Here is a 123205-nt window from a genome sequence, read left to right on the forward strand (position 1 = left end):
AGTTAAGATAGAAACTGAAACTAGAAACTAGAACAGGCAGAACAGTAACCAAGGCAGTTAGGATGTAAGTTGAAGAAATGAATATCTGTGTTGATGTGTGTCATCCACCAGAAGAATGGGCTGGCTACAAACTGAAGCATGAAGAGCTGTATGTGAAATGGGAATAACAACACTTATTTTCTCATTATTAAGGAAAATGCAAGAAAAAATCATTGGGACTGCAGTACTTGGGTTTTATATTCATAGTGACCAACACAGAACAGACCAATTTTAAGATATCTCTCAGGTGGAGCTGTTCAGGAAGCCTCCCAATGGCTTGGGAATGAAAATTTAAGCAGAATGACTGAGCTCAAGGTTGTCATGGCACAGAAGCATAGCCAAGTATGCTGAGTTAGTACATCCTCTTCAGGTAGAGATTGCAAGTGTGGAAGAGTGCTAAACCTCTCAAGAGCATATAAAAATATTTAACTTTAGACATTAAAAAAAAAAAAATCATTCAAGCCCTGGAAAACTGCCATCCTTTGCCCCCAAATGATTTGAATAAAAGAGTTAACAGAATCATTTAACTCTGAGTAAAATGTTTTAAAGAGTAAGGAATAACTCCAGATGACAAATATAGGAAAATGTGGCACCAGTTCTTTAATGTTTTTAAATAAAAGTTAAAGATTCAAGGAAGAAGGAAAATGAAATACCACTCAGAAATTTACCCTAGGGACCTCATAGGATATATGGTAGAAATAAGCAGTCATCAAAGTTAATGAAGAGTAGAAGAAAAGATCTATGTGAGACACATAATTTGTCATGTATTTGAAAACACAAAGCAGAAGAGCAGAAGAGCATACCATCTAACTGATAATACTCTACACTCTGCTCATACTCTACATTATTTAAGAAAAAATTGAAGGTATCCTTTACCCAAAAGTAGGGGAAAAAAAGAAAAGGTAGAATTGACAGAAAGAAAAAAAAGTCTAAGCAACACAAGCATTGACTGACTGTCATTTATAAACATTAACATTTGTGAAAAAAGCCAAAGTAGAATTGCAAATAAGAAATATTTTTCTTTCTCTCTTTCATTTCCTCAGTAAAGCCAAAAGAAGACAGAGAGAACGGAGATTTCTGTAAGGAAATGGAGACAAGAAACACCTTCCTAGGGCAGGAGAAGTACAGGGAGAAGCAATGTAACCAATCCTGATGGCTACGGAGCGCTTGGATATATGTGCCTTGAGGAAAGTTTACTACAGATCACTGTTCATGCCTTAATGTAATTTGACTGTTGAATAGCATCTGCTGAGTGCATAAACTCAGAGCTTCAGAGGCAACTACTACTAAACACTGAGAAATTCCAGATATGGTGTTGATTTCCTCCTCCAGTACACCTAGATTTACCTGAATGTACTGTTAACAGAACTTTAGGCTCAAATGGGATAATAAATCTATAGATACTAAGCTGGCCAGTTCAAACAATTCTGTGGGGGAGTATAAGTTGTTTCCTCTGCTTTTTTTTCTTTCTTCTCCTTTTCTATAATTTTATTGGATTTTACTACAAATTGGGCATCATGGCTTTCAACAGTCCTTTTACATTTCACTTGTGAACACCATATTTGTTATTGGAAATGGATGAGAAACAGGAAATTTTTCTGCTATGCTGCTCAGACATTCAATACATCACTGACCACTGTAGTCATTAATAAGCATTGTATCATCAACATGGCTAAGATGAACAACAAAAAAGAACAATTAAAACTGAACGTTGATCTGTTTAGATTTGGCTGGCTTCAAGGTAGATAACATATCTTTTTTATTTTTAAGTTATTATGTCCTCCCAAAGGCACATACTGGAACGTGCAAAAAATAATTAGTAGAAGTTCTGATAGTGGGCAGATGCTATATTCAGTTTTTAAGCCATTGGATCTGTGAACTTGGCACAGTGTCTCTATTTTAAGAAGATAGTATCTCCTCGCCTGTGCACTTGGTCTGCAGTTCAGACTTTCATAAACTTTCTAATATGATATTATAGCTGATGAAGACTACTCTCTTTTTTTTTTATTCCCACCATTTAGAGATGTACAGTAGTGAAGAAATCTATTTCAGATAAAGAATCTTGTCTTAGCACTGTTTCAAAGCATCAGTCCTTAAAATATAGCTGGAATATAATTATTTACAGCATTTGCTCCTTACTACAGGTTTCATTGTAACTTATAGATCACTGTGTGATACAAAGAATATTTCTTCTAAGCATAATATATCCTTACACCTTTTTATTTTAAATAAATACATTTTAATATTTCAGATTTATTCTACCTAAATAGCACTTTTTTACCAGAAACAAACATTTTGCTCATGTAATCACAATATTTATCTAGTTAATGTCACTGGCATTTTACTGCTGAACAAAGCAGAAAATATAAAAGGGGAAAGATTTTTCACTTAAATGCAAAACTCCAGGTGGAAATATACTTTCTGTTGTTTAAAGAAGGACTGCAGCATTACAAAAGCAACACAAATGTGTGAACCTTTTTCTCTCCTTGTCTTGCAGCTGATCTATTTAGACGGGTCACTTTGGCATCCCTATGAAAGGTATGAAACTCCTGCATCAAGGAAATTGCCTATGATTAAGGGATAATACGAAAGGATGTTTAATCTTTTTTTTCTAGTCCACCTAACACATGTTAATGACCATCAAGAGTTTTACCCTTTCTTGCTAATGAAAGGCCAGACTTGTTACTTTTTTTCTTCTGAAAAATAAATGACCTCATCCATTGTTTCTTGTACGTTTGTCTTGAAACACAATATGCAAACACTGAAACAAAATATGAAGTCTGTCTGTTCATGCTATGTGACCTTCCTAACTATCCAGAATTTATTCATTTATCAACAATTTGTATTTTACTGAAATAACAACATTTGTGCAAAATAAAAGAAATTATTTTGCATTTAACTATTTTTTAATTTCTGATTTGGACTGAAAAATGTTTATATAAAATGAATGGAATCTGCTGATTTACTAAGGGAGCTACAAAACAAGATCTGCCCTTTTTAAAAAAAATGTTTTGCACAGATCCTCTCTTTTTCTCATAATTTTACTAATTTTCAATTCATCCCATTATAGAGCAAGTATATATAAGCTTACTTATTATTTTCTTACGACATAATACGTATACACAGGAGTTTAAATAATCTAAGGTTGTCTATGATTTAGTTTTATATAGTTGTCAAATCTGATCACTTTGCATTTTTAAATGACGTACAGGAAAACGTGAGATTTCAAGAGGTGAGAAGACAGTAGCTCAGACTGAAGTTGTAGGAATCACTTAACATCTATTTCCTTAACAAATTCTGATTGAAAGTGCTTGCATTCTAAATGACAAGACACATACAGCAATAAACAAGAAAAGATCATTTTTTGCTTTAACAAATGCCGAAGAAGAAAGCTGACTGCTTGGATGCCCTGGAAATGGATTAAGTAGTTAATCCTTCAAAGATCACGGAAAAGGAGAGACATACATGCATCAGAGGAATACAGATATTAAAGATAAATGACAAAAAATAATACAATGTTACAGAGATTTTATCAAGTCAAATATTTAGCAGTTCTATTACAGCACTGACTTTATGATTTCTTCTCCTTTTCTTTTTTAGAGTCACTCAAAAGTATTTTAAAACATGTCCCAAACCCCTCTGTTGTGTTTTTTAATTATTTACGTTCAGGCTATTAATTGTACTGCCTTCTGAAATAAGTGTGGCTGGCTAAGGCGAGTATAAAATATAAAGATTGCTATTTCATGCCCTTGGTCTCAAATATCTCTGAGTTCTAGAAGCAGACCATTTTAAAGAGAGCCACTCGTTCAACTCCATACTGAAGGCATAAGACTAATATTTTGAAAACCTCTAATTCAAAGACCTGTTATCTTTACTTGACCTTATTTCCTGTCATTGGCAAGAAGTGAGTTGCTTCTATTCACTCTAATAGCCATATAGTATAACCCTTGCTGTGAACAACTGCTATTTATGCATCCCTTTGTAGAAAGCTCCAATCTTGGGAAGTCATATGTCTGCCTCAGAAGGGTCATTTACAAACAGCCTCTTGTTTGACCTAAGGGATACATCACATCACCTCACTCTGTACTTTTTACCTTGTATACTGTACTTCCTTCCTCTCTTGTTTAACACTGCACAGGTGGTTTTATGTTTCAAAACCAGGTGTCTAAGTCTGAAGTCTGAATGTTTACCTTCCTATTATTTTTCGCTGGATTTCAGAACTTACAAAAATACAGATTATTTTCTTCGAGAAAAAAAAAAAAATCGTTCATGGCTTCTTTCCATTTTGTAGAGAAAAGATTTTGTTGACTTATCACATATAAATTGTCTGACCAAATATGAGCCCAAACTGCATAGTTACTCCCTTTTTCAAATCACTATTAATGACAAAACTAAAAAATATATATAAGAAAGCACTACAAGGTTACATATAAATAATTAAAAGCATTTTCCACCATTAAGAAATGGCTAGTATATAAATTATAGAAGATATTTTACAAGAGAGCCCAAGAAAGAAACTTTTTGAGGTCTCTCTAATTTTTAATAGTATACAGATAGCTTTGTATAGATAATTACACTTGCTTGAAGTCGGCCAAAGCAGAAAAGTAGGAAATTCCCTTTCACTTTTCTCAATTCAGTTGTATGTCATGATGATCTATATTCAGATGAATACAATATCATAAACAATACAGAAATGAAGGCATTATTTTATATCAATTCCATGTAATTTGGGGAACATTAATTTTTCTTGAAGCAGATCAGCAGTGCCAAGTTGTTATTACCAAGACTTAAGTAAAAAAATAAAGATATTTTGCACAACCGAAGTTATAGAATACTCTGAGTTGGAAGGGACCTGTAAGGATCATTGAGTCCAACTCCTGACTCCACACAGAACCACTCAAAATCATGAGAATTTTTTCATCAGCTTTGAAAGAATTTCATCACACTGAATCTGGGTGAATAAATCAACAAATAAACATGAAAATCACATGAACATTTCAAAACAAATTATCCTGCTATTGCATATTATCCCCTCTGCAAAGGGAGAAATTGGCTGTTCAGTGTTTCCCAGCAAATCACAAAGCTGCAACTGTTAACAATACTATCACCAATATTCAAAATGCACACAATTGCAGATCGCAAATAACATTCCCTTGAACAACCTTTCAGTGATGTCTTTGCCTTAGCAGGAGCCATGATAAGGTTCCAAACTTAAAAACATTGATAAAGTTGAATACAATAACTTGCTTTGTCAGAACAATCTTTTCTTCCTGCTTACTCTGTGATAATGTTGGATCAATTCTTGCATGATTTTCATAGGACTGTTTTATAGAAGACTCTACAGAACTAATGTGAAGCTCAGCTTTACTTTGAGAATTGATCATAAATATGACAGAGTGGATGATAACATTTTATTATGGCTTGTTTTGAGAAAATAACAGAATTTCTGACACAGGCAAAGCCTGTGGTGGAGCATTTCATGCTGTCTTCGTAAGTAGTTGTTAGCTAAGGTAGAGAAAGCAGGAGCTGAGAGAGTTGTGAGGTGGATGAAAAGTTTGCTAGGGGCAAAGTGCTGAAAGGAGGAGTATTTGTTGGAGGTGGTTTACTACTTAAGTTTGCAATGATCAGTTTTGTGACTAACCTTGTTTCATAAAATGACAAAAAGCTTGTGGAGGAGACGGTGCAAAAAAATGACTAGAACTGCACATGAGAGAAACAGATGCTCTTGAAAGTTAGAATAGTTAGAATAGAAACTGGAAGAAAAGTACTACTTCAAGTAGAAGTATATATTTAACAATTTAATAACGACAATTTAAATCAAGCTAAGTGGCTCATCCACTGGAAATATCAAAGGAGAAAAAGAGATCAGGAGGTATTACCTGTTTTTGGAAAGACTGTAATGCCAACATGATATGACCATGAAAAGCCAGAAATGATCCTGGAATATATGAAGCAAGGCATTTCCAGTGGAAATAGTCAAATACTCGTAACACTGGAGAAGGTGTTTTCAAGCCTCATCTGGATTACTGTTCACATTTTCCCATATTATAAACTATTTTTTCTTTCAAAATTGAATGACTGGAGAGATTTTTTTCACCAACAGCATCACAGAGATGAGAATGAAAAGGTTCAAGTGGTGCAAGAGAGAGAAGACTGCTAAGATGGTTCCCTATAAGTACATGAAAAAAAAAGATTACTCAAGATGGAAAAAAACCATAATGAATTTTAAACCAAATTAGTGCAAGAGGAAGTAGATATTATCTAGCTTAGCATTTTTTTTCTGGATTTCAAAGATTTGAACTATTATAAAAGTGACAGTCAAGAAGAGCTTTCCATTAAATGTAGTAGCACCAAAAATCTTTACTGATGTTAAGACTGAGTCTGATACATTTTGAGAATGGATTTTGTGACCAGATAGTAGTTACCTGCAATGGCAGTATCAAAGCAGATTTCTTCTAGTCTAATATATTGCTTGTGATAAAAGACGCTAGCTCATACAAAAATTACCACACTGTTGCCAAGATAAAGTTATCTGTAAAATAACACCTGCAAGGTATTGACATATTAATATGGTGTCCCACAAAATTGAATTCTAGAAACAACAGTTCTTTCTCTCCTCACTTCCTTCCACCACTTGCTCCATCAGATACTAAACTTGACAGGAACCATTTCAGAAAGCAACAGCAACGATAGGAATATATTATGCAAAATGTTGACCTGGTTATATTGAAAGTTCAGTATATCATTACTTCCAAAAGAAAACATACCTTAGGATGTGGTGAAGTGTAGAAAGATACTTTTACAGTCAGTGTGAATATTTTAGTTTTTACTTTTTTGTGGCACATAATATTATTATTCTAGGGAGTTATTCATCTATAGTGTGTGACTTACTGCTCAGTCCTGTCCTATTTAACTCAGACCTATAACAACTACTTTTCAGGTAATACGATTCTTTTACATTAATTATGCTTTTGAGTAAGGAATGCAAAACTGAATCTCCATTTACTACATTGAAATAAAATAAACAAACCAAATAGGATATAAGAGAACAAGGAATTTATATTTTGCATTGATTCTGTCCACAACACGTCTGTCTTGCAGATTTAACCCTCATATCCCAAATTCTCCTACTATTTGATAAATCACTCTTAAAAGTTTAGGTCTATCTTGTACCCAATTCCTCTTTCCAGAAAGAGATAATAAAGTGGACAATATTCATATTCAAGCACTGAAACACTGATAGACCATTAGGAAATCTGAGGAGGATGTCTACAGTCAGCTAGTTTTGCGGCTTTTTGCCTCAGTTGTCAGTTTTAACTACTATTCTCATGACCACAATGTGCAATTATGCTACCCAGTGCAATGGTCTGTACTGCCATTATAGGAAACAATTGAACTAAGTCATTGAAGGGTTAGGCTTGAATCCTTGGAGGCAGAGTCTCCTGGAAGCCTAACTTTCATTCTTAAAAAAAATATTCTGCTCTCAAAAATTAAAATCACTCATCATAGGAAATTTTGGTTGTTTATTTTCCAACACTGAGGTATTAGATGGCAGCATAAAAAACAGACAGGTTAACACATCAGCTCCACACTCATCTATCCCTCTCACCACCATAGTAGTCAGAAGGACAACACAAAACTCATCTTTAAACTAACGATGCATTCTTCAAAAGACACAAAAGATATCCTACTTTACAAAAGGTGGAGCGAAGCCCCCTTACTTTCAGATGAGCACCCCAACTCCTATGTTGGAATCCTGCCTCCTGGTCACATCAGTATATCCTTATGATTTTGTTCTGGAATTAACGGATCAAGTAAAATAAGTTTTCTCCCCTGGAATTGAGCACTCTACCACTCTTCCATAGTCCACTGTATACTATGTATATCATACACGACAGTTATCTGTTCATCTTTTTGCTAATTCAGCTAGTATCTGAATAAACCAGAAACTAGTGTTCTTTCCATTTGTTTTGCCAACATTTCTATATGGGTACTTTGGGTAAAGTACTGTGATTTTAAGGTGTTGCATATTAGATGATACAAAAACAGTATTTGTCATTGCCTTCACCTGAATGCTACTTTTGAAGTGATGTAGTTACCTCCTCTACTTCAACTTATTCTGACAAGGTCTTCAGCATGGTGGAGACATTGTTCAACACGCCATTGACTCAATTTCTGTGCCTGATGGAATGAAAAAAATGCATGAATCCAAGACAGGTGCTAGTGACATTATTCAGTACACTTCTGGAAGATGCTGAAAGTGATTTAAAAAAAAAAAAAAAAAGGCAAGAGAACCCACCTAGACTATATTAGATGAAAATCTAGGACAGAACACAAATGGACCTCTGGACTAAGGCAGCCACCATGAAAGAGCTGTTGGTAAAGGCTTGTTCTCAACAGCATTTTGGGAAGTGGCTTGGCCTTTATCACCAGTGCAACAAGCAAATTCTTCTTCCTAAGGCCACAACATTCTAACAACAACCAAGAGCAGAGAAGGCTTGACAGTAAGGGGAATCTGAACAATAATATTTAAGACTTTGTTTTAGTTCCATTACTGTGCTGTACACCAATTACAATAATGCCCACCATCCAGTTACATGTTTCCACAGCTGTCACACTTTTAAAGGAGATAAAGGCTTTCTGAACAGGGAGAGAGATGAAGAGACGTCCTGAAAGGGACAAGTAAGGAATCAGCAATCCCAGGAAGGGAACTCAAACCCCAGCTGAGTAGTCTGAGATCTACTCAAAATATGTGGAAAACGCTTTCCCTGTGGCAAAGAATGGTGAAAAGGGCACACATAATTGTCAATAGCTACTGCTGCACTCCATGTCAAAGTGGTGCTATAATTGGCATCCAGCAGCCTCTGCATAAGGCCACATGGTTGGGAGAAATTGCTAAATTATTTGACTTGTAAACCCAGTTTGAAATGCTAACTGCAGAATATTTGTCTGAGTGATAAACTCTTTAAGGAGAAACCTTTGATCTCCAGTCAAGTAAAGACCCTTAAAAGTCCTGAAGTCTGGGATAGCCAGCCCTAAAGACCTTTGTTTGCAGCCATCGCTGAAAGGGGGGGAGGGAGAAAGCATTTTGCACAGTGATTGCCCAGAAGTTTGGCTTTGCTTGTAAAGCTGGAGGGTGAAAGGCTGTGTAGCTCCCTTCCCCCAGCAAAATAGGGTTATCCAGCTTTATGGTACAAGACAATTCCTAACTAATGGTTTGGGCTTACCAAAGAAGATTTCAATCTGTAAAAAAAAAATAAAATAAATAAAATATTTATAGACAGTGAATTTTCTTGTTCAAGAAAAAACACTTTTTATATAAAATTAGAAGTGGGTTGTCATATCCCTTACGTGCAGCACAGTGTGTTACCTTTTCAATTCCTTGCAGTGAAATGGAAAATAGTTCAATCTGCATGCCAGTTCCAGTAAAAGCATTTACTTACTTTATCACTGAGTTTGGATCAGCAAGGCCAAAGCCTGCACATATGCTGTCATTTTTCACCATCACTTGAACTAAAAGCAGCAATGCTGTGCTGCCAGTAGAGTCCTCTGGGCAGAGGACAGTTGAACCACAGGTGACCTCTCGCCTGCCACCACACAAGCAGCTTCCAGAGAGACAGCAGGGTTAGTAACATTTTCTGCCTCCTGAGATTATCCATGAATAATATTATTAATTTCCAAAATATCCTGCGACAGAAAGAAGTTGAGTTTTAAAAAAAAATCTACCAGAAATTGGGCAGATACAAATTTCACTCCTTCTTCCTTCTTCCTTCTGTGTCCTTTCACCACTATCACCCCGGACAAAAGTTCACAGCTGACTAGCAATGTCTGTAAATTGCAGATCTTTAACTGCTAGTTTTAGCCTCTGTTGAGCTCCCAAATGGGATGGTGTTGCTTGATGGGGTCATCTATTTACTTAAAACAGGACTGGGATCAAAAGTTCATTTTCATTGACCATTAAAGGGCAATGATATATTAACAACTTCAGCCACTGCTGGGCTGGATGTGACTCGTAGGTGACTGACACCATATGCCAGCCACCCTATTTCTTACAAGATTTATTTCAAGCCCCTTTCCTACACTTCTCAGGGAATATGGAAACAGCCATCTTCCGTATCAATCTAGAAGGTGTACCTGTAGGCAATCTTAGACACATTATCTTCCCCTTAGAGGTCACTGGTGATTTATTACAGCATATTTACTTCCCACCAGCCACTTGGATTTGCTTCAATGAATCAGTGACACTCAATTTCTGACTAACAAAGTCTTACTCATATTCCAAATTGCTGGCCACAAGAAAAACAGTTAGCCTCTCAGGTAGGCTCACTGCTTATGAAGAATTAAATACTGAAGCCAGCATTGTGAGATAGACAGAGAAGGAATGAGAGAAAAAAAATGCAAAAGGATGAAAATGTAAGCTATTTCCAAGTCTTCAGACAGCAGAACTGAAAATGTGAGCTGGAGCAATTCAGATTGCTACCAAAAGATAGCCCCCTGGGAAGTGGAAAAAATGCAACAGTGAATGATCTTTGGTGTAGAATCCTGAGTTAAGTTATAATTTAGTCTTTCAAATTATTTGATTGTGTTCAATAGAGAATTAAAGCAAATTTGTACAGAAGCACAGACTGAATCAAATAAGCACACTTGGAGTACACAGCTGACACACACCTGCTGAAAGCTCAGTGTCTTTTTAAGAAAAATGCAACATGGTATTTTTTTTCATGGCATATTTAAACACTCACGAAAGTGAGGGCCCAAGCCCTCTCTCCACACAGCCAAGAAGTGCCCAGCTTGTTCCAAGAAGACATGCTTGAGCCCTGTCTGTTCTGTCCTTCCCAAGCAGAGTAGCTCCTGCCCTCTTCAAAGCCAGGCCCTTTGGTCACTGATGGCATGCTGTAAGGCTTTTTCTCAAGGTGTGGTGTGTTGTGATTACCCCATCCAATCCATTAAGAAATGCCAAGGACTTGTGTAGACTGGTACCAGATCCCTTCTCAGCTGGGAAAAACAAAACAAAACAAACAAACAAACAAACAAAAAACCTATCAGAAATCTGGGAGGGAAGAAGTGCCCTGGGCAGCACCAGCACGGCTTAAGGGCTTCTGCCACGGACTGTAGATCACACAAGTGTATGGTGGCACCCATTAACTGCTTTCAGCCTAACAATGGCTCTTTCTCATCTCTGCCCATCCTCCCTGTCCCAGTTAAATGAGCTGTTTCCCAGACAAATAAAGGCTGGAGAGACTGCCTTCTGCAGGGGTAGAAGGCTGGGGATTCGGATGGGAGCCTCGGGGCACTGCTGGGCCACCCATGGGCAACCAGGGGAGAGGAAAGCCTGCTACAGGAAATGGAGAAGCAGGGAGCAGGAGACAGTGTGAAACCACATTCGCCCTCTGTCCAGGGGTCTGTGGGAGCAGGGAGAAACCATTGGCAGCACAGTGCGGAGCCAGCCTTGGGAACAAGAGGACAGCAAAAGAGGCCCGGAAGCCAACACGAGGTGGGCCTTCACACCATCCCAGATCTGCTTCAGGAGCCACAAAGTCTGCAAGTGCCAGGTTTCTGCTGTCTTCACTTCCTATTTCCTCAGTTTACCTGTCGAAAAGCACTGAGCAGGCAAGAGGGCAGCCACAATGCCCATGCTGGCAGCCTGACCCCACTCCTGCACCTTCCTTGCTCTGACTGCAAGGGCAGCACATCTGAGCAGGAAGCTTCTCCTGAAATCTCGGTGTCTTCTCCAGCCTTTGGGGAAAACAAGTCTCCCTCTCAGCCAAAGGGGTCGCTGGGGTCATAGCATGAACCCTGCAACAATGGCACTATTCCCTCACCTCAGGGTAGAGCTGTAGGACGCATGCTGGCAGTCTGACTTGTTGAGGATAGTGAGGCAAACTGCCCAGCTCTGTGGAAATGAGACGCAATTATACATCCTGCCCAGAACCATGGTACCAATCCTTTCCTTCCTTTCCTAAGCTCACTACTGCCCCAGTGCAGTGCCCAGCTACACAGTGGGATCTTTTGGAGTGACAGATAGCATCACACTAACAGTGCAATGAAAATTCTGTTTTAACAGGAATAGCTCATATACTGGAACTAGAAAACAGATGTACTGATGTATTGTTGCAACCTACAGAGGGCAGAGAGCCTCAAGAAAATATGTTTTGAAACATCTCAAGTGTAGACTTCTTCAGATGTAATTCTCTGCTGAAAGGATGAAGCTGAGAATATTACTGGCAGGCACTGAATCAGCCTTGCTCAGTTATCTCGTCTCCTGGTGCAGCTGCCAGTTACCTCACCGCTACATATACACTGATGCTGCTGTGCATTGAGATGAGATCAGCTTGCTCATAGACTCAGCTGCTGGCAGGCTGTGGTAACACAGAAGCCAGCTGGAACAGGGCATGCTCAAGATAACCCTTGTAGGAGAGTTTGCAGCATGGTTTCGCCATTTCTCTTCAAAGTGCACTCTCTTCTATATGTCCCTTCCCTATGACTTTTGCCTTCATAATGAATTTTGATGAGAGAAAAACAGGTGCAGCCCATGGCATTTATTTGTTTAGAAGCAAATGCAACTTTTTAGGGGAACCAGGTAGATGCTTTAGAGTTGTTGTAGGTCAGCTGTTTCCAGAATGAGTACATATACATTTATATGCAGTCAGTTAAAGGAAGGACTTGGCTTGAATGCACAACTGCATTTTCTCTTTTAGATATTCTAGACTTATTCAGTCTTATGCTGAAGTTAACATTACTTCCTTATATAATTCATACAGCAGACACAGGCAGAGAAAAAAAAGGTTAATTTCTTAACTGTAGCTTTCCTCTTTTTATGTTTGCAATTTCAATTAACTGTTCTAAATAACTGACAACATGGAATATAAAACATTCCTGCAACAATGTAGGTCTAACAGCAATTACGTTGATTTACTCTAGACCATGTTAAGTTCAGGGAGTAAGATAAAGAGACAAGAGTTTAAAACTTCTTTCACACTGATGTAATAAATTCAGTACATTGCTTTAAAGTTAGGGCAAAATAGCTGGTAACTGAGAGTCAAAAAAACCCTTGTTTTGTTTTCCACTGTGATGGAAAACAATAGATTATGGGAAAGTTCTTCAGAAGGTGATCAGAGGAAAAGTTCACCAGCATCTATCATGGGCTGTGTCTCTGTGGCCTGCTGGGATAGGAGGGAGGGACATAAAGGTGTCAGCAGTTGAGCTGATACGGTAAATCACACTAGTGCTAGTAAAGTGCAATGGCAGTCTAGTGTAAATGCCTTTAGACTTCTATTTCTTTTTCCGAGGTTGTGCCCAGGACACGTCCCCGCTTTGTGACCTTATCTGTGGGGCAGCGGGTTGTGCAGTAGTTTCTCCTCTTTAGTTTACAAGGACTAATCCATTTGCAGGTTAATAAAAGGTGAAAAGAACAATCACCATGGAGCCACCAAAATAAACACACAGTACCTCTGACTGAGTAAGGATTCTCATTTTTCCTCACCCAGCACGCTCTGTCCATGTTCTCTCTTCCCTTCTGAATGCTCTGATAGTAAGTGCATACAAAAACTATTAAAAAAAAAAAAATGGCACTATGAAAAACAGGAGAACGATCATTCTATAAAATGTGGATAGTTCCACTCTGTGGGCAGTAACTTGCCTCTGTGAAACGTACTTATTTCTGTCCAGTCCTGTGGTTGGAATTTCTAATTATTTCTTGAGATGCTGACTAATAATTAGTGTCCTTAAGTGATCAGCACTCTCCCAGTCCCAGCTACAGGAAAGATTCCCTCAGAAATGACACAAACCTGAGCTGTTCCATTTCATAAATGAGCAAAAAGGTCACAACTCGATGTTACAATCTGTTCATAAGACTAATGAACTTTTTAACTGTGAGATTTATAATGCATGCAGCAGCTTGCTACAGCGCTGTACACGGCATCAGTACCATCAATAATGTATATTTACTGAAACAACAACCAAGAATGCAAGAAGTCAGGACAAGAAGGATGATACCAGAGTAGATATCACCTGTGCACTTGCAGCCAGGGTGATGGAGCAGGGCTGCACACTGGGGCCACTTGTATCCCTGTGTGAAGGGTGCCTTTCCCTTTGTTCCCATCCTGTCTCCTTCCATTCCTCTGGAAGTTCAGACCAATTCACAAAGAGGAGGCTATTGCCATGGTCTGAGACTGGTTTCCAATTACTCTGCAGTCCCCAGGCTTCCAAGGGAAGCATATGAGAGAAGCGTGGTAGTTTACAAATAGGTGGACGAAGCAGACTTGTAAGCAATAGGAAACAAAATAATTCCATTCAGTAGGCTGGCTCTGATATTGTGGCAGGGCATGCTCATCCCCTCCTTCCTCTCTCCTGGGATACAGACAGGTTAATACAGGGAGGCCTTGGTACGAGATAAAGGCTATTAGAGCAAAGCATGCCACAGCCCTTTGCTTCTTTCAGTCAATTAAGTCAGTCAGCCAAGATCTACCATCATCTCCCTGCAAATTCAAATCTGATCCTGAAAAGATGCTTTTTCTGCTGACATTTTACTGTAAAAGCAGCATATTTCTGAGATCCAGACACATTAACCTAATGTTGACCTTATACATCAAATTAAAAAGCAGAAAATAAAGCCACGTTTGTGCTTTTCCCTCAAAATAATGTTTCCTGGAGAAAGCTATTTTATTTAAAGCAGCATTAACAAAGAGCACAACCTTGGTACAAGTGTCACATCTCTGCATGTCTTCCTGAACTGTCTCAGCTCTAGACTGTGGGCAGAACCCAACCATTGCAAACAGGGCCTGCCCTGCCTCCCGCCCCAATGTGTGCAGTGTGACTGCCTTTTGGTTACTTTTATCTCTTCAGAGATCCTGTGAGGGGCCCTCAGCTCTGGAATTTATTCCCCACTTTGCTCAAAAACAACCTCTCATAATCTTTGACCTTCTGCATAAGCTGTGAGGCCCAAATCCAAGGACTTGTTTTGGGAAAGGCATACGAAAGGTTGGCATTTGTGGGTGTGGTAGGAAAGCATGTTGTCAACAGCTGATTTAGCCCTTGGTTTATAATTTCCTCACATTGTGGCAGTTCTCAGTATGGCAGTGTAAACTTAACCTGTAGAGACTTGAGCTTTCTTAAATGGTCATAAATTGAAAAACAAAAATGCATTGAAACCAACCCGTGTGCGAATGATTGTGCGTTTGTGAACAAAGTGACCTTGCAAACAAGTACATCATAAGTCACTTTTGCTAAATGGATCCTTCTAGCCTTGCAAATCATGCAAGTTGTGCATGTATTCTTGGGGTACCGTCAACATACACAAGCTAAACGGAGTCATTGGGACTGCTGATAAAGGAGTGAATAGCACTCTAATTAGCTGAAAATACTTAAAATACAGCCTTAGCTATGATGCAACTGAAAGGCTGGCAGCAAAAATCTATTAAAACAGCACTACTATGCCATACTACTAAAGTTCTCGTCTATCACCTTTAAATATTTTAATCTGAGATTCATTAAAAGCTGTCTCTGCTGCTCTAACTCTTTGGATATAAACAGATTTGTTAATATTTTATTTCAAACCCACCCACGAAGTTACATTCATTTACATAACTTAATGAAAGCTGCATTATTCATTGAACTTCTCATATAACATTTTTCATAAGACATTATTAAACAAGCGAAGCAAGCTGGTCTAGTAATGAGCCTTCTCTAAACTTGCTGCCAGTTATGTTTCCTTTCTCCTAATCTATCACTCTAATGGTTGCAACTAATAAACTTTTCGAATCTTTGCTGCTAATCTGTATATGTTTTGCATTGCATGCTGGATGTATAACTTGACAGAGAATTTACAATACAAACCACCTGGCAAACAAAACTATCTGCATTAACAATGGCTATCCAAACCTAGCCACTCTTTTTTGTTATAATAGAGAAGACAACTACATGTGACTTAGTACATTTAAGCCATAAATAACATAACCCATTTGGGGCTGGAGCGTATCCTACAGAGTAGTATGTCCCAAACACAGGATTTGTGACTACCTTTTATATTGCAGAAGCGTTACCAAAAATCAATAGAAGCATTACCAAGAATCAATAGATTGAACTTTAACTTATGCGAATGTACAGCAGAGACGTAGTATTGCATAGAAGAGACTGTTCCAACAAAGGCCTATGTAACAATTACAAGCTAAAAAACTCTAGGAATGGGTGGCTTGCTTAATTTGGGACCAATCCAAAAGTAGTTGTATTTTCAAGAATCCTCAGCAGTGCAGCTCTTTAAGATACACAGCATTATTTGAGTATTTGTAATTCATGAAATCAACTCTAATTAAAAAAAAACAACAACAACAAGAAACACTGAAGTGTGAACTTAAGGGTCTATTTTCATGCACATTAATTTTTAACCATACTCTTTCATCAGCACCCACATTGAAAAACTAATGCCAACGTGCAGAATTAGCACAGCACAGCACAGCAGCATTCTATTTTCTAAGCTAACTAGATACAGATCTATGAAATCAGTTTAATAAACTTCCTGTGTTCCTTAGGTAGGCAAGTGCTTCTTGAAAGCCAAGGTTGGAATATTTTACATATTATGAAGCATTTTTCTTGGTACCCTTCCAAAGATCATTCTAAATCACTGACCAGATGAAAACAAGAAAACACACAAACAATTAAATGGGGTAGAAAGAAAGGCAACATTTCTGTCAGTCTCATTTTGCAAGATCCAGGAAAAGACTCCCGTAGAAAAGACAAAACAAACAAAAAATAAAAAACATTAGAAAAGTGCAAAACCTTAAAACTCGTACTGTCCCTTCAATGGGTGTTTTAATGAACCAGAACAGAAAGAAATCCTTTCTTGTCTTGTCTGCTGAAAGTAACTTGACTGTTTTTAAATTCCACTAGGACAAAATGAAATAAATCTGATCAAACAATTAAAAATCAAGCAATACTATTTTATTTCCACTGAAACTACAGTGTTTGTTTGCAATTTTTTCCCTTGCTCATATAACCATTTTCAAGTCAGCATTACCTGTCCTAACCTGATCTGGAAATACTAGTGCCTTTCAACCAGGAACCGATTTACGCAGTAGCATTCCTCAATGTCAGTTCACACCAAAGTCATTCTTTGATGTCATTTTATCCAAGGATGGCTATAACTGCATGCTGTTAACAAGAACCACGCATCAAGCACTGTGTGGAGGCTTCAGAAACTCTTGAGCGCTTGGCTGCTGCAGCCTTAGCCCATAGCTGCCCAGCACTGCTGGGTGAGTAGAGCCATGTAACCATGGCAGAGCTCACCTGGGGCTGGGCTACACACCCACCCTGCCACATACAGCTGCTTGGGGAGATTAGCAGGGCTGTAAAACCTGCTCAAGAAGTAGGGCAAATATTTTAGCAATTAGCCCACACCGAGCTCTGTATTACTGCAGCTACACTGCTACCAGTTTTGGGAGTTGCTTGTTGAAAACTAGCTCCTGGATGCCTAAATTACACAGCAGTGACAGACCATTGAACTCCAAGGATGAATTATACGGGGGCAGTGCCTAACATGGGTTATGCTGTCATGATTTACAACAGCTGAGGATGTGCCCCCAGATGTTCAGACAAAATCAAATTAAGTGTATGATCCTTTTTTTCTCCAAACATAAAATCCTTGTGACTCTGAATGAAAAATATAAAAGGAAACAGAGAAGTGTATGGAAGATCATAGGCTTACACCATTAAATAGGTATGTATTCTCCAGACACCACTAGATTCTCATTCTTTATAAAAATAAAGTGTAAACTAAAATAATGAAAAACCATTCAAGGCATTCCCACATATGAAGAACTTTAGTTAAGAATAATAAAGCATTTCTAGGATATTAGCTCCTATCAGGATCTGCAGGATGTTGTCATGTTAACAAGGACAACATTAAAGAATACCAAAGTGAGAGATTTGCTGTTCTCTAGACTTTTGGATCATCTCCAAACTGGGATCAGGGATTGCAATTTTCTACCACTACATTGGTGACAAATGGGTCTTAAACTGAGATCACTGATCAAATGCCAGAAGAGCACAATTGTACAGGACACTGGCACAGTGAAAATTATTTAAGATTCTGAATACTGACAAGAAGACCTAGGCTCAATCTAAAATGAATATCTCTTTCATTTTAAGACTACAGCAGCTATGCTCATCTTTAAATGGAAGTCATAAATAAGGTCTTGTATGAGAAGTTTGTGTATGAAGCTAGCATTTTAAAAACATATCAAATGTATCATAGAAACATCTCCTAAAATAAACCCAAACCTCATAGGTGCTATCAAACAGCTGCAGTGATTTTGATCAGCTTAACACCATCCGTAATTTTGACCTTGGGAGACCATAATGAAAAAGTGAGCTCAAGAAAAAAAAAAAAATCATATGTTTCTAGAAGTGGTCACGACACCAAATTACATGAGTTTACTTTGTAGATGTTTATAGAGCTACCCGATGTTGTTTGACTTTTGAAGGAAGACTAATCGATGTAGTAATGGGGCAGTGGGGGGGGAGGCAGAAAAAACCTTATGGTTAAGGCAAAACAGGGGTCATGCCCAGGGCATTTTATCTGCCCTGCTTACATAGCCCTGGGGAATTGCATCTCAGCAGTTGATTCCCTGTTAATCAATTCACATTAGTGCCTGCCTTTTAGTTTTCACTTTGCTGAATTCCAGGAAAGTTCTTAAACCAAATGCACACTCTATCTCTGACCTACGCAGAACTGTTGCATTTCAACAAGAAATCACAGTGGATTTTATTTGCTCTAACAGCTGATAAGAGACACCTTTGTAAGTAAAGGCTCATGGACTGCAGACTCAACACAGAACAAGAGCCAGTGCTCTTTTTATACAGGTCAGCAGTAACACAGGAGAAGAGAACCTTCATGGAGTTTTTTTCTCCCTACCTGTTTTCTCCAGTTCCAGATAAACACTTGTGTTATGTGCCATTCTTCTGCTTTCCTTTACTTCCTTATTTACTATGTATCAACACTACGATAAAGAGACCCATAGCACTCACTGTCATACCACAGTGCTGAAACAATTTACTGTGCACAGGTGAGAAGCACGTGGAGTGCAGGAGGATAGGGGAGAGGTGTGAGCATAAAAACAGCAAACGGCATATCCACAAAAGCAAGTCTGATTGATATTCGAGCCCTTTAGACCTATTTTATCTGTCTAAGCTACCCTCTAGTATGCAGGTAGATCTTCATAGAGAGGATCTTCAAAAATAAACTTTATTATCAAACTTAAAATTCATACATTAAACATGAGGTCTAGACACAAATAATACTGAAAACCTCAAACCATAATGATTTAGATAATTTGGATGATAGCTAGTTGCCGTTGTTTCAAACGCCTTTGAGAATATTTCTGAATGCATACACCACAGTGAAACGTCTCGTCAAACATGTATCTGGCCAGCTCGCAGTAAGATTTTTAAATAGGGGAAAACTTATTTCTATAGAAATAAAATTATCTAATTATGAATCAGCGACCCATAATTGTAGTGCTTGGGAAAAATGTCACAGCCTTTTGAAATACTTAGACATAAATAACTACTGTACATTTACAAGTTTAAATATTTAAAGGCCTTCGTTACAATAAAAAGTTACTATGTACATATGAGATGTTATACAGAAATCCAGACGGAGGGAAGCGTTGAGCACTCAGATTTGGCCGCTGAAACCTATGAATTTGGCAGGCAGATTGTCCACAGGGTACACTATGGGGCCCGTTTTCATTGTAGGAGGTCCATTTAGCAGCTGCCAGTCACAGCTCCGCGCCAGCTCCACCGTAAATATTTTTAGAAGGACTTTTGCAAACTCTTTGCCTACACAGCTCCTCAAGCCCCCACCAAAAGGAATGAAACTGAACCTAGAGGAGTCCTCCGGAGATGGAGACATGAAGCGGTCCGGGTTGAACTCGTCCTTGTCAGTAAAGAGATCAGCCACATCGTGGGTATCACAGATACTGTAAATAACGTTCCAGCCTTTGGGGATCTGGTATCCCTACCAAAAGAAGACAGAGGAGACATGAAGCATGTTGCTTTGTTAAGGAAGATGAAGTGTCAGCATGTGACATGCAGGTGTACCCTCTGGTTCCCCCCGCTCACTAAGGCAGGTACCTACAGAACCACATTCACACTTGGCAGTGCTATGAGGAGCTGAGCCCCAGCCCTACTTACATTCAGCTCAAGGGTCTTGAGTGCTATTCGGAATCCTCCAGGAACAGGAGGGCTCAGCCTGAGGGTCTCCTTGATAACACAGCCTGTGTACTTCAGCTGCTCCAAGACCTCCATGTCCAATTGCTTCTCTTGGTTGGGACCAGACAGTAACCCCTAGGTAGGAAGATGCTGCCATGACATTTATAGAACAGGCTCCAGGCACCGCAAGACAGCTGTCCCTCAGCTAATGGTGTTTCCCTGCCACCCTATAAGTAGGGAACCTCCTGTGTCAAGGGGAACCCATCCTGGGACACCTCTCTGAGGGACTTTCCTACTGTCTGCTTGTGGGAAGTGGCTGTGGAAAAGACACACACCTTTACTTGCAGCTCCTTCCTCACTTTCTGCAGAACATCGTGGTGGAGCCCCAGGAAGGCGATCAGCGATGTGGCGGCACTGGCAGTGGTTTCATGGCCCCCAAACAGCAGTTCTGTGGCAGACTCCTTCAGCTCCTTACACACAGGACAGGAGAGAGAAAATATGCCTTGAGTGTGGTATCCCCACTGGGCTCACTCCACCACCAGTGCTGCATGGTAATCTCTGGCTGGAGCGGGCACCCGGGAGCCAGGGTGGGCGGTAGTCCCCACAGGCACAACCCTACACCTCTCATCCAGCAGCCTGGCTGCATCATCTGTCCCCAGGACTCTTGTGCACTACACAGGCTGCTTTATGACCTGGCAAAGGGACAGCAACTCCTGCTCTCCATTTTTAGTCCCAAAGATAAACATGGTGCTGACTGAGGGAGAAAAGCAGGGTGGGAAGAAATGGATCTGGATGGGGGGGAACCTCACCTGCATATTGAGCTGCTCTCCATTACCCTGTGTGTGCTCCATCAGCAGCTGCAGTGCATCCTTGTAGCCACTCTCGGGCTCCTTGCGGGCCATCTTGGCACGGATGTTCTCCTCAATCTTGGCATGGATGATGTTGCGTGCCCTCAAGCCCTGTGCAAGCAGGGGGAGAGTGAGCTGGGACTTGTGCCACACCAACAACTTACGCCACGCTGCCGACTTATACCACACCGCCATCCCTCCCTGCTGCCCTGGGAGCATCCCTAGCTGGCCTGGAGCCTCACCCGGTAGAGCCCACTGAAAGGCACATCGATGGGGAGGGAGAAGAGGTTGCGGATCATCTCCTCGAAGGCTTCCACCAGCTGCTGCTCACTGTCATGGCCGGCTTGGCGGGGCTGGAAGCCCAGCAGGATGCGCATAGCGATGCGGAACATGAGGCGCTTCACCTCAGGGTACACCAGCAGGCAGGGCCCGGCGCCCAGCCACTGTGCCAGGCAGGCACTCACCTCCTCTTGGATGACGGGCACGTAGTGCTGCAGGGCGTCCCGGGAGAAGGCCTGCATGATCACCTGCCCGGGGGACAAGAGGAAGGGGATACGGGCTCAGCTGCCACATGCGGAACAGCTGCCCCGCTCCCAGCCCACCGTCTGGGCGGTACCTTTTTGCGGTGTTTGTGCTGCCCATTGTGGAGGTTGGAGAGGCAGCCCGAGCCCAGGATGGTGCGCACCGAGGCGGGCCACTGCACGGAGACCAGGCGGTGCTCGCCCAGCAGGATGTGCCGCACGTTCTCGGCGCCCATCACCCGCACCGTGGGCCGCCCGAAGAGATGAGTCTTGTAGATGAAGCCGTATTTCCTGCGCTTCATCTGCAAGAATTTCCGCCGCTGGACAGGGAAGGGAAGTAAGTAAATTTAAAATAAATAGATAAATTTAAAATAACTAAAAGGGGAGGGGGGAAAGAAAAAAAAAAAAAAGAAGAAGAAGAAGAAAGAGCTCATCCACACCTGGGCTCAGAAGCCTGGCACAGCCCTGCTCAACCTCATCCCTTGTGGGGAGAGGGGGAGCTGCCCGCCTTACCTGCAGCACCATTTGCAGCGTCTCCCCGAAGAAGGGGAGCCCCATGGTACCCGGGGGCAACGGCAGCGGGCAGCTGGGGTCGCGGCCGCTGGCGCAGTACAGGTCCCAGAGCCGGACGGCGGCCAGGAAGAGCAGCAGGGGCAGCAGGAAGGTGCACAGGGCGCTGGCGACCAGGGCGGAGAAGCCCATGGCGGGGCAGCAAGTCCGGTCCGACCCGGCCCCCCGGGAGCTCCGAGTGCGCGGGCCAGGCTCTCCGCGGGCCGCCTTTTATACCCTTCCCAGGTTGCTGCCCACCCTACCTTACCATCCGATAAATTAGTTCACCCAAAGTTCATCTTTAATTGCGGATTGCGGCCTGGCTCCTCCCCCCGAAATCTTTAACCGTTTGCTTTGCGCGGCGCATCCCGCCCGCTGCAGACGGCCGCCGGGCAGACGGACGGGGTGCTGCGGGACCCACCGCCCCCTCGGATTTACCGCCGCGCTCCTCAGGGACCGGCAGCACCGAGGCAGAGACGTGCCCCGTCGCGGCGACACGGAGCCGACCGCCGGGAGGCATCCACCCGCGGGGCGCTCCAAGCCCCCGTGGGGCTCCGTCGCCGGCCCTCTCGCCGCCGATCGGAACCCCTTGGTAGCCGGGCTGAGGGCGCTGCCGCTCACCGGGGACATTCTGTGGCTCCCCGGGCAGAGCCGCGTCGGCGGAGGTGGCTCCGCCGTCCCCTGGCTCACCTCGGAAGGCCCAGCTCGTGTTTCTGCCCGGCCGCGGAAGAAGGAGCGGCGGGCAGCGCTCCGTCTCGGCCTCCCGATGCAGGTTCAACCGCGGGTCACCGACGGAAAGGGAGGTGAGCGCGGAAAGGGAACACCCTGTCCGCTGCGCTCGGCTCCGATCTCCACTGCCCGCCCTCGCCCCGGGCTCGCCGGGGCTGCCGCGGCCGTGGAGAGGCGCTCGGCACGGCCGTACCCGCCGGGTGGGCTGCGCTCCCCTCCGGGGTAGCCCCGGGGTTCGACGTGCGGGAGGAGTGCGGCCCCGGGGCTGCGAGAGCTGCGCCCGATGGGCTCCGCTGGGGCCCGCGCAGAATAACCTCCGAGGGACGCGGCCGCCGGGCACTGCGGGGATGCGGAGGGAAGGATGGGGCCGCGGACCTCTCCGCTACTACCAATAAACTATCGTGATCTCTTCCCCTCCCTTTTATCCCTCCATTTTCCTATCCTTTTTACTTTTGCTTTCTTACTCCTACCACGACCTCAATAAACGCTGGAAGTTGCATGTGTGCGTGTTTGTGTCTACAGGGGTGGTGGCGCTGGCGAGGCGTCATTTTAAATTAGTACTTTTCTGACGCTCGGCGCGCTGATGGGGACCTTCCCTCCCTCCCCATGTGGCCGCCCGCAGCCCCTGCCCGGGCGGACCCTCGGGGCAGCCCTGCGGCGCTCGGCCCGGAGCGGCGGCCGCGCCCTGACCCGGCGCTCTCCCCTCGCCGGGCGCTGACCCGCTCGTGACCTACAACACGGACCGTGACATCTGCGTGAACCCGGCCGGCAACCGCGCCAAGTTCACTGTCTGTCAAAATAACGAGATACGGTGGCCTGAGCACCGATAATTGCCGCAGGAAGGCTTTATTATCTCCCCAGCTGTGTATTCCGCAGCCATCGGCTCGAAAAGAATCAAATGCTAAAGAGTGAAAGGGATAATTAAAAACATCTTGGAAGGAGGTCAAGAAATTAACAGCCTGATATGAACAAACTTTGATTACAAGTAACAATTATTACACTTCATTTGTAAATGCTCATGTTTATCTGAAAACAAAATCAGTTTCGAGTCTTTTTTTTTTTACTAGATCTACGTTACACGTTTCAGTGGGCGGCTGTGGGGCTCGTTAGCGCTCGGGGTAATTTTTAAATGTGCTGCTGGAGGAGCCCCGGTGCTCCCGTGGCTGAAGCCCACACGTCCCTCATGTTCCTCATGTCCCCCAGGTCACTGCCACACCGGCGGCCCCCGCAGCGGTCACCCAGTGCCACCTGCAGCCACCGCTTTCCTTCCGATAGCTGGGGAGACGCACTTCTCAGGACAAGGTCAGGAGGGGCAGAGGCTCTGGTTCACAATGGGGTCGAGCTGCCAACAGCACTTAACTCAGTCCCGCGGTTCAACCTCTTCCAGATATGACTCGCCACATTTGGGAGCCACATTTTTGCCGCAGGCAGCACTGCACCCCGCTGCGTGCCCCAGCATAGATGTGTGATGGGGACCAGCCCAGGCAGGGTGGCTTTCAGCCTGACACTGACACCAGGCATTCTGAGCACAAGCAGCAGGACTCACATCACTGTATGCAGGAGAGACTCATACCTCAGTGAGGCACTCAAAAGCCACCTGAAAATGTGTCCCCAGCTCCTGGGCTCGGCCCCAGGCACCACTGCAGTGCCCCAGAGCCACCAGTCAGTGCTTACACATAGGGCAGGGCTGGGGCAGGGTCACGGCTGCCCTGTGACAGCTACCATAGCCCCATACAGATGTCCTTCCATCATGTTCCAGCACCAGCAGGAGCACGGGATGTGCCCTCACAAAGCAGGCCTGTTCAGAAATTTCCCCAAACATTTCCCAAACGTTTCCCAAACATTTATTCACCACAGGTCTGTGCCCCATGTCAGGTTGCTCTCTGCATCCTGCAGAGACTCAGGATGAGGCTGCATGTCAGGCCCCAAGCAGCAGTTTGGCACTCAGGCACTGCACGCACAGCCACTGGGTCAACAAATGTCTCATTTGCGCTGGCTCTAATAGGAAGTGCAGGAAAGAGATGAAATATTTACAATAGAAACCTCTTGACACAAGTTATCCTACCTACAGCTGATACTGTGAATTGGGCAGATGTAGTGTGTGTTTTCCTGCAGAGCCCTCATCTTCCCTCTTTTCCACCTCTAGAAAGCTGTGGTGTGCAGGACAGGGTGTGCAGGATGGGGTGTGCAGGATGCTCTTGCCTTTCCTTCACACACCCACTGGAGAAAGCCCTGGGGCAGGAATGGGGCTTTGCTCCTCAGAATGTGTGTGGGGCTGGGCTGGTGGGCCCCCCCAGGGGGGTGAGGCTCCCCTTGGTGCTCAGGGCTCTGTGGGACTATTCCTAATGCACTGAGCATCAGAAAGGGGAAAAACAACGAGGCCTTCGGGGCTTTGCTCTGTAGTGGCCCAGCCATGAGCACCGCCACCGGGCTGAGCTCAGCGGTCTGGCTCAGGCCTCACCGCCACGACTGGGCCGCAGGGGGTGGAAGTAGAGCTGCAGCCCGTCGACGGGGTGCACGATGGGCACGGTCTGCATGGCGGGAAAGGTGGGGGTGGCCAGTTCCCAGCGGGCTGTGGTGACCAGCTCGATGGCCAGCAGCTTCAGGATGGCCTGCGCCAGCTCCTTGCCAATGCAGCTCCGCGCCCCGCCGCCAAAAGGGATGTAATGGAAGCGGCCGGCAGCCTCTGGTTGGGTGACATTGAAGCGGTCAGGATGAAAGCCACCTGAGGGGCTCTGGTAGATAGCAGCCGTCTCATGCGTGTCACGGATGCTGTACATCACGCTCCAGCCCTTGGGGATCTGGTAACCCTGTGAGAGGAATAGAGGGGAGAGTTAGGGCCCAGTGGAAGGCATCGGGGCCAGCCCCCCTTCTCCCTTTTCTGCAGGCACTTACATCCAGCTCGAAGGTCTGCAGTGCAGTCCTGTACCCCCCAGAGACTGGCGGCAGTACCCGCAGCACCTCCTTGACCACACAGTCCAGGTAGCGCAAGCGGCTCAGCTGCTCCAGGCTGATGTCCGGGGGGCAGTGGCAGCCCTGGGGCTGGGGGCTGCTCAGGGGGTGTGTGGGCTCCAGTGGGGCTGGGAGATGGAGAGAGCAGCCACCCCTCAGCTCTGTCTCCTCTACGGGGTCAGGGGGCTGGTTCTGGTCCTCATGAGCATTGCTGGCTGTGCTAAGGAGTTGCTGCTCACTGTCCCTGTCTGCTGCTGGGCAGAGTGCCATGGGGCAGCTCTGGTGCTGTGGGTACAGCTCATGGGTTGCCAGCTCCTGACGGATTTTTTCAATTGCTGAGGGGTGTTTTAGCAGCAGAAGGATGAGGGAGGTGCTGGCGCTGGCCGTGGTGAAAAAAGCAGCAAATATGAGCTCGATGGCTGACTCCTGGCAGGGAAGAAAAGTGACAGGTTTGAATGCTACTTTGAGCTTGTTGTGATAGGATTTTCAGACTGTTCTCAGCTTTCACAGATTTTGTTCCTGTGCAGAGGACCCCACCTCTGCCTCCACTCTCTACTGCCTGCACCCCCCAGGGCTGACAGGGATCTGCATGTAACATATCCATGCTCATCCAACCTCCACACAGAGCAGACATCCACCTGCCTAGGAACTGATGCCAAAACAACTAAGCACACATCTCTTCCATTCTGGATCTTCTCAGTTTGCTGCCCCAAATTTACAAACCTTAACAAGAATTTCAGCATGCATTTTATCATGAAGAGTGATGTTCATTTTAAGCATTATGTTTTTTACCTTCATCAGCACTTTTCTCTGCCTCCCCTGCAGCTTCTGCCTCCCTGGACAGCCAGGAGCAACGAGGTTGCATGTTCACGTACAGATCAAGATGCACTGGCAGCTAAAATGGGCTCCATTCAATCCATCTTATTGTAATTAACCATTTGCTTGTGTGAGAGGGGACTCAGACCAATGCTCAGAAGCAGAAAGTTAAGAGTTTCTGGAGCTAGGTCTGGAGGGTAAAGCCAGAAGCACAGGGAAGGACACCTGATGTCTTAAGGCTCCTGGATCCAAGTCTGGAAAGGTCAAAAGTAATGCAGCAAAGATTTGCAACCATCATCAGCAACATACATTGTCTGGACTGCAGGCTTTTGCCAAGATGTAGCTCTCAAGAGCATCTTTCTGCTGAAATAAAACCTCTGAAATAACAGGTCCCTGCTGACCCCTGCACACCTCCTGCAGGCAGCAGCAGGAATTTTTACACCCACAAGACAGCAGACACAGATGAAAATAAATCTGTGAGTTCCACAGCTTGCAATTAAAAGCCAGGACATTACAATACAGCACAAGAAAATTAGAGCAGGCTCTGTATTTTGAAATAATAGCCCTTATGACTGCCTGCATCAGCCTCTGACAGTGCTGCCATGTAAGGGGTGACACCGAGAAGCTTACTTTCTCTCCCTGCTTTTACAGTGCCAACACAACTGGTGATAGTGAGGCTGCATCTTCCCACAGCTGCCTCAGTGTGTCCCAGTGCTGCAGCTCAGCTAGGAGCAGTACCACTGAGCCAGGGACAGCCACCCCAAGGTCACTGCCATGTCACCCCACACTGTGTTCAATATCTGTGTATTCCTGCTGTTATCATCTCACCTGTGGTCAGAGCCAGGGACACAATGAGAGATCATGTAGTTATTCTTATGCAATACACACATGAATACTCACAAAGTTCAACCCAGACTAGCTGATCACATTTTGTGTCTGGGAATTAGTTTTAGTTATCTTGAAATATACCAGTTCTAATTGCATCTAAGAACCTCTGTAATGTCTTCCAAACACTTCAGAATTTAGAGATTACACTTCTACAAAATATGTACAAAACATTTAGCATTGGATCACTATACTTAAATATCTAAATAAACAGTAAAGCCATGTGTCCTCTGTGTTTAAACTGTACCCATGCAAAACTACTTCAAAACTTGCCACATAGATGCAATGTCATGTCCCTGCCTCACCCGGAATGACCTGGAGGTATGAATGATGCAGCACTAATGACAATTTTTTTCCCAAGACCTTTGGCAAAGTGTTCTTCACCACATTTTGTCCCAGCGAGGACTGCTGGGTTCATCCCTAAGTCACAGCGATGAATCATATTGCATCACACAGTCCTCAAGCTCCCCAGTGTAATTAATAAGGAGGTGATAGGGAATGTCCCAGAACCCATCATTCCAGCCCAGGGCCCGTTTTGATGAGTTCTCTGGGCTCCCAGCCCTGAGGAATGGAGTGACATGATCTACAAGCACACTGCCCTGGGCGCAGCTCTATGTATTTCCAGGACAGCATCCTGGAGGTTATCAAGTGCACACTGATGTACAGAGTCTGAGCACCGCCATGTAAGTCTAAAATGCATCCTAAGCCAGGTTGAGGCCAGATGCCTGTGAAGAGGACAGGCAGAGAGGCATTTGTTTCCATTTTAGGCTCCAGCTCTATTGTAAGGCAGAGCCCCACCAGCAGTCCCACACAGCCCTCTCCTGCCACCCCTCTGCCCCACACTCACAGCCACCGGCTCAGGAGGGAACTGCGCGGGGCTGCGGTTACCTTCAGCTCCTGCATAGTGAACTCTTTGCCGTGCTCCTTGGCACTGTTTATTATGAAATCCAGAGCATCGCTGTGTTCTTCTGACATGGCTCGCTGCAGTTTCTCCTGTATGGCCCTCTCCATGAACTCATGCAGCATGTCTCGTGCTTTGATGCCCTGTGGGAGGCAGACACGGGTCAGGGGAGCCTTGGGCACCGTCCCCCTCTCTGGAGAGGCTGGGGGACTCCCAGTGTGGTCAGCTTTAATTCCAGGATCTGCAAAGCAGAGTTAGCCCGCTGCCCGGCCCCAGGGCCTTGCAGTAGGCAGCAGGTGGTGAGAACTGCTGAGGATTCACTGGCTTCCTGCCGTGAGTCAGTACAAGCCCTAGGAAAGGCTTTTGGAGGAGTTGACAGCAGCAAATTCGTGGTACTGAATCCAGAGAGGTCTGCACCAGACAACTCCTGGCCTGGCCAGGTCCCAGGGAGAGGGTGAGGTCACTTAATAAAGACGAGCCCTGGAAGCAGGGCACTGACAGTGACAAATGAGGGGCTTTTCCAGAATGGGAACATGTTAATCACACCCGGCTAATCTTTGGCTGTGCAGCAAAACCAACTGAGGAGCAATGTCCTCACAGAGCAGGAATGGATGGAGGCAGGAGGCCTCCAGCAAGGCTAGAAGGACCGAGTGGTTAGGGGCAGAAATGGCCACAGCCAGCAGCTGGGAAGTAGTTACAAAGGAGAACCCAGGCAGGAAGGACTTGAGTAAAGGAAAAGGGGCAGTGAGCAAGAGGAGGTGAAGAGATTGGTCTGGGGTCAGCTGAGCTGAGGAGGCAGGAAGGGACAGGTGGGTGGTAGAAGCTCACGCTGGTGACAGCTGAGGGTGGTGGGGAAGGTGACGGCAAGCAGAGTTTGCAGTGGAAACGAGGTTGAGCAAGGCCTTGATGGAAAAGGCAAGCAGTTTGGGCTGTGGGCCCAAAGGGGAAGAGAACCCAAAGCCAGATGAGGAAGAGCAGATTGAAATGGGACAGGTGGCAAGAATGGGCAGGGCAGCAGAGAATGAACAGGGGCTGTGAGAGGCTGTCCCACTGCTGTGTTCCCCTCCAGCACTGCACCAAGCACCAGAAAGGGGTCTGCAACACCCAGCCTGCCCAAGGAGCACCGGGAGGTCCCTCTGTGCATCCTGCTCTCTTCTCACACACAGACCTCTGCCACAAGTGGGCTTGAACCCAGGGGGAATGCAATGGCATAGCAGCAGGTATTGGGTAAGCATAGCTGAGGAAAAGGCTCCAGCAACGCATGTGGCGGCTCCATGCTGTACCAGGGTCTATGCAGACAGGTGCTGGAGGCACCCAGCAGCAGGGTGGGCAGTGCCCTGGGCTCATTGGGGTGCCCCTTGTCGGGCCTGAAGATGGGGTCTGTGCAGCCACAGCCTGGCCCAGCCGCGGGCAGGAGCGGGGCAGGCAGCAGTACCTTGCGCAGCCCGCTGAAGGGCACATTGAGGGGCAGGGAGAAGAGGTTCTCCACCAGCTGTTCAAAGGTTTTGGCCAGGTCCTTGAACTGCTTTTCCTCCAGACGGAGTCCCAGCAGAATCTGAGCTGCAATGCGGAAAGTTAAGGTTTTAGCAGAGGAATAGACGGCGATGGAGCCCGGCTGCATGCACCAGCCCCGCAGTTCCCAGCTCACAACCTTCTGGATCCGTGGCAGGTAGCTTTCCAGGGCAGCGCGGCAGAACGCTCTGGCCAGGATCTAGAAGCAGAAGGGGGGAAACAGAGGCAGGCAGTTAAAGCACGGGTCCTCGGCATGGTGCTGAGAGCCGAGCATGGGCAGGAGTTGCCCGGCCACACACCTATGGGGCTCACCTTGCGGCGCTGGCGGTGCTGGTCGCCCGTAGAGCCGAGCAGGGTGTGGGAGCCCAGGAGGATCTGGGTGCTCTGGGGCCACTGTGCGCTGACCAGTGTGTGCTCGCCCAGCAGGATCTTGCGGACGTTCTCGGCACCCGTCACCCGCACCACCGGGCGGCCCAGCAGGTGGGTCTTGAACACGTTGCCGTAGCGCTCCCGCCGGGAGCTGTGGAAGCGGGAGCCCTGGGGACGCGCCGCGGGTCAGCTCGGGGCTCCCGCCGGCCCCCGTCCCGTCCCGTCCCCGTCCCCCCGCGCCTCACCTGCAGCAGCCAATGCAGGGTCTCCCCGAAGAAGGGCCAGCCCATGGAGCCCTTGGGCAGCGACAGGGCGTTTGTACGGTCTCGGCTGAGGCTCCAGCGCAGCGCCCACAGGTGCCGACACAAGGCGAGCAGTAGCGCCAGGAACAGCAGCGCAAGAGCAGCCGCCGCGGGCCAGCAGAGCCCGGCCGGCATCCTCCCTCCTGCGGCGCACCGCGGGTCCCGCTCCCTGCCCCGCGCCGGGAGGGCGGGGAGCGGCGGCGGTGCCCGCCCCGGCGGCTGCCACGCGCGGGGCCGGGAAGGAGACGGCGAGCAGAAAGGCCCTCCCGGCTGCGGCCCGCCCGGCCCCGCTCGCCTCCTGCACCCGCTTCTCCCTTCGGCCACATTTATATAGATATTGGCCACTTAACGCCCGATCCACCTTCGCAGATGACGTCTGCCCTGCATATTTAAGCAGCGCAGCTAAGTGCGGTGATTGGAGCCGGAGAGCCGGGATTGATGGAAGGGGCGCGGGGCGATCGGGGGCGGCAGCGGCTGCTCCCTGCGGGCTGGTCCTCGGGGCTCTCCCCCCACAGCCCGACCCGGCCCAGCTTTCCCGTCCCAACCAGAACCGGGTCGGTTCCCCGCTGCGCCCCGCCGCCGCACGGCATCGCGGCCCGACCCCATAACGCCCCGGTCCCACTCCGCAGGCGCGCCCCGAGGTAAATCACCGGGAGCCGCGCGGCTCCCAGCGAAGTGCAGGGCCGAGCGCGTGTTAATACACGAAATCAAAGGCAAACACGGGTAAGGTTTATATTACTGTATTTAGACGGTCAATAACTTAAAAATACAGCGAAATGTACATTATTTTTACATTTGGTTTGTATCTGTTAGACATTCTCCCCATGTCTAAAATTGCCAGGAGGTGACAGTGCACAGCGCCTGGCCTGGGGCACTCCTTGCTGGGATGGGGCGTTCGGACCAACACAGGCAGCACAGAACCAACAGCGGCAAATCTATTCCTTACCGCGCCCTGGGGAGAGCCCAGGATCTTAAAAAGTACGGTTAGAAATGGTCACCCTGAGGAACAGAACCCAGAAAGTCACATTATAAAGAACTCAGATGGTTATTTACAATCAGAAACTCAAGATTAAACTCTTTCAGAGAACAGAGCCTAAAAGTCCTAACACTAAATAAAACCAAGCCTAGTGCTTGGGGAGTTCTCAAAGGTACCAAAAATCGGAAGATTTTCTCATACCTCCAGACTACAAAATTCAGTATACAAAATGATGTCCGATCACCTTAAGGCTACCATACATTTAATGCAGGAAATTGACAGGCAGTATCTGAATGCGGGGATCTCAGCACTTAAAAAAGAAAAAGAAAAAAGAAAAAAGAAAGCAGAACAAAAAAACCAACACATTAAATTAGGATTCATCCTGGAACCAGCAATAAAGGGATCATTACTCAGATAATTCCTGCCCAGAGCAACACTGCAAACATCTTGTCTGCAGACACTTAAATAATGTATTTACAGTTCAGCTGCCCCACGTTCAATGTGATAGAGCTGGTTTTATTGTACAGTCTCATTTTTCACCATTTGTTTACAATATACAAAATAGTTTTCGATCTGTTAAAAATTCATACGAAGAACATTTGCTGAGGGCCCCATGTCTCTGCCATGGGCTGCGCTTTTCCTTTACCCAGTCAAACAAATGTCCCAACTGAGAGCACTGCTGGGCAGAATGAGTGGCTCTGAAATACCTCTTGGCATGGTAAGGATCAGTTCTGTAGCAGCAGGCCTATGTGTGCTGGGACATGCCATTCACCAGGCTCCTGAGCTGCTTCACCACAGTCTCAATCAGCTTCTGCTTGTCGCGATCGTTCTTCCTGAACTGAGCAAAAATGTTGTTCTTTTTGCTAGAGTCTCTCATTCTGGAGGAAAAAAAAGGGGGGGGAGGGGGAGAGAGAGGGGGGGAATGGTACTGACATGTTAGAAACACCATTTGAAAAGGGAAAACCTGACTACTTCAGTAGGTTTCCTTTCATTCCTCTTCTGATCTCTGTACTGTAATGAACTGAAAGGTTACAAACCCATTATCTGTATGTTCTTAAATTAAACCTCTAGCACTCAGAGCTCGCAGTAACAAATATTACTTCCCAAATCACATCAGGCAAATCCCACTTCAGCGGGCGCTGCCCCTACAGCTGCGTAAAGAGGGAGGAAAACAAAGATCCGAGTGGAACGGCGGCTCTGGGCCGAGCTCAGGCTGCACCAACTGCCCCACGGCTCTACTACTGAGCTTCGCTTTCGAAGGATTTTAAAACGAAATTCGGAAAACGTAATAAACTGAAGAAAAAACATTCGGTAAGAGATAAGCGCTACGTACCCTCTGTGCACTCTGCAAAGCGCGGATCGTCGCAGGGAGGAGAGAAAAGAGAACACCGTTAGAAAAGCCCTTCAAGTCCGCGCACACCCCGCTTCAGCGGCACCGCCACGCGCCCGTCCCACCGCCTCTTCCCCGCGTGTCTCCCGGCGCGGCGGCAGCTCCGGCTCCGCAGCGGCTCCCGGCCCCGGGCAGCGCCGCAGCCGCCGGGAGGTCGGCCCCGTTCCCGGCCCCGCAGCCACCCCGTCGGGGCCGGGCTCAGCCCCGCGGCCGGCACAGCGCCCGCACTTACTTCTCCAAGAGCGTAAGGGCCGTGCTGGGGTTGACCCGCAGGTACTTGGAGGTGGCCTGCCCGTAGTCGGCCAAGTAGGTGGACCAGTCCCACACCATGAAGAGGTCCAGGAGCTGCGGGAGAAGAAGCGGTGAGCGGGCGGCAGCCTCCGGCCGCTCTCTCCCCGGGGCCCCCTCCTCGCCCTCCGCACGGCGGGAGGCGGCGGCTCGGGGCCGGGCCCAGCGGGGGATGCCGGCGGCCCCCGCCCGGGTGCTTCACCGCGGGGAGGGAGAAGGGGATTGCGGCCCCCGGTGCTGCTCCCGGCCACCTGAAGGAGAGGCTCAGGTAGTCTTAGTTAAGTGAATTAAAGAACTCCCGCGGGGCTCTACGGTGACCGATCCCTACGCCTCTGTCCCGAGCGCACTTCTGGATCGAAAAACTCTCAACTGCTTCGACGGTGAAAGAAGAAAAACCCTGCAAGCAGAGATACGCACCCAGGCCGGGCCTTTCGCTCTCAGCCCCGGAGCTGCCGCTCGCCACCGCCGCCCGATGCCGGCCCTCAGCAGCCGCCGATGCCAACGGGGCACCTCCGCGTTCCCCCGCAGCCGGCGCCCGGCCTCCTCGTCCCGCGGCTGGAGGCTGCTCCGGGCCGCCCTGCGCCACAGCAGCGCCGTTTTACTGTTGGAACGAACCTCCCTTCCCGTTCAGCATTTGCTTCTGCTGCCTGTAAGCTAGAGCGGGGCCGCTGCAGTAAGGACCCAACAGCACCAGCCACTGCACCTTCAACTCACGTGTTTCTTTTCTCCTCTCCTTTCTGAACCCTTAAGTTATTTTCAAATAAAGTGTCTAATTTAATTATTTTCTAATTAATATATGCAATAAAATGTTTTCTGAACACAGAGTAACACTTCCTATGGCACAGGTACTGCTAAGTCCTTTCAAAGTCCTGCAAAGACATTACAGACCTCAGTGACGTCCAGATTTTACATCTGAACACCTCTCTTGGGTGAAAGGCATATAAAAAGCAAGGAGGCTGTTCCATTCTCTGCTGACTACACATCCACCATAGCTGTCAAGGTCGAATACAAGCAGTTCTTTCTCATAACGTGCTTTCTTAGTATGGTCACCATCAATTTTCCTATTGATCTGTGGAGAATATGCTGTCAGTCACTAAGCAAACAGAGCTGGTCTGAGCTATCAGGCTCTGATAACCCAGGAATTAGCGGTATTTGTGAAGCCCCTGCCCTCACTGCTGTGTGTTACCTTACTACCTGTGCTGAGACAGCCAGCAGTGCCCAGTCCTCACAGAGGCTGTGCAGTGAACTCCAAACCATGATCAAAAGAGCAGAAAGTGGGACAGTCGGACAGACAACATGAGGGGGAAGATAAAGCTGACAGCCACAGGCACACAGGCTACATAAACTGGAGACTTCATGTTTCCTCTTTCTCATGAAGAAGCAAACAGAATGCATGAATCAATTACCACCAACTACAGAGCCACTTGTCATGGGATCCGCATGGAGAAGGTCCTTATAAAAGGACCAACGTTCTTGCAGCAGCTATGTTCAGCAAACCAAATTTGTAGGGGTAGGAAATATCCCCACAGCACTGACACTGTGGTCTTCTTACCACCAGTGTTCGAGTCACTCAGTGACAGTGGGGGTGGAAGGTCAGACCTACCAACCAAACACAGTCTGGCACGTAGGGCTCCAAAGGGGCTGCAGACACCGCAGCAGGTCGCAGACTGCTGCTGTGCACAATTAGGTACGGTGGTTCGGTCCCCCCGACAGCCGCAGTGCCGCACTGTGGCACACTGCTGCACTCACGGGCTCTGACAGCGGGTACCGTACTGCAGGTGGACAGGAACTGCTAGGTTCTCTCAGATCTGTGTTCCCCTGCATCTGATGTGGTGCTCGGGCAGCATACAGCCCATGTGAGCAGAAAGGCCTCTCTTAAGGTGGGACCGTCCTGAGCACACACACGTGAGCTGGAAGACAGCCCATCCATACAAAGATGCTGACAGGTGTTTGGACTACTTCACGTAATTCCAGCTGGCCTACCTAATCCTGTGGTAGATGAATACGATGTTAGTAGAGCATAAAGATGTCTCGATCTTTATGTACAAGACCCTTGAAAGATAACAGGAGAGCATGAAGATGCAAAAAATCCATTTCTTTACCTCATGCAAACTGAAAGCTACGTGGAATTTATCATGAAAATTAACACCTGGCCATCTTCCTCAACAGAAGGAAAAAAACACCAAATTCTTCCCTGTATTTATGCTATAATTTCATTTACAATAGACTTACATTGAAATGATCTTACGATGTGACAGGGACTGGGCGTGGGCAAAACCACAGGGAGAGGGAACTGCCTTTGGTGGTATTACAGCGTTCAAGGTGAAGATATAATAGAAAGACTTTGTGGATTTGGCTCGAAGTGCTGACAACATACTCTTACTGCAGAGATGTAACATAGGGCAGACGTTAAATTCCACTGAAATAAAGAAGGCTGTAAATCTCCGATGTTTTAAAAACTGTGATCATTACTAGTGTGAAAAAAAAAAAAAGTATTGAGGGTAAGTCTAACTGTAAAGGTATTAATTTTGCCAACATGTATCAGCTACAATAACACAAAACATTTTGGGGATAAAAGGTGAGGTGAGCTTGTCACAAGGGCCTCTCCATTGGTCCTGTGATAGTTCTTATTGTGGCAACCAAAATCAAGCTGTTAGAGGCCAAATCAAAGCAATAATTCCCTATTGCTATTTTATCCACTAAATCTGCTATTACTGCAACAATAACTGAAAACAGGATGTGCTGTCCAGCAAGCAATATCCCACAATGGCTTGCACTGTAGTAAGAGCATCAGCAATAAATACATTTCTGCCTTAAAATAAATCAAAATCCATGCTGTAGCACAGCACACTCGCACTGCTGGCTGCTACTTCCTTGAGGTTAGAATGTGCACTGTTTGCACTTAAATTACAGTCAGAAAACCATTTTATTTTGTACATGCATCTCTTCATACTTAACGTGTACAGGAAATCCTTCAAACAGGACAGAACCAAACCTTTCCCTCTGCTCAAAGAGGCAGGGCAGACCATGGGATGTTAGCCAACCACCTGCTCACACCCAAGGTTCCACCCATGTCAGAACCAACTTACACAGCTAAGACACGGTGAAGCACCTATTAAGGCTGATATAGGTGCTCTGCTACACAAAAACAATGGTGCTCTTGTACTCTCTTTATCCCATAACAACCATGGAAAATAAGAATAAGCTAAGACAGGCAATGCTATATCTGAGAATTTTATAATGAAGCAGAATATGTTTCCCTAGGAGCATTGGAACAGTTCTTAAAGCCTTTCTGACTGCGAACAACTAACTAGAATTTGCAGATAAGTGTGTGCATTTGTGAATCATTACCAAGAAGGAAACACAGGAAAAGCTCTACCCACACTCAAATGCAGTGTCAATAGACTGTCCACTGGCTAACATTTACAAGTAGACAGGCGTACGCCTATTCTAAAAGCGAGACAGAAGGGGAACTTTCACCCAGCATCTTGGGACATCAGAGCTGATGATCCCAAGGACAACATGTTCTTTTCACTGCATATTAAAGTGCTGCCCTCTCCACCACATTATTAGCCATGTATATACAGATCAATACACCTCAACTTGAGGCATCTCGTTGCCATGCTACACTTGAGTGATGCCCTACAAGCTTTGGATTTTCTAACTTTCTGTACTTACCTAAGTATTTCCTAAATATCTTTTTACAAGTCTAACATAAGCTTTTTCTATTCACCTTGAAAAAAAAGGTGCTTATTCATACTTCTGCTTACATAAAAGTATTATTACATAATTTCTTATAATTCTATATAATTACATAATTTGTTTTACAATAGACAATATTGCTTTTTTCTATAAAAATTTTGTTTTAAACACAATGATATTGTTGTAAAGGACACTAAACTACTTCTCAATCAAAAGAGGTCTTACTTCAAGACCTTGATAGCTACTGGCATTGGTTAACACAACACAACATTGATGCCACGTGAGAAAAAATGTCTTAAGATTTAAGGGGCAGAATTCAGGTTTCAAATGGGTTGCATCTATAATTCAAGTTCAGAACTCTTCCTTCCCCCAAAGTTTCCCCAAGGTGATATGGCCATGTTAGGGTAGAAATTAATGATAATCATTAGTCAGTAAAGTTTTGTTCTGTATTACCCGTACCCAAAGCCCTCAGTAGCTCACCCTTATTCCTGTATTTAGGCCATCTTGTAATTAAATGAGAATTTTAGGCACTTGGTAACGGCCAGACTCACCCATCCGGCCCTTTCAGTCCTGTCTGAGCCTCTGTCACATCCTCAGATATCATACAGATGCCCTTTCCTTTTTACTTTGGGGCAACTGTCAGGAATAATCTTGGGAGATAATGCGACTTTGGGAACCAGCTGTCCACAGAGCCAACACTGCGGCGGAGATGGGAGATGACGACGAGGGCTTTTCAGGAGGAAATGGGGTCAGTGTCCATTCAAATTTTTCTAGACAACACTGTTGGTGTTGTCTAATTTAAAATTCTCAAGATAGCTTAGTATGAGGTGGTGCCACTACCTCTTCTGAAGTATCACAAGTGTCAGCACATAGCTCTGGCTGGGCAGCAAAGCACCCACGGATCAGGAGGGGGAGATAAAAAAGAGAAGTTGTGCATCTAACATCCAGCTCACCTTCCTGTAAATCCCAATATTCCACCAAAAGAAAAGTAATTCTGAATTCAAAAAAATAATTCTGAAACACGTCACTGTTGGTTATGTCCTTCAGGCCTCCTTTCCACTCTCACAAGTGGAATGTTTTGCATGCTGAAGAGCTTATTAACCCCTAATCACCCAGTTACTTCTGGACTCCACTGCATGTGTAATTAACTTTTCTCAGGTACAATTTGCCTGACAAACATGTCAGAACACTTGCAGCTTAGTTTGTTGAAACTGATAAATGCTGTCTTTCCACAGCCCAGGGGCATAATGAACAGGAAAAAAAGGCAGTTATGGAAACACACAGAAGTGGATTCATGCCAGCGGAGCTCCCAGCCTGGGCCACATCGCGGCCCTGTGTGAGAGTGTGCACTCGGCCTGCTGGGATGGGGCAGCCACAAACCTGCCACCCACAGCAGGATAGCATATGAATTTCTAATTAAGAGTGGGATTAGATCGGTCTGGGAAAAAAGTATCCCCCCAAAACGACCGACAAATGAAAAAAGCAAGGGTGAAGCAACGCAGTGGAGGCTGATATTGTCAAAGGCCATCATATGTGCTCAAGTAGAAGCAATACTACTGAGACTCTCCGGGGAAGGGGGGAAAAATCAAAAGCAGATCCGGACAAAATTCAGGAAAAGCAAAAAGGGCAGGACTGTTTTTTTTAACAGCTTTGCGGTACCCGTGGGCTCAGTTGCTCCTGATTTCTGCCCTATGGTGTTTTCAGGTTATGCACCCGCACACTATGGGGAGTGCAAAAAAAGAAATCCTTACCTGACCTCTGGATAACCCAAACAGGAGATTAGCCCATTTCCAAGCAAAGCAGGTTGTCACACTGTTAGGCCAATTGCTTCTATTGACACTTTGCATAAACATCTTACACAGGGTGATCAGAAAGGACTGTTATGCCATTAACGCTCTTTTTATTTTTTTATACCTAAGCCTTACAGAATAAAGGCCTTTCTGAGTAAGGGATAACAAAAGGGTCAAAAGGTCACAAACATTCTTTTAAGTAGGTAAAAATCTGGGAAGTTTGGATTCGCTGAAAAGTGCAAATTAGAACTTTTCTGCATCCTGCGGCATTCCAGCGCCGTCAGCTTTTTCTGATTTTACTTCTATCAAATTCATTAATCTTCTTAATTGCACATTTCTACTTTTACTTTTAAATAAGCAAATGCTAAAAACTTAACTTCAGGAAATAGCAAGCTGTCTAATCTTCTCAGCTAATCGGTGATCTGAACAGATTTAGACAGTGCTGTTAAAATCCACACTGGGATCAGTGTGAAAATACAGAGTTTTTGCTGAAGTGGTACAACTGAGCAGTCTCCTATGTATAGTTTGCACCTATAATTTACACCGCGTGTGGTTTGCACTGTGTACAGCAAAATATTCTATATTTTCCTTTGTTTTGTTTTCGCTTTGATCAGAGATGGAAACAATCTCCCTTTAATAGTATAAAAGCCACCTGCTGGGTATTGCAGACTACAACTAATTGGTAAATTCTTTGAAATTTAGATATAATGGATTTTGACCTCTTTAATTAAAAAAATCCCAAAGGCTCAAACACTGGTGAGCTCCGCTGGGAAAGCAGTGGTGCCAAGCATATGCAGCTGCAGGCTATGGCAAACCTTTTTAAGAGAGAATACTGAAATAACATCACACCTTTTTCCTAGAGCATGCACAGCTTTTGACCTAGAAAAAAAAAAGCGTAGTGACCGTTGGCTACGTAAGTCACTGAGATGAAATAATAGCAAGTATATTAATAATACTGTTAGTAGTGCTGGAATTGGGAGACGAAGGGGACTTTTTCATTTTAAAGACAGTAAACTTGCAGAAGCCATTCACAACCATCCCACTCCTCAAAATCCCTCCCCAGAAGCTCACGATGTACCTACAGACACCTTCTATTCAGAAGAGCAAATGAGCAAAAGAGCTGACCGAAGAGAAAGCATGTCAATCAGAGTCCTTGTTTCATAATTTCTGACATAATGCTAACCTTTCAGTGGAGCTATAATCTCATCAGCTCGTGAACTCTGAGGCAACACTGTCTTCCTTTTGTTAAAACCCTTATTTATACTCTGCCCAGCAGAACGGGGCCATGGGCTACGGCTCGGACTCACTGCAGTAAAATCGCTGTGAAACAAAGTCGCTTTCTTTTTAGAAAGACAAGCCACGTGAACATGCATTCCACAGGTATACACTTATTTCCAACGAATTAACAAAACCCCTGCAGGAACAGTAAGATAACATGCCCACTAGATCACAACACGCCATCTCCATTTACTAAAGCACGCGGCCCATGAAAACACTAGATTGGAACTAAAACGCAAAGGACCAAATTCAGAACGGCACAAAGACAAGCCTTGTTTGTGCTAAACATTCCCCGTTTGCAAAGGAACGACGGAAGTACTTAAGATACAGGTATCTAAGTCTGGCTAACAAGGAGAAAAGGCAGCGCCTGCGAACTGTGGGCTAACAGCGCACCAACCGAACGCAATTAGCACTCCATCAGTCGGTGCTCCTCACTGCTGACAAATACCTTGTTAGTCTGGTTAGCAAGTCTGCCTGCCACTTGCCAAAATATTTGGTTTTATTTACTCCTGGTGACTTATTTTGTGAACGTGGTGAATTTTAAAATCCCCCCTACCGATCACATAACTGGAATAACACACTCCGGTCTTGTATTTCAAAGTGTAAATTGATCTCTTGATCTGCGAATGTCTCCCTATAGTTCATGCTGCCCTTTTTCTGGATTGGTAGAACAAATGCATTTTCAAAGCGATGGTATGGGGACTTAACTATGCAATTCCCATTAGTGTCAATGGGGGTCGCAGGCTAAATTCCTACGCGATGCTTTGAAAACTGAGCCCTGGATTTTCAAAGGAAGGATAGTTTGTGTAAGAAAGGCGGTGTCTTTCAGTTTTTAAGCCCACCGCGTTTAAACGTGCTTTCTCTCTTTCTTTTTCTGAGCACTAAGCACTCGGAAATTGTGCCTAAACTGGGTACACTTAAACATTCACAAGAATGAAGCGGTTTTATATCTAAACACTTACATCTGTTTCAAATTTATAAGTGAAAATTGTATCTGTTGGAGTACAATCTTTGACACATTTGTAAGTGTGTAACAAGTAAACGCCGGGGCTATGACAGCTGGACCTCTGGGAATTGTTGTTATGCTAAGAAAAAAGAGAAGTTTCCTGTTTTTGAATATATCCTTTATAGCCTAAATTTTCCCCAAGGGCAGAATGCTTTCCTAAAACCTGGACCTTCAGGCACACTCTGAGATGCCTGGTCTTGTCATATATGTAAGCCAAATGCATTTTGGATTTTTTGGCACTGAAATGAATATAGGCCTGCCTGCATATACTGCTGAAGCCACGTAAGCAAGCTTGTTGCTGTTATAACAAAACAAAAAAACAAAAACAAACAAACAAAAAAAAACCCACTCCTGTCGTATACCTTTAACAAATCTCATTAAGACATCAAGGAGCCAAAGATGTAACTTACAAAGAAAGTCACTAAAGTAGTCACTCAGGCAAATAGCCAAGCCCTATGCAACATACAATATCACAAAAAGTAAAAGATACTCGAAGAACATTTGCTTGATTACAGTGCAAATGTTTATTGTAAAGCATGTTCCTTCTCATCATTAATGAGTAAGCTGGCCAGTAGCAAAAGAGCAAAACAGGCCAGAGTTTGAAAAGCAGAAGCCTGGCAGGCAGTCAGGCTCCAGAGGGCACAGCTCTGGCCAAATTGCTCCTGTCCGTCCCATCAGCCTGTACACACAGTCCCTTCAGACAAAGCATAAACTATGTCAGTGGCAGAATGTGCGTGGATTAAACACTGTGCATTATGCAATGTTTGGGTTGGTCAACAATTTTTTATTTTTGAGCTCCTGCCACAGAGGCACACTCTGGCAAACAGCATGCAGGGAGTCACAAATGCAGCCCCAAAAACAGCTTCTGCCTCTGATCTGAACAGGTATTGAAAATATCGTTTTAGTTGTAAGAATAAAGAAGTCTTTAATATATCATAGTTACTTTTACAGCTGTCATTTTCATTTTGCTTCTGTTTTTTCTTCCTTTTTTAAAACATAGGTGTGTAAGTAACACTTAAACACTGAAACTTACCAAGAATGCAAATAACTTGAGGTAATTTTTACAGTGCAGTTTAAAAAACAAATCCTTTATAAGTAGTTTTTTCCCAATAGCATGAGAGTTATAAGTCTTGTTTTCAACCGTGTGCTTGTCTAGAATCAGAAAACTTCATGTAACTGCAATAAAATTTAAATAGAGAACACCTTCCATGGTGCGTTCTGGAATTGAACTGTTTTGTCCCATCTGCCATATTTCCAATACAAGCAGTATCCACATGAGTAACTCTTCACCAAAGCTCAGTACATATACTGTGCTATGAAAAGTCATTACTTGACAAAAGCTGTTTAGAACTATTCTAAACTGTCCTTGTGTACATGCACATTTAATCTACACCATCAAGCTGCTGTTCTCTGGGACTAAACATCTGCAGCGGTCTGTTCAAGCATAATTGCAGCTCCAAGTTTAAATGTCAATCTGATTACTTTTAGGTTTGAAGGAAGGAGTTTCTACAGTCTGTGAATGAAAATGGATATCTACAGGAAGACAAGTAAGCATGGCACAGCTCCATGGCATCCGACCTGCAAAGATGAGCAACTTCAGCTCTTTGTATGAAACTACAGTTCACAAAACAGATCCAGGAAGCAGCCAGTCTAGCTCCTCAGAGCTAGCTATTGACTGAATGTTTCCTTTTCCCAGCTTTCAAGTCATTCCTTGTCATGGACTAAATCACCAGATTAAATAGCATCTCAGGAAAATACTGAAATTACACTGTTGAAAATATTGAGGCTTTCAACCTAACAGAAGGCTGTACATCAGGTTATATAGTTTATGAGTATCTCTTGACTGCACAGCTCTTAATTTCCAGAGTCTAGTCATCTCTTGTGGGCACTGACAGAGGACACCTCTGCCATCCTCTCTTAGGCAGCCATCAAAGACTCCAGTATTTTACATCAGAGTTGATGTAATGTTCCAGAGTGGCTGTATTTGCTCTACCTTTGGTCCCCCTTCAAAGGCTTGTGCCTCAGAATGTGATCACAACATCCATGTTACATAGGGTCTACGTCTCAATATTAAAGAACATCTATCACACCAATGGTAGTTGCAATTGTAAAAACATGTACCAGCAGTAACACAAGTAGAAGTTTTAACCACAACAGAAATCTAAGACACCAGAGGCCAGAAAACAGCAACTTTTTTTCTTTGTTTGCATCAAAAAGAAAAAAAAATCCAATGCAATCTGTAAGGCACAGACACTTACAGATGTGCTCATCATGAGTTTGCTGTGAACAGATAATTATTTCTTCCAAAGTAGTGCATTCAGGGTACTCCTGCACACCCACCCTTCATAGCAGATGAAGTTACATCCCTGAGGGAAAGCTACACTAGACCTGGGAACCACTGGACAAGGAATTTCACAATCAGTAGCTCAGGAATGTAAATATAGACAAGTTAAGAGCAAAGCCCAAACCACTGAAGTTTCCTATTCTTTCATGGACAACCTTCACTTTCTTTTTCAGCTACTACAAGTTTACCTCTACATTTATATCTGTCAAATGGCTCTAAAAGCATTTTAGCAAACACTGCAGTCCATATAAAATCACAGTATTTGTTGAGTTTTTTGTTTGTTTTGTTTTGCTTTTCTTGCCTAGATAATTTGGTTTAGCAAAGGTCTCTAAGCCTGGTAAGCTGCAGTAACAAGAAACCCGGATAACGCAGACTTTGTTTTTGCAGGCTATTTGTGAAAGATCTTGCTTTTCCCAATGTTATGTTTGCAAATGTTTTAGGAAAAACCCTTCCTGCTCAATGTCAATATTCCAGTACTACTACTTTTCTAAGAAACATGCCTTCAATTATTATTCCTAGAAGTCGATCTTTTTCCTTAGAATAAGTTATTTGCCATCACTTTTCAGGTGACAATATTTCCTTAAAATGTATCATCTGAAAAATTATTTTTACAATTGCTCTGGAAGAGAGAAAAAAAAAATCCAAGCTGTAATACATAATTCTTAGCAATTACTCTTCATACCTTAGCTCCAATAGATCTTAATATACACAGAACCTTGTTGGGTAGGCATGATTCAGCCTCAAATGTCTCCTGCAATTTGAAAAGCTCTTCCCCTGATTTTATTTGCCACTTTGAAATGTTATCCCTTTCTGGCAAGTAATCCTGTGCTAGATTCTTTTCCTTCTTAAATGAACATTATTCTCACCCTTTATTGACTGACCACATCTATTATCACATGTAAGCAGTGTTAATCCTCCAGTAATTAACACCCTTATTAAAGTAATTTTAACTCAAAGAAGTTTAAATCACATTATTGGTTTTATTTAATTAAGCTACAGAGACTGTTTCACATTGTTATTTGAGGTTTCAACCTGTGTCTTTTCAATCTACCAGATAGGCAGCTTTCCACCATTACCTACATATTTCCATCTAGGAACTAGTCAAGGTTACTCTTCTCACAATTCACTTTTTAAGCCATACTCTGTGTCAAAGATGCAAGACTTAGGCACTACACTCAACTCATGACCATTCTCTAAACTACCATTTGGATATGTATTTCAATGACATTATCAAATTGAGGATGAAATCTATACTTCCACAGGACTCAATATCCTGTTAGTGCTTAAAATGAATGAGCAGCTTTTACTATCATCACAGACACTAAACAAGAGCAAAGCTTTTTCATTTAAAATTTAGGCTGGCAAAAAGAAAGGAGAAACTGAATGCACTGAGCACATATGCTACTTGCAAAGGTTTGGCACTTTTCCTGTTGCTTAGAAAATAAGTCAGTTTTTAAACCAGCATTTTTTGGTGTGTCTACTGTGTGTTCATCTCTATGGGAAAGTATCTGGTAGCCTATGTGCTCTTACAGAGCTCAGGTAAGCTGCTCAATTGACGTGTTTGACACAAGGTCAAAAGATGAAAACTGTCTTCTGGTTTAACTGCATCATGTTACACTGTGCCCTCTGGAGGAGTGTGGGCTAATTGTGTGCACTCCTCGGACAATTCCTGGAGGCACGCTGTTGAAACCAGGAAAGCTTGCATTCTCCAGGTAATAAGACAACCTCATGGCTATGTGGACCCTATACATCATTAACTGTGCACTGAAAGTCCTTTCTTTCCTCGAGTAAAAACACCTCTTCAAACTTCTGCTGTTTAAAAAAAAAAGTCTGTTCTTAATGGGTCTCAGCATAAAGCATAGAAAATGATAAATGCAGAAAGAAAAAAGGATAAGAATAATAAATTGCCTTTATAGAGGCACAGCATTTTTTCTCTCTTTTTTATGTCCTTCATGCCATATCTTCATTTTTTTCATCTCTTCATCTTCTGAAATCCATTCCTTCCTTTTTCCCATTTCTTTGCATTTCTGTTCTTATTCATTCTTTTTATTTTTTTTTCCCTCTCCTATTTTCACTCTATTATTGTGGAGTTCTCTAAGTTGTGCTGCTCTTTCACCAATAATACGTGGGGGGAAAATCCTCTCCAAGAGTTTTTATATTTATTATTGAGGTGAAATTTATATTATATTGCTTGGTGTATTATATTGTCTGGTATATTATATTGTACAAGTACTTTTGAAGATACAGTTATTTGTTCTAAGACTATGGTCCAAATGAATATACAGTCATTTCTGAATGTATGGAAATGTATACTCCAAATGAACACTCTCATCTACGTAAAGGTTTGTAAGCCTTGAATTGTGAAGGCATATAAAACAAAGAAACAGAAAAAAACCCTCCCTGCTTCCTTTCATTCATTGCTATTGTTCTGAAGCAGAGAATTCCTTGACTTCCTGGATTCCTTGTTGTATAAATTCTTGATTTTATAGAATTTTCAGTTGTCCTCACAGTGACTCTCAAAGAATAGACGGATTATCTTTCTCATTTTACAGAAGAATCTGTTGCAAAATGAGAAACAAAAAAAGACAGGGGGAAGGGCGGGATACTCTGTCTGTTGCCTGTGCTGACAGGGAATTTACAGAAGGGTTGGAATCTAAACATATTGATTGAAGCAACTGAAAACTGAGGGTAAACCTGTAGGGTTAAGCGGCTATTAGTGTAGCCCAGTATATACTACTTATAATGAGGGATATTACCTGCTTAGCTAAGGCTGGAGTATGTAAGCAATTTTGAGGCAGAAGTTACTGACTACACTGAAGCAGCTAGCAGCCCCATGGCTCCTTGATGGGTGACTAGGGCTCATAGATGCTAAGAACACAAATAACAAGTAACCGGAAAAGCAACAATTTTCTCTTCTTTGTTCATTTAACAATGCTCATTCATTAGTCATAAGAACCACATACCACCCACAGGATTCAGAGGAAGTCCTGTGGAGCTGGGGGCTCCCACACTGAACTCCATCCATCAGTTCAGAGCCACAGAAGGGCCCAGTCACAATGGCAGAGATCCTGCAGCAACAGGCTGTCAGCAGAAAGACAACAGCTTGATATAATGTATTCCCAAACTCTAGGAAAGTCAGGCATTCAAATTTTGCTACAAGTAAAGCCTCCAGTTTGCATTTATGTCATTTCTGGTGGGACAAAGATAAAGGCAAGCATCAGCTGGTGAGCAAAGCTGCCAGGAAAAACCTGTCAGAGAAATGCTTCATTCCACTAAATTGCTTCCACTCCATGGAATCTACATCAGTGACTCAAATAAAGGGTAAGCAGGAGTTAATAAATTTAATAGACAAATGGATCATTGTTTTACACTTCAAGTAAAAGATTGAGAAATTATCTGAAAGTGAGCCCAGTGGCAACTTTCTACTAATACGTACTTCTGCAAAAGAACGGAAAGGACTTCTAATGGAAATCTTTTTTTTACCTTTTTTCCAGTGGAAAACCTTTTCCGTGTAAGGCTCATTTTTTTGCTTTCTCTCATAACATCCTTGGAGATGCTGCAGATTAAAACTTGACTGCTTCATAAGTAGTTTCCCGGAGACATAACATGAAAATTATTGAAGAAATCTAATGTTTCATTTGAGAAAACTGAGACTTTTTGGTTCTGGTATTACAGACAAGGCATAACTGGTATACGTATACGTACTTCAACTTTCGAGGGTACAGCTAGAGTGCCATTTATATCATAATCTTGCAAAGAATTCATCTAGAACAAAGGGATGAACTTTCTTGAACCAAAAGCTCTCCAGAGATATGGAGTATCATCATAATAACAGCTCTGTAGGTTTTGAATGAATTGATTCCTTCTAAACATTGTCTTGTGAAAGTACTATTGATTCTGAAAGATGATTAATTCAGACAGCTGGTACTTATCAGACAGGGACTCAGATATATCCATCTAAAGAGTCTTGACAGGAACTTTTGATATCTGCCTTGATTAACTTCTCCAGTGAAGTTTTTATTAATTTATGTGATGGCAGTATTTAGAAGCTGGAACTCTGTTGCACTGCTTATGAAAAATCAAGCATTCCACCTCCACGTGGCAAAGAGATCAACAAAAGCTTTTGCTTTCTCAGCTCTAAAAACTGTAAGTTCATCTAACAACAGCAATCTTAAGCCTTGCTTAAGAAGGCTTGTGCTCCTATGCAAACATACTATCTGCTGGTATCAACATCAAGCTTCATGAATTCTAACATTTTCTAAATGATTTCTTGGCAGCTCATCTAACTTGTGTGTATATTTGGTTTTGTAAGAGGACAGCTTAGAGAACTGTGTCCCTTAAATGAACTAGCCCAAAGGAACAAGAAGGAACACTTTTTATTTTTGATAACTTACACAGTTACAGGTACCTAGAGCATTCTTTTTTGTCAGTTAAGAGATGCCATTTATTTTAAGCATTGCAGACTTCAGTACACAGTCTTTTGTGCGTATTCTTCTGCACTTTTTTTTCTGGAGAAATTCTCTGCTTTTTGCCAGAGATGGAGTAGTGTATCTTGTAGCTAAACAGCCACTTGTACATTGTTTTAGTTAGGTAAGCTATTGATAGGGCTCTACAAGGGAAGTAGTAGAATTCGTACATTGAGATTTTAAAATCTATTTTTCAGGTATGCCCCTCTTGCCAGTAAGCCAGGATCTAGCACGAAAACCTGGTGCAGTATCAGTGCGTTATTTGCAGTCCTCTGATGAAAAAGAGGCATTCAGAAGCTGACCTGGATACAGACCATTTTGCAATGGATTTGATGAATGATTTAATGTCCCAAAGAACACAGATCTAATAACTGGCACGTGTACCTTTAGCTCCTGACAGCAATGGGGCAGGAATACCTATTGCCAGGAAATGACTGACTTGCCATCCTGCTTTGATTATCCAAATCCTTATCAAGATAGTGTATCTAAAGCTGTGCTTGGTGTTGACCCTCCCCACTGCTAATTTCTGTGCATTTGTTTCCAAAGCTTCCTAATTCTTACCAGCTGGCAAGTATAAATCCCATCCCAGTAATGAGCTGCCTTTTGTGTACAGAGCACTGATTGAGATCTTCCTCAAAGATATCTACACACACAGTTTGCCCTACTGTGATTACCTACAGGCTTTGCAGAGCCTAGGCAAAAAGTCAAAAGCAGGAGTTTCCTTTGGGAAATATATGCGCATACAAATTCTTATGTTTGTCAGAAGAATTCTCATTTATTTGTAAGACTACAGTACTCAGAAAATGCACTGTGTATTCTCTCACAAGCTGGATAACATATTTATCACACAGTCATACTCATCACTGTGTTATTTGGAATACAAGTATTTATATGCATGTTACCCAAGTATGACACAAACAGATGAGAAATTGAGCCTTGCAGTGTCTCTGCACTGTTCAGTGTGTGGACTAAAGTCCCCTCTTTCTTGCTTTAGTAGGGATCCAATTTATAGAGAAGAAAGCCAAGAAGAGTTGCTTCCTTCTCCAGCAAAGTGAGGGTCTGTGACCTGAAATCCAGAGAGGGGCAGCTCCTGTTTTGTTGCTGTCTGAAACTAGAGCTCCTTTCTTTAGCTGAATAAGCAGCATTGCACTGAAAACTAGAGAAGTGCAAATCCCATTACATAGCACCCTGAGGCTGGGCTTCATGTTACAGATGTAACATGCTCCTCTGCTTGTTCAGAGAAGCTGGGGAGTGAAGGTGGGGGGAGAAAGGGATCAGTACGCATTGTGAAAGAGCCTCTGTGAAGATGAAAGTCTCAACAACAATTTCCCTCAGGAAGGGGAAGATGAAATATTCAATACTACCTGATAATTAAAAATTCAAACCACTGTCTTATGAAAGAGAGGCTTACTTTTATCTTTAAACCATGAGGATTTTAAAGTCTTATTCCTGAACATACAGTTGGTGACTTCTCCCTCCTGGAAAAACCTAATGGTTTCTCTGGTTAAGACTTGTGGAGCAGGGCCCAGGGCTAGCTAACTCATTTCAAAGCCAAGGCAATCTGCAGGCACAGGATGCCTGTCAAACCCATGCCCTACAAGAATAATGGTAGACTGTTCTAGCAACAGCCTGCAACTTTTCTCTGACATCTACTGAAGGGCAGACAACCCAGTGGCTGAGACTGAAGTCCAGCAATCTGTTCCACATTTTCTACTCATCAGTCACTACTGAGTTTATCAGGACAGTAACAGCTCTCACTGATGAATGAGAAGCAAATTTGGGTAACAGAAGAAAAGAAAGGTTATTACTAAGAATTTTCAGTTTGAAATAAACTTACATCTGTTGCATGCAGCTCGACTGTTCAGAAGTTTAGCAGTATTTCTCCCACACCAGAAAATGCATTACAAAGTAAGTGAACAAGTAGCCCAGAAAATTATTAATCCAGTTTCCATTATGCTTTGCAAACAGAAGAAAATGCAGTATGCTGTTAAACATAGGATATAAATTTTTAGAAGAAAAATGTATTGTGCATTGAAAATTACTTATGCTTATGGAAACACATGCTTATTCACACACATATATAGAAGCGTGAGAAAAATGTATCTGCTAATGTTTCCATGGTACATTATTCTGTATATTAACTGCATTGATCACATTACAATTTTACATCTAATGTGTGTCTAATGTTATCAGAATGTTAATATATATAGCTGAAAAATACTTCCCTCATCACCTCTGAGGAATTAATGGACCCTGTCGTTCACAGCCATTGGTCTCACAGACTGTAAACTACATTACCGCATGGGTGGAGACTCCTGTGGTGGTTCCTTAACTTGAAACTTGCTAACCTGGTGGTTACCTACAACACCTGATTCTGCTTCACCTCAGATGGCTATTCCTGTTGCAGGAACAGCTCTGAGAGCAGCTGGAGAATATTAATGTCACCTCCTCAATTGCCAAGAGAAAACATAGTTATCTTCACACCGCTGCTGAAACAAGAAAATTCCACAGTCATCATACTAGCCTAGTACTTGTCTGACATGGGTCAGTAGAGGAAGACCCTCTGAAACTGAAGTAATGGTTGTGTTGGAGAGAAGCACGAGAAATCACTTGTGAAGTCTAAGGTGAAAAAAAATAAAATCAAATCAGCAGCTTAGGCTGTAACTCTGCAGGCAATGATTTTATTTCAGGAATAAGCATTTATTTCCTCTCAGTTAGTTAAGAAGTATGAAATTTGCCCTGGGAAATTACAGCTACTGATACAACATACAACCGGATCTCTAAGGTTACTACTAGGTTATCATTATTGTCCACTACACACTGCATGGGCTCTCCAAAGAAGAGCACACACATTCTAATATTCAGGCCTTCTCCCTATAGTGTTTAAAAGTGCAGGACAGCTAAGAAGCAGCTGCCTCACATTCCAGAACAGTAACACTAATTTTTGGACACTAAAGAACAGATCATAACCAGTACAAAACTAATTCATGGAGAAGGCATAGCTTTCTCAGAGACTAATTCAGGTAGGATGAACTAAGACTTGTTTACTTTCAAAGGTTAATTCCAATTGACCTAGGATCTGAAATGGTAGTAAAATCCCCAAAGTTCATTCCACCTCATTTTGGGCCAGTGCACTATTTACCCAGGCTCTCTATATAGTCAGTAGCAAGAGATTATCTTCAGAGAGCAATGCAGGTCACAGGTGAGCTGGGTCATCTTCATGAGATGCCAAAGACCATTCTCTTTAAAGAGTCACATGCCACTTTGATAATCGCCTTGCTCCTCAGTGCTTTAAGTAAGAGAGGTGAAATGGTGCATCCAGGTATGACCTCAAGTCAAACCTCGAAGCAAACAGCATATAACACAATTACAGCAGCTGTACAGAGATGTGTAAATGTGTACAGAAATGTTTGTGTATATAAATTTTCTTAACAGCTGCTTGCTGCTTTAGTAGCTGCTAAACTAGCTGGAGCTTCAAGTTTTCAGAAGATCATGGTCATCAGATTCTTAATTAGTAGAGGGGATTGTATATTAGTATTCTCTCTGCAGTAAACTTCAGGCAGCTCTCTAACAAGTTTACATATGTTATTCTGTGGGTCTATAGCCACTTCCCGTGTTAACAGGTCTGAAGTACAATACCTTCTTATCAGCGCAGGGATGACACTACGTAGTTACATATATCCTTTGGAGGATAGTTCATAAGCTGTCATGCAATGACTTACAGTAATGCAAAAGCCAAGCATGTTTTTGGCTACACTTGTGACATAACCATCCATGCAAAGCAAATATAAAACTCTTCCATTTTAAGTCAATCACTTGCACAAAGCAGATTGCCTGAACGTGAAACTATCCTGGATTAATTTTTCTAGATTACATCATGTGACATATAAATTCTTAAGTTCTTCAGAAATTGTGCCCTGCCCCAAAAGGTTTCAGTTTTGTCTGCCAAAAACAAATAGCAGAATACAACCAAAACATTTAAATTAGAAAGAAGTCTATGCACGCAAAAGTCTTCCTCCAGGCAGAAGAAAACAGAATGGCGAACAAATACACCTTGTGTGATTAGCCAACTACATGGGATAAGTCATCTCTGAAAGATGCTGAGATACCAAAGTTACAGGAACAGAACAAAATTCCTTACTGACCAGGGTTTCTCCAGATTACTGAGCTTCTTTAAGGAATACATTAGGTATTTACAAAAGTGTAAGAGGAGACAATATAAGAAGAAATAGCTGCTCAAAGAGGACAAGGGGAAGTGCCTGCCCCATTGCCATTCTCAACTTCTTGCAGCTTTCTGCAAATACAGTGTTTTTTGTTTTTTTGTTTTTTTCAGAAGCAACTCTCTCATGTCAACGTTCTGTTTGCTCTTTTGCATTTGTGGGAAGAAGGAAGGAAGCCTTGCAGGGAACAACGTACTGTTCATACATTGCCTTCAGGAACTATTAGGATGAAAATTCTAATGGCAATTCTTCTCAAATCTGCTTCTCTCCCTACGGTAACCATCCAAGTGCAGCTCTTCCCTCTCTTTCTTCCAAGCTTGTTCCTCGTAAGTCGCTTTACCTCTTTAGGAAAATGTGCTACAATATCCTACTGCCCAATCCTCATTAATCTTACACATTGTCCTAGTACAACACAGAGAGAGTAAGCTGTTGTTGAGATAACTGGCTTCCATTAGCAAGCATGTGATTGGCAGGACGATAAAGTCTTTTCCCTTGCAGGTCAGCTGCTTTTTAAGAAGAGGGCAATCCTGCTGATCCATCTTTTAGTTACAGTCTCTCACTGAGTCCCAAATCTCTTGCCTTTTAGCTTTGATACGGTTCAAGCTTTCCCCCTTGTATCAGCCCCTACCTGTCATCAGCTCCTCTGTACCAAACAGCCAATATCAGGAGTTTGACCTCAGGGCACAGTCCGGGTGGGCAGGTAAAACCTGACCACTGGACCTACTTCCTTATCTTTCATATCCTGCAATTCATGAAGAAGTATCAAATTCAAACTAAAAAACAGAAGCATGACCTTTTATAAGAACTTTCTGAAAAAGGCTCTGTTGCTTTTCTAAGTATTCTTGAAAAGAACTGTCATCCATCCTATTAAGATAGAAATGGATCACAAATAAGGAAGAGATGGAAAACACTGCAAATGCTTATGAAATGCTAAGTGTTATTTTTAATGTGCTCTTGCAGTACCTAACCACTTTTGGCAAAACATGCAATGATATGGTAAAAACAAAACAAAACAAAACAAATATACCAGACCTGTTTATACATACATGCTTAGATTGCAACCTACACTTTTGCTGTTTATAAAGCTTTCAAAATCAATTAGGTTTCCATGGGATACAGAGTGTTCTCTACAAAATGTTATTTGCACTAAGAGAATTCTAAATGTAAATTGCTAACATAAACTGACTGCTATCACAGGCAACATAATCCTTATTCACATGATATGCTCAACAGCTGGTACTTAATACATACAAAATATTATTTATTTCCCATAGCAAGCATGTGCATGCCCTGCATAGCTGCATATGCTTCTGCATAGCTGAAAATCACGTTTTCCCTTGAAACAAACATAGGCTCCACAAAGATTTATAATGCTCAGGCAGATGAAAGAAATGATGCCAAAAATCTCTCAACATCCTCTCCCTTTAAGTAAATTGTCTTTGTACAAATTGGAAGATGTTTTGTCAGTTCTAACACTGATAATAAAAGGAGAATAAAAGAGAAACCAAAAGAGGAAGGCTGTTAGTCAAGGCAAGACTTGTACTTTGCCAGACTTAAACTATCAAATATGTTGAAGTCTGGTGCTCCTAATGTTTAGGTATCTCATTAATGAATCTTATGGCCATGATCCTACATTCTTCTCAGACAGGCCAGGCTTATCCCATTGTAGATATTGTTCATTATGTTATGTTCTGCTAAGAATATAATGGGCAAATCTAGCTTTAAACTTTCTCATTTAAAAATACACTTAGTCCTTTCTAATTATCAGGAGAAACCGGAACACTGCTGCCAAGGGAATTTTCCCTTCTGATATGCCTTTCTATTATTTTAATGTGAAAAAAAACCCTACCAAACTATTAAAAGCAAACATGTTCTTATTACATAGATAATTTTGCATTTCTACTCTTTTCTGATGACTTTGATAGGCACATAATGGTGCTGAAAAATCTTATCAGCATCTGCAGAAAGCTAAAGAGCCTCCTTGCACAGCTAATGTTCCATTTCACTATTTAAATGACACTTTGTACTTGAAATTTTGTGAAACAAATTCTTTCTTAAAATTTACTTCAAGTATGAAAGGTTTATGAAAATGAATTGCCATGGTGGGATATATTATCAGAATTTAGAGAGCAGGGAATAGAAATGACTACATGAAATTAAGATAAGTTAACTTTAGTCTGGAAAACAGCCTTCCTTTTGACAAGAACTGAGAAAAAGTGTTTTCAATAGTAAGGCACTTTAACTTAATTTTGGTATAGAATAAAGGATCAGTTGGCTGGAATAAAGTGACTTTCTAACTGTTTAAAAGAATATGTACTAAGTTAAGTAAAGGAAACATTAAATAATACTATGCTTGATTCTACTCTCCAGGGAGTCATTCCCTAGAAAGGAACAATTGCTCAGAATGAAACAACAGTAACAGCACACCAGAGTAACATGTGTACTCTTTCAAAAATAAAAGCATTGCAGGATCTTTACAAAACAGTCAGGACCAAAATTCAATGTTATATCCATGTAATAATACCACCAGTAGCACAGTGCCCCCTAACACCACCTTGAAAAAATAGTTTTATACTAAATAACAGGGAGTAGTGCCACTAGTAACACTTCAAGTATCTGATTTTCAAAACCAATTACATAGGAATGCCAAAACATGAAAGGTTCTCGAATTTAATAACTCCAGCATTGGTCAAAAGGGGAAATTAGTAGGATAAAAAACAACAACTAGTGTCTTACTTGTCTGAGGTCGATGAAAGCTAACTGCAGGGTGTCTCCCTGGAATCCTGGCACAGGCTCAGAACTAGCAAACACTGCAAGAAAAAGATTAAAATTATGGATGTACATTTTTTATAATCTAACATAAAAATTAGCTGTATGCATTATAAATGACAACTAGCATTAAAATGAAATCAGTTTGATGCAAACACATTACAACTATTTAACCCACCCTAATTAAAAACAAAACAACCAACAAACAAAACTTTCCAAGAACAATACCTTTTAGGAGGACATTTAGCTTACAATTCTAAACCAGCAATAATCTTACAAACATTAAAGCCAACAACTTTACATTTTCAGCCTGAGGTAAGTGATTACTGAGGTATTTTGAAATAACACCAATTCCATGGCTGTCAACATATTTTCAAACATCTGCTTTTGTTACAGCACCTGCTCTATAAAACCCCACCTCTATCCAAACAGCAATAAAAGACAGTAAGGTGGGAGCTTGTTTAATGTGTGGACGACAGGTGGAAAACTCTAAGTGCCACAGTCAGAACAGAACTGAAATGTCTGTTCATGATAATGAACTTCTGCTCTTCTTGAACTCAAAAACAGACTGACAAATTGGAAGGTGAAGTTATCTCTTAAGTACAGAAAATGGTAACACATATGAATGAAACAAACTAGCTATATTTTTAAGTTAGGAAATCTCAAAGATTTTCAAACCTAAAAATTAACAAATGTGTTATTTATTTTAATTTCATATGCAACTTGAAGGCAACTAAAGAAAAGACAATAATCTATAAAAAAGGGGTAACGTCACAGATTTCTGTTATTATTAAGTAAAAATAGTAAAATTAGAAATTCATTACAACTACAAATCCCCAAAATAGTACATCATAGTTAAAGTAATAATCAAGAAATATCAGAAAGCATTGATGTAGTATAAAGATGGTCAATGCTTTCAGGAAAGAGAAAACAACAAAACTTTCCATCAGCCCCCTCCTTTGTTTATGTCACAGAGAGCTATCAAATTAAGACTTCAGCAGTTTCCCACTTCCTTCTACGAAAATCATATGAACAGAAACTCAGCAAAATGTCCTGACATTTCAGATGGCTTCAGGATGTACTCAAAAGAAGCACTGACGGGATGGAATTTTACAGCCCACATGTTGAAAAGTATCCACGTCCAGGCACTGCCTTTTCTTAAATATAAAGAAGTAAGTCAAAAGCTGTATGATGATAACATTTAAAAGTTGGAGATCAGACACAACGAGGCACATGCTATGTAATCAGTAGTCTTATATATGATCAGAAGGCCTGCTCATGAACTCAATCCAGCCCTTCAGACAGCAGTACTTCAGTAGCCTAATAACCAAAGTCAAGGAAGTCATTAACTGTGCAAAAAGATGAAAAGGAAACAATCACCAATTTACTGCTTCTCTTAACACAAGAAATAATAGACAATGAAATAAATGGAGAGAATTTTACAAATCAAAATACTTTTTGATAGAACACAGTACAATTATTCTTGTACTCATTCTTACAATAGGTTGTGCATAACAGAAATACAAATAAGGAACAAGTATAAATGTAAAAGATCTATGTTTGTAATACAGGCCCTTCAACAACAATTAAACAGAATAGTCTGAATACACTGTTCATTATATCCTTATGTACTTCTGGAAGATGGATCTGCAACGGGAAGGGCCACACAATAAACAGCTGCTGTTTTATGATCTTCTCTAAATACTGTCTCTGATCACTGATCACACTGAGGATGCTTGGTTAAAGGGAGCCTTAGCCTCGCTCAGTTGGTAGGTCTCATGTTCTTATCCCAGTCACACATTCATAAGGGACATTTACAGAAACCCACTGCCTCATACATCCACTCAGGTAAGACATTCTACTTCAAAAGAGTTGAAGAGAATTTTTCTTATGCTTGTTGTCTTGAGCAGTCAACAAAGTAGATATTGCTGATGCAGCGAATATAGTTGGGAATTTACCCCAACATATTAATAATGCAATAGTTGTTTCACTAAAAAGCACCTACTACTCAGGTAGCTACAGAGCAAACATGCAAGGCCTCAAACTAAATTATGGTATATGCTCCATTCTCTTTAATTACAATTTTCTGTTATAAACTTATTTATGACAGTGGGGGCATTCATGATAACAAAAATATTTGTCCTTATATTTGGGTCATTTTTGACAGGTGACTACAGCAGAATTTTCTTCGTTATTAAAATTTCATGAGTTCAAAGGGCAAAAAGATAATCTACTTATGGTAACAGTCAGACAGTCCCACTCCCTCAGCTCAGGGCTTTTAAGTTTTGCTAACAATTTTACAAAGCTAATTAAATATTTTCTACTGCACAGCATTTTAGGAAGATATTATAAGAACCAGATTAACATTCTTAATGTCTTTGTCCTAAGGGTCCTTTTCCAGATAGTAATGAAACATTGTCATATACAGATCTTAAAAAATACTTACCCCCTACATTCATGTTAATCTTAAAGAGGATTTGGAGGGGTAGGGGGCTACTGGTTTGGTTGCTTTAGTGTGCATAAGGACATTCAGGAATTTTACAATATCTGAGAGTAAAAATACAAAGATCACCATCAAGACTATTGAATATGAAGGCAAACAACTAACTGCTTGGCAGTTTGAATTAGAAACTTCAATGCTTTCAGAAAAATAAGTTGAATATATGCATTAGATGAATCTACTCTTCACAAAGATATTGTTAACAACTTTCCCTGCACTTTGTTAACACCATGTTGTTCTTTTCTGAGTATATAAGGCTGGATCTTTGGTAGACTGTGTGGTCACAGCACACCCAAGCTCCTCACTGTTAAGCACAGAAATACAGTTCATGTAACAGCCAGATTGGGAATTTATAGGAGGCAGAATCCAATGAAAAAAAAAAAATGATTTAACAATACAGAATGGGCTATGAGTTAACAGGTACACAAGAATGGTAAATTTAAATGTTGCAAAGATGGCTTTACTCTATTTTAAGCATTTCATTTGCTCTTCTCATTACATTTTGTATACAGGATATATGTGAACTGATATATACAAATATCTGATGGATATCTTACAAGAAAGCTTGTGTCTGCTAAAATGGAATTGAAGACGCCTGTGAATAGTAGTGAATTTCTGTGCACTTCTGGATTTATTAACAGGACCCTTCATTGTATTCTCTCAAAACACAGTCCTTTGGCTATCATTCATGTATGCTTTGCTGGTCTGGGAATTCAGTACTTATTTTCTGACAGTTTGCAGCTCAATTACAAAAATTAAAATCAGGGCCAGACTTTGGATCAAAAGCTGAATTAGGGCAGCTTTCCTCAGCATCTCCACACAAATAGTTTTCAATTTTCAAGTCAAAGGCAGAGCTGCAACTGTATTTTTAAATGAAGAGCAGAGAATGCGCGAATTTTGGAGCAGCCTTTGGCCACTTTGCAGCCCTGCTGGATGCTCCAGCTGTTCAAACAGGCTGGAGGGAGCCACACTGAGAGGGCCACCAGCTGCCAGGTCCCAGCCCTCCCCCAGCACTGCCAGGCAACACTGCTTCTCCTGCTCCTCTGCTGCCATATGTGGCCAGCAGATGAAGGATGGTCTCAAGTAAGCCCAGTTGACCTAGCCTTGTAGATGGAAGACAGGCAGGTAATGTGAGGGGCCTCTAGAGGAGAGAACTATGTTTTTTCAAGAGAAAACAGGATTTGAGTTCCTCAGCTTCTGGCATACTCACCTGGAGATCACCTCTGCGTATGCTCAACAGAGAGCACATGGGTCAAGAATACCACTTGCTCTTGGACACTGCAGCTCTCAATACAGTGCACTGGTTGGAAGGTATATAGCAACCTGCCTTGCACTAATTGTCTGCTAATTGATGCTGTCCCAGAATTTCTTTCACCCTCACTGACAGTCAGAGTTAAAAACCTTCCCATCCTTGCACAGACTCATGGCTGGATGAAAAAGGAAGCCTACTCAATTGTCCCTCCTGCTAATTGATCCTTTCTCACACTTCAACTATATTAAAACACACACAAGTATTACAAAAGCTACTGATAAATTTTCCAACAATTAGAATTTCTGAACAGTCCTACTTAATAAAATGCTGATGCAAGGTATCTAGATCTGGATTGTTTTGTAAATTAAAGCATTATGTTCACTTAAATTGCAGTGTGAACTTTAAAGCAAAAGGAAGTTATCTACACTTGCATTTATAGAATCATAGAATCAGAATTGCTCAGGTTGGAAAAGACCTTAAAGATCATCAAGTCCAACCCCAACCTAACCATACTACCCTGATAACCCCCTGCTAAATCATGTCCCTGAGCATGTACCAACTGGATCAAAAAATATACAGTGTAAAAACTATTTGTGTGGAGAAGAAGTCAACATATTTTTGTATGTTTGGATCTCTTCAGCAAAATGACTGGGTAATAATGCAGCTGTCCGAGTCAGAGAAATATATACAATCACTATGTAATACAACATTCTACATAAAATTTTCATATTTTAAAATCTATATTAAATTGCATACAATATTTTACCAACATATTTCTTTGACAATCAGAAAGATACTTCTCTATCTCCACATTTCACAAATATCACTGTTAAAAGGCTTGTTGGATTGTGGTAGATTTTTGATTCCTTAACACAAACAGCACACATTCCCAAAGTCATTTCCGTGTCTAGAAAGCTCTTGTGCTATTATTTACACCTTGCTTCTCATAATGTGAGATACACCAACACATGTCTGAATTCCAAAGAAATGGCAAATGCTTCTCCTTCCCAACACATTTTTTCCTTTGCACACTGAAACGCAATGTACAGGCAAAGGCCATTCACTAGGTTATCTTCAATGGAAACAAGTACATACACATTTTTCTGAACACTGCTGTAAGAAATCAATTATCCTAATGGGAGATCATCATTAAGAAAGAATGACATGAAAAACAAAAGTAAAACACTGTTCTAGTTCATAAATATGCACAGAGCGTGGAAAATACTTCAGTTAGAATAAGACATTCTGAAATCAAACTTACAGCTTTTATAATGTTTGAAAGGAATACGCAAAACTGAAGAACAGAGCAAGACGACCAAGAAAACCATTTGATACTATTGTTAAGCAAAAGCATCATGAAGATACTTTCGGATTTTCTGCTCTGCCGCTTAAATTCAGGTACTTTTCATAGAAATTAAGTGCAAAATAATGAAATCCCAGTGATCACCACAAGATAACCTCCTTCCCTTCCACCTTAATTTCCTGGAAGTCCAATTATCATTTTACCTGGTTTTTACAATTCTTATGAATTTTAACATTTACTGACTTAACAGCTTATTAACAGACTGTTGGGTTGGTTATCAGACTGCTGATTGCCTTTTCTGACTAGTAATCACATTTTCCTGCATTTATCTAGATCTCCCCCATTTCATACTAGAAATAATAAAAATGCAATGTTAAAAATCAAAACAAGTATCTAGAACATTGCCAAGAATATATTAAAAATGCATCTTCAAATATTTAGAACTTTCTATATTTCACATGCATTTTTAGTTCAGAATGGATCTCAGTTTACTCTGCCTTACCTATAAGTAAAATGTCAAATCAATGTATACAATTCAGTAGAAAACTACCAGATATTTGTGAATTATTTGCACACACTATGCACTAATTGAAATGTCTCTGTTGTACCCATTAATCTCAAAGTGTCAAAGAATAAAGCTGGGAGAGAGTGATGAACAAGAACACAAATCAAAGGCATCACAGTGAGGCCTGGAATGTGCCTGCGATGGACCTTATGAATGAAACTGCAACAGCAAAGCAGTCTCTGAACAACACCCAGTGCCAATCCCTTATTCCACAGAATCATAGACTCAGAAGGTAAGACATCGTTTACTGCAGAGTACTATTTGGCCAAGCTGCCATAGTTATCTTTAAGCATCCCAAAGGGTTTCTGTGTGAAACCATTTTCTTTTTCTACTGTGCTTTAAAAGCATTGTAAAAAGAAATAATTAAAGTTTAATCTATTTGCAGTTGTACATATTTCAGACATTAGAAACAGAATAACAAGTCAGAGGGCAAGTGCTCTCTGCTATTATGCTGTTTGTTCAGAAGGCAAATGATTGTGTAGTGGATGCACGAGTTCAGCTTGTCTAGGTGAACAATTCAGTATCAGCACTATGAATATTATGCAATTTGCTTTCACAGCCACAATCTTTTTTTAAAATTGGAAAAGCAGGTGAATAGACATGCACATGCCCTACCTATCTATTAGAAAAGAACACTTACATTTGCATTATCAAATGCACTAAGTATCAAACATCAAAACATCAACTGAGGCCAACTAGTGCAATCACATCCTAAGACAAACCTTAACGCTATGATCACAAATATTATTGGTTGTTCCGAAAGTAATGTCTCTTATTTAGAAACTACAACAGATACAAAGAGAACAAAATGGGTAAATACTCTGCTACAAAACACTGTTTTTTAACATAGTTACCATCATTAGTTATGCATTTTCACCAGCCCTGAACAAGAGCCTGCATGCCACGCTTGTAAACATTTACATGGCCATCCAGAGCATGGCTTGCATATCACACTGCTGTTGCCACTGCTGAAATGCACCACCCCCACCTCACTCTCATCCACTGTTTGGTCTCCATAAACATTCAGCAAGCATTGACTAATGTCAGTGGGTGCCATTTTTTCTGCATGGAGGAATTCAGTTTCACGCTTTTGCTTCATATGCACTTCCATGTCAGACACCATGGTATCAGAGTGCCCCTTTGCTGCCATCTGTCACATGGCAACAACACTTAAAGGAATACTGGTGGGAAAGTTTAACCTCTACTGCCCTACCACCAACATTCACCTCTGATGTCATGGGCCAACAGAATAAAATTTGAGGCGTTACTTTTGGAGCAGCCCTTGTATATTTTTTTCCAAACAGATCCTGATTATCCTGTCACAGTTCACCTCATGCACTGAAAAGCCTTAAGGCTGCAATACGAAGGGCCTGTCAGAAAGGTGCCTTCATTTCTTGCTGCAGAGTTTTAAATGGAATGTAACAAATAGAGCAGGAAGTGGAAAGATGAGCATGTGGGCATCAAAAATTTCTATTAACTTTGCCCCTGGAATCCCATAAGAATCCTTAGTTAGTGGTGCTAACTAAATTGCTTGGAAACAAATTTCCAATTTCCCATAGCTGGCTGCTAATTGAGCAGACATCAGGTTTCTTTTTCATATGTCCAAGCTAAGAACTGCCACATTCTAGAGAGGTCGCTAAAATCACTGAGATCTGTGCCTCAAACATATAAGAGGAAAGATCATTTGGGGAAAAAAATACAAAACAACAACAAACAGGGCATGAGAAACTAAAGATGTGCATTAAAGAAGTCCTAGCAAGCCTTCTTAGAGAACCTCAGCCATCAACTGCAACAACAGGCATACAATCTACTCACATCACAACAATGTTATGAAATTACTTCCTTAATACAGAGTAAAAGCTCACCTTACAGTGGTGAATTCCATATAGAACATGGGGAAATTAATCCTGTCATCAGTGCTAGATTCAACCAGTTTTATTAAATAATTTTGATACTATATTTTGAATAGTGAGTTGATGTCTATTAAATGAACACTACCACTCTGCACAGTGAGTAAGCATTGGTTCTAGGAAGGAGAAAACTCTTTGTAACAGCACTATTAAAATCTGTATTGTAGTACATCATCTCAAGTGGGAAAATTAAAATTTCAGAGACATTTGACTTTTTAGCGCTTAACTTTACAACCATAATATTTATGTAGTATTTCTGGTCAATTTCGTGCTAGACCATAGTCTTTTTACTGGATGCAGTGATTATGATTCCATTAGGAGTAGCAACAGCTGTATACTTCAATCAGATACTAAAGTTTAAAAAAAAAAATCTTATTTTTTTTCCCAAAATTGTCAGCCTACTTACTTGTAAGTACTTTTAAAGGAAGTTTGATTTAATCATATTAAAAACAGCAAAAACAAACTGGCAAAACCTTAGTAGATTATAGAAAAAGATGACTATACGGTCAACATTAAATACTTTCTTTTGTAATTTTAAGACAGACTTAGGTAAGAATACCAGAACATCTACTTACATTCACACTGTATCACATCTAAATTAAACTGCTGAATTGCTCCCATGCTTATTTGTTTTAGTTCAGTGTCCAGTAGCATCTGCATTAGAGATGTTGAAAGATGCTGGCAGGCTGACATGCAAGCTGTCTGGGCCACTTTTCCCTAGTAGAAAGAGCAACACATTTTTAGATAGAAACAAATGATATATTACTAAGGAACAGCTTATCTGGTTTGATCTTATTATATGCTCAAAGTCTTAATGAGGCAGGACTTAGATTAGAAGAAGAATGATCACACTTTTTGCTGTTTCTCTGGCCTGTTAGCTTTGTTTCTATTAAATCAATTGGGAAACTAAATTAAATGGACGTCAAACAATTATTGATACTTCTTCCAGAAATCCAACAGCCTTCAAGGATACAAGGACATTTCCAAATAAAGAAGAGTAGAATAACAATATAAGCTGTGGATGCATGAGTATGATTTTTTTTATTTTTTTCACTCAGATAGAATGAAAGCAAAAAAGTATATCAACCTGCTACATATTTTTAACAATAGTCATTAAAAAAAAAAAGAGATATTAACCAAAACCACTGATTTCAATTGTGGCATTTCTCATAGCAGCATACGCTGATCATGGACACCTTAGTTGCCTGAACTCCATCTCAAAGATTGTTGATAAATTATGGAAAATATTCATGATATCCATCATCTTTTTGGGTGCTTAATAAATCAGTGCTGTCAGTAATCAACCACGTACAAAATGAAATGCAGCCCTCTGCTGTACAGAATAGAAATAATTTTTCAATCACAGTCTAGTTAGTAACATTTCTCTTTACAAAGTATATGTAATTGAGACAAATCATTTCCAGACCAGAGAACAATAAAACAAAGCACAAAAATCAGAAGTTAATTTTACAAATGATTAACATTTTAGTACATAAAATTATAAAAAATATAGAAAATCTGCTATAGAAGAAAAACCAATTAAGAGCAGATACTCAATCAGATGCCAGCATTCTATTCATAGCACTGCAACCTTCAAAAGCACAGAGATCTTGGTTTGCAAATGGAATAAACTATGGTTTTATGTGCTTAAACCATGTTTTTCAATTAATGCAAATGTTTACAATGTATACTGAAACAAAGGTAACTATTTACATGCTTATATGAAAGAAATCATAAATATGTAATCCACCTACTGGGACATAAACCACTGCCATTTTACTACTACCCAACAGTAAAGCGATGACAACTATTCTCTAAAGCAATGGTTCCCCAATTGCTTTGTGCAAGGTCAGGATGGTCAATTCACTGGTGACTCAAAGAAACACATATAAGCCATGAGAAGTGCTAAGGACTGACAGCAGTTCACTATTCGAAAAGTTTGTGAAGTTCTGCTCTAGCATCTGAAGATCTTGTCCTTAATAGGACGACTTGTACATATTATTGAATTTTCATGCACACATTAAATGGCTTTTGCTAATACCTCTTAAGCTTTAAAATACCTCGAACTGCTAGGAGCTTTATATCTAAAATGAGATGTCAGTTTCTTAATTGAACACCTCAGAAAAGCAAATAACATTTTTGACCAAAACAGATGAACTGACAACAAGGAATGTAAGAAACAATGCAAGAACAGCATGCTTAAAAGTCTCCCAAATCCAATGGTAATTACACTGGGAGACATGCAGCTCTGTTCCCCAAGCAGAACAATATCAATATGAATGGGGGAAAAAAAAAAGACAAGAAAAAAACAGAAAATAAAGAAAAAAAGAGGTGAGGAGGGCAATCAATGGGCCACAGTTCATTTAATTACTGTGTAGTAGGTATCAAATACTTAATGGAAATGTCATTTTGATTTAATGGAACATCTAGTGCATCTCTGTTTAATGTACTGCTCCATCAAATCAGCTCCATGTCCTATTTATGCTGCCTCTATACTGTAATAAAAGTTCAATCAGATTAATAGGTTGTCAGAAAAAAGTTAACGTTTAATTTATTTTATATGCAAACAATGTGTATTCCTCCTATTATTATTAGTCAAAAACAGAATTTTATCTTTCTGATAAGCATCTGTAGTTAATTGTTGCAATCTGGCAAATATCAATAGTACTGGAGCACAAGACAATGGTTACAATACAAAAATGACATGATAAAGTCACTTAGACTTTAAATAAATATCAATACATGTACATTTAATGTTTCTTGTAAGATTTTGTAAGATGGAAACATCCTAACATTTCAACTACTTCCAACTATGCAACTTGAACTACAGGCTTATTGTTCACATGGCAGGTAATAGATTACCACACATAGTTTATATTTAACACAATTACTCAATTTTTTGTAATCTGGAGAAAGCTAAACGTATCAACCTAAATGCTGAATTTTACATCAGATAAATATGAACTTTATTGTTACCCTCCTCAAAATTCAGTACAACATTTCTGAATGTACAACATTCAGAAAAGAATGAAATCCAAATTTGTGTTCAACAAACAAGTTCCAGTTAAAATCCCTCTGCAAATTTCCATCATCCACCAATTAATCAATTATTTTTTTTTCACAATGCATTTTAAAGAGAAAATTTGAGGATTTGTGAACATAAAAAAATCACATCTTTCTTTTCCACAATGAAATAAATTTCATTTAGTTTTAAAACATTCTTTCTTTTTTTTCTTTTTTCTGTTTTTTGAGAGCGGGTGGCTGTGCCAACTGTATCAAACAATTAAATATCTATATTCAATAACATGTGGAGATTCAGCAGACTTCTCACATTTGTTCCAGTATTGCCTCCTATTATCTCCACTCTGCCTATGTTAATTGCTGCTATCTACAAAACCTATTCTTCCACTCAACCAATGTAAAGTTTAGGAAACAAGGACCCTATTCTATAAGCAAAAACACCTGCTAACAGTGTTAAAGGCAACCTTTTTTCCTTTTTTTTTTTTTTTTTGACCCAGCCTTCACATTTTGCTGAAATACAATTTTGTAAAAAAAGAAAACCCTTAGACAAACTTCTTATATTTCAAAGGAGCTTATAAAGAGAATCTGCTGACATATTAAATCCTTTTTATGGGACCCAAAAGCTTTTCTCCTAAGAACAATTGCAGTGAAGAGACATTTGGCTCCTAGGAAATTCCCAAAGGGTCAGCCATATGCATCCTTGCATGGCACCTCTGCAGCACTGCTTTCTAAGACCCACGCTAGCGTCTCAAAAGCAGCTTTCATCATTCACTATGGTGTCAGTCAATATGATTTATGGACTGCATTCAACAAAGTCAAAGCATACAGAAAGAGAAATATGACTACAATCTTCTAATTTGTTTTGTATTGAGCCACTTAAGAGTCAAAGACCTGATGTCAGGCTGAGACCAGCAACACAATTAACTGACCAGTGACAGATTCATCCATCCTCCCTGCCAGGCTGTGCCAATCAAAGACAGCATGAAGCAGCATTTGGAGAAATCAGTAAGAAAACCCATTCTCTAAGTAGCCTATGGAGGCTTTTGATTGACAGTTTTTGAATATAGCTGCAGAAAACCACCACCCCTTTACCCCTACTGCAAGCTGTGAAATTAGGCTTCTGCTGTCAATCACGGAAACAATAAAAAAACACAAACCATCATCCTCAGCACAAAAGGAAATAGCAAAACTTATCTGTTAAATCTAAGAAGTTAAGATTAAGAATTAATTTAACATTATGACATGTCCAGCAAAAAAAAAAAGCTGAAATTAAAAAAAAAAAAAAAAAAGAGGCAACAACCCAACCCATAAACATATGGATTTCATCAGTTACAAAAACTAAAGCAAAACTAACATCCAACTTTTGAATTATTAATAAAGAAACAAGCATATTAAAAACTTAAAAGAACTTCAGAACTCAATTTTACTTCAAGTATCCGCACCAAATTCTACTGATAAAAGCATTTAATTGAAAATAATTTGTATTTGTAGCTTTTTACTAGCTATTCTTTCCTAAAGGGATGTCCAGTACTAACTTAGTACTGACAAAGCACATAAACCGTAAAAACCCTTATATACACATCCTCTATATCTTCAAATAAATTAATCTAAAAAGAAAAGGCATGATTACTCTTAAACTGTTCAAAAATGCACTTAACAAACGCAGGTCCTCAACGGTAAGCTTTATCATTCAATTGTCTTTATGAAGTTAACAGCTGCATGATTTGATTTTCTTTTTGATTAGAAGTATCTAATGACACCATACATTGCAGCATGAATCTAAAACAGGCTGTTTATGTAAAAGAAACTAAAAACAACAATAATCTCAAAAAAACAAATTCTTGTGACTTCAGAAATCAGAATCCTTAAAAGCTGCATGACTCAGAAATTATAAGCTTTCAAAAGCAATGTATCCTCTGTGCCATTCACCCCTGGAATTCTCAGTTCTCAGTTGTGATACAACTGATGCCTGCCCAACAGTAACAGGAAATATTTCTAAATAAAACAGCCAATGTTCCCAGTGTTCATGTCACCTTGATAGTTCATAATGAGCATTCAATTAACAGAAATTTTCTCTGGAATACACAACTAGCGTTATTCAGTCCAAACTCCCACTTCATGGACTACTTCCTACTCTAGTTCAGGTCCATTGGCTTTTTACTTAGTTGATCTAGAACAAGTTTTGAAGTAGAAAGCTTTGTCCTCTTTATTCCTCTTCTCAAAAGGCTTCTGCCTACAGATTGGAACCATATGTGATCTAACACAGTGTAGTGTAACACTGTAGTGATGAGGAGGCAATTGGAAATTCCCATAATCTGCTAAAGCAGCTGGGTAAAGTTAGGAAAAAAAATCACTCTGTTCACTGAACAGAGAACCTCTCTTCATCAGTGAAGCACACGTGTAGAACATCTTTCAATGAAACAGCCAAACTTTTCCCACCCTTTTCCCAGGAAAGATGGTGGGAACTAGTTTTAAAGGAGTTTTTGTAAGGAACCCATATCCTCTCAGTTATCTGGAAGGGATGTGATGAAGATGTAAGTACATGAACACCATTGGATTATAGAATAAAACCACAACTGGAGGTCACAGAGGGAACACTGAGACTGCTTCAAAAACAAAGCCCTTCCAGGTGATTCCCAGCTGCAGAACATCAGCTCCCCTGCCCTATCCTCCCTATGACATGGCATGTCCTTCCTGGAGCTGGTGGTGTCATGGTTTTGTGACCTTGTCACCTGATGCGCTCTTTTTCGCCTGCTCTTCATCGGCTCTCTTCCCTTTTCTCCCTGCTGTTCAACTGGACTGCACATCTCGCCTCAGCATTGCGGTGAGGCCTATCCACCTTTCGGACATTCTCTCTCTCATTATATTTGATTTATTAGCTTCAAATTTAATTATATTGTATTATGGTGTGTTATCTTGCATTCCGATAATATATTTAGTAAATTAGTTTGTTTCTCCTCAGACCGTTGCCGCTGTTTTTAATTATTTTGGGGTCCCCTGTTCCCTTTTTCCGGAGGAGCGGATCTGCGGATCCCTCCGCCCCGCTAGTCACGGAACCGGGCCGAACCAGCCCGTAAACCATTGACAGCTGGCAACTTCTTAACAAGATCACCAATCTCAAGTCCAATGGAAATAGAGAAGAACTGAGAACATCAATGAGGATTTTACATGTTGGAAACATATCCTTTATTTCCAGTACCTTTCTTTAAAGTACACTCTTCTGCTGACTCTTTAGATGAGGTGTTTTATTTAGATGTGTCCATGTAGGTTAAGTCATGAATTAAGCTTTAGTTTTATCTTTTGTCAAATTTCAGGGTAAATTTAGGTTGCAAACTAAAAATCCTAAAAAAACCAAAAACCAACAACCAAAAAAAAATCAAACATTTAAACCATCTCATATTAGACAAGATAGAACAAACCTAACATAATTTAATATACGCCCAATGTATTTTCTTGGCAGTCAGGAGTAGAATTAACTATTTAATGGATGCTACTCAGCTTTACAGACACACTCTGCACATTTAAACACAAACTACTTCAGATCCACTTCCAGTTCCCTGGTAATCAAGACATTGAGATTCCCCCAATTATTTTTGGCACCTAATCCTAAGAGTGGTGTCCTGTAACAAAACTGTCTAGACACCTGGCTGCCCTTGATACAAAATTCTAATCTACACTACAAAAATAGCAATTGAAGTTTTCTGACATTACTATTGAAAATTACTAAAAAATAGAGCAAGGAATCTTAGATAACAACACTGATTCCACTATTTTTTCCCCTTTTAACTGATACATTTTATTTTAATTCCAAATTGTTATGGTTACTACTGACAGTTGTTTCAACACAAACTGAAGGCTTCAACTAATAGAATAAAATGCCTTTTTCATATTTGTCCACTTCTTGCACATGTATTTGAAGTTTATGCTTTACTGAATACAAGAATACATCTGTGGACCAGTTAGATACTGAGTATTAAAGCTTTTGCTCTGGTCACTAACATTGAACTATACATAATTATCATTATTTAAACTCTAATTATTCTTTTCCCTGAGAACATCATTTTAACTGCAAATTTTACAACTTTCATAGCATTAATCCCTACACTGTGTACAGTAAGTGCATTATATGCTTGTTCACTTACACAGTGAATGGCACAGCGTAGAGTAATAAGATTCAATTACATTAGAGATGATAAACCAAAATTATATGTTCACACAAAATCAGTGAAGTAATAATAATAATTTCAACATTTTCATTATAATAGAAATGTTATGCTAAATCAAAATAAACTGCTTGTACAAAATAGATGACCCAAAAGTAATCAGAGCTTGGAAGAATTCCTAAATGCAATCCATCATCTTCTAAAAATAAATATATTTGGGCAAACACGTTCCCTAGACCCCAGAAGATGTAGCAGAGAAAAGATGGACCTTTCATTAATACTTTATACTGTTATATCACTCCACCTCAATTCTGTATGCATGCCCCATTGCTGCATTTTGATACCTGACCTCACTTTTGAAAGGCTTCTAAAAATCTAATTTGGGATGCAATGCACACCCACCTGCTTTCTGCAAGGCTTTTAGGGCTCCTGCCATTCCAGTGTACGAAAGCCCTGTGTTAGTCATTAACCTGATTCCTGCATGCAATCACACAAGGTACTCAGCAAGTCATCAGCAAAACAGAAATATCTTTTTATTAAATGATTAAAAATTGAAGCAATAAGCCTGCAGGCAGTTCATAGTTTTTTCAGTTCACATGCTTTTTCTTCATCTTGCATCTACTTACCGACATAGCTGCATGGTCATTGTTGTTATTCTGAGAAGGAAACCAGTAAGGCAATCAAATCAAAACAAAAAATTAAGATGTACTGTCAACATCAAAAAAAAAAAAAAAAAAAGAATAAAAAATTGGTAGCAATAAAAGATAAGGAAACGTTTCCAAAAATAACAATTATATTCATATAATTGCTTTAAAAAAAAAAACCACACCTTTGAAATTATATAGTATTTTGCCAATGTACAACAAAGAGATTATAATTTAAATAACACTGGTTCAGCAATAAAATGCTTTTCTGTAATAAAGAACTGTATGCCAAAATATCAAAACAGTAAACTTCAGATTGGAAAACATATGTTCTTATGCCTTTCCTAAAAGTTTTCTTTATAACAAATAATACATTCCAAAATACTTATGCCATGTTTACTGCCTAGGCCTATGAAGGCTATCTGTATGGTACTAACATACTTAGGCAAAATTTAGAATGTCTTAGGACAGTAATAATTGAAATGTCCTTAAATAACTGTTAATGTAAAGGTAATGGTGCTATAACTGGAAGATGGAATGAGTATATTTTCTTTTCCAAAACAGATGCTAAAGCACAGTACATATATACAGAGGAGAAAACTAAGATGTAAAACTTAACTGAAAAAAACCTATTCAGAGACATAAGATGTTTCCAGTGATTCCATGGATCTAGAAGACTCCAGCAAACTTGTGCCACGAAGTGTGCAAGTTCAAAAACGCTGAGATCATGGTCTAATTTAGACCTCTTATGTTCCAATTAAAATAATACAAATTTCACAAAACATTTAACAGAGAAAGTATGTTTTTAAAACGTATGTCTACACTGTTACAGAAATAATTCAATATAGCCTCAGGTGAGAGCATAAAAGGAGACCTCCAGGTGTGTTCCACAGCTTACACATATATCTGAGACAAGACAGGGCTCTAATGACAGGAATCCAACAACCACCAAAAAGTAAACAGATTGTAACACCTCTCCTGGAAAACTAGAGTTTGAAACAATATTAGATAGAATGTCAACGACCCTTGAACCAGACTATGGAGGATGAACATAGCAAACTGATGCCCAAGCTCCAGCAAAAACCCCTTCAGTACCATAGGATGTACCACGATAGGAAATGATTCCTCTATTTGTCCTGCTTTTTTTTCTTTTTTTTTTTTCTTTTTTTTTTTTTTCTAAAATTGCAACCCCTGCTCAGGATTTTTTTATTTCCAGTTATAGACATGGTTCTGACAAACCATTTTGGGCAGTAGGATTGTTTCTGCCAGCAATACAAACTTATAGAAATGACACAGTGACAATCTTATTCTGCTAATGGAATTACATACTAAAACTCTTCCTAGTTTTAACTGTGGCATAAGCTAATCCAGTTTTGCATAGGACTCCATAGCACTAGTATTTTATTGAGTTATGGAATCTAGTTCTGAGCTTGCCATTGAAAATCTTTACTGTAGATTTTCTCTGGATAAAATAACTTACTACTACATATCTAACAAGAACCACCACAATTACACTGTACACACATTTTCATACAGTCTCCACAGCTCATACACATTTATAGACTGCATGTTTCCACAGTCTGCCAAGCCAGAGTGATACAGAGGGAAATCCAAAGGCAACAAAAAACCTCCTGCCAGACCAGAATGCTCAGCCATACAGCTCCAGCTTGTTAACTGGTCAGAGTTTAAATTGCAAAATAAACAGTTCATAGGAACAACCTTTCTCCAAAGGTTGGCTTGCATCCTCAGGCACTTATTTGTATTCCTTTAATGTTTTTCAAATCTCTTAATGCCATAGCTGCTACTTTTCAACCCTCCTAACAAATTATCTCATCCAAGAAACCTACAACATTCTTTCAGCTGATAGTAGGACCTTTAAATTTCTGTCTTACTCCATTTTGGAAGACCTATATCACAAGCTGTACATCATTGTTCACAGCTGCTATACACAAATAGCCATTGAGGAGCAGCGCCATTTGTTCAATGAGTAACAAAAAGGTGACAGTGAATTTAACAAACATGTTATCCTTTATTTAAAAAAATTGCTCAGTTGACTTGGCATGGAAACATGTTCCTCACACTTCCCATTCACATCAACACTGAATGGGCCATGTCTTTGAGTAATTTAAAAAAAAAAAAAAAAAAAGATGAAAGAATCACAGCCACTTAACATAATTTGGAAGACCTGGTAAGCCCACTATGTCAGCAACTTCAGCACCTTGCTGTGAATGTAAATAAATTATCTACCAGTCTGGAGCCTCAAAACATTCGTGCGTTGAGAACTGATTCCTGACAGGCATTGCACGTGGGTAAAGCAATCAGACGTCAGCATGACAGCAGCAACAAAGGACAAACCAACGAAAAGCAGATGCATCTTGAAAGACTTGTTGAAGTTACTCCACATTTACAAAGGTATAAACTATTACGACCATAGCTCGAACTAAAAAATCCTTTTTGTCTTAAAGGAATGGGAAAGTGGACAACGGAATGTAACAAGAAGTACATCAAACATGTTACTAATGCCCTTTCAAGTGGCACAAAGTAAAGGATATATTTGAATACAGAGTTGTTTCAATGATACTCAATTAACAAGAATTAAACAATTTTTTTTTTTTTAATCAGAGTTACTTAACTGAAAGCAACCAAATCCAAGGCCTCCAGAATCTGCAAAAATGGAGGACTTGCGTGAATTCAGTGCCCTTTGAATCAATGAATGTGTACACAAAACTGTACAATGAAGGACATCTAAGGACTTGCCTGCTCTAGAAAACTACCTAACTTCTTAGACTATTTGTAAATCAGCTGATGTTTGCATTAGTTCTAGAGTATCCAAAAGCATTTTCTAAGTATTATCATAGGTAAGCATCATCAACATACTGAAACATCTGAAGCACATCTGTACTGAAAATACTGAAATATTAATTGCCAGCATGTATTCAAATAAAAAATCGCATATTTTTTCAAAATCTTATAGTTATAAAATAAAATAATGCTCCAATGGATTGAAATTACACTTAATTTTGAAAACTTACAGGTAGATGAGTAAAAACTTGAAATGTGCTTCTTAAGAAGTTAATGAGGTCCATTAAGTATCCACTGGCTCTTCCATCTGATTCAGACATTGTCCAGTCATAGTCAGCAATCTGAATAAATTCATCTATTTTTTGGTTTAGTTTTGTATATATTTCTCCTTCTGCAGCATGCCTTGCATCCTGAGGGGGAAAAAAAGTTGCACAATTACCAGAATTCTAAAATATTACTAGAACATAGATTAAATATTTTTAATCAATGAAACTGAAGTCTTACAGTTTTTTTTTTTTAGGGTTAAAAAAAAGTTTGTTAGCTTGTGTCTTGAAGCAACAAGTCTGAAGTTAGTTTTTAAAAATTTCTATTATGTATACTATAAGTATACATAAGTATACTTAAGAGAATAATCTAGATTCTCAGAAATCAAGGAAATATATTTGAATTTGAAGACAAAACAATTTCTTTACTCTCTTCCACAACAATCATGTTTCAGCTTTACAAATTTATTAACTGTGAGATAAGATTTATTTAATCTCTTTTACAAAGTGAATAACAAAAGTAGCCTATTATTTTATGTGTTATGGTAGGACGTCCAGTAATCATTGCACATGTACATAATGCACATTTGAAATAGCACTTTTAATGCAAAACTAGTTTGTAAATGCTTCCACTAAACAGCTCTCCTCCAACGCATAAGAATCTGACAATTTTTTAACATGTCAAATAAAAGAATACGCTGACAATCACAGTTTTGTCGATGTCTATGACTATAACAGTTTAAATAAAGTTGATCCTTTGTTTAAAGTTTCTAATTAATGATGAGACCTCAGCTTCAACAATCTTTAGTGACAAGACTTGCAAATATATTTGCTTAAGTTTCGTGTAATCACTTAGTCTACAAAACAAAGAAAACCCAAATCATTTATGGAGTGGCTGTATCATCTTCACCAGCTAAGTGTTCCTACTAAATGGCAATGACAAGATCAGCCCATTGGTTTTTGGCTACCATTTATTCAGCTTTAGTTATTGGGTTACAACAGAAGTAGCATGCTGCCAACACTTTAGGCAAGGAGTGTACACTAAGGAAAGTGTGAGCAGACTAGAAAGTGGACTTCAAATCCAGAGGGTACTTCTGAGAAACAGCATTGTGAATCCCATGCACAAGTGAAGAAAATGCAAATCAGCAGTATTCAGATATGGGATGATTTCTAGAGGCAGAGGAAATACTCCATCTTTTATCTTGGTGACATAATCGCATCAAAAAACTTTTGAAAGTTCACCAGACTTTCCTCCATAAGAAATACGACCAAGGCAAATGGGGCAGTTTTGTTAAATGGCTTTTTTCTAATAGGAAAATTAGGTTTAGAAACAAACTTGTTTCCTTTGTGGGCGAAGGATTCAATGCTGTGTATCTGGCTCTTGAACAGCCATTACATAGCCTAATCCTGAGACCTTGAGTTCAAGGAATTCTACCAACTAGATCTCCAAATTTATCTATTTTTGTTTAGAGTGACTGCTGATTCAAAGAGGCAAGAGAATACAGTGGTATCCACAGCTGACTCAGCCATCCAAAGCTGGAAAGTATGTTGTAAATACTGAAAGCTACACCGTTTTTTAATATGATAAAATGAAAAAAGGTGGTGGTGTTTTGAGGGCAGAGAGGTGGTTCATTTGTTTTTAATTTGTACTTGCCTTTACTTTTACATTGTTACAAAAGAATGCTAGGACAGTTTGAATGGTATTTTGAAGTGGCACCTTATGTCCAATAGTAAAAGGGGAAAAGCAGCCCTCAGATACAGCAGCAATGAAACAGGTCTGAGGGCTTGTATTAAAAAAAAAAGAAAAAAGAGAAAAAAAAGAAAAAAAGAGAAACGAGAAAAAACAGTATAGGTGTATTTTTGAGATCATCTCATGGAATGCAAACACTGCTAATAAAGGAGATTTTTGATCACTCAGAAAGAATGGGAGTGACATGATTTGCCACCAGGAGATGAATTTAATAACTGTAGAACATACCAAACCCTATGAGGGCCCAGCTGGGGAACTACATGCAGTTTTTCATTAAATATAAATTTTAAAAAAAGGATTATTGAGAAAAGAATTTTCTGCTATAGGTAGAGAATGTTGTGCTAGCAGGCTCTCCAGGGAAAGAAATAGGAAAGAAAACAGAAAATTTTCCTTATATGTTTGTTACTGCTCATTCCTTGCTGAACAAGGTACTAAGCTCAGCTCTAATAGACAGCTATAATATTCTGCAATTATCTCCAATGAAACTTAAATGGTTTATATAAACATAAATTAAAGCAAAAGCCATTAGCATAAAATGTAATATAAACTCTAAGCTGTCACTTATTAGATGAAATTCAAGAGCAAAGAACATTTCACCTCTTAGTGAAATCAGAGTATGGCTGCATTGAGTGTTTTGTTTTGAATGTTAGAAAAAGCATGAATTGTCCTTACAAGAAAATATCCACAGACATGAAAATTCAAACACACACATACACTATTACTGTTATACTACTGTATAACAAACAACACAGCCTAGATCTATACAATAGGTCAAAATTTAGTAAGATTGTACTGACAGGGCAATGTTAATCTCACTACAGGTGCTATGCCTTGTCTTAGTGAAGAAATTCTTAGCCAACAACAACAAATAGGAAAATCACTGGCAATCAATTGGAAATATAAAGTGTATTGCAAGATGATGATGTCTTATTCCACCTCAGCAATCTTTTAACGTATGCCAGAGAGGATATCAATATAGAATAAGCCACATATTACAGCAAGGGAAAAAAAAAAATGGGGTGCAGAAAACAGAACTGCTCTCAATAGGATTAAACCCTCTTATCCCTTAGCTGTCTTTGTTCCACTGTATACTATTAAAAAAACCACATAGCTAAAGTTCAAGTACAATTGCTTTGGAATCTCTTGTGAACTTTTTTGTTTCTTTTCCAAAAATTTCTACTTAGGAGTCCCAAGTGACTGGGAAGGCAATGCACTTGCTGAATTTACTGGATAAAATGACCCATGCAGGATAATTCCTCTGTAGGAATGTTTTTTCTCCATAAAGAAAACCCGAAATCCCTTTCCTACTCACAAGGCACACAGATTTGCTTCTGTTCTAACCCCCCAAAAAAGCTACTTGGCTAGACTTGCTTGATGAAGTAATTTCTGTCTTATTTTACATATATGAATTCCAAAACTTGGTTTTGCAATATATGCAATCACCTGGTTGCATTCATTGTCAGTGGAGAGTTTCTGTTATTAGTAATTTATGGCACTTTTAAAATTATTTTACAAGTTGAGTTGAGTTGAGTTGAGTTCTTGCTTACAGAGAGAAAGTGAGAAATGCGGGAATTAGGTGACAGATTTCTGATCTCTTAGCCAGCAGCAAACCTTGACAGAGAATGCTGTTCCTTTAAATGCCATCCCAATGCCCCCCCACAGAATACCGTATTTCTCATGAGAATGCTTTGAAACCTTTGATGTGAATACCTGTGATTCCATACAGTATACATGTTTGCCTTCTGAATGAACAGCTTTGAAGATTATAATCTCAACCATTCAGTCATGGAGATAAAAATGATAAAAATATAAAAGGTGGAAAAATCCTTCTCTGAGGATACTTATTATTTAATGATAAAAAATAAAGCTTTTTTGTAGATAATTATACACCAATATCACTGTTCATATCTAGCCCTATTTCTATTTTAATAAGCATTACTGTGTAAATAAATGTAGAGGATATTAAATAAAAATATGAATTCTAAATACAATTGACTAATCTATGCTTTATAACATGTACTAAATACTGCTTTTACATTAAAATTACATAGTCTGAGAACATACCACAAACATAAAACAACTCAGATTACAGTAGCTGTTTTGCTTGATTCCATTCAGAAATGCAAAGATGTCACACTGCTTGGAGCTTAATCCATTGCAAGCTTCTGATGCAGTCAAACTTTGTTTCTCATTTTGTAACTTATAAAAGAGGCATCTGTGGGAATGTAGATGCTTCTTGTATATTGAATTCCCAGACCACTAACATAAAAAACAGTGTTCATCTGCTGTGTTAAAATATAATTCCTAACAGATTTTTTTTAGAGTCAAAATGAGAAAATTCACAGCTTTCCACTCACTCCCTTTTTGTTTTTAAATACATTAAAATCAGTGCAAATTAATTAACTTTTCATACGTGTTTGTATAACAGATGATATATACCATACCTTAAATGTAGAAAGTCCATACAGCCTTGCAGTGTGAACAGTCACTTGCGAAATGTTTGTGATGTTAGAGATAAAATCCTCAAGGTATTTACAGGCTAATTCCAGGTGTGTTGTGTTTATGATGATTTGAACAAGCTACAAGAAACAAATAATTATCATAAAATGCCTTTTTCTATTCCCCACTGACATTTGATTTTTGTAAATGGGGACTTCTTTCAGAAACAGTGTTGCTGGAAGTTTATTGCAGTATTTCAGGTTATCAGCTATTAACTGACAACTTTCAAGTTAGCTTTCAAATACCAGTAAGGAGTAACACCAGAGTTTACATACAAATGCCATTTAAAAAATGAAGATTGCAGACACATACTCAGTGAAATTAATTCAATTGTTATTTTAGAATTAAAAAAAAGGAAAATAAAGGATAACATTGCCAAAATTAAATCACTAATTTGTACTATAGAAACAAGGAAACAAGAAAGCAAACATCACTGCTGCAATTAAAATAAATACCTAAATAAATACATAAATACATATAAGCAATGCATAAAGTAGTTAGAAAATTTCAAAAATACGACTGCATCCCCCCCTAAATGGTAACATACTGCTCTAGATATAAATATACATGATAAAGATATGATTTACCTCTTCCTATAGGCAGGACCTTCATTCACATTCAGTTCATAAATTAGACAACACAGTAATGCATAATAGCTGAAACAATGGTGTATGATTTCTGATATCCTCACTACTTGCAGTCTGGCTCCAATAACTTTTAGTGATCACAAATGTAATGTTTGGAAAAGTAACAACTTTACCTTTTAAACTTTTTAATAACATCATACCATCCTGATATTTAAATACCTAAAAAATATTAGTGATTTTTTTCATATCCTGTACCAATTTCAAGAATGTAGAAATCTTTCTCAGAAAAATTTTATGGCTTCACATGTAAATGTGGCAATATATGAATTAGAGCTCTTTCTTCCTCATGATCATCTTTTTATTTCATCTACACAAGAGATTATGCAATTTTTAAATAAAAATTAAATATGAAGATGGCACTGCACTAATGGCAGCAGTCTAACTCCTTTCCAGTAGCATCATGCATCATCTTTCAGTTATTACTCCTGACCTCGTACGTACCTGCAGTGAATGTTCATGGCATGATTTGCTATTTCACCCTATTGTATTTCACCCAATAAATACATTAAACAGTTATGAAAAAGAAACAATATGCATAAACCTACCAAAATGTTTTACTAACAATTAATATAAAAAATAATTTATGTCTCAACTTCAGATTTTGGATATGCTCATCTGACAGGTTTACTCAGCGACTTCACTCACATAGCTCGCATGAGAAACATTTTTTTAATTATAATTCTATTTTAAGGAGGAAAAAGAAACTCAGCAATGTCTTGGTAATTGCTGGACAGAAGTAGCCCACAGGAACTGTGGCTTGCACGCAAGCAGAGTTCCAAGGGTAGTTTCTCACAATTCCCTGTTTATTGTACAGGAGGCAAAACTTGTTCATTGCCATCTATCTGTCAGTAAGCATCCTTATGTAAATACACTTCCAAGATTCACATTGTTTTTGATTGTTTGGTTGGTTTTTTGTTTATGTCACACCCACTGACACGTTTTATACATTTATCATCTCTTTAAAAATTCAATTTTAAAGTAAACACTGCTTACATTTCTTACATAATCTCGATACTGAATTATATCCACATTTACAGGAATCGTTTTAGCACTAATTTCATTAGAAGAACGCAGTTTTGGGGGCGTATTTTAAAACTTACCTCTGTTAAACCTATATGAGGTTTCTTAATTAGGTTCTGTAAACAACTACTGAGAGTTCTTGTTAGCAGCAAATTTGTCGATTTTCTAAGCATGTCATCTATTTCTGTTGAGCTGAAATAAAAGTGCATTCTTAAAACGTGACAATACTTCACAGCAAAACTCAATTTCTTCCTTACAGAGAGAACTTTTAGTGTTCAGAATTATCCATGTGCACTGAATTTCTGGTTGCTTCAAGTCATCTGTGATCTAACACACAAAACACCTCTTTCATTTACCAAATTATCCATTAACTACATTTCAACATTGAAGCAAAACCTGTTATTTTTAGATTTTGGACGTGTTTATTGACACAGCAGTTAGGAAAGAGTAATTTGTGTTTTGTAATGAGTTACCACGGAGGTCAACACGCACCAATTAGTACGTGTAAATTATAAACAGTAACAATTAAGAACGTGTGAAAGCGATTCATTTACATCCTTAACGGAGCAGAAGTGGGTGAGCAGCCACAAATAACTCCCAGATTTCAGACCTGCCACGTTATTTACACAATTACAACTAAGCTTTAGAGGTTCACAAGAAAACAGGAGATGTCAGAAATGTTATATTTTCCTTTAGGAAAAGGTGGGAAAGAAGAGGGAATTAGCACGCAGGCAGCACATTCTATTACAGGAAAAATAATTATTAAGGAACCTAAAAGCACTGAAAATGGTAAGGTGTTTAAAGTAATCAGGGATGCTACGCAATTATTTCTGAAATGATCATTATTAAAGAATATTTTTGAAATCATACAGGCCTTTGTTAAACAAAAAAATCTCCAGATTATCCAAAAATCAGTCAATACTGTTAAAAAAGCTCTAGCACTGCTTTGGTGAGTTCATTACACCAAGCTAAATTCATCTACACATCTACACATACCTGCATTCCATACTTACATGTATATATATATACATGAAATATATATTATAGTACAGGAATCACAGATAAAATATAAAGAATTACACATGTAACTTATGAAACAAACATAGGAAGTAAGCACCCAGGAAAATGTATTTCCAAGTTAATATAAATTGTTAGTTCACCTGGAAGTTATAGGATAGTTTATACTCATTCACATTCACAATACTTGTAGATTACCTGCGGTGAAGCGATTCTGAAAACTTAAGGCTTGCATAAATGAATTCCTTAACCTGGATATATATCTGAGGCACTGACTGAGACATTGGGAGCTTCTTTGGAAAGGATTGCTGTAAAAATAAAGATAATCCTCTGATTCTAAGGAGAGATTGGTATTAAACATTGGAAAATCCCTTAACACTACCAATATTTTCATCTATCATAAGTTTTTCCATTTTTAAACAAATATATTCAGTGGTATATATTGAGCTGACTTCTGTATCTGTTTAAACATCTTATAAACAAAATGTACCATAAACATGTATTTAAATTACAATAAAGTTTGCAGTGTTTATTTTTCTCCATCAGCTATATTCCTGCTGAAACATCACAAAAGTAGAGTCCATTTTCAGGACAGCAGTGGATCTTGAATAAATCAGTTTCCCTCTACACCAGTTACTCCCACTATGCTTTAATTTCCTTATGTAAATTCTACCATAGATTTGATATTACTTGATTAGTTCTATCAAAATCGTTTTCAGAAGGCAGAACATACTAACCACCCTTCTATGAAGGCAAATTTTAGAGAGAATGGCTGACACTATGAAAGAATATCCCACTGGGATGCCAGTACAGCAGAATTATTTACAGTCCTTTCATATCTACTTTGCACCACGTATTCAGATAATAAATAACTAATTTACAAAGCGAAATAATGAAGTTGCTATCTCTAATATATCCCTGATGATCATTACCCATATTTCTGCAAAACTACAGCATATAATATACCATGGGTTACAAAACCCAATGTGTGGCAACAAAATCTAAGTTAACTCATTAAATAAAGCCTGTATTAATTAAAATGAATTATTAATTTGTTTACAAAACACTAGGTCTCATTATTCACTCAAACATCAGAGCAAGTGATTAGAGCTTTAATTTTCATATTTATTTATGAATACATAATTACGCTCTTAATCTACCTAGCTTTTCTATTTTTAATTACTTTCTAATTACAAATATAATTTCTGTTCTAACCATTCCAAATTGGATTTTGGCAAATCTTAATAACATAAAACTTTTCCTTACCTTATCAAGTTCTGAATCTTGAAAAGGAAATTTGCTTATGACTATTTTGTATTCCTCTTCATTTGCCACAGGAATAGGGCTGTAGTTATCTGCTTCAAAAATATCCCTGGCAAATTAGTTAATAAAGTGACAAAAATAAGACTATGTAATCTATTAATGGTACTTCACAATAACAAAACATGTTAATGAACATACATTTTAATACTACATTTATATGTGCAATGTCAAAATATTATGAACTGGAATCATTCTAATTTCAGAAGTCTAAACTAGGTTTAAATGAATTTAAAAATAATTATTATATGAAAACTCTATAAGCTATGTCCAATCACAGAGTAAAAAAAAGCTGAAAACATTTACTATGCATGTCCAAAAGCACAACATAGTAAATGAACTTCAGAACAAGTCTATTCCAGAAAAAAAATGTAAGGAGATGTTTACCTACACTTTGCCTACACTAAAGCTAGATACTCAGAGCATCCAGCTTCAGTATCACAGCTACATGTGCTAATTGAGATGATTCAGAGAACTTAAATAGGCAAATGTGCACAGCCTTACTTAAGTACTCTCTGGACTTTTCTACTAGTCCATTGGAGTCTAGAAAGTGTGAGAATACTAAGTGGTCAATTTAATTTTAAGATTTTCTGTAATATGATTAAACATATTTTATGGTAAACAATATCTGCACATTTAGACATCATACTCTATATCTACAAACAGACTTTGGAGCTCTACTCCCGGGTTAACTATTTGTTCAAAAAATGATTCCAAAGAACATGTGGAAACCTACTTGCATTGAAAGAACATGAAGTTATATTGGCAACATCAGAAGCGTCAGTAACATACACATAATGTCTGACTTTAAACATTAAGACAACCGAAATTAGGAACAGATTGGCAGCAGCCTATTGCAGTTGCCTAGAATGATTAGGTTACTAATGAAGAAAAACAGGTGTCCTTCTCTTGGTATTTCTCTAGCGAAGTCCCTAAGAGGTTTCTTTTCCTCATTAATTAAAGAAGCAGTCCTTGATGGTTCTTCTCCTACATATTAGTTACATGCAATGAATACATTAGTTTTACATAATCCAAACTTCATATGCAATACTGACTCAGTCAATTCTTCCAGAATTACAACTGCAACAAAATTTAAAGACAAAAAGAAATAAATGCAATATGAAAGGCACAATTATTTTGAAATACTAACCTGAACAATCCAGACCACTTTTTAAGAAGTGTTTCATTGTACTGGTCTCTTATCTCAAATAAAAGATCAAAGAGTCGATTCACAGGAAAACCATAACCCTAAGGTATAAAAATGAAAAGGATGGATAATTCAAGAACTAACTTGTTCATTCTTATTACATCTTCAAGACTCTGAAGTGAGACTGATCAATCTTATCAGTTCTACAAATCAGATTATACTACTCCAAATACACAACTAGAAGATTATTTATTACATTCTTACAAAATATTTTTTTACCATGCTTTCAGCTGTCAAGCAGAAATCTCTCCCATTTATCTGTAACACTTTAACTTGATATTTATGCAGATAAATAATCTTTTTTATCAGTCTGGTAAATGTTAGAAGAATATTTGCCAATGAAATTCATTTGGTCATCCCTCTAGACAGTTAATGATAGCTGGACTGTTAATTCATGATTAAGTCCAGAAGTAAAGCATTTACAAAAGACAAAAATGTTCACATGGTACAAAGCTAACAGTAGCATAGATATGAATACCTATCTGATGCTAACCGGATCACCCAAAATACATACATTCAGTTGGTAATACTGAAAAGAGACTAAAGGGCATAAAGTACAGACATTTTCATTATTTAAAACATTATTCTGTAACTTTACTCTTGACTTATACATATGACATCAGGGGGATCCAAAACATTGTACTCACCTAAAGGTCAAATTTGGCTCTATGAATTTCAATTAAATTGCTAATATAATACCTACCTGTAAAGTATCAGCAAATACCACAATGAGATTCTTCAGTTCCAGAACAAGGTCAGGATCATTGCAATATGACTGAAAGTGAAAAATTCTGGTTTTTTTAAAATGATTCAAAATACTGGACATATGTTTCCAAAGAACATTAGCACAGAAGGAAGGTTGAACTCTCCAGCCTTACCTGTGTCCCTGACTGACTGCCTTGATTAAAACAACTTAGACTCACTTACCTTCATGCAGTGCAGTAACATTAAAGCATTTGTTTAATTTCTTATATGAACTATCACTTAACAGAAAAGCTCAAAAAAAAAGTAAACTAAAACATGAGATAGAATAAACGTTAGTGTTGCACTGAGATTAAAAACTAGCAAATTACATTTACTTTCATGGCATATAAGCACACTTCAAAATGCTCTGCTAAACCAATATCACAGATTTCAACAGGACTTCGTTTTGAACACTAAGCCTGGGTCTAACTAGAATTAAAAAGCATTAGTACATCTGACGTAACACTGATCTGTAAAGTTCCTGTGATAAAACTATAGTTGCAATTTGAATTCTTCCTTATTCTTTTCTACATATACTTGAGTTGTAAAATATTATATGTTAAATATGTAACTGCTACTGGCAAACATCAAAAAGAGAAAGGTAAAATTCTTCAACATTTTCTGATAGCAAAAATTATGCTCAACCAGCCTGATAAGCTCTGAAGCAACTCACTAGCAGACATTCTCAGCAAGCAGCGATATTCCACTGGTTGCCACAGAGGAATAAGAAATATCAGGCAGCACCATTTGGGCTAGAGTTGAAAAGTAACTTTAGAAGATGCACTCTGAATAAACTGAAATACTCAAATGATAGAGAATTACATTCTAACATCATGAATTTTTTTCTAATATCTTTACTAGAACATAAACATACTACCATAGCATTGAAGAGATAGCTTCAAGGGTTTTGCTGATAGAGTTTATTTTGGAAACACAGCATTTGGAATGATAATTAGGAACTATTTCCTGGTGGTGCTTTCAGTGCTGAACTATTCAATCTGATCTAATGAAGAGGTCAGTTGAGACTAATGAGGAAGGATTGCAATAATAACAGCAGATTAACTCTGCATATTCTAAACTGCTGGACTAAGAGAAGGTTTGGAAGACCCAGTGAGTTGTAAATCAGTGGAGGATTATGCAAATAGCCCATGGCTGTGGATCACAGCCTGATACTGTCAGGAACAACAAAAGCTTGGCAGGCTCCCTCCCAAATCTGAGCAATTTTTAATCACAAGGAAAAGAAAACACCAGAGAGGTTTAATTTTTCACTTTGTCATCATCTCAGTTTTAAATACTCAGAGCTCTTAAGTAAAAGGATTTAAACTGAAGTACTGATAAGTCTTCTCACTTACCGAATGTGTTCTAAGAACAGCAATGATCTTTGAAAGAGCCATGTTCCAGAGTTCATCAGTATAAGTTCTAGTAACCAGTCCTTGGGTTACATGTAAAATATGGTCTTCTACTACAAAGAAACTAAAACAAAGCAATCCTTCAATTAAGTTTTCAGTGACAGAGTAGAATTTGCTCTACTATTAAGAAACAAGTATAGTCAAGCCCTTTCATATTGGAGCAGTGACACTTTGGTAGATTTGGTGTTCAGCTCTGCCCAGCATGAAGTCAAAATGTGAAAAACTTGCTTCATGCCATCTGGAGCCCAGGTTACTGGAGGGTCTTTTTGGGGGTACTGTAATGGTAGGATGTGAATGCTCAGATACAGCTACCAACACCCACATCATTTATGAAGAAACTGAAGAAAGTTTTTGGACAGTGGGAGAATAAAGGATGAATTAAGAATCAGTACAGTAAAACTGAAGTAAATCTCCATTTAGGAAACTTACCCTACAATTTGACTGAAGTATCTTCTATAGCCTTCTACTGTTTCATGCTTGCAGTGAAAAAGAAAATAAGTTTAAGAATAAAAATACCACTAAGTATTAGATACAATCTAAGTCAATGTAGAAAGTAAAGTATTGGTTACCATGCTTGATTGTGGCTGCAGAACTAGTCTTGCCTGTTTCCTTCTTTGCTTTCTGTAGTAATTTTCAAATATTTCTCCATCACCCTACAAAGACAAAAGTAGTTAAAACAAGGTCACTCTCTCAGTATTAAAAATCACTTATTAATCTAAGTGTAGAATAATCTGTTTTAAATTAAGACACACATTATGCATTTGTTTCACACAGACTTCTTGCTGACATTAATGAAGTTTAAAATGCATGAGATTTACAGATTACATATATGTATTTAAAAGCCGAAAAATATATATAGAAAAATGTTGCTACATATTGTCATACAATATGCATTTGAATAAATATGTTCATGCATAAGGCATATTATCTATTGTTCTACAGCTGAAACTCATTGCCTCTTAAAATGTACCTTCAGGTTAGTCAAGAAACTGATTGCACTGCAAAGATACAATAGCATTTCTGTGTTTATATGATACACTTGAACAGTGCATGCAAGAGCTTTGCTGGAGAAAAATAAACAATTTATTTAATATTCACTTCTTTCCTTTGGAATTGTTAAATACAAAGACTAACGATTTGAATTTTTCTCCTATCACTGTCCTTGAAATACAACACCCTTCTATGCCTAATGATTACATTGTGAGGAATTCAAGTGACATCCCAGCCATCTCATTAGGATGACCATTCAGTAGAAACCACCTGTCCACTTGAAATCAGTGCTACGCTGACTCATCTACCTGGCACTTGTTCTGTATGTATTGGAGAAATAAAATAGAGGACATTCAACTCAGAAAAGAAAAGATCTTTTTAAAGCCACCTTAATACATACCAAAACTGAGTAGATGTGCAAACATCTATAGACTGGAGAAAAATCCACAAGATCTTGAGCAGTTAAAACCTGTGGAAAGGAAAAAGTTATAAAGCTTAAAAGGCATATAATCTGCTGATACATTACCAACAGAACTTGCCCACTTAATAAATGCTTGATAAATTATCTTACTTTAAAGGAAATGCCAACTTTAAAACTACATGATTTGGTTAATATCTGATAAATTTAAGATTAAAATGAATAAGGAAATACATTGGGATTGAAGACAAAAGCAAGACCAAATTAAGGTCAGCAAAATTAACTATGTTGACAGATTTTATGGCTATAAAAACTGTTGTTTTGATAGAAAGTGGAAGGAGCTTACATTAATGACTTCAAGAGCAACTGCATCAGTTCCTTTGCCAGTAACTTTAGGAAAAACTGTTCTATCACAGAAACTCCCTCTTCTCTCTGCCTTAGAGTATTAGATTGCATTTCTGCTGCAAAAACATTCTATTCACTGTGTTTTCAGAGCACCAAATACAAATATCTAAATATTTGCTAGTTTATTCAATCTATTGATAGTGAATATTCAGTAGCTGAAAGACTGCTAACACAAGCTAAGGTTCACAATAAAGAAACACCCACTTTAGCAACAGAGGAATATTCCAGGGCACCACATACAGTTTACAGTGGGCAGGTAGTGTATTATGTAACTTGCAACTGAATTCCTGAATAATTACAAGTTGAATTCAGTTGAAAAATTACATGCTCTATTCGACTGAATGGCCCCAAACTTGACACTCTATTTAGCATTAATGAAATTAATATTTTGCACTTGGTTTTCCCCCTAAAATGAAGATCTGGGCATTGTCCATTGAAGATGTTCTCTTCTTATTCCATCTATATTATTCCATCTATAGACAGCACACTGCAAGCTTCGCTCAATAAAACTGCAAAATTCACTTTAAATAAGATTTAGTAAAAGGCTACCTCTTCATCATGATCATCATCTTCTTCAAACGTTCGCTTCAATGTCATTTCATTCTTAGAGTCCAAAATTCTGCTTCTACCTAAATGCATATTCCGACCGTAGTTTACATTATTATGCTTCTGAAGAGTGGTACTAAAGGTTTTCTCCTGTTGTGCCTGTTTTGAAAGTAGCACCAATTGAGAGGAATATAATTCAAATTTCATTATTTATAAATATATGCTATGTCATGAAAAACAGGTGGTCATATAGAATGCAAACCAGTGTGTTCTCAGCCTACTCTGATGGTTTTGCCCTCAATTGATTTGGGATGACAAACAAATTCAACAGCTTCTTTTTGCATAATTCTTCCCTAATCCCCAGAATGCAACAGAAAAAAAAATGTAAAAGCTATCTGCAATTTTCCCAATAATAAACTGCAAGCACATAATCAATACTCAAGTACAGTCATCGCAACAGTTTGCCAGCTATTTATTTTCTGTCTTTAATTAAGCCCCAGTGACCAGACAGCTGCAGAAGTCAAATACACTCAAATGTACTATATTGTCCATATTGCTGAAAGAAATGCACCAAGTTAACATAGTATTATTTTGTGATTGGGATGCACAGGGCTGGCATGGGACAATACAACATCCAGTAGTCTTGTTGAGGGACACTCTTAAGTTTCATTTATACTCATCAGCTCTGCATTTTACAAGAATTTTGTTTCTGAAAGACAAAACAAAATTCTAAAAACTTCAGAAGAAAATGAAGCAATCCAACGTAACCGCCCAACAGAAAAGCCAAATCAAAATTTTACTTGCTGTAGCAAGAAAGCTGCAGCATTCATAAGTAATACTCATCCTAGTAGTGAAGAAGTATCATAAACTATGTTAATTAACCGAGTTCTTGAAGAATATTTGAAACTTTAGGTCAGTTTTCAGTAGATAATGGGGCTGAAATCATCCTGGTATGCAGGCTTACCTGCTTCATTGCAGTTTCCCCAATTCTGTCAGAATGCTTTCGAATACTCTCTAAGAAATCCTTCAGATCTGACATAGAAATTTCTTTTATTTCTTCACGTAATTTGGGAAGATTTTCTATCATTATTTGGCAAAATCGGTATTGGCTAACTCTGGGAAGATACAGATTTTCTAGTTGTTCCATTGTCTTCAAAGCAGAATAATATCTACAAAAAGATGAAATCAAATTATATAGCTTTCCTATCAAATTTAAATAAAATACATTATTTATTATATATAAGATATCAATATAACACAAGCAATCAACAGGCATCTAATGAAATTACTGAAATTAATGTTAGTCAAATGAACAATGTGAAACAAAAGGTCATCAGTACAATGTTTTAGTTTGAGAAAATAATAAACAGTGAGCTTTCAGAGTGAGTCAGACAAGTCAAGATTTTAAGTAGGCTTCTATGGTATTAGCTGTTCTGATCAATAGATTCCTAATGCCACATGCAGTAGCTCGTGGAATGGAGGCAGGAAAATCGTAACAATAATCTCTGTTTCTAGATCAGTTTCATTGTTGCTGTTTAAATTAGTTTCATCTTTGAAATGCAAATTACTAGTCACTCAGTGTTGGAGTATATGCACCAAACAACGAAAACAATCTTGGAAATGTGTGCCTGTACATATCTGGCTTCTTTAGATTTATGTCTACACACACATTCATAATCACTCTCCTTTTGCCACCCGTAGCTGGAAAAGACATGTATAAACTTATCTCCAGCCTACTGTAAATGATGCATCTAATCTGCTGTTCTGACAAAATACGGTATGCCTCACAGACAAAATGATTACACTGAACAAGCTTTAAGATCAGGGGGTTTTCCAAACAAAGAAAAAAACAACAAAGATCAGATTATTTTCACTGTTTTTCAGTTTACCGTTAGACTATAGACTATATGTATCAGAAATATGGAAGAAACAGCCTGAGAGAGAGAGTGTCAGTGAACAAAACACAAAGAAGTATTTCCTCTCATGTCCATACATTAAAAGCTATTTTGTGAAAATTTACATAAGTGACAGTGAATCTAAAAAAATACTCCAGTTAGAAGTATAAAATATGATTTCATTCTAACTGCAGAGTATTTCAAGTATTATGAAAACATCAAAGGTTGGTAAATGTAGGGGAAGGAGCAAAACAAGCCATATCATGGGCCATTTCAGGAAAAATGAAGATTTGTTTCCATCAAATAAAACAAAGACTATGATAATGAAAATGCCAAACAATCAACAAGATGTGAACTCTCAGTACATTATTACAAAACATTTTGAATTAATATTATAGATTTTTTTTTTTGTACAGAAACTACATGTAATAAATAATAATTTAACTCAAGTTCTAATGAAAAAGCTTTACAAATGACTTTTGTCACACTAACAAAGGTATCACAAACTCAAAATGAGAGGATGAAAAATCTAGTAAAAATCTCTCACGTTCTTGTTCTGATTTCTGCATTGCTGCAAAAACGTCTGTGAGATGTACTGCTATTACAAAAATGCAACATAGAAGATGACCAAATGAAAAAGTCCTTTCCAAAAAATGTTAAACTAGAGGAACAATCAGATTTACATCTATATCATAGCACAACACCCTTTGAATCAAAAACCTGTCATCTTATTTCTTCAATAAGAATATTAAATAAATGCAATTTTGAGATCAGAGATCTTCCAAATACTGACATCAACGCTATCTTTTACTACAGTTCCTTTCTGGTCTTCAGGGCCAATACTTATTAGAACTATTTATTGACTTTAGGCCTGCAGAACATAAGTAAAGTTATCAGCTTCCAGCTGATTTGGTGGAAAATTTATAGATGGAAATTGGTTCTCCTATGCTTCCTCTTAAGTGGAGAGATGAGCACCACACAAGGAGCTCTGAACCATGCCCATTCATGGAATCAATAGCTCTCTCTATATCATTTTCAAATGTCACATCAGCTTCTGATTGTGAAAATGTATTGAAAAAAATTAAGCAAAATAGAAGTGTACTAATTTTGAAATAGACAACTAAACTAAGAAGGCAATAAACACAGCCATGATCATGAAAACTGTGATGACAACATTTTAAAGAGATGTGCAGGAAAGAGGTTAAATGTCAACAGGACTGAGATGAGACTGTTAACTTTCTGTTCAGTTCCAAATCTTTACACAAACACAGGGCAACATCCTTAGCCCATTTTTAGCTTTTCATATTACAGCCTTGGCTCTTTTTCTTTCTTGAATTCCTACACAATTAGAAATGCAAAATTACTGAATCATTTTGAAAATGAAAAACAGAGCATGTGCAAAGTTCCTTGAAAATGTTCAAGAAAAACTGGAAAAGTGTCCTTTCAGTTCTGGTGCTTCGTACTATTACTTTATAGGTATAGTAGACAAACATGTTCCAACTGAAATTGAAATAAAATTCAAGCTGATGGTTCTCTTCTGTCGACAAGAAATAGCAAAATTTTAATAACTCAGTTGCAACTTAATGTTCTACTCTGGAATAAATGCATTTATTTATTTATTTATTTATTCATTCATTCATTCATTTTTAAGATTTTCTCAATAAAGGTATTTCTAAAGTAAGCTAGCAATTCAGCATAGCCACAGTATGGAAAAAGCCTTCTCTTTTACTCCAAAACACAACTGCTTTCAGAAGACTGCAAATAAAGAGGTTTCAAGTGTAAATTAGTAGCTTTTGTTTATTATATACTTGGTTTATATAAAATATACATAAGGCAATGGGAATGTCACAGATAAGAAAGGGTCTGGGGGGTTTATTTGTGTGGTTTTGTGTTGTTTTTTTTTGAACTAGCAAATGACCAAGGGGCCCACATGGTGAGACTTCTGGGAAATAAAACCGTAATAGCATCAAAATTGTATAAAAGGTTTGTATTTAAATTATACAGATCAGCTTATCAGAACACTATTGGTTCATCTGGAAGGTTTTTGACTGCTGTTTCTAAGATGAGAATTAACATAATCCATTTAAAATCCATTCTAGAGTCCCTTACCAATTATATATATACGGAGCTCAGGACCTTGCCCTTTTAACATCTGTTCTGATAAAGCACTGAAATCTTATTAATTTGAAGGTCACCTGTAAGTCAGGATTTAAAAAAAAAAAAAATTGGCATATCATTTCAAGCAATGATGTATCTGTATATTTTGCTTTAAAAACATTCCACAGACTTAATTCAATGTTTTGAATTAAGTTTTGACAATAATATTATTATATCATATATTATCTATCACATGAATGTGAAGATTGTCTATTTAAATATAAATGATTTAAGGAAGCATCTTCACTGTCATTTCTTTCATACAAATAAACCAGTCCCTTGTCTATTCTTCTGGCCTAATCTTTTAAGAAAACATTCTCCAAGATAGATTTTATATTATAAGCTCAGAAACTGAAAATAGAAATCTGAAACACCAAAAGAGTTCATAAGATAAGATTGTACAGAACTGATCCATCTTGTCATCAAGCCCAGAACACTGTAAAATAGATTGATCTATACTAACATCTTCTCTATAAAAGAGGAAACTTCTAAAGCCAGCATGAAGGAGGGCAGGAAAAAATAAGCAAACAAAATCAGAAGATTAATATTAGTGTTTTGTATGATCCAAAGAAAAAGAAAACAATTATAACTTTGAATTATTACCAGTGCACATAAAGCAAGTTATATTTTAAGTGACAAAGAACTTCTAAGATCTATCAGTGGAATTTCATTTGAAGGCAGTTAAAAGAAATAGTGTAACTTTCTTAAAAAAGCTAGGTTAAACTAGAGAAGTAAAGCTGTACAGGATAGGAGCAATTCAAATGCCATGAATTTTATTAAGCAGAAAGTGTTTACACGCACATGTTAATGTAAAGAAATGTATATTTATGTACTAAAATTCCCTGCTAGATTAAAAAAAAAAAAAAAGACCCTTTTTTTTCTCATTTAAATGTTATTAAGAAAAGAAACTTAATTTACAAAGAAAAAAAATGTTTTCTGACTTCTGTACTTCCCTCTGAGACAAATACCATATATCCCTGCTTATTACATTTCCATTGAGTAAATATTAAACATTTTCTGTTCCCTATCAAAACAAGACAAATTTGAGGGACTTCAACTAGAATTTTTCAATATACCATGGAAGAGTCAAATTCACACAGATGCTGAAGAGAAATTGCAATTGAAAACAAGTCACCGCACAAACAACTTTTTTATTGACAGTTGCCTTTACAATTCAACAGCTAGTTTTTAAGTTTCTCTATGTTTTGTTTGTTTGTTTGTTTGTGTGAAAGAAGATCTGCAAAGCCACCAATTCCAACAATTCCCAATTAGACTGTTGATCTACAGTCTCCTGAAGAAGCTGGGAAATTTCTCCAGACACATATAACCAAACCTAAACACAGTAGCCATGCCAAGAGAGCTGCATGAAGCATGGTGATCTTATCTCTGATTTAGAACTAAAGATGGAGAAAGTACTGCCAAAATACATAATAATCCCAACAGGTCTTTAGGAGAGCAGTGGAGAAACTAGGCCTCTCCCTTGTGCTTCCTCATCTAAGACTTTAAACCCTTCATAAATCTTTCTAGCCAATTGTGTCTGTTTAGAGCAGATTCCTCAATTATTTTCTCTCACAACTATAGTTCTTGTCAACTTGTGTTATGCATGGCTCAGGAAACAGATAAATAGGATACAGAGCCTTTCACCTCTAGGTCATCAGTTCAAACATAACCCATGTTGGCAGAGACCAAAAGTTGCTACCAATCAATAGCTCTTTGGACTCCTCAGTAGACCTTCTTTCTGTCTCCATAAAAAAGAATGTATTCCAGATGCCAAACCCCACATTATCTTATTTAGCTGGCTGTCCTGGAGAAAAGAAAACAGAATTCTAATCTTTACCATAAAATAACTACCCCCAAAAGTGTAGAGCATCCATGCTTTCTTCTTCCCTTTCTTAAGCATAAGAAACGTTAGTTTTATTCACAGTGAAAGATTTAAAGACAGTGGAATAATGAAGTTGTTACTAAAAGGCTGCAAAACAAAACAAACTCAAATGAAAAGAGATTTTTTTTTAAAAAAATAAATACAAATGAAAGCTTAGCTGCATTAACAAACCTCACTGAAGGTTTATCAGAAAAATGATCTTTTGTGCAAAATAAACTCTCCCACCATTTTGTTTGGACAGGTGTTATGAATGCTCATATCCCCAGTTCTTCCAAGAAAGCATCACAGCAAAGATTAAGAAGTTTTTAAATTCTTTGTACTTGCACATATCAGCTATGAGGGGTGTTCTGGATGTCCTTGCCAGTGCAGAATCACTTAATGATAAAGACCAAAATGCATTCATCCTTTGGACTTGTTGCTTGGTAAGCCACAAGTAAATTACCATTGAACTAATCACAAGTACCGTGAAATATCCACCTCTAGCTAGTATTATAGGAATTGTAAGTCACAGGCCAAGTCTTAAGTGTAGTATAACTAATGAAAGAGATACCTGAGCTGTAGCAGTAGCCTGCAGCAGAACCTAAACCTTCTGTACTTCGTGTGACTTCAAGGTATGGTACATCAAAGCTATGGCATCTCCCCTTTCCCTTAGATCTTTTTATGGTATGACAATGACACGTCTAAACCCTTCAATTCAGTATACCATCACTTGACTTGTAACATTTAAGATTTCCTGTCTGGCAAGCAATTCCTTCCGTGGGAAAATTATCAGATCGATACCTCCTAAATAATGGAAATTTAGATTGAAAGAGTACTGATATTTTTTTCAAAAATCCCATCAACCAGCAGTAGACTACAAACCTATTAGTAAACATGGAGTCAATGCACTAAGAGCCATCTGCTATTTTATCTCACCTAGGTGATCTTTCATGATAATATTAGGAACTATAACATCTCTGACAAGCCAGAATGTTATTTGCCTTGCCTGACAGAAGAAGGGAATGGCAGAATGTAGACCCTCATCCCAGCATTTCCACATCAACAACATGCAAAATGTAGCAGATTCTGCAGACCAGGAAGGGAGTGGGAAGTGGTGCAGCTCAGACAGCACACTCTGCACTACAATCTCTGTGCAGAGTAGCTGGGACACTGGACTGTTTACATATTTCTTCTCAGGTGCTCCAAGAACAATACTACAGCACACTGCCAGCTATTTTAAATTACTGTCATGTCAGTGTCCTGTTCAGAAGAAGCAGTGTAGAGCAGTCAAGTTGATGAGATCTACCAAACTGGTTCCTGTCCAGCAAGTTTTGATTGTAATGCAAAAGCACAATTTCAAATTTTTGTTAAAGCACTGATATTTCTTCCAAAGCCTCCCAGATAGCACATGTACACAAGTACCACACACTAGTGTGCAACACATTTGCTGCAGCTCTGCTTGATCAGCAGTGTATGGTATACCTGATGTGTTTTGGACATGTGCACACAGGCTTTAGAGCTGATTTGCTCTTGCATGGCAGCTGTTGTTTAGGATTTTCAGATGTCCAGCTCTACGGCAATAGGTGTTGGATATTTATATAATAGAAATCCAGACATAAAGTCAAAAAACAATTTTAGATTGTTGTCTAGAATGTACACATCTGACTACGCACAGACAGTTCCAAATGGAGACAGTCAGGTCCAGACAGACTTGTTAGTGGGAGCTTCCTGCAGTGGTGCCAGGCACACAGAGACACGATGACGATCGCAAGTACAGCAGGGAAGAGAAAGAGCAATCGGTGTCGGAGGCTGTGTGAAAAGCAGCTGTGGGTAAGGTGGACATGATCCTGTATAAAGCAGGAAGAAGAAAGTAGTGGCGCTGCTGGGGGGGTATGCATAAGGTACAATGCAGCAGCAGCCCCTGGGGGACAGGGACAGCAGAGCAGCCACAGAGAGGACTGGGAACGCTGGAGCTGAGCAGCAGTGACTGGCTCCCTCAGAAGACGGAAAGTGAAGAAACAACAGAGGAAGGAAATACCTACTAAAAAACATTATTCCTAGACTTTTATTTTTCACTATGTTTGTTGGTTTTTTTACCCTTAAGACAGTGGAAAAGACACAACAATTTTTCTCATGTTCTTCCCATAGTCTCACATACACAAAAGATCAGTGTAAAGATATCAGACAAGTCTGAAGAAACATATATGGAGTGAAATGTCCTTTTCCCTTGGTTTATAAATTTGATTCAAATATATTATGACAGACTAAGCAGATATTAATGTATTATGTAAAGATCTCTATTCCCTAAGGATCTTGTTATCACATCTTAAATTGTCTCAAATATTTTTTAAAAAAGCAAACCTAAAATCCATTTTACTTCACATTTTATAATTATATCGTCATTTAATGCTATTTAACTAACCATTATTTTCCATAGCAATCATTAAGCTTTTAGAAGTCCTTATATTCAGTACACTATTTGTTCACTTGCATTCTTGAAAGAGACCAGGTATTAATGAAGAATGTAAGTCCAGACGACAGGACTTTACATTTATTTGTCTGCACCAGTTTTTGCTAATCTATCAGCTTATTTACAGAAGGTGTATTTTGCTAATAAAAATAAATTCACTCACCTTTTCACTTTCATCTGTTCTTTTAGTTTGCTGTACATTTCCAGCACTGCATAAAAACAAGCAGATTAACCCATGCATCTTATTGTGGTTTTAGTTAATAAAAAAGGAAATATAACTGAAAAGAACAAAATAAACCATGAAAAAGGATATGCTAAATTTGTCTAATTGAATTCCTTCTACAATGGTAACATGATAAAACTAGGAAGAAAAAAGATTCTAGAATGCAGGTAAAAGAAAGAAAAAGGAACTGACCTCATAACAGCTTTTAAAAGAAAAAATAACTAAGATTAAACAGAACAGTAGACAATATTTCAAGCATACTTATTCACTTACCACTACTTTACCTATTTTACAAGTCTACGATCTGTTACCACTAAATGACAACAGTACCCTCTACTGTAATCAGAATAAGTTAGCAAGACTTTACAAAAGAAATTCTCAAATCCGTAGTACCATATCAAATCCTACAAGCAGGAAATCCTTATAGAGCTGTGTGCAATCCCACAATATCACTTTTCTGAAATGTTATTTGGAGCCTTTATGCTTTATTATAAAAGACTGCAATGACACAGAGCTGAAACAAAGTACAATGTTCAAACAGAAAAATTCATAATTTTTGAAGAATTCAAATAGTTTAAAAAAATAAAGAACAACTTTACTGTTTAGCAAATTAAAAGTATGACTACAATTAAAAGTACATGTAGATACTTCATTTGCACTGTTTATATTTTTCACGATGTTTTCTCAAAAAGTGACCCTATGTCAAATACTGTAAAGTCACAGAATCTATATGTGGACATCATTCTAAAACACCACGATCCTTTTGCCAAACTGGATTTTACAGGGCCACTGCTTAAAAAATAAAATTCTTTTGTATTTTTAGCCACCATTACTTACTTTTTGTTACTATTATTATTTACAACCATCTTTAGCCATCCGTCACTCACCTGGAAGACACAACTGTAGTTTTTCCACAACTGTTGTAATATTCCTTTGCTGAACTCTACATCGGATGATTTCCTCTGTTTGGGCTATCACCTTGGAGGTTTTTTAACAGAAAATTACAATTAAATTATGCAAACACATTTGATTTGCTACAAATATTCATAATGCCCATATAGGAAGCACCATTTTCTCACCTCTTTCCCAGCATCCTGAAGCCTTCGGTTGGTATCAGTAACTTGGACCTTAAAAATAATTTCACCTTTGTTAGACAAATATGCATATATTGCCCTGATGTGACTGCTCACCCTTGTAATCAGATCATGCTTCATGAGAAACTTGGAACAAAGAAATGCAAATTCGAATTAACTCTACAGCTTGAACTTGAACTTTTGATCGCAAAGGGCTTTCGTTAACTTCAATTACTTATGACAGTTCTTTCTAACAGATTCTGTGGCAAACTTCTCAAATTTACTTGGGATTTTTGAACTTTCCTTGTTTCTGTAGGTCTGTCAAACAATTCAAATCATTGACCCAATTGACCACTGGTCCCTTTTTGATAACCTCAATGAGCTCTATGGGCCATTCATTGTCTGTAAGAAATGGTGATTGCATTTTATGGTAATTAAACATTCATACTTTGCTGAATGCAAACACTGGGTGGTTGATTAACATCAAACGTGGAAATCTCCAAACCACAGCAACATTTTAATGCTGCAGGTGCAGGCAAAGCTCGACCTCAGATTTTCCCACATAGTAAGTGACTCATTAGGTCATCATAATAAGGAAGCACATTCTAGTTTATTAAAAATCTCATTAATTTCTGAACAAAGATGCTCAATGACCTCATTGACGCTGTATTTGGTCTCTTGTTATCTGAATATCCTTTATATAATGCTCTTCTAATCATAACCTCTGATGAACTATACTCTTTCTGTCTGGTGTGCATATTTTGCTCTCAAAAGTGTAAAGAGAGCTAAAAGGGACGGATCTCATAATTCACTATAATGCATTCTGATTTGTGAGTAAATCTTAGTTCTCATTTCTAAAGAAAACTACTAAGTCCACCTACTCTCCTACTCATTTTCAGTGTAAATAGAACATATTTTTCTGGGATAATTGCAGTCTTCTTACTATTCTAATCAAAATTTGAAACTTTCTAAGGTCTGACATGTAAACACATGATTAGAAAAAGCAGACCTACGAAATTATGGTTTTGCCATTACTTTGCTATTTGTTACCATGTGAGAAAGCCTCTAGAAATCACAAAATTTTTTTGCTAGCATTTTCTGAAAGTGCATACGAGAAAATCAGAATTAGACCTAATAAAGTATACATCACAAATCCTACAAATTCCACTTTAAAAAACAGTTTCAAATAACAGAATGTATGTGATAGGTCAAGAAAATTCTATTCTTCAGTAGAAGAGTTGAGTCCTTCCCTTTTTTTTTTTTTTTTTTTTTTAATTTAAAGGCAATAATATAAAACTTGACAAACTAGTTCCTTACCTTTAATTTTTCTGCATCAGCTCTAACTTTAAGAAGTTCTGTGATAGCATCCACAAAGCCCTGATGGTGAAAATTGCACATCTTTTCTATCTCCCTGTCATGGTTACGTATGCAGGCATCAAGTTTTTCCATAAACCTCTGATGTGCATTTGGTTGGTCATCGTATACAGACCTGGTAAATACAAATAAGAAAATCAAAGTTTACTTCCTCCCCATCACTTAAATACAGTATGCAAGAATCTTTATTGAAATCTCTCTTAGAAAAAAAAAGTAAAAGCATGCAAGCTTGATGTTATGGTATCATTATTTGTGATGCACTCCACCAATATCAGCATTAAAACAAAGAGGTAGTACAAAATTGAGAACTGAGCCCAGCCCTTACAGCATTAATCCAGGTGCTTAACCAGTTACATCATGGTTGACCTGAGCCTCACTGGTCTGTTGTTTATTCCCTAATGCTCAAACACGAATACAAAAGATTCTGTTTCTCTGACCACCTCAAATGGCATGGATCGCTTTTCTATCAAATTCCACTCTTCCCTAAATGTAAGAAAGTGCAAATGTACAAATCTAACACTCCTAAGAGTAGAGTTATCCAATTGCATCAGTGTTAGATGCCCCCAGCCAAAATGACCAGAGCAGCTGCCAGAGCCAGGCCTGTCTGCTCCAGGAGCAGCCTCTGTACTACCCTCCTCCAGCACCCAAACATGCCCTAGGGCAAAATCATCGCATGCACATGCCTAAGGCTGCTACCGAAGTGAGACCGAGCTATCAGGAATGGCTAAAATCAGCTCTTTTGCTTTATTTTATTAACTGTTTGAATACTAAAATTAGAAACCTCAAGTAGGAAAAATGACTGCAGATGTTACCAGAGTAAGTGTTGAGCTGTTAGAGAATGGAAAGCTGCATGGAAAAACACTCTTGCATGACAGTGAGGAAAGGAGCCAACGGGCAATTTAAAGTAGAAGAAGCAATAAAAAAAAAAAAAGAGAGAGAGAGAGAGAGAGAAAGAGAGAGAGAGAGAGAACTGCATGAGAAATCAAAGGTACAAACTCTCCCAAGACAAGGAGCATTCAATAATAAAATAAAAAACGGGAGTGTGAAAATCATGAAATTGCATTTTTTTAGCCTCTAATGTCCCTCCATTATTACAAAGATTTCTCCATAAATCTATAAGGCAAAGCTGTTTAAAATAAATAAATAAATAGCAATCTGAAGACAGGGGAAAAGAAGGTTGAAGTTCCAGTGAAGTCAATGCTGTCTGTAGCAGACTTCGGTCTGAAGTTCAAGAGCCAGATAACAGTGAGCCAAAGCCCCCACAACTGCTGAGCAGAGGGAAAGACATCCAGGCCTGGAGCCCTGAGTCTGGAAAGGCTACAGAGCTGTTGGAGCAGGTCCAGAATAAGGCCACAAAGATGGCCAGAGGGCTGGAGCACCTCTCCTATGAAGAAAGGTTGAGGGAGTTGGGCTTGTTTAGCTTGGAGAAGGGAAGGCTTGGAGGGCTTCTTGTAGCCTTCCAATACTTGAGAGGAGCTTATGACAGGAGAGACTGACTTATTACACAGTCTGATAGTGATAATACAAGGGGAATGGCTATAAGGTAAAAGAGGAGAGGTTTAGGTTAGACGTTAGAAAGAAATTTTTTACTCAGAGGGTGGTAAGGTGCTGGCACAGGCTGCCCAGAGAAGTTGTGGACACCCCATCCCTGGAGGCACACAACCTGAGTTGGATGGGGTGCTGGGCAGTTTGATCTGGAGAGTGGCACCCAACCCATGACACAGGGGTTAGAACTATGTGGTCCTTAAGGTCCCCTCCAACCTAAGCCATTCTGTGATTCTGTGATCTACAATTCTATGACAGCACTTTCCTCTCTGCCTCCTCACAGAAATATGACTTCCCACAGTCTTCAAGATTCTCTGCTCTAAACAGACAGCTGAGTTCTGCCAGTCTGGGTCATCAGTGCCTGCTCAACAACACTATGGACGAGTGCCTAGTAAGAACCTGACCTTTCACAGAAGATTAAAACATTCCTAACTAGATTCTTGATGCTTTTTTAGTTCCTTTTGACCTTGGGCAATATACTGAGAGAAGGAATTGAATCTGGAGAAGTAAGGAAGGCAATAAGCTGTCCCCCATGGCAAAGGAAGAAAGCCAGTTCCTGAGAGCCTGCTTGCTTACAAATATGCTCTTAGAGTAAAATCCACACAGTAAAATATTCCTGTTTGCCTGATGAATCAACCCCTGAAAGCCATGAGGGTTATCCTCCTTTGCTTATAAGAGGAAAATAAGGGTAATGTGCTGAAAGGCTGGCTCCTTCCTCCTAAGTACACCAGAGGAAAATCCACAGCTGCTGACCTGTGAAATGGTTCACAAAGGGGAAAATGCCCCTCACCCTTCCTGCCGTTGCAGTGTGATAAGACAGCTGGAAGGAGCACAGTGTGACAAGCAGGCAATCTCCTTCTGTGGTGCCTGGCAGGCTGCCTGCAAGAGACACCTCGCGCTGCCCAGAGCGGCTGGGCCATGAGGACTGTGGTTGGAGATGAGGAGTGACCCCAGCTGCCAGCAGGAACACTCACACCAGGGGCAAACACTGGTCAGAGTGGGAAGCAGAACTGGCTATGGTGATGAAAGGTGCCAGATGCATTCCTATTAAGTGAGCTTATTGGGCAAGTTGTTGGCATCTGAGGAAATGAGGGGAGACGTGTAGGCTGTATCACTTATACCTTTATAGAAGAACAGGGAAGGGATGAGAGGAAGGTGTGACAACTGATGTTGAGTGCTCTGAAACACCACAAGCTGGTTGTATGAGCATTACTACAAGAAAAGGTCAGAGGTGCAGAGGAAACCTGCAGAGTGGGCACAGAGAGACACCCACCTGCCCCAGAGTGCCATTTCTGGAGCAGAAATAAAGAGTAAGAGGACTACAGGCACCCAACTGAGCCTTCAAAGATACTGTGCATGCACGAGTCCTTCCTGTGTGGGCCACACACAATGTCTATGCTGGATGCAAAACCAAAATGAGAAAAAAGCTCTATTTGTTGCTGCTTCCCTCCAAGTTTAGGTCTCCTTACACTGTTCTCAAAGAAAAGTGGAAAAGGAGTATCACTATCACAAAAGTAGAACTGTATCAGTGTGTACTCGTGCTCTTCAACATGCTCATAAGTGAAAACAGTAGTAAAACACCACAGACCAAATATACCTAAAATGAGAACAAGACTGTAAAAAGATACTGCCAGGGGAACTCCACCACTGGGTTTGTACTGCCTGAGTGTCTGCTTGTGGTCGTAGCAATGCCTTTGGACTTAGCTGCTCCCTGGTGTTCTGGGGCTTTCCAGTAGCTACAGCTCACCATTCCTGATACTTTTGCATCACATTCAAATCTACCGTCATTGGCAGACATGTTTATGAAACACTGAGTAACATAATTAGTTTGCTATCAGATTTCTTATGCATGTAAAATGTTATCAAACAAATCCAGACAACACAGCCAAATTCTGGACCTGCATACAGTGCAGCATAGGCAGTGCAGTATTCACCATTATAAGAATCAGTATTTGTTATTTTTTCTTAGTATTAAAATGACTTATATCTCAGGTTAATGAAAATAAAAATGTATTGGTTGTTAATTCACAGGGGTATTATCATAATGTTTAATTAAAACCCTTAAGTGCTTAAAATTACAAAATAATAATAATATTAATATCAATGCACTGCCTTCACCAAGAGATTACCCTACCATACTAAAACAATAGTTGCTATTTTATGTTGTACATAATACTGCTTTCTGGAAGGACGCGAACTACAGAAGACCTAATTGATGACCTACGATCTGAACTTGGATTTCGACGGAGCTACTTGAGATTCACCAACGGTACACATTTCACGTTAATTACGTATGTCAAGAGCTCCACCTGGTGGGAACAGTAACACATCACACTCCCGCAGCATGCTATGGAAAAAAAAAATCCTGAGATAGAACTGCTTATCTTTGAAGGGAAAAAAATCACCACTGTTACTAGGAAAAATAAATAAATAAATAATCACACTTTGAGTCACAAATCTCTGAGATCCACGAGAAGAAAGAAAAAGAATTAAAAAGTTCATCAACTTTCTCAGTGCTTTGTACTCTTAGGATGCCATACAGATTTCATCTGCCTGCTATTTCTGAGGCTTCAGAAATAAGCCTGACCAAAAGCATTGCTCTTTTTAAAAGTATACACCTACTTGAGAGAGCCATCCCATTTCTGTCCATGGACAGAAATTATATGTCTTCTCAGAACTGTAAACAGAACTGAGTAACTTGTGCCTGATTCACCCATCAGGCAATGTTACACATGCTACACTGTGGTTTGTTTTTTATTATGCAGTTTATTTTCCCCACGCACGTTTCAAAAATGACCTAGATTTAGCTAAATGAAGTCATTACTAACTGATAGTTATTAATCTGAAGATTTCGGTACTGCAAACAATCCTGATAACAATTCTGTGTGTTTCCAGTTAAACAGTCCTGCAGATGGATGGCCACACTGCGATAAACCAGAGCAAAATGGAGTTCTGCAAAAGGAAGTGCCTGCAATTCTATCTGCCACTATGCCTGCCCTAAAAACATCTCGCTTTATGTTGCTTCACATATTTCAGGATAAAGTACCTTAAAAAGGGCAGAAGCACATCTAGGCTACCAAGCATACTTTACTTGTGTAACATTTAGTTCTTTTAATCTTTGTCTACATTTACACACTTCTGATGGGGAGAGCAGGGCATCCATGAAGAGCACAAGCAGAAGTGGAGAATGCCTTTCTGTTAATGAGCATAGTAGGTTATTTCTTCCCAGAACTCAGTATGTAGACAGTTCTCTGACTCATCTCAACAACTGGACAATATGAGTCACATGTGTGTTGTTAGTGGCAGGTACAAGATAGTGCAGAAAGTACTCAAAAGAAGAAAAAGAAAGAAAAAGAAACCAGGGAAAGTCAGTTCTGGAGGCAGCTTAACCTAATTTGTTTTCAAGTATCATACCTAGGTCCAGGTTATTATACTGCAGTAGTGCAGGTTACTTTAATAGTTCAGTGATCACAATGATTAAAGAAATATACAAGAAAGGAGAAAGATATCTATGTCTCTCACTCAATATTATTGCAGTAAGGATATTTTTGCCAGTTGGACTGAAGGGACAAAGGTGACACATACATGAATTCAGTTATTAATAAATAAATGATGGAGATTTTTCAGATATACAACCATCTACCATTGAAGACAACTAAATAAGCTTACTGGACACCCTGCTAATAACCATAAAGAAATTCTTAGCAATTTTATTTTCGGAACTGAAGCACACAATGAAAAACCAGTGCATCCTATATCGACATTATGTGCGTTTACCTGCAAAAATCGATTGTAACACCAGAGGGCACCATTCAACACACACGCAAACACCTGCCATCTACTGAGCAAAAACGGTCATCTCCAGAGAGCTAAAACTCAGCCAAGACTCATGATCCTAATCTGCCACGAACCTCACCTGAGTCTTTATAATATACAAATAAATAAGTAATTCTCATCTTATCTGATCTATTATAACGCCAATTTCCATACCTACTCATTGTCACTCAAAGATGCTATCAAAAACCTCTCCACAAATAGTTACAGTATAGTTTCAAAAATATGTTTCTGCTACAGATGTATACAGATGATAATTTCTGTAGATGCAACCAGGACGCAATCTATTAAATGCCCAACTGCAAACTGGATTAAAAGAATAACAGCATCGGGTTTTGTTTTGTTTTCTAAAGTTGCAGTTTAAAGAACAGTTAATAGGTTAATTTAATACATTGACAGGACTGCTGGGCTTTTAAGTATAAAAGGAAAGGAGACAAACAATACTTCTGAGAATTCAGCAAACACCCCAAATTTCCTTTTCACAACACATACCTGGTTTTCACATCTACACCAGTTTACCACCACTAAGTGAGAATAATCAGAAATCCAAACAATACAGCTTCCACTGCAATCTATCTGGTGGGAGTTTAGCTTGGAAGAGTGAATTACGAGAGTAATCAGAAGGAGAAATGAAGCAATTTTTTCCTTATATTTATGGCAATCGATGTAATTTTATAATGGTAGTGAGAACTGTCCAGGTACTCAGTCTACAGGCAAAAATGAACTTGAAAAGGGAAAAAAAAACAAAAAACCAACCATAAAACAAGCAACAGCAAAACACCACAAGCACTATTTCTTGAAGTTATGTGGTCTTTTTTGCTTGTTTGTTTTTTAAACAGGTAATGATTTGACTTTTAATCACTACACATTCAGGATAAATGTCTCTGAGCTTATGCAGCACTACCTTAAGTTTTTTTGAGTGAAGAATTCTCTCTGGAGAAAACCAAAGGCCTAAAAGTGTGCGTCTCTGTTATAAATGCTCAGGTATGAAACACAACAGGGGTCTCAAATACTTTCAATTCTTATTCTGAGCAAGGACCACCCCTCAGGGCACAAGCACGATGCTCTCCTTCACTTTTGTTTGGCACTGAGCTGAAATACCCACGCCAGCATGTAACTAACAGAAAACTACAATCCTAATTCACCACACACCAAACCTTCTGCTCCTAATTTCTGTCCCATTCAGTTTTAAGGCGGTTAGAAAGCCAACAGATACTGCTGAGGAAAGAGTGCATAAAGCTGGGTCAAACATGAGGAGCAAGGCTGAAGTTGAAGCTCAGCTGCTGGGACAGCAGTGCAGGCAGTGCTGCAGCTCATCACCAACCAATGTCTGCTGCTGTCACGTTCACCCTCCGCCCAGCCCGTCCTGTCCCATTTCTAGGAGGAATTGCACATTCCCCACCCATTCCTGCATTGCCACAGTCTTTCATTTCCTGATTGCACAAGACATATGAAGCAATTAAAACTGCATACATGTGTTCCTGTCAGTGTACTGATAACCATTCAGTAGGTGTTACATCTCCACAAGTGCTGTTACAATAATGGGAATCATACCTGCACAATAGTTGTACAAATCTGACTTAAGCTGTGCAACTTCTAGAATAGCAAAGGATGCAACAGAAACATTCATTTGCAGAACTTCAGATTTAGAAACGTGGGGGGGAATAATCTTAATTGATTGAAGTGAGCAGTTAAACCAAGTCACACACACAAAAAAAAAAGAAAATCAGGCACACAATTTGTATTCCATTTTTCAAAGCAATAATTAACACACACAAAGAATCCTCAATCTAACAGATACAAATAAACCAACCCTCACGTGAAGAAGAAGCAGTGCTTGTGGAAAATGATGTTTTTAGAATTAATAACTTGCTGCCAAAGCTAATGTTGTATGGAGATCAGAGATGCTTCCAACTAACTCATATAAACACACTGCATGGAGTGGCCAAGTAGATGAGAGAGAGAGAACACAGCTGTAAAATAGTATTTACAATTCAAATTTGCACAATGAGTTCAGTGGATCCATGCAAGCAGACACAAAAAAAAAAAAAACTGATCATGCAAATTAAGACTTTAAAACAGAACAGTCATTTTGACTACAACCATGGCATCCCTAAGCACAATCCTACAACACATGTTCAGTTTAAGCTGCAATTTCACAGGAAACGCTGCAGAAATTTCCTTTGTCTGGCAATATACAAAGATACTTTGTGTTTACACAAACTACCAACTTTGTATGGGTTTTTCCATGGAGTAATTTCATATAGGTTGCCATGTACCCCCTTAAAAAGCTTTATAAAATAATGTCCAGGTGTTTCCTGTAATTCAACTTGAGTTATGGCAATAAGCACATTTCTTAAAACCTAAGCAGACTTTCTTTGCCAGACACTACCTAGGGTCCAGTTCTACCATCTTTATTTATAATCACCTCTCACTGCACTATTTAAAAGATCTTATTAATGCCAGAACAATGCAGGATCCAAGCCCTCGCCTAATCAGAGAAAAGATTTTATTAATCTTAGTTTAGCTGGTATGCTTCACTTGCCTGGTTTTCCTGTATGTGCAATTTCTGTGAATTGTTCTCACTAATAGTATCCTGTTTCTATGAGCAGGAAAGGGCTGAGTACAGTTTGTTAGTTAACATTACTTCCTATAACCGGGGTCCATATTCTGTAGCAGCAACACTACAGCAGTCATTGTTCACCCTGGATAAGCAATGGAGCACACCGATGGCTGTTAATGGACATCCTCTGCAGCAAAACAGGAGCTGATAATCAGCAAACCCAGATTTGCAATAGACTTCCTCCTTCCTGTTTTTACACTGCTGACCAAGGAGATGCCTCTTCCTGCTGAGCCTTTGTGCTACTTACTGATGTATGAAGCAAGAAACTGAAAAACAAGTGCTGTGCTACTTTTTTTTTTTTTCTTCCAAATTTGAGTTTTAATGGTAGATTTACCAAAAAAAAAAAAAAAAAAACCAAAAACCAAGACAAAGAAAGTGCCAACTCCACTCACTTTGGTAGTAGCTGCTGATACGCAGCAAAATGCCAAGTCTGGCCATCTGCTTCACATATCCAAATTAATACAGTGAACGTAGCTGGAACCAATTTCATGGAAAATATAACCAGAAACAAGTCCATATATATCAATATTCTTATTTTCCCTTTTTATTTCCACAGACCATAACATTAATTGTTCGATCTGAAGAGAAATGGGGAATTCATCTAGAAATGAAAATTCAAACTACTGGGATGTTTACAAAGGTTTGATCAGACTTCTATTGTGCATGTCCCAGGAACTGTTAGCCATCTCCTACAGCCTGTAGCTCACGTGTCATCTGTATCTGGGATGCTTTATATGTAATCTTCAAGATAACTACATACCAATATTTTTTGTACAGCCTTCATGACACATACAAAGATTGAACAGAGCATTTAAAGTAACAAAGGCCCAGTGACATAACTAAAATACCTAAGTAACTTGTTTCAATTCATTTTGAATACCAACGCCACACAGATGTGAATATTTTAGAAATAAGAAGTTCCAGACTAAATAAAATATCCAATAATGTAACTTTTACAAACAATTTGATTAAGAATGCATTTTATTCAATATAAAATGAACAGATGATAACTCTTAAATGTATCACATTAAATGTATAATCAAAGCATACATTTTCCAATAATTTTGTATTATTTGTGTTAACTTTATGAGCTCACATAGCCTATACGTAGGACATAAAATTTTGATTTTTCTCACACAAATCCACAAGCTATGCTACAATCCTGTTACATGCACATCTCCCAGAATCACTGAAGAAAATGGAAGATGACTTTTGAGAAGCCTGTGTAATTCCAAAACCCATCTTTCTGTTGGGAAATATTTTGTATATGTATGTGTTACCTGACTTTACTAATATTTGATAAGTTCCTCCATTACTCTATCTGCTTGACAAACAGACTAAGTGGAAGAAAAATTTGTTCAAGGCTTTAGGAAAGCTAACACTGGCAATCCCACATAAATGTCATTTTTAAGGGAAGATGGTCACCAGGTTATAATTCCTTCAGTTTAAAAAGCAACATAGCACAAAACAATAAGAATTACATTAACTTCATGCTGGAATTAACCTAAAAACACAGCTCAAAAGAAAATGCTGTCTCACTGATACCAGTGGGATAGGGATAGCCCACAACACCCCAGGCATAAGGAAGTTGGCAAACTGAAAACCCCCGTGACAGCTGCTACCAACAGAAAAACCCAACGCTATGTGACACTCAACCACACGATACTTGGATGTTTGAACACTTCTGTTTGAAGCTGAAATGTCTCAAGAGCCCCCTTAGATATATATACTACAGCATAGGCAGAATTAACTCTGTACTGCTCTGATTCATGGAAAATTGCAAGACTTGCACTCGATGCAGTTCTGCAAGTAAATTTACTTTCTCTGAGACAGTGAAAATATCACTCAGCATTGGAGGTTGGAACACCTTCCTTAAAAACGAATGCAATTAACATTAAAAAGAAAAAAAAGAAGAAGAAGAAAAAAATCCTTGCTCTCTTCAGGTCACCTGAACCAAACACATAAGTCCTTCCATCAGGGCTGATGCACTGTAATACATACCTGCCCCTCTCCTTCTCCACCCCTCCTCCAGCCATGAGGCTCCTGACTGGGCTGTGTTACTGGCAGGACAGGTCTGTGGCAGCTTCTGCACAGGACTCAGCCAGTCAGGCACACAAATAACTCCTCAGCACACACAGACAAGATGAGGAAAAGACATGTTACTGAGCAGACTTCAAGGTGAACATCAAATCAACCATGATGTCATTGTTTTACCAAGGTCTGTGGTGACAGGGATAAGGTTTGGGCATTTAATTCACTGTCAGATAGTAGCCAGAGAGACTGGCAGCACCTGGATGGTATAGCTAGCCATAGCAAGTCCTTAAGTAAGATAAGATCTAATTTGACTATTTGATGCCGATGCAAAACTAGTTTGATGTTTTTGAACAAGTTAGAACTGAATATTTTACTACAGCACATTGAAATATTTTCCTATTTGCACATCCATTTCTGGCATTATTTAGGAAAGATCAATCCTCATAGATTTCCACATTATTTCTGAAGTATAATCCATGATAAAGAATGTGCAAAAAACCACTGAACTGCATGTAGCTACTATAGCTGCAGCCTTATATGAGCAAATACTTTAGAACTTACGGGTCAGAAAGAGGCTTATGTTTAATTGTCAGATAGACAGCTGCACTGAGAAAACTGCAAATGAACACAGAAGGCTAGAGAACAGTGCAAACAGTGCATGTCACTGGCTTCCAAAAAAACAACAACAACAAAAAATCAGATGAACCACAAATATTGCAGGAAAGTGCTCACATGACTGATATTTGTGTAGGATGTAAAATTAATGCACTTCCTATGCATATTGCAGGTCCAAAAATCTGGGTCAACAGACACTACATAAAATCAGCTTGAAGAATAACTCAGTAAACTACCTAAGTAACAGATGACTTTCCTGAATTTAACAGTGTAACAGTGAATAGGCTATGCATACCATGGTCAGTCAGGTTAAATTAAGATCAGACATGATGTTACAGACCACAGCAGCCACCTATTAAGTACACCTCTGCGGATCTCTCAGCAGATGATGCCTTTCTTTTAAAAACTTTCAGGTATTTTCAAACATGCTTCCTGAACATAGGAACAATTTCAAGCTCTTTGGTAATGCTCATGGAATTACAGAGAACTCTTTCAGAAGCATTCTTCTCACAGGTTAGGGGTTAGGTCGAAGCCTCACTCAGCAGTTCCCGTTTGGAAAACACTGCAAGGACTGAGTCAGGAGCTGACGCATAAACACTTTAAAAGATTGAGATAGCCTGATTTGTAGACACATATTTCATGACAGACTTAATCAGCATGGAACATAAAGATTTTTGTACAACCAGAAAAGCGATGCAGATGTGATTATCCACCAATTTCAGGCTTTGTAAAAACAAAGCACTGTGCTGAAACTTGCAGCAATTGAAGTGAATCTTCACCTTCCAAGACCTTACATGCTACTGGTGGCAAATCTGAAGAGTTTCTGAAATACCAGGCTAGTCTACAAAATAAAGAAAAAAATGCAGTTCTACCACTGAATATATAAATGAGAAATAATTAGCCCATAGCATACAATATTATTATACTGTTCTCATGCTATATAATGGGCTAGTGACAAAAAATATATATTGTTTCCAAAAAATAATTGCAACAGACTTGTTCAGATATTTGCTTTATTCAACTCTTCCCTTTCCACTTGAACGCTCTGAATATTATCAAATCCTGCTCCAGGTGCAAAGCCTGCAGCAAACACAACACAAGCAAGCCGCTGGCTTATCGGGACACCTCCAACTCAGTAAGGAGGCAGTTCTCTTCACTTTACAGACCCAGCTGCAAAGTACAAGGTAGCTACTGTAACAAAGATAAACTGATACCTACATATATGTCAAAGCATGCTCTAGAATCTGATCCAGAAACCATCAGACCCTACACAGAAGGGATTTGGAGTTCCTCTGGGCTACTTTGTAACTTCAGTTTGAAGAGGAATGAAACACAGTAACTCCGGAACTACACAGTTAGAGCATTCCTGAAGATATTTTGAACCAGAAAAATAGCTTATAACACTGTGAAATATCCTATTTTTTGAAATAAAGATACATTATTAAACCAATTCAGTTCTGATTCAAAACACTGGCTGATGACCTAGAAGTCCTTTTGCATTTGCTTTCCATTAAGGACAAGACTGAGTTACAGACAAGAAGAGAATTGCTGCCTCATAACCCAAAGCCAAAATATGAGAACACAGAAAAATGCCTTTAGATAAAAATACCTGACAAACACAACCGTGGGGCAAAAATGAGGGCAACCACATTTTGCCATTGGATAACCACACCACAAATCCCAGCAGCCCAAAGGCAAGCGCTCAGAAAATGCATTTCCCAGTCTGAGAGTGAGTAATGCTGCTCTCCTTCCCATAGCCAGAGAAATCACTAACCCTGCCTGTACTGCTGCTTACCAACTGTGCTGCTAGAGACAGAACCACATAGCCAAAGCTTGCCTACCACTGACAGCACACACTCTCAATAAATCAGGTTACACTAAGGCTTCAGAGCATCCTGTCGCACTGCAGAAAGCATTTCAGGCATTCAATTACTCGGCTTTGGACAGACCCCTCAGCAGATATAGGAATCTCTCCCCCACATGATCACAGAGCATTGCAAACTCAGCAACACGAAGGTCATGAGACAAAGTGTTCAGAAAAGTAGTCCCACATGCTTATGCTAGATGTTGTCAAGCTAGAATTTAGAGTTCGTTCATTTATTTTTTAGAAAAGACCTTTGAAATATAACATGTGGTAAACAAGCCAAAAAAGACTCTTAAATCTTCTTCATCAGGATACAGCTAGAACAGCATCTCCTGCTCTGCTGAGCTGCTCGACCTTTGTTGATCAACGTATCACTAACCAGAAGATAAGGTCAATCAGACTCTGAACAGAATTTATCTTATTAATTACCCTGGTATATCCAACAGAATATTCAAGAATTATTAAGACACTTTAAAAAGTTGACCATTGAAATGCTGTTAGTATATATTTATATAAAGTTCAATGACAGCCTGAAAGGGGTTTTTTTTCCTTTTTTTTTTTTTTAAATGGGAATAAGGGAGTTGTCTCCTTCATTGTCTTTTATCTTTTCTTTCTGACACCTCTTCCTGGTTTTGCAAACAGCTTGTATATGACATGAATTACAAGGTATTAACACATTATATAAAAAGGTGTGTGTGAGGAGCCTCTAACAGATGTTGTCATTAATCACTTTTAGTCGGCCATTAAAGCTAGACAGATGTTGATAAAGCAGTCTCACAGAGCCTGCAGGAAAAAAAAAAAAAAAAAGAAAAAACAAATAAATCCTGGCCTGCTCTATGCACAGTGTATGTACTTAATGCAAGGCGTGTTATGCAGTTCATTTAAGTTTCATTTGTAGTGACTTGGTGCACATCACTAAGTTTAGACATGCAAGTCAAATACCAGCAGTTTTATGCTTTCAAAATCATCCAGTTAACACTTACAATATTAATAATTATCTGTATAATCAAACACAGTCTCTATAAAGGTGCACAGCAATCTTCAGGACCTTTCTGTCCTAAACAATAAGCAACGCCGCTGTACCTTCATTCCTCCTGTAAAGGACCTGGCTTCCCCACAGGGGTGCATCTTAGCACTATAAATCCCACATAGGACCAATCCATGCACTGTTCTTTACCTGGCAATTATCACAAAACCATTACATATCAATACCCTACACATCGGCATGACCCCTCCTCCACTGGAACGGACAGCCTTGTGCCAGCAGAGAGAGCTACACTGAGCTGGCAACAAAATGCTGAGGGAAAATAAAAGCTACATAGAGCCCACATATTATCCCCCCGCATCTGCTCCCCCCCCTTCCCCCTCCAAAAAAAAAAACCTACTTGCTTGTAAAGCATTAGGAAAATATTAAGATCTTGACAGGAACAATTGGGGATAAGTCAGATCCTGCATATCCTATGATCTCTGGCATTAAGCATTACCTCATGCTTCCCATCCAAAGCACTTGCCTTAAGCCCCTTCCTTTGTTCTGCTGTTTAAATAGCAATATTATTGCTGCACCTCATGTCATAGTGCTGTAAATGTTCTCTAAGCACTGCAGATTAGTAAAATATTCCATGTTATATAATGAAGTGAATGTAATTTCAGTCATCATATGAAACAACAGTATCAGTGGATTCCTCAACTGAGAATCAATGGACCACTTGATGTGGTGTGGCTCAGGCACTGCATGTAGAATTATCCAACTTATTTCTTTCATTTATATTGCTTAGCAATTAAAAGCTGTATCTTGTGCAGATAATAATGCTCCCTTTTAAGTTCAAGCTTTTCTTTATCGAAATAGATCTTGAAATCAGAAGTGGGGTTTTAGGCTTTTCAGTCTCTCACTTAACAATTTTAACAGACTGCTGAACAGACCTCTCAGTCTTGGTTTTAAACATTTCTGATTCTGTAAAACAGCCAAATACTTCTATGGTGTCAGCCAGGCTTCTTTCAAAGCGCTCAGCCAGATATAAATGTTCTTCAGTCCAAGTTACTGGTTTGTACATAAGCACAAAGTGCTACATCACACAAACCCACACTGCTTTTCTACCAATTCTGAGTCACCAATGCAAAACTCCCTCTCTGGCAAGTCAGTGAGATAACAAGAACAAGAAATCCCTATACACTCATTTAAACAAAAAGGACAAGAATCATGTACAAAAGTCACAACTCTAAATATATTTATTAAAACTTTGATATTTTAGATGTATAACACAGATAAGAGATTTACATTGTCCCTTCCATATTTTATGTCTTTCCACCATCCACATTTGTGTTTCCCAAACACATCTTCTTCCTCTGCTCAACCCTGTTTTCTCTATGTCCTTCACATAAGTTGCTCTCATAAAAGCTCTATTTTGGAGATTGTAGCAAAGCTGCAATTATATTTAATATTTTGCTGCTATGTTTTTTGGGTTCGCTGTACTTTTTGCAGACGTCAGCTCCATTGTGCCTGGGCTTGTCAGCTCAAACATGGCTGAACTGCCTCCAGGGCCAACTCAAGCCTGAAAACACCTCAGCTGCCTTCTTTCGGCCAGAACTCACAAACTCTCAGGTGAAACTCCCCATCACGCTCAGCTTCAGCACCTCTGCATGCATGTCTGGTACTGGCTGAGTTGCAGGAGCAGGAGCAGTAAGGGGAGACGGAAGCAGCCTCGCACAGCTTGTTCTGAGCTGGCTAAGACCAAGGTGGTGCCTGGGCCGCTCTACCACCACCACGCTCCTGTTCAGGCTCTGCCAGGACTGACGAGCCCTGGCCCTGCTCAAGTTCCCATACCTCAAACACCCACACACCACTCAGCGCTGGAGGGCAGCAGCCATATAAGTCAACTGTAGCATCATTCACTGTGAAGTACAAAATGACCCATTTTGTGTCCAGCATGCATTTCTTTTCCTTAAGCTCCTGGTGTACAGCTCCTCAGCATCCCAATTCATTTGCCCTTTCCTGCACCCCAGCACATGGCATCAAGGAACCTCGTGGTGTGCTCTCAGCCCTACAATCCGCTTCTTCCAGCTTCCCGCACATCAGATCTCCATATCTTCCCGAAGAGATAACCACCAATGGGCTGCCGCCCATGCCTCCTTACTTCAGACATCTCTCACCCACTGGCAGTGGAGTTGAATGTAAGCCCTCTCCCTTACATGGACACCATACTCCCAGGTCCTCCCTTCTCTGAGCAGCCCGGGCTGAGGGCACCGCTGCGCCTCTCCCAGGCAGCACAGATCAAGCAAAATCCTTTATTTGACGTTTGAATTACACCATTTGCTAGTACATGAGATTAAAAAAGGAACAGCCACTGAGGGCACAGCACGAATGCTTGACGCCCAGGACGGGGAATATGAACACAGTGGTGAATTTCAGACGACTGTTTCCACTCGCACTGAATTATCAGTCTATCAACTGTGCATCGACCGGCCTTACACAAACCCCCCCCGGAACCAGTTTTCGCTCCGGCTCCCAGCGCAGACCCCCACGAAGGATGTTCCCGGCGAGTGCCGGGACCCAGCCCGCCGCGCAGCCCACACCTAGCAGGTCCCGGCACCACGTCCCGGCCGGCGGCCCCAGCCCCAGCACCGGCCCCGCCGGAAGCCGCACAGCGCGCCGCTCCCCCGCACACAATGACCGGGGGCGGGGGCACCGCCGCACCGCCGCTCTGCCCTGCTGTCAACGCTGCCCGGCCGGAGCCGCAGCCACACGGGGCCGTTTTTTGTCGGACGTCCCGCCGGGAGGCGGCGGCCGGGCCTCGGCGGAGCCCCGCGGGAGCCGCGCGTCCCCCGGGCCCGAAGCTGCCGCTGCCGCTTACGGCGGAGGCGCCGCGGGCGGCCCCGCGCCGTCTCCGGGGAGGAGCTGTCAGCCGGGCCGCGCCGGGCCCGGGCTCCGCGGAGAGAGAAGGGAGAAACCTCGGCCGGCGGCGGCGCCTCAGCCCCCGCCGCCCCTCACCTCAGGGTGGGCCCGACGCAGGCCGTGTCGGTGCTCTCGATCTCCTGCAGGATCCGATCATGCTCCGGGAGGCTCTCCGCCATCTTGGATGGGAGGGACCCGGCAGCCGCGCCGCTGCGGGAGGCGCCGGGGAGGGACCGAGGGCGGGGGCGGCCGCGGAGCCGGGCGGGGGGTACTGGGGTACCGGGGTACCGGCGGCGGAGCCGTGCCGCCCGCGCCCCGCGGCGGGCCGAGGTCCCGCTGCTGAGCCCCGCGCTGCTCCGGCGGCGCCGCACGGCTCAGACCTCCGCCCCGAGCACCTCGCGGCGGACGCGGGCGACGGGCTCAAGAGCGGCCTTGCTGTAAGGGGGAGTTCGGCTCTGCTTGTTGGGCCTCGGTTTGTTTGTTTACTCGCCGCGTTGGCTCTTTGTTTGTTTATTTGTTTGTTTGAGCTTCCCGATGCCGAAAGCACTGCCTTGCTGCCTTTCAGGAGCTGATCTGGTGCAATGCAAACGGGCATCGTGGTTCTGCATTGCTGCTGCTTGTGTGCTAGTGTCCTTGGGCACCAGTGCCACAAAACCTCCTTTTTCAGTCAAGTAGGAATAGCTCCTCTTCTATTTAAATCGCACATATTGCGGTCTGTGGCCAAAGATGAGCTACTCCTTGTGTCTGCGTGCTCAGGAGACAGGATACACCTGTGTTCTTGTCTGTGCACGGGTGGGAAGCCAGCTTAAAGCGATGGGCCTTACATATAAAGCTCCTGCATGACACATGGCTGCTTTGGAGTGAGAAGCAGACAGCTGCGTGCAAGCTGAGAGCAGCTAAGCCCAGACACCAGCCGGCTACAGCAGTGCTAGCCATGCTTCCAAGCACTGTAGTCAAACTCATCCTCCTGCCCCAATGCGACTACACCCAAACGCTGCCTAATAAATGGCATCTTGTTTGTGCTTGTGGTTTTATCATACACAGCACTGACTTAACTGAATGTGTTGATGACACCTACTGAAACAAGGAGTATTCTAGACATAGACAACACAAAGTGTGTGCTGCAGAAAGAAAATAGGGGAAAATCCTACAGGATATCACTGCAGTAGTATTTCCTTCAAGAAATACAGTATTTCCTTTTAAAAAAAAAAAATGCAGTAACAATCTTCCCACATTCCTTCTTTTCTCCCTCAGCCCCACACTCCCCTGTCAACAAACAACTCAAGTAATAGATTGACACATACATTTTTCAGGGTAAATGAAATTCTCTTTCTTTAGCCCGATAGTCACTGCAACCTGATGCCCACAGCCGCAGGCAGGCTATTTTTAAAGCTCTTCTACAGCTACTGACGATATACTTAGGCACATAACATCATGATCTTTTACGTATTACTTTTTTTTTTTTGTAAGTGTGGATATGCAGAAGAATTTTTTCAGTTATACCCTCACCACTGAAGTGTTTCCATAAACTGCACATGAAAAAATTATTTACACTTTCAGATATTTAGGGATATCAACAGTAAAATTTTAAGCAGTGTTTTTAGTGATTAAAAATAAAGCCACATTTATTACAAATTTAAGAATAAGCAGCAATTAATTAAATAAAAATATAGCTGTTAAGCTAAAGCCCTGCTACACAAAAGAGTGATTCTTCCCTTGTTTTCATGCTTAAGTGCAATATATTTATTTCTGGAGAACATGAAGCCAGCCTACAGTCAAAGACAGCTTTCTCCCAGTAAAGAGTTGCAGAGATGTCCTTGGTTTGTATTTTTCCAACCAGGCCCAATCTCACTGAAATTAAATCCCACTACCCAGTAGACTTCAGTGTCAGGTTAACAAAGTTTGTGATACACTGGGCTGACTGAAATCAAACAGCTGAAGAGTGGACCAAATCAACCATGAACAATATATCTGTATCTAAATGATGCATACCTTAGGGTGGTTCCAAGAGGCAGCTCAAAGGACTCGATCTCAGCAAGGGCATTTTCATATATCTGATCTTTGTTTTCTTCTAGATACATTTCAGACATATTTGGCCTGCTCTTCCTAGCCATAGGTTGGCATAAAAACTGCTCTAACTTCGGGAGAGGACTTTTATTCTGATCATTATCGTTGACTAAGCGACTCTGCAGTCAGCAGAACCAGGCATGAAAAAACAGATCCTGCACTAACCTCGTGACTCCTGAGGACTTTGTGTCCAAGAATGGTGCACAGCTGCTGTTTTCCTGTCTCTGCTGGTAACATTTGCCTTGTGTGCAGTACTCAGGCCAGTACAGTCATTTTTCTCTGTGTGTCTGATTTATCCTTATGGAAATTTGCTGGCAAAAATAATATATCTACATCCTTGTAATAGTTCACCAGTAATAAACATTAAGCCTGAAATTATGTTCAAGTTATTTCAGACACTAGGTGTCAATGCTCAGTTTCTTTGTTAAGTATTATGAGATATATTAAAAAAAAAAAAAAAAAAAAAAGTGTTCTTAAAAAGAGAGCAGGTTTATGGACCTTGAAAAGCAGACCGGAAAAGCAGAGAAACTCTCACATTCTCACCTTTTTCATTCTGTGCATTAGCAGGTGTGGTTTTTAATATAAAAACATACTAAAAATGTTCTGGGACAACAATAATTTGTGTGTGCCCTTATGCAACAAATAAAACTGTTACTACTCATTACCTGCTTGGTAACCTTCAGTGTTCAGAGCAATACTAGGCTCACATCATTGTCATACTTTGTACAAGTGCCACCAAGCATCTTAATGTCAGCCAGGTGTTTCAGACATGAGGCTGGTGCTCTAGACCTTTTAATTTAAGCAGCTTTTTTGAAACGTAATTCTTGTTATACTGGATTATTTTTGGTATTTCAAAAGTTTCGACCAAAATTGCCCCAGTACTGTGCCAGACAAAATTAATACAAGTCTTGACAGCAATGGTGCAGTCAAGAATTCAGTACAGGAAAACATAAATTACTCATTTCTGACAGGGGTGATGAGTTGTTGCAGCAGGAGCGTTGAGGAGGAGAGCTCACCCCAGAGGCAGGCTCAGGGAATTCTAAGGCTGCACTGTGTTGCATGTGTACAAGTCCAAAAGGCACTCCCTTGAGCTTCTTTAATTATTTGTTTATTTTAAACTAAAATTAAGCAATTGCTCTGTTAGCATTAATAGTCAATACTTTTATTTCTTTAATGTTCTGAACGGTTTTTACACCTTTGGTAAGAAATAGGTGCCTGTGATTGACCCATCCAGCCACTGGATGTCACACAAATGCAGATGAAATGATATTGTAACTATTCAGCCTGATTTTACTACACACTAGATTAAAAGATAATTTATCAAGTTTGGAGTGACCATGTGAAAATAAAATTACTAATAGCAAGAATTTTACATTTAACGAGTTTGGTATCTACTTTGTAACTTGTATATTTGGGTTTTGCCTTTCATAGTCCATTTCTGATTGAAAGTTTAAAAGTTCTGAACTAAATCACAGTACTATAACTTCCTCTGGGTTTTAGCCCTTCCTACCAGTCACGTCTGATAAATACTGGGTATTTTTATGTGCCTCCTTGCAACTATCCTTTCTTCACAGCTAAGAGCAGGTCATACCTGAAGGTAAGTTATTAATTACCAATGAATGAAATTCCTGCATATGATGTCAGTGACATACATTAAAAATGAAGAATACCAGCCTGCTGTATGGCAGCCTTACCAGAGGCACCTTAATGGCACCTTACCAGAGGCTGGGCCATAGACTTAGTATAGGCAGTTTAAGAGCCACCAGCCCTCTCCTGACCAGTACAGAGCAGAACTCAGCTCTCAGCACCTGATGTGTCTGACCCTGCTCCCAAATTCTGGCCATAGTCAAAGGGGAAAGAAGGGGTCCTCCTGAGAGTGAGGTACATTTTGCAGACTGATCTCTGCCTTGATCTTGCACCACAGCAGCCTGATCACTTCACCTTTCTTCAGTCCAATCTTTGCAACACAAAGATATGAGGGATTGTTTTCCCCAAGGAGCACTTGAAATGATAAACTGTTGCCAACACATATTACAAAGATTGGTCAACTAAATAGGTTAACTCACTCTTGGTCAGATGTCCTGGAAAGATGCAGAGCAGTTATTTGGTGAGGACATTTACCTACTGATGTCAAACTTATTCTAGGGCAAAATTTCCAATAATTTCTTTGAATTTCAGTAACAGACTTCTAAGGATTTTATTATTCCCAAATAACATGGCTATCAGTGCAGTATGTTTACCCACTTTCATCTGGATTAAGACTTTCCCCATTGCAGTGGCTCATGTTAACATGACATAGGATAGAAGAAAGGACATCTGCAGCCATGCGGCAGAGCACAGGCAACCCAGGTAGATCAGCAACATCTTAGACATCCACACCTCATGCCATCACACACCATGACATGCAAAAAAATAGGATTCAACAATGGCAGCATGATATGGAGTGCTTTTGTGAATGTTTTTGTGTGATTTTTAGTGAGTTTGATACTTTGATACAAAGATTTTGGATACAATTACTTCTTACTCCTTTTTCAAACATGCAGGAGCTTCCTTTAGATGTGAACCAACAAAAAATTTCGATCTGTTGCATAAATGTTGCTATCACAGCTACCTATAAATATACATTTAACAACAATAAATCAAAATTGCCCCTGGCCCGGCTTCTCGGCTCTCTGGAGGAGTTTACACCCATATTGAAACTATGTTAGATCATGACATGTGAAGAAAGACCTAACTAGTTGTGGATCTGTGGTCAGATGCATCCATTAGTGTCAGTACATGACAAAAATCCACCCTGCTGTAGGTGCTCCTGTCCCGTGCTGCTCTCCATCCTGCTCCCTTCTCTCCATTTCTGGACTTCACCCAACAAAGCTGAAAGGGAAAGTAGGAACTTCGTCTTCTACAGCATCGCACCTGTACTAGTTGGGCTTTAACCAGGCCAAGAACCTTGGGAAAGTGCTCCTGTGCTGGGAGAGCTCCTGTGGCTGAGAAACTGACATCACTAGAAGCAAGCTACCGTGTCTCTGCATAAAACATCCCTCTAGCAAACATCTGATAAAATGTATTCCTTTAAGGCTGCAGACTTTCCTGATTGCTTGCTGCTGTATTCCATGCCAAGAGGGAAATGACTCTATCTTTTCAGAACATTTAAGTGAATTATGATTTCTGGATTACAGTAAAAATCTGTAAATACATTGCTTTCTTTTTAAATTACACTGAATTTCAAAATAAGACAGCATATACAAATACTCACCAGAGTACAGAGGTAACAACATTTGACAGCACACTTATAACTGTTATTTCTATAGCAAATTGTTTGAAACATTACACATCTCTCCTGCTAGGAGGGAAGTTCATCACCAACTCCTTTTGACATTTTATTGACATCTTACAAGTGCCTAAGCATATCAGGAGAGATCCTCACTGGCACTGATGTTATCTCTGTAAAAGTCAATAGAGCCACAGAAACTATTTATTGGTACTTCTGACCGACAGCATGAGGAGCACATTTCATTCTATGTGTTTATATAATGTTGGTGCCATCAAGAAACAAGTACTATGCTGTTTTCCCTGTCTTGTGGATCAGGCAGTGGGTAAGACCCCGAGCCAGCAGCTGCCCAGAGGCACGAGGAAGTTTTGCTTCTTCCCTGAAAGGTGCTATTTCTGTCAGTGGTACAGAGCAGTTTAGAAATGGAAATGACATGTGAGGTCAAGAACCAGTGCCCAATGGACATGTCAAAGGAGGTGACCTCTGCCTGGCAAGGAGCTCTGTCACTGTTCTGCAGGGGTAGGCAGACACTGTTCCACCTGAGCCTGCCCTCACTGCAAAGCAATGCCCTGCAGAACCACCAGAACAACATACTGCATCACTTTTATCATGACCTGTATTCTTTAAATAATTTAGGGAAAAGAAATCCCTTGTTTGAACACAAACTTGAATCACTCTGGCTACCAATTAATTAAATTAAATGTCTCTAGGCACTTATCTTCTCCCAGGTTCTTATTTCAGCTTAGTTTAAACTCCATCCAATTGATTTAAATCAAGTAATGACCAGAAAAAGAAAAAGAGAAAAAAGAAAAAAAAGAAAAAAAGAAAAAGAAAAAAAGAAAAAAAAAGAAAAAGAGAAGAAGAAAAAAGAAATCCTCAGAAAGCTTCTTGCACCAGCTCTCTGTGGGTCAGGCTTCTGCTGCATTCTTCATGCTTGCTCCACTGGAGTTTGCAAGAGGGGATCATTAGCATTAGCAAACCACTCTGTGATGGTTATTCTAATTGCGCTGTTAGTCAGCCCTGGCCGGAGGGAAGCTTCAGGACTGCTGTTTACCAGAGAGCCTGGTTATACCTGTGACAGCAACATGGCTACTTTAGCAACAATGAGAAGTGCGAGAGGAAGTGTTTGAAATTAACAATATTTAGCTAATTTAGCTAATTTGTATTGTATTACTTTGAAAGATCAGGAAAATAACATAAGACTTACACAGGCAAAATATTGTATTTCAAGATAAAACTTTTTTTTTCTTTTTCCCCTCCCCTGTAAATGAGAGCAGGAACCATTTCTCAACCCTATCTGACAATAGTGGCTGCATACTGGTACTATCTCCCAGTTATACTCAATTAACACAGCAGGTTAAACCTTGTAAATCAACACCAATGGCTCTGAAAGGAACTACTTGTTTTTTAAGAACATTCCAGCAGTCCACAAACACTTTTTTTTCCAGTGAAAACTGAACAATTACAGTAAGACTCTGTTTTGGTAAGAAAATAGGAAATGATGCTAAACAAAAGGGTATGTTTATTTAGAAATTCCAAGGCCATTAATTTATATTAAGTAACAGTTTGTGCTCAGAGACTAATCAAAGGGTGATGTGAATCATTGATCACAAACGGACTTTATAGATAAGGACAAGTGTGGTGCAGGATGATTGTATTATATATTAACAACCTTCAGGGGCAGCTTTTGCTGATTCATTTGGCAGGAAGTGAGTTGCCAAGAGAGATTTCTAGGGAAGGAACAATCAACAATATTTTCATATTAAATAACCTCCAGTTACTGTATTGTTCTCACAACATTTGATAATGAATGCTTTCCTGTTAAAATATATATATATATCACGAAAACAAAGACAGATCTGGTTGCATGGCTAAAAATACACAGACAGCTCGGCAAAGTCAGGGGAGGGGCTGATCAATTCAGAAATTGGGAAGCTGGTAAAAGTTCCCTGCGAAGCCATTGCGCAGCTGGCAATTCATGATACAGTAACAGCTTTTTTTTTTTTTTTTTTTTTTTTTTTTTTTTTTTTTTTTTAAGGAAAAAAGGTTGTCCTGTTATCCACCTTCTCAGCAGAAAGCCCACAGCATGGCAAGGTTAGGTCTGGGAGCAGGGTTTGCTTCCCATGAGCTCTGTGCCACACAGAGGATGGCAGCACACCATTGTGCTATAAAGCACAAGGCAGCTCCAACCTTCAAATGTTGCACTGTAGTGCCACAGGGGTCACAGAGGTGCTAATTCCCAAATCCTGTGCCACCCAGCCCAGGCCAAGGAAGTGTTGTCCACAATTCCAGCAGTGGTCATTCGACTTTCATAAATACTTTCATAGCTACCACTGATACAAACATTCATAGACATTCAAAAAATAATAATAATAATATAACGAGCTTGAATTATAGCTTGATCTGTGATGGACTGAGTCAGCTACAAATCCGTTCTCCCTAAAAAAACAAATGGGAATGTGTGGTAGCAAATAGAGGAGTAAAAGGTACTGCAGTATCTGATTAGGTGGCTGGCCCCTATGTCTCTTCTGCTTTCACAGGGAAATCTTTAAAGGGAGAACATGCAGAAGTCAAACCAGTCTACAGAGCAAATGCTGTGTATAAGTCACCAAACAGAGAAAGAAAGCAGAGGCCCTTATTGTAGGTACTGCTCCTGCTGGACAGAACTTAGATTTTTTCATGACCAATTGGTCTTTAACAGCCTTCTCTCCTGCAAGGTTTTCTGCAGTACTGGTCTTTTAGTGCATAGTAAGCTCAAGTGGCATGTTTTGGAAGCAATCTTTATCAGAGTGACTTATAAAGATTTATGCAAAATAAGAAAGAAAATAAATCCAAATAAGTTCGATACAGTACTTTGAAATTTTTTGGTTCAGTAACATTATTTTTTTCTATACATTATGCCTAACTCTTCTCTGACTCAGGCAGTAATTATCAAGCAATATGAAAATACAGCGTTGAAAAGAAAAGCACCATGAAATAGAAAATTCCCCTAATTTTTACCAAAAAGGACCACCTGATAAAATACCGAACATCAAAATCCTGTCATTTGAACATTTAAAAAAAAAAAAAAAGATTCATATTACAGCATCTTGAATGTTGTGGTAAGTCAGCAAAATTCATTAACAGAACTGGAACCTGAAATCAAGATACAGCTTGTGCAT

General features: G+C 39.8%; 4 protein-coding genes across 17 annotated transcripts; 1 reads left to right on the plus strand and 3 right to left on the minus strand.

The window, feature by feature from the left end:
• Positions 1-19262: 19262 nt before the first annotated feature.
• Positions 19263-22966, minus strand: CYP26A1 (cytochrome P450 family 26 subfamily A member 1). 4 transcript variants are annotated; one of them, XM_090145236.1, is made up of 8 exons: positions 22127-22458; positions 21709-21933; positions 21557-21619; positions 21335-21445; positions 21054-21203; positions 20580-20714; positions 20227-20379; positions 19263-20050 (listed from the first exon to the last, which is right to left on the minus strand). In XM_090145236.1, exons 1-8 carry the CDS (start codon positions 22313-22315, stop codon positions 19709-19711), a joined length of 1368 nt encoding a protein of 455 aa, XP_090001362.1. In that variant the 5' UTR covers positions 22316-22458; the 3' UTR covers positions 19263-19708. The 4 variants fall into 4 exon arrangements, with proteins under 4 accessions (XP_090001362.1, XP_090001364.1, XP_031453596.2 ...); XM_090145238.1 differs by lacking the exon at positions 22127-22458 and adding an exon at positions 22853-22966 and having other exon boundaries at positions 21335-21619; XM_031597736.2 differs by having other exon boundaries at positions 21335-21619.
• LOC149917066 (uncharacterized) lies at positions 22314-23453 on the plus strand. Its single transcript, XM_090144646.1, has 2 exons — positions 22314-22361; positions 22446-23453. Exons 1-2 carry the CDS (start codon positions 22314-22316, stop codon positions 23115-23117), a joined length of 720 nt encoding a protein of 239 aa, XP_090000772.1. The 3' UTR covers positions 23118-23453.
• A 341-nt stretch (positions 23454-23794) lies between these two features.
• Positions 23795-30788, minus strand: CYP26C1 (cytochrome P450 family 26 subfamily C member 1). 3 transcript variants are annotated; one of them, XM_031597735.2, is made up of 6 exons: positions 30572-30788; positions 30270-30494; positions 29881-30156; positions 28433-28588; positions 25787-26269; positions 23795-25701 (listed from the first exon to the last, which is right to left on the minus strand). In XM_031597735.2, the coding sequence occupies exons 1-6, from the start codon at positions 30761-30763 to the stop codon at positions 25342-25344; spliced, it is 1692 nt and encodes a 563-aa protein (XP_031453595.2). In that variant the 5' UTR covers positions 30764-30788; the 3' UTR covers positions 23795-25341. The 3 variants fall into 3 exon arrangements, with proteins under 3 accessions (XP_031453595.2, XP_090001373.1, XP_090001374.1); XM_090145247.1 differs by lacking the exon at positions 29881-30156; XM_090145248.1 differs by lacking the exons at positions 23795-25701; positions 25787-26269 and having other exon boundaries at positions 28568-30005; positions 30097-30156.
• A 436-nt stretch (positions 30789-31224) lies between these two features.
• EXOC6 (exocyst complex component 6) lies at positions 31225-116889 on the minus strand. 9 transcript variants are annotated; one of them, XM_090145242.1, is made up of 24 exons: positions 116702-116889; positions 98249-98420; positions 96938-96985; positions 96746-96836; positions 95799-95844; positions 88217-88421; positions 87256-87411; positions 86284-86352; positions 85463-85546; positions 85323-85369; positions 84837-84957; positions 83444-83515; positions 82684-82781; positions 81480-81585; positions 80412-80521; positions 79277-79388; positions 77475-77609; positions 73248-73427; positions 70198-70227; positions 62963-63104; positions 54825-54898; positions 33227-33339; positions 32938-32949; positions 31225-32482 (listed from the first exon to the last, which is right to left on the minus strand). In XM_090145242.1, the coding sequence occupies exons 1-24, from the start codon at positions 116821-116823 to the stop codon at positions 32350-32352; spliced, it is 2478 nt and encodes an 825-aa protein (XP_090001368.1). In that variant the 5' UTR covers positions 116824-116889; the 3' UTR covers positions 31225-32349. The 9 variants fall into 9 exon arrangements, with proteins under 9 accessions (XP_090001368.1, XP_090001369.1, XP_090001371.1 ...); XM_090145245.1 differs by lacking the exon at positions 116702-116889 and adding an exon at positions 114806-114958 and having other exon boundaries at positions 31232-32482; XM_090145243.1 differs by lacking the exon at positions 70198-70227 and having other exon boundaries at positions 31227-32482.
• Between the last annotated feature and the right edge of the window lie 6316 nt (positions 116890-123205).

Source organism: Phasianus colchicus, chromosome 8 (genome assembly GCF_987193195.1).
Source record: "Phasianus colchicus chromosome 8, bPhaCol1.hap1.1, whole genome shotgun sequence".
Taxonomy (NCBI): Eukaryota; Metazoa; Chordata; class Aves; order Galliformes; family Phasianidae; genus Phasianus; species Phasianus colchicus.

What these genes read in the sequence shown, in the direction of transcription:
- CYP26C1 (XM_031597735.2), bottom strand. Translation starts at nt 30,763, where the DNA reads ATGCCGGCCGGGCTCTGCTGGCCCGCGGCGGCTGCTCTTGCGCTGCTG. An exon ending in CCCTGCATTGGCTGCTGCAG is followed by an intron (nt 30,495 to 30,571) that starts GTGAGGCGCGGG and finishes GCGCGTCCCCAG; the next exon opens with GGCTCCCGCTTCCACAGCTC. An exon ending in TGCAGACCTTCGAGCTGGAT is followed by an intron (nt 25,702 to 25,786) that starts GTAAGTGCCTGC and finishes TTCCTCTCACAG; the next exon opens with GGTTACCAGATCCCCAAGGG.
- CYP26A1 (XM_031597736.2), bottom strand. Translation starts at nt 22,315, where the DNA reads ATGGGCTTCTCCGCCCTGGTCGCCAGCGCCCTGTGCACCTTCCTGCTG. An exon ending in CGCTGCAAATGGTGCTGCAG is followed by an intron (nt 21,934 to 22,126) that starts GTAAGGCGGGCA and finishes TTCCCTGTCCAG; the next exon opens with CGGCGGAAATTCTTGCAGAT. An exon ending in AGCACAAACACCGCAAAAAG is followed by an intron (nt 21,620 to 21,708) that starts GTACCGCCCAGA and finishes TCCCCCGGGCAG; the next exon opens with GTGATCATGCAGGCCTTCTC.
- EXOC6 (XM_090145239.1), bottom strand. Translation starts at nt 116,823, where the DNA reads ATGGCTAGGAAGAGCAGGCCAAATATGTCTGAAATGTATCTAGAAGAA. An exon ending in TGCACATCTACTCAGTTTTG is followed by an intron (nt 85,547 to 86,283) that starts GTATGTATTAAG and finishes TTGTCTTTGTAG; the next exon opens with GGTGATGGAGAAATATTTGA. An exon ending in AAGTGGTCTGGATTGTTCAG is followed by an intron (nt 81,586 to 82,683) that starts GTTAGTATTTCA and finishes CTAATTTGCCAG; the next exon opens with GGATATTTTTGAAGCAGATA.
- LOC149917066 (XM_090144646.1), top strand. Translation starts at nt 22,314, where the DNA reads ATGGCGGGGCAGCAAGTCCGGTCCGACCCGGCCCCCCGGGAGCTCCGA. An exon ending in CGGCCCCCCGGGAGCTCCGA is followed by an intron (nt 22,362 to 22,445) that starts GTGCGCGGGCCA and finishes CCGATAAATTAG; the next exon opens with TTCACCCAAAGTTCATCTTT.